This window comes from Chenopodium quinoa, unplaced genomic scaffold (genome assembly GCF_001683475.1).
Source record: "Chenopodium quinoa cultivar QQ74 unplaced genomic scaffold, ASM168347v1, whole genome shotgun sequence".
In the NCBI taxonomy this organism is placed as follows: Eukaryota; Viridiplantae; Streptophyta; class Magnoliopsida; order Caryophyllales; family Amaranthaceae; genus Chenopodium; species Chenopodium quinoa.
In genome coordinates this window covers 3,476,514-3,620,692 of record NW_018743389.1, presented here as the reverse complement: position 1 = coordinate 3,620,692, position 144,179 = coordinate 3,476,514, and the positions used below count along the sequence as shown (strand labels likewise).

Here is a 144,179-nt window from a genome sequence, read left to right as displayed (position 1 = left end):
CATTACAGAAAAATTTCGCCACAATTAATTGTGCCCGAATTTGAGAATTGATCAATCAGAGCAGTTAACATATGAAATTACACTGGAATAAAAATGAACAATTCAGAATACAACTTAACAGCTCAACTCTATCCCATCCCTTGTCCTTTAGAACCCAAGGAAATTGCAATGTTATTTATTAATCCGTAGTAAGCAAGTATAAGGGTTAAAGAGTCCAATTAAGCAAACTCTACAATTTCTGAAACAGTAATAGGTTGGTAAGCGGTTAGCAAGTGGAGAATTCCTATACTCAAATTGTCAGATTTCACTTAATTGAACATTCAATCAACCATTAAATTCATCCCATTTGAAAGCAAAATGGTTATATTGAGACACAACACAACTCTTAAACCCAATAGCAAGTGAGCGCAAATTAATTACATAAAACTATAGAAGTGTTCAATTTGCTCAAATAGATAGACTAACATGGTTTTCCTTTAATGATTTCCTGAATTGCTGGCAGCTAAATAATTAAGCCTAGATGCCTAGTGTTTTACATCACAGCTACATTCGATCCGTGTTACTGTATCCTTTTCCATTTCAGACACACTGTTACTGTTTGCAATATAAACATTATCAATGCAACAAGTCGTCTAAAAAGAGTAACAAGGGGCAGCTGGTCTGTCAGGTACAATGGTAAGGTAAAAGCTTACATATTTACGACCATTCCATCAGCTACCATATACAAACGAATTAACACAATCACCACTAGAGCATCCTAGCAAGATTTGCCAGCATATTTACCATAAGCCCAATAGAATTTCATGCCCATCAAAACACAAGATTTGTGCACAATTGCTAGCAGCAATCCTAAATCCCTTAATCACTCTAGAAAATTCTACATAGCTACTTAATCACCAACCATATTCCTCCTGGTTAGTTTCTCAAAAGAGTTTACATACATCTACCAAAGCTAACAAATTCTGGATCATCTATTGGCTTAACTAACAAACACTTCACATTTTCAGTCACAGCTTCGAGTAATTTAATTTCCAATTCAAGCTAGGAAAAAGAAACTGTTAAATTATGTGCCACCATATCCAGTTTAAGCTGCCGGTTAATTTTTGCTTCAATCCCAAATAAGCATTCCAAAAAATGACTCCATTACAACATGCATATAAATAGATATACATGCCAATATGTGCATAGAGCCATAGAGAGGGAAAAAGACTACTAAGGGTAAATGGAATTTATTTAATCATCAGAGGATCATCAATGACAAAAGAAAAAATAGATGAAAGCATGAAACATTGAATTATCCTGACCACTAGATAAAGTGAACCTAATCAGTAATCCCCAGTATTTACCAAAAATAGTTGAGATGTTACTGATACCATGAAGGTTTTACTCATAGAGTAATTGCGAAGTGTTGATAGATCTAGAGGTATGCATCAACTTCAGGCCGAAAAGGCCTTTGGTATCAACAACCGCTGCCAGATATTATATCATTCACTACAGCACCACAGGGTCAGACAACAAAGTTAAAAGCGCTAAATCTATATGTAAGTTGATATTGCAGCAAATTTATACAGTGCTACAACCTTAATCTCTTCCAGTATCAAATGGATGGCTTCCAGCATCATTGAGCTTTAGATTTTCATTCTGAAATAAATTTCATCAGAATGTGTTGAACCTGAGCAGCAAATGGTTTTAATCTTTATGAACTGCAGGATAACAAGCCAAGAGGGATTCTTTTTTTCCTTTGGAGCATTCTTTTTCTCCATTCAGCTCTTGTCAAGTTGTCATATTACTCAGTTATTTTGTAACAGACTAATATTATACTCAACTTGAACACATGATAGTTGGGCTCCCTAGCAAACCTTCCCAGGAAACAAATCAAGAATCTCCTTAGAAATCTTAATGTTTGGTACAGGCTATGCAAGTTCTAAGTTACATCTTTCTAATGGCATGTTGCTCTAAACTCATGATTACATTCTTACAAAATACGACATACTCCTTAAGAAATTAAGCGGTATCATCCAAAATAGAAAATATCTTTCCAACCTACGATTTAATTAATTTGACAATAGGAGCATAAAAGAAACTGACACGATATACCTAGGTGTATGAGACAAAGACAGGGAGACAGGAAGTTAGCAGCAAACAAACTACTAGAAAATAAGCAAGTAAAAAGCACGAGGAAAAAAAATTAGACATAAAACTCACATTTTTAATGATCCAGCTAGACATGTTAGTCGTGACTTTGTATTGGCCTCAGACAATGGCTTTGACTTTTCTTTGTTGGTAGCACGTACATCCCAGACACGGATCACTCCATCTGAAGATGCAGAAGCCAATAAATAAGGATTTTCAGTAGCACCAGAATTTCCATCCCTAGAGAGCACAACAATTCCTTTTACACGGGACTTGTGCGCATCCTCTATGCTGTAGGCAACCTTCCCGCTAACTGTGTCCCATGCTGTGAGTGCACGGTCTTCCCCACCAGTAAAAATAAGTCCATTCTGCAACAATTAATTTGAAGCCATCAATCAAAAGTATTCCCACAATCACAAAAAAAAAAATACAAATAATTATAAATTAAGCCCTATCGCCCCTATGCTACGCTAATACTACAATTAAAGCCCTCCCAAAACAAAAATTCTATTTTTTTCTAGGTGCTGGATCACAATTGAGTTAGAACACTAATGTGACTTCAGAAATGGCAAAAGCAAAGACTTGGAACCCAAATTTGATATGAAATACTTGGTTTTGAGCTTGGTTCTATTACCAATAACCCAACTCAACTGAATCCAAACACATAAAAATGCAATCACAAATACTTGAATTTCATACATGATTCATTGCAAAATAAAACCTTAGCCACAGTGGCTCGTCCTAGAAATCGAAAGCGACTGACATATTAACTGGAATTTAAGGGTCCTGAACAGATAAAACCACTAAATATTATTCTTTTTAATCAACTTTCCAACTCCTCCCCCCCCCCCCCCAACACACACCTCAACACAAATAAACAGCACAAAATTAAAAATTCTGCATCCAAAACCCACATTCTTTCAGAATTAAGGTCCACATTTATATAACTGGAAAGATATTAACTTTGCATAATCATAGAACAAACTAAATTATGTTAATATAAGCAATACTAACACCACAAAACAGCTCAAATTTTGAAATTTAAACCGGGGAGAAACACGAACCTCGCCAGGGGCAGCACAAAGAACACGCTTAGCACTCTCAAATTCCCCAACAATCTTGGCATCTTCAGCCTCATGAAGACTAATTTTCCCATCAGAAACCATAAAAAACCTACCCCCACCAGAACAATACTCAACAATGTTAGCTTCCTTCTCTAACCTACATATGAAACTCCTCCTTCCTCTAACCAAATTAACCATTGCCAAGCAAGAATCTCTTCCAACAGACAAACCCAATTTCCCAGAAGGATGAACACACAAATCATTAATCCCCTTCTTATGAACCTGAATCGTCTTGAGAAGAACAAAAGGGTCAACATCGAAAATGGAGAAGGACCCGTCATCGGCAGCAGCGAAGAGATTGCGAGGGAAAGAGGAGAGAGAAGGAGGGGTGAAGAAGGAGAGAGAAGTAACGGAAGTTTCGAGAAGGAGAGAGCCGAGTTCGGAGGAAGTTGCGAGGTCGTAGAGTTTGACGGTGTCGTCGCCGGCGGAAGAGGCGGCGACTACGCCGGAGACGGCGACGGATTTGATGGGGGAAAGATGGGCGGCGTAGGAGAATTGGGGGTTTAGGGTTAGGGTTTGGTCGGATGAGGTGGGGTTGGATTGTCGGAGTTTGTAGCCCCAGATGAATTTTTCATATGAGCCGGCGATTAGAGACATTGTTAGCGATGTGTGCGGTGAATGTGCCGACGGCTGCCGGGAGTTTATGGTGGCCTTGGGTGTTGATAGAGTGAAGAGAAGGAGGAGGAGTTGTTCTAAACCCCTAATTCAGGGTTTATGCCTCAAGGGCTTGAACTTTGGAAGTTGAAAGTTGAAAAACTTGACCTAAAAACCTAACGAGTTGTTAAAAATCGCCCACAATTCTCTACTTAAAACCCACAATTTTTAAAACTTTGATACTTTTACCCTTTTTTTAATTTTTACTCGAAACGAAATTTTCTCTCACCAAAAATGTGGAGCAGCACTGGATCGCCGAGGGACACCGAAGAGCCGTCATCGTCAGCGAGATACACTGGAGAGCCGTCATCGTCGCCGGTAAACGAGGTACTTTGCGTTAAAAAATAACGATTTGGTGGCGGACGTCTGGCCAAGACACCGCCGCCGTGGGTGTGGCGCCTTGCCGGGACGCCGCCACCGTGGCTGGGGGGGCCTGGCCAGGACGTCGCCACCATGGTAGTGGCGTTTGGCTGGATCGCCACTACCACGGTAGCGGCGTCCTGGCCAGGCGCCCCAGCCACGGTGGCGGCGTCCCGGCCAGGCGACACCGCCACAGTTAATTTTTTTTTTTTTGTTTTTTTTTTATTTAAAGTTTTGTTTTTGCTTTTTTTTTTTAAAAAAATTTGAAATTAAATATGTGTTAATAATTTAAAAAAAAAAACAAAATTTCATTTTGAAATTATGTTTTAAATATGTGTTAATAATTTATGAAAAAAAAAACAAAATTATGGTTTAATTTGAAATTATGTTTTAATATGTGTTAATAATTTCAAAAAATAAACAAATTTATGTTTTAATTTTGTATGTGTGTGAATACTTTTATATATAATTACGTGTTAATTTTGTGTTAATTATGTGTAAACTTAGAAATTAAATGTATTATGCGTTAAATATAGAAATGAAATTTAGAAATTTAAAATTTAGAAATTACTTATGTGTTAATTTTGTGTCAAATGTATTAATTTAATCCTTATGTAATTATACTTATATGTCATTGTTGCAGGATTATGGTGGAGACGGTTATAGTGGGATTTTTGTACATGATGGTCCGTTCGAAGATGCTCAACAAGCGATTGATTGGGCAAAACAGGTTGCAATTAGATCAGGTTTTTGTTTAGTAGTAGCAAGTCATAAATCTCAAAAGGGTTGGTAGAATGGATCGCATTTTTAGATGCGACCGTTATCGCAAAAGGGAGGAACGAGATTTTAGTCAAGCGATTCGGTTTGATACAAAGCGGAAAGGTTGTGGGTATCAATTCAGAGTAAAGGTTCGACAACAGCAAAGTCGTGACGGTTGGGAAGTGAAGGGTTACGGTAAATGGGGGTATCACAACCATGAGATGATAGTATATGAAGTGGGTCATTGACAGTTAAACGGCCTAAGTCTTGCTGCGAAACTAGTTGTAAGAGAAATGAGTGATGCTCAAGTGAAGCCTGCTAAATATTGCATTTTTTATGGTTAACCTAATCAAATTGTGGTATGCTTGTCAACTACAGTTACTACATGATGAAAAGTATGAAGATTATATAGGATTGTTCAAAAATAAGTGCAGTTCACCTCTGATGGATAAAGGTAAGTAAGAAGTGATAGGTTTAGGTTTGAAGTGATGCATAAAGGAAGATATAAATTGATACAAGTACAACTTATTGCCTGATGTAACTGAGTATCGCAATACAGTTGGTGATTCACAGTACTTGACTATGAAAGGATTTGATATTACATATAATGTGCAATTAGATTTTTAGTTTATGCATGCATCTTGAACATTTCGCTTGTTGTTGTCAAGCAGCATGAAGTATATAGGTACTCGCAACATGCTTCAAACTTTGAAATATAGCTTTGTCCTTCAAAGAATAAATTTATTATGATTGCATACTTAGATGCAAATTGGGCAAGTAGCCCTAATAGCTGTCGTTTATCAATGATTATGCTATTTATCTCGAGGACAATCTTATTTCCTGGTGCTCAAGAAACAATCCATAGTTTCCAAGTTTCCACAAAAGCATAGTGTCATGTTAGTTGTTGCGTACGCGGTATTAGACACTTTTTACATTCGTTGCATGCTAGCTGAGTTAGGACTTATCATATATATATATATATATATATATATATATATATATATATATATATATATATATATATATATATATATATATATATATTTTGTGATCATGTTTCGCATCATATTTTGCGATGTTACCTAGTTGATCGAAGCATGGATATCATAATTGATTACCATTTTGTTAGGGAACATACATGTAGAGTATTAATTGCTGAGTCAAGTGGAGGTTCTTAGTTATTTTGACTCAAAATTGAGATCATATGTGAAGGTAAGAGCAATGGAAACATCTTCATCTAATTCGTGCAAAAGGTGCAAGAATCAAATCCCCCCTCCCTTACAACAAGACCTTGAAGCATGCGGGGGACTCAAAAGTGCAAGATAGAACAAGTTTTGGGATGAAGGTTCTTCAAGATTGTGGCCAGGTTTCATCCAACCTCGATAGAAAAAGTTCAAGGAGGAAGAGTTTAAGGGAATGAGAAAAAGACATGATATCTTGCAATGTAGAAGAAGATTCTTAAGAATGAAGCTAAATCCTCTATTCTTTCTAACCTTGACCAAGTGCAAGTTATGAGTTGGAGTTTCCCTATCCCTATGTTATAAAAAGTTTAAGATAACTTTTATGAATAGTGTTTGGACAATCAAACCCTCTAAAATGATTAATTACGTATATGCCCTCATTAATGTTAATTATCTCTTTATTGAACTCTTAAGAGTTAAGAATAGTGTGAGGAATATCCTCCTAAAAATATTTGTTTACACATTTTCTCTCGTTAATGTTGCCAATAACTAAAGTTGTAACATAAGACCAACCCGAAAGAGCTCTCCAAAATGGCTAACAATGGCACGCGCATCGAGCGCGTTAGCCGCCCTAGTAGAAGAAAAGTGTTGCTCCGATTCCAATTCCACCCTATGATCCAAGGAAAAAGTTAATGCATATAGATTTTGAATATAACTTAAAATCAAACCAAAACCAAAACCAAAACCAAATCAAAACTCATATTATATATATTGAACCGAATTGATACCTTTTTTTTTTTTTTTAATAAATCAAATTGGCACCTTGATCTACTTAATGATGATTAATGGATATTTACTCATTTATTATTATATTATTTTAAAATGTTGAGGGAGTGAACTGCTAAATATCGCCCGCAAATCTCTACATAAAACCCACAAATTTGAAGTGAAATGACACTTTTGCCCACAAATTAAAAAACACAATCTCATCTTCTCTCTACTCTCTACTCTCATTTTCTCTCTCTAATCTTTTTTTTTAAAATGTCGAAGCGGCAAGGCGAGGAAGTGGCGGAACCGGTGGCGAAGGGAAGGCGGTCACGTGGTGGAAAGGTATTTTTAAATTTAAAAAAATAAAAAAAAAACCGTGAGTTGGCGGCGAAGCCACGGTGGCGGCGCCTTACCCAGACGCCAGGGCCACGGTGGCGGTGCCTGCGGCGGCGTCTTACGTGGATGCCGCCACCGTGGCCTAGGTGTCCTACCCAGGCGACGCCACCGTGGCTCTGGCGTTAAGGTAAGGCGCTGCCCCCTTTTTTTTAAATTTTTTTTCATTTATTTTTTTAATCCGGGTTTTTTTTTAATTTTTTTTCATTATTTTTTTTTTGGATTTTTTTCCAGTTTTTTTTTTTTTTTTTTGGGGTTTTGTTTCAATTTTTTTGGTAATTATTTTTTTTTGGTTTCCATTTTTTTTTGTTTTTTCTTTGTATTTTTTATTTTTTTGTTTTTGTTTATCTTTTTGATTTTTTTGTTTGTTGTTTATATTTTTTTGTTTTTGTTTATATTTTTTTGTTTTAGGTTTATGTTTATATTGTTTTGTTTATGTTTATATTTTTTTTTTCAAATTTGTTGTCCTTTTTTTTTATGTTTATATTTTTTTCAATTATTTGTATATTGTTTTGTTTATTTATTTTATTTACTTTTTTTATGTTCATATTTATTTTGTATGTTTTGGTATTTTTTTTTTGTGTGTATTTTCTAATTTGTTTAAATTTTTTTTTCGGTGTTGTGTACTTTTCTTTTTAATGTCAAATTGTTAGTATTTTTTTTTGTTTATTTGATATTTTTTTGGTTAGGTATTTCTATTTTTTGTTGTTGATACTTTTAAAAATAGATTATTAATATAAATAATAATAATAACAATTGCTATTATTTTTCGTTATTTAAATGGAGTTAGGCATCGCATTTTCGACCTGGTGCGGGGAAGAGTATGGACGTTATTAGAAGTACAATCTACTCAGTGGAGAGCTCGGAGCCCAGACACGTTAGATCCTGTGGTTTTTCGGCCTCGGCTCGCAGAGAACGGGTGCACTATTTTGAGGATGATGAAGATGATGATGGTGATGAGGAGGAGGAGGAGGATGTAGATGAGGATGTGGACGATCAGAGTGGACCACATGATGATTACGATCCATTCGGTTAGAGGCTTGATGATATGTATGAGACGCATAGGGTAGATGTGCGTAAGGGTAGAGATGGTAGATTTGTTAGTAGATCTGACACATCATCTGCGTCCACTGTGTCTGTGGTTAGCTGAAAACGGTCGAGGGCCGTTAATGATTCTTGGATGGTGAGGGGTGAGGTGGATGGGGGACCTGTAGACGGGAGTGTGATTCCTAGCTTTCTAGAACACATCGCTACACGTATCTGGGAGGACCAGGAGAGGGCTTTGGATACGGGCATTTTGAAATGCCAAACCCGGGAAAAGACTTGTAACTTTTTGCGTAGTTGGGCTGATGCTTGGCCGGAGGAGGGCCTGCGATCGATACGGTTATTGCTTGACAGGATGTCCCCATTAGAGTTAAAGTGTTTAAATTATTTCTACTTTTATTCTTTGATGTGTTTATTATATGAATCTTACTATTTGAAAAAATTTGGTGCAGGTGAACTGGATGCCTTTCGGCCAGAATCCTAGTAATAGGGTACCCAGGACCCTCTACACGAGACTGATTCAGTATCGTGAGATCGTAGAGGCGTACATGCCGCAGCGTTGTCTTCGCCAGCTTGAATTTGTCCAAGTTAATCCTCCTCCACCAGCATGGCTTAGTAAGGCGGTCCGATCTGCGTCGTCGAAGGAATACGTCGTCCAATGGCCGGGAAGCATGATTGCCACGTGGGAGCAGTTTCCGATGGTTGCCCGCCTATGGACGGCGGAGCTGCAACGGCCGCCAACTGGGGTGACTGCCATGTGTGACCAGCACTACATGGAATGGTACAACCGGTATTCGCACCCGAGGTTGATCAGAGACCTCCACCATGGCGACGACGCCAATGATGATGATGTGCCACCGCCCACTGCCGTGGATGCGGTATGTTTCATAAAACATTTGTTGTTGTGTTTTTTTTTTATATAATACGTCGTTATTGAATTTCATGTGTTTTGTTGTGTGTAGTGGATGGGAAAGATGATGTAGCTGGGACACAAACTTTTTGAGGAGAGGGACAACATGACGACTGCATCAGGCAGAGCTGTTATTGATGATCTGGAACGGGCCCTTGAGCAGTGGCAGTGGGCGTCACAGAGGGATTACTGATCTGTGGGCAGTTTATTTATAGAACATTTTGTACATTATCATAGTTGTTTGTAAAATTTGACATTATCTTTTTAGTTTGTAACATTTGAAATTATTATTTTAAGTTTTTAAAATTTGACATTATCTTTATAATTTGTAACGTGCAAGATCTAATTAGTGTGCATGCAAGATATAAATTTAGTCAAAATTAGAATACGAAATATAAATAAATGGAATAAAAATAGCAATAAAAATACAAGGTTACATAGAAAAGGTAGGTATACGCGTGAAAAACTAAAAGGCAGTTAGGTTGTTCCACTGCTGCATCCGGTTATGATACAGCGCATCCCAACCCTCTAAGCTTGTTCTACGAATGGTGTACCACCGAGGTATGATCGGTGGGACCGGAAAATCGGATGACAGGTCCAATCGGATGAAATGTATGTATGCGACCCTAGAAATGCAATAGCAAACTTTCTTACCGGTCTGGTGACGGTCTCACGCAAACGTATTTAAACTTTTTGTACTTACGGAGTAGTAAACATATTTAAAAATCACACATCACTAGAGTTGTCAGTTTCTGACACGAACTGTTAAACTTGCCTGTTTCGAATCGATTTGAAAAGGAACTGAACCGTTAAAAACCCATTTTTTGGGAAACTGAAAATTGACCCGACCTAATTTTTTCTAACCCGAAACTGAACTGAACCGAATTTTGCGAACCGTTACTAACTCGACCTGTTATCAAGCCAAACCGCTACAACCCGAAACTGAAAACAACCCGAACCGATTACGTCTGAACCCGATAGTAACCCGACCCATTTTAAACCGAAAACCATTTAAACCCGGTAAAAATCCGAGAAACCTGAACCGGTTCAACCCGTAACCCGTTGTGACCGAACCATTTATAAGCAGTAGCCCGTTATGACCGAACTGTTTCCAACTCGTAACCCATTAAGACCGAATTGTTTGTGACCTGTAACCCGTTGAGATTGAACCATTAACGACCGGTAACCCATTATGAATGAGTCATTTACAACCCGTAACCCAATATGTCTTTGATCTGATCCGTTTCAACCCACTACTCGATAAATTCAACTTATTCATGACTTAATTTGATTATAACATGACCCGTTCCTACCCATTATCTGACTAACTCGACTCGATAATGATCCGACTCGATTTTAACCCAATATGATGATTTGGACTTAAACCCGCTTCAAATTGGGTCACTAGTAGATAAAAGGAAATCGGCACCGCACTTTTGGCACCAGTTTTTGAAAATCGGTGGGAAAGAAATGGGCGGGATTGGGAATACAGACTTTTGGCATTGGATCCTATTAAACCGGTGGGGATTTATCCTTTTCGCACCGGTTCAAACCGGTGCCAATTAAAAAAGAGAAGAAAAAAAAGGGGGAGAAAGGGATTTGGCACCGGTTCAATCCAAACCGGTGCGAAATAGTGAATTTAGCACCGGTTCAAACCGGTGCGCATTTAAAAAAAAAAACCCGGGCTGTTCTCGTATTTCTTCTTCTTCTTTTCTTTCCCCCTGTTTTTTCAACTTCTTTTTTCCCTCGTTCTCACCTTCTCTTCTAGGCCACCACCTCCGAATTCCCACCTTCTCCATTGAAGCTGTTTTTGAGCTTTCTCACTCCATTGAAGCAGCTGCATGCACCTCCTTCTCTCTCCATATCTCTCCTCCATTGAAATCGTGCTCTTTATTCTCCATTGAAGCGCATTGTGAGTTTTCTCACCTCCATTAAGCAGCTTCGAGGTAAGATTTGGGCCATTGTGGTCTTCTTAATCTACCGAATTCCTTCGCAACCTAGGGTTTGTCGTTGATTTGGTTTTCAATTTTGTAATTTTAGGGTTCTGGTAATCTAGGGCTTGTCTTTGTTTTTTTCTATTGGCTAAGTTGGGTGTTTGGTCTAATTAGCTCTATCTTTAGTATTGTTGTTATCTGTGTTTGTATGTACATAGTCTTAGCGTAGAATATCACTAAAGATACATATAATTTATATACTCATGATGGTTCTTTTGTCCATTCTACTCTGCCTGCATGTTTCTGTTAGTGTAGTGAAGAAGGTTGTGATAGAGAAATAGAATAATTCATCATCCAGGGAATACATTTAACTTGGTATGAAACTATAAATTTATTTTCACTCATACATTAATCAAGCAACAACTTTGATATAGCAGTTTTAGTACCCAATAGGTAAAAACTGTGATAGGGGATTTTGATATTTGACAGTTGGATGAAGCCCCGCTTGAGCTTCCATTTGTTCTCGTGAAATTTCACATTAGTTCATGTTCTATTTTTCTGATAGTACTATTTCCATGTAAGTAAATCCTTTTGTGTCAACTTAAGTGGAGAATGTGTCATGTGAAACTATATGAATGATGAGATGTTGCATTCTGAGTCATATAGACTGATAAAATTGAAAGAAAAAAATGTTGGTATCTCAATACTGCTTCTGAAATTGATTCTTTAGTATTGTTATATGTGTTGTTATATGCTCAAAGACTATATTTGTTGTAGGTGGTGATGGTATGGTGGGGGAGGGGGTATGGGACAGATCTTGGTGGTTGGTAGCCCAATAGGTGGAGAGGGAAAACAATATTATCATTTTCCAATTTCTTATAAATTTGCTAAATGGATCAATTTGGTTGTCTTATTCTGTATATTTTTTGTACAGTGTCTCAATCTGCATTGGTTTTTTGGAGCAAGGGTGTTGTGACGGTGCAGAGATCAAGGTACCTTGTTTATTTTTTTCATTGTTCCTTTATTGAGATTATGAATGGATGTGAATAGAAAATCATGCAACTTTATGCTATTTGACAATTATTTTTATTTAAATCACTCTCAATAAACATGCTATTTGAAAAGCTTGCATCATCATATTCCTAGATACCCGTTCAAGGATTTCTCATTAGGAGAAAGTCTTGAATAATCCCCGGTTGGGACTGTTCTTGAACGTTTACTCTCACTTAGGTGGTGAATGTATGTCTTTTTTTTCGATTTTAAGGAACATCTTGGCTTAGCATTTCCTCACCCTGTTCTCTGGGTATATATGTGGGTAAGTAATTACCTACCTCGTGTACTTGGAGAACTGGGGGGAAATGCTGCCAGATTTTCCTTAAAATTGGAAAGTCGACATACATTCACTAGTGAGATTACACGTTCAAGGATGGATTAGGTTGGAGTGATAAGGACCCTTTGGAAGCATATATGCATTTTTTAATCTATATGAATGCTATATGCATGGTGTGTGTTTGATTTTGATTTACATATATAATAGATGTAGCAATTATACATTATTCGTAATATGTTGCTATGTTTAGAGACAATTTACTTAATGGAGAAGGATCGTGGCTGGATGTATGGTAGACATGATACATTGGAATTATTTGATGGGGTTCAAGAGTTTTGCGAGAGGGCTTCATCTTATCAGCGCAGAATGGGTGTCGATTGGCTCTACTGTCCTTGTGTTGGTTGTAATAATGTGAAGGTGGTCAATAGTGTTGAAATCATTAGAGATCATGTAATTTGTCGTGGGTTTAGGCTTAAATACCATGTGTGGATTTGGCACGGTGAAGAAGGAGAGTACAGTGGGGATGTTGATGGGAATGATGTGCATGATAGAAGCAATGACATTCGTGTGGACGAGGAATACTGGAATGATGAACATATTATTGATAATGGTGATGAGGATGGATTTGAGGATGATCAGGTGGATGAGGTCGAGGATGAAGGGGTGGATGAGATGATGTGTGGTGTTGAAGGTGACGTGTTTGAGTCATTATCGGAGGCTTCTAAAAAGCCTTTGTATCCTGGGTAGGTGCAAAAAATACTCCAAACTATCAGCCGTGCTAACACTTTTTAACATTAAGTCGAAGCATGGGTGGACGGACAATAGTTTTACTTCTTTGTTGACCAAGTTAAGTGAGATGTTGCCTGACGGCAATGAAATTCCTAAGTCTTACTATTACGCAAAGAAGCTCATGTGTCCATTTGGTTTGGAGTATAAGAAGATACATGCATGTCCTAATGATTGTATTCTTTATCGAAATGAATATGAACAATTGGAGGAGTGTCCACGATGCAAGAAGTCGCGCTACAAGCGCATGAGTTGCAATGCTGGTACAAAGGGACCTCCTGCTAAGGTGTTGTGGTATCTTCCCATTATTCCAAGGTTTAAGTGTCTATTCTCAACACCAAAAGACGCTAAAAACTTGAGGTGGCATGCAGAGGGAAGAAAGAAGAACATAATGCTGAAGCATCCAGCCGACTCCCCGCAATGGAAGAACATTGATATGAAGTTTGGGGAATTTGGTGATGAAGTCAGAAATTTAAGGCTTGGGTTGTGCACGGACGGGATGAATCCATTTGGCACTCTTAGTACCCAACACAGCACATGGCCGGTACTTTTAGTGATCTACAATTTGCCTCCTTGGTTGTGCATGAAACGAAAATACGTAATGCTTTCACTTTTGTAACGGGGCCAAGGCAACCTGGAAACGACATAGATGTTTATCTTGCGCCACTTGTTGACGATTTGAGAAAGATGTGGGACGAAGGGGTTCCCGTTTTTTATGCTCATAAGAATGAGATGTTCACATTGCGTTCAGCTCTTATGTGGACCGTTAATGATTTTCCTGCATATGGCAACTTGTCTGGGTACAAGAACAAAGGAAAAAAAGCATGCCCCATTTGTATTGATGACACACCAAGCATTCGCCTTGATCATTCTCACAAAGAGGTGTACGTGCGGACCAGAAGGTTGCTCTGGCGCGATCACCCGTGCCGTAAACAGAAAAAGGCTTTCGATGGGACAGTGGAAGAGGGGACTGCGCCTAGGCCGTTGACTGGTGAGGAGGTTTATGCTCGAGTTTAGGGTATACGAACAGTATTTGGGAAAACAGAAAAAGCTGCAGACTCAACTGCTCTCTTTAAAAAAGAATTAATCTTTTGGAAGCTTCCGTACTAGAAAGAACATGACGTTAGGCACTGCCTTGATGTAATGCATATAGAGACGAATGTGTGTGATGCTCTTGTGGGAACGCTGATGAATATTCAAGGCAAAACAAAGGACGGTAAGGGTGCACTGTTAGATTTGAAAAAGATGGGGGTTCGTTTAGAATTGTGGGCTCAGGAAAAGGTTAGAAAAGGAAAGGAACAGGAAACGGAAAATGAAATGAGTTCAAAAAAAGGAAAGGGGAAGAGCAAGGGAAAGGCCACGGATGCGTCGAAGAAGAAATATGAGGGAAAAGCCAATGATGACAAGGCTTATTTACCTCCGGCTTGCTACACATTGTCAAGGGTAGAAAAATGAATGTTTTGTGCATGTCTGTATGGCATTAAGGTTCCATCAGGGTACGCATCTAACATGAAAAGATTTGTATCCTTAAATGGAGAATTGAAGCTGACAAGTATGAAATCCCATGAGTGTCATGTTCTGATGCAAGTATTCCTACCAATTGCAATACGTGGTATTTTACCAAAGCACGTGAGGGAAGCTATTACAAGCCTCTGTTCATTTTTCAATACAATATGCAGCAAAGTGATTGATACTTGTACACTTGATGCTTTACAGGCAGATGTGGTTGTGACTTTGTGCAAATTTGAGATGTACTTCCCACCCTCATTTTTTGACATGATGGTGCATCTTATTCTTCATTTGGTGCGTGAGATTAATTTGTGCGGTCTCGTGTTCATGAGGTGGTGCTATCCTTTCGAAAGACACATGGGTACATTGCAAGATAAGGTAAGGAATCGGGCTCACCCGGAAGGAAGTATGATTCAAGGGACCGTGGATGAAGAGATTGGTAATTTTGTGGCCGACTATATAGCCGTTGCTGAACCTATTGGTCTTCCTACTTCTCGACATGAAGGGAGACTTGATGGCAGGGCACAATCAGGTCGAAACGAATGTCACCTGACCGAGATAAGTTCTTACAAGCACACCTATATGTGTTGCACCATGTTGCAGATGTTCACCCATACTTAGATGAGCACATGGCTAGTATGCGTGATGAATTCCCATCGAAAGGTGAAAGGGCATTGATGCAGTTGCATAATAAGAGGTTTGTGAGTTGGTTTCGTGATCGAGTGATGGGTAAAATGGATGAGAGTGTCACTGATACAGTAAGGTGGCTTGCTTATGGTCCTAGGGATGATGTTTGCTCATTTGAGGGATATGACATAAATGGGTACACTTTTTGGACTGAGCGTCAAGATTTGAAATCTTCCTCGACCCAAAACAGTGGTGTAACGCTTGTGGCATCGTCAAGGGAGTTTGCAAGTGCTAAGGATAAATCCCCCGTTGATGCAGAGTTGTCATACTATGGTCGAATTCAAGAAATATGGGAGCTTGATTATTGTAACTTTACGGTTGCACTTTTCCAGTGTAAGTGGGTTGATAATATCAGGCGTAACGTCAAATATGATGACTTTACTCTTGTAGATCTTGGCCATCTGAATGATAGTGCGGAACCATTCATCCTTGCATCTCAAGCTAAGCAAGTGTTTTACGTAACTGACCCAGCCGATTCAAAATGGTCCATTGTGCTAGCCGGCAAAAGAAGAATCCTAGGCATTGGAGATGTCGAGGATGAGGAAGAATATGATGCGTTTGATGACTTGGCACCTTTCACTATTCCTAGACCTGTTGTAACAAATGACATAGACGACCAAGCCAATTATATGCGATCAGACCACAACGAAGGAATATTAGATTGAGGTAATATTTTTCAGCAATTTTGAAATTGTAGATGTTGAAAGTATTATTAAATCATAGGTTAGGTAAAAATGAATGAAAGTGTTAACTTACTTGCCCATTTTTCACATTTTCTTTTAAATTAATGAAGTAACGTTTAAAACATTGGAAATACGGAATAAAAACGACCTACACTTGCCCATTTTGTATGTTGATTTGTATTATAATTCAGCAATTTATATTTAATTATAACTTTACCTTACAAATTTATTTATATTACAACTAATAACGTGTTATGTTTGTAATGGCAAGTGTTTACATCTCATGGCGGACGATCAGGACCGTATTTGTGTCGGGGATGTAGAGGATGATGATGATGATTTCTCTGAGGATGATGACAAGTTGTATGATGTGAACAAGGAGCCTGATTTGGGTGAGGCAGAAGATCAGGCTCGGGATAAGTTGGAGCGTAGGCTTGATGACTTTGAGATTTCAGCAGAACAAGCGCCTCCTATCGACAATGCAGTTTCTGAGACGATTGGTGAGAATCCTACTTCCCACACTCAAAGCTAAGGACGAAGTAGAGGGGGGTGAAGGCACCGGCTAAGAAAAAGGCGAGGGGTCCAACGACAAGTTTCAAGAAACCCGTCGGTCCCATGGCCCTGGAGTATGACAAGGAAGACCAACCTACAGGCAAATGGCGTCGTCAATATGCTGTTCACTTTGGCATTTGTGCGCGCAAAATCCCCATTACTCTTGGTTGGCGGGAAGTATCTCCGGGCTTGATTGATACATTTTGGAATGATACAAGGGCAAGTGTTTTGTTTGCACACAATTACAATTGTTAGATATTTAGAGTGTTGATGGTTGCGCGCTCGCAACCATGAAGAAGCGCCCGCGCAGAGATCGCGCCTTAAAACCGCACACCTCTCTGGAAAATCTGGCTGATTTTGGTGACGTGCCCGCTCCTTTGGATGGCGTGCCCGCGCCATCGTTAGGCGCGCCCGCGTCTAGACCGCGCTAAAACCACGTACCTTTCTGGAAAAATTTGGAGTTTGGCAAAGTGGGGGAGGCGCGCCAGCGCACGAAGGTGGCGCGCCCGCGCTGCTATGGTGGCGCGCCCGCGCCTCCTCGTTCGCGCCCGTGCTGCCTCCCTCGTCTTCAGTTTTGCGGCTATTCCCTTTATAATGAAAGGATGCCTTCGATTTTATACACAGAAAAAATATATCTTTCCTCTCTGAAATTCTCTCGTCTCTACACCATTATTGAAGAAACTTGCAATCTCTTCCTTAACCCTCTATCATTTAAGTTAATTGATTGAGAATTTGATCATCTTTCTACACATTTAAGTGCTTAAAGTGTAGAGTTCGTCTATTGTATCTCAAAGCGTATTTCTAGTTCAACCCAAGCACCGTTGTGGAGGAAATTAACGCTTTAGGAAAGTTTTCTCATGCCTTAGACGAGTATCAAGTATCGAAGACTCACGTGGTCCATGGTATTCTCGTGTTCTTGGTTGTTTCATTGGCTTGGAGTGAGGCAAGTGATTTTCTTCATACTTGTAGTTTAGATTGTATTTCTATAATTTACTTTCTAGACTTTTTGGTGTTTGGTTTGTTGGTGTAATTGATTATTTTTTACATTGTAAATTCATATTTCTCATTTTCTTAGGGTTAGTATTTGTACTAAATAAGCATTTTTCCTAATAATAAATACCTTCACTTTATTGTTATTTAAAAGGGGAAACTAATAATCTCTTTTATTTGTGCTTGTAGAGTGTGTTTAACATTCCTAATGATGCCGCCAAGCAAAGGGTGTTTGAATCTTGACTGGCGGAAAGATTCAGAGGCTTCAAGACCACCTTAGTTCGTGGGTGGATCACAAAGACAAGGGTGAGAAAACCAAAGAACAAGAAAGGAGGTGGCAATGATGATGAAGTCATCGGGGAAGAGCAACTCCCATGGCAAAAATGGCCAAGTGTATCGAAGGATGATTGGGAAGCTTTCGTTCTAGCAATTATAAGTTTAAGTAAATCTGATGACAATTGTATAATATATTAACTCTTTTTTAAGTAATGATACTAACATGTCTAATTATGTAGGAACTGAGGGAGCAAAATTCCAAAAATGCATTGCAGAGGCAATACACCCATCGTATGGGGTGTAAGACATTTGGTGAATGGAGGGAAACGTGGGTGAAGGAGGGAGTATACCCCACTGCGCTTCTAGGGTCCTCCAAAGAAGCCTCTGATTCCATGACCTCTACGTTGGTGAGTCGTGCTGGCGATTTCATTTGTTCTCTGCATTCGCGTGACAAGAAAACCGGAAAATGGGTCATCAAGGCTCCGGAAACCAAAGAAATGGCAGATAAACTCGTAAGCAACGATGAACTAGTGAACTTTATGAAGCTTTTGCATAAATATCACTTTACAAAAACATTAGCTATATTCATGTTGACTTTTTGTTTTTGCTACATCTTGAGTACACTGAAGAACTGGTTGAAGGCAAGCTCGTCCCAACAGTATAGAATGACCCTTTCACCTTGGCTTTGGGAAAGCCCTACCATCCAGGACGGGTATTAGGTGCGGGAGGGACCTTGCTAGGATGGGAAAAGGTGATGGGTCCAGAATATACCAAATCAGGAGGATCCCGAGCAAGTATGAACTCACCACATGACTTGGATGCCACGGTGGCATCAATTAAGGAACAAGTGCGCAACGAGATGCGAGAAGAATTCAATGCTTGGGCAAAGCAACTGAACTTGTCGGGCTTGCCTTTTCCCTCGACTACACCGGTCAACTCATGTAGTCACCCACAAGGACAAGGAGAAGATAAGATACATGGAGACGATGATGAGATACATGAGGTAGTTTCATATCTATTAGTTTTGGCATATTGAGTTACGTGAGATCTAACGTGGCATTATTAACTTACTATTGCAGGTTCGTACTCCTACACATGCGGACTCGAGGGAGCTTCATAATCCAACACCGGTTGACTTTCCAGATTTACAGGTAATTTGTTTAGTTCTTTGTAAATGTTATCGGTTATGTTGGAGGTGTTTGAGAGAGTGACCATAGTCGTACTGTTGTCTGCTACAGTGTGCTGCTGGGTGATAGTATTAATTACTATCGAATTGACAAACGTTGACTTGATAGGATAGCTCGATAAATATAGAGAAAAAATGACTTTTAATTGCACTTTAATTTTAAACTAATCTCTCACTAGGGTAGTCAGCTCTAAATCAGCTTGTTTTAAACGTTGACTTTATAAGATAGCTCGATGTTTCTTCGTTTCTGTTTTCGGTTGGCTGCTGGTTTGCCAGGGTTCATTGTTTTGTTTTGTTGTGCTGTTGTTGTGCTGACTGTTTCTGTTTTGCTGTTGACTGTTATGTCTGCCTCTGCTTACTGTGTCTGCCCCTGCCTGTCTGCTGTGTGCCTGTGTTTGCCTGCTTCTGCCTACTGCTTCTGTATGCTGCTTCTGTCTGCTACTGCTGTCTGCTACAGTCTGTTGCTGTCTGCTTCTACCTACTATTGTCTGCTGTCTGCTTCTGATCTGCTGTGCTGCTTACTGTTGTGCTATTTCTGTTGATGTTGCTGTGCTGCTGTTGTTTCTGTTTCTGTGCTGCTGTTGTGCTGTTTCTATTTCTGATTCTGTGCTACTGTTGTGCTGTTTCTATTGCTGTGCTGCTATTGTTTCTGTGCTGCTGTTTCTGTGTTGCTGTTTCTGTGTTGCTGTTTGCAGGCTACTATGTTGTTGTTTTCTGTTTGAGTGTTGCTTTTTCTGTGTTGTTGTTTCTGTGTTTGCTGGCTGCTGTTTGTTGTTTGAGTGTGTTACTGTTTTCTATGTTGCTGGCTGCTGTGTTGTTGTTTTCTGTGTTGCTGGTTGCTTCTCTCTACTGTTTGTGTTGCTGTTTGCTGTTTGCTGTTTGAGTGTGATTTCAGTTTCTATTTGCTTATTTGTGTAGGTGAGTTCGGTGTTGTGGTGTTAACTAGAAAAGTTTTTTTGCCTTTGCTTGTTTTGTTTTCGGTTTTTTTTTATTGTTGGTGGATGCTTGGACACTTGTGATATGTTTGGTTCTTAATTATAAGTGATCTTCCAAATTGGTGTAGGAAGAGACCCATTGTGCACTTCTACACTCGGAGCTATCAAACAGTGGACCTTTGCAGTTGGTTGCATATGCTAGTGCACAACCGACCAGTGGTACGGTCCATTTGCGACCGCTTAGGCCACAACATTACTCGGTCAGGATCAATTCTGTGGTTGCGGGGTTCGAGTACCGGTGCCCGTAGAGGAGGATGGGATTACTACACTTTGGGAAGCGAAAGGTAGCTTTGTGCAATGGCCATGTGATTGGGTAAGGTTGATCAACGAGGTAAGATTTTGGGTTCACTCTTTACTCTATGCCCGGTTGTCTTCCAAAGAGTTGGATGGATTTATTTTCTAACCAATTGCGTGATTTGCTTTATCAGATTTTTAAGAAAAGCCAAACTTCAAAGAGAAGGAGGGTGGAGCAGCCTAAAAGCATTGATTTACCGGTGCCAAAGAAGAGGAGTGAACAACGGTCGGAGAGTGAAAAAGCGTCGAAGAAGAACTCTTCGAGAGGTTCAGCTATGCAAGCTACTCCACTTGTTGCAGACACGGTCCTTCAATCGCTCTCTAAAGATTTAACTTATCTACACAACCGTGTTAGTATGTTGCCTAGTGACACTCCCGTTCAAGTTGCACTACCTAAGGCATTGTTCCACTATGATGACGATGCAATTCCATGGCTCAGCAAAGAAGATGTGAAGGAATTTCTAAGTGGATCAATGCTTAACATTTCCCTCATTCAAACATTCATGAGGCAATTCAATGCCGCTCAAAGTATGTTATTCAGATTAGTGGTGATTGTCGTTTATTTTTCCATTAATATTCTATTATCATGCATGCAGAGCACTACAGGAGCACTTACGTGACATTGATTCTCCGTGTCAAGTTGGGTGGTTATGCCCCGAGCAGATCTCCACTACTAGAATCTTAGGCTACCACCCTAACGTGTTGTACTATGTTGAACGGAGTATCAAGGAATCAGTGCGTGCGGGAGACAAGTTCATATTCGCCCCATGTTATGAGGAGTACGTCTAACCATGTCAATTTCATTTGTTTCCCCTGATTATATGTTGTACATGGCTAATAATTGATTTGTTTGTCTATTGTGAATTTATGTAGTTTGCATTGGACCCTGCTGATGATTTGTGTTTCCAGTAACACAATCTTCCTTTTTGATTCAGCTCGATTGCCTCATCCAAAAAAGCTCCTCGTGAAGCCCATACTGCAAAAGTAAATAAAGCTACCTAGTGTTGATTATCATTACCTAACTCATTTATTAGTCATACTAATCAAATTTTACCTTACTTTTCTATAGTGTTATGAAGAAGATAAATTGTCGAGCTCCTCAAGGTCCCACATGGAAATCACTGATGGTAATGCCACATGATATTGTGATTTTTGTAATAAACAATGCGTAAAATGTTACTAATTTGCTATCAATGCATGTTTGATTCATGTACTTTGTTCCTATGCTAGTGCGCACAACAAGATAACGGAGTTGATTGTGGCCTATACGTGATGAGATTCATGTTTGACATAGTGAGTCGTTGTACAGACACACTACAGCTTGATGAGGTATGCCGTTGACTTAGTTTATTTGCTCGTAACATGTGATTTGATAAGAAATGTAAGAAATAGTAGTCATACAGGCCTTACTTGGGCCATTTTGGATGAAAATGCGTCCTAAAACACTTGAACTGCTCTTTTCATGTAATTTCAAGCCCTAGCCGCCTATAACTAAGTAATAATGACATGCTATGAGAAAGAATGAGTTCATTTGATAAGAAATGTAAGAAATAGGCATCATAGTAGTCATACAGGCCTTATTTGGGCCATTTTGGATGAAAATGCGTCCTAAAATCCTTAGATTGCTCTTTTCATGTGATTTCAAGCCTTAGGCGCCTATAACTAAGTAATAATGACATGTTATGAGAAAGAATGAATTCATTTGATAAGAAATGTAGGAAATAGGCATCCTAGTAATCAAATAGGCCTTTCTTGGGCCAATTTGGATGAAAATGAACCCTAAAACCCTTAAATTGCTCCTTTCATGTGATTTCAAGCCTTAGCCGCCTATAACTAAGTAATAATGACATGTTATGAGAAAGAATGGATTCATTTGATAAGAAATGTAAGAAATAGGCATCCTAGTAGTCAAATAGGCCTTACTTGGGCCAATTTGGATGAAAATGAACCCTAAAACCCTTAAATTACTTCTTTCATGTGATTTCAAGACTTAGCCGCCTATAACTAAGTAATAATGACATGTTATGAGAAAAAATGAGTTCATTTGACAAGAAATGTAGGAAATAGGCATCCTAGTAGTCAAATAGGCCTTACTTGGGCCAATTAGGATGAAAATGCGTCCTAAAATACTTGAACTGCTCTTTTCATGTGATTTTAAACCTTAGCCGCCTTTAAATAAGTAATAATGACATGTTATGAGAAAGAATGAGTTCATTTGACAAGAAATGTAGGAAATAGACATCCTAGTAGTCAAATAGGCCTTAGTTGGGCTAATTTGGATGAAAATGCGTCCTAAAACACTTGAACTGCTCTTTTCATGTGATTTCAAGCCTTAGCCGCCTATAACTAAGTAATAATGACATGTTATGGGAAAGAATGAGTTCATTTGACAAGAAATGTAGGAAATAGGCATCCTAGTAGTCAAATAGGCCTTACTTTGGTCAATTTGGATGAAAATGAACCCTAAAACCCTTAAATAGCTCTTTTCATGTGATTTCAAGTCTTAGCCGCCTATAACTAAGTAATAATGACATGTTATGGGAAAGAATGAGTTCATTTGACAAGAAATGTAGGAAATAGGCATCCTAGTAGTCAAATAGGCCTTACTTAGGCCAATTTGGATGAAAATGAACCCTAAAACCCTTAAATAGCTCTTTTCATGTGATTTCAAGCCTTAGCCGCCTATAACTAAGTAATAATGACATGTTATGACAAAGAATGAGTTCATTTGACAAGAAATGTAGGAAATAGGCATTCCAGTAGTCAAATAGGCCTTATTTGGGCTATTTTGGATGAAAATGATTCCCAAAACCCTTAAATTGCTCTCTTCATGTGATTTCAAGCCTTAGCCGCCTATAACTAAGTAATAATGACATGTTATGACAAAGAATGAGTTCATTTGACAAGAAATATAGGAAATAGGCATTCCAGTAGTCAAATAGGCCTTATTTGGGCTATTTTGGATGAAAATGATTCCCAAAACCCTTAAATTGCTCTCTTCATGTGATTTCAAGTCTTAGCCACCTATAACTAAGTAATGTTGACATGTTATGAGAAAGAATGAGTTCATTTGATAAGAAATGCAGGAAATAGGCATCCTAGTAGTCATATAGGTCTAAGTAATAAATTTTTGCCTAACTGAACTTGTAAATGTATTTTTACATGCATAACCTAAGTAATTATTTCTAACATACTTTTTGTTTATTCCAAGTTTTGCAAGGTACAAAAGGGAGGTCCGTTGACGAGCAAAGAACTTAATAAAGTTCGAGACATGTTGGCGTCCTTCATCACATTTAATTTGTAAATATCATTTCTATTTGAACTTGTTAACTACATTATTGATTAGTATTGTTTGTAATTATGACACCTTTTTTTAATTAGTATTGTTTGTAATTAGTATTGCATTTGGGATTATTAATTAATATCTATGTATTGTTATTATTTCAATTTACAAATTATTATTATTATTATTATTATTTATAATATTATAATAATAATAAGTATTATTATTGTTATTATAATATAATAATGGTAGAATTAATGCAGGATGTACATGTTCTCATTATTATTATTAATATTAGTATTAATATTATTATTTATTGCCGAAAAAAAAAATAAAACACAGTTAAAGGCACCAGTTCAGGCTTCAAACCGGTGCCTATTGTATTGAAATTATAAAAAAAAAAAAAAAAAAAAGCGCCATGGGTAATTAGCACCGGTTAACCGGTGCCAAAGAGGGTATTTCGCATGGTTAACCGGTGCTAAATCTTTAAATAGCCACCGATTTTGAATCGGTGTGAAATCTTCAGAGATTTGGCATCCCTCAAATCTGGAACGGTTCAAAACCGGTGCGCAAAGGGGGGTTTGAACCGGCGCTAAATACCTTTTTTCGCATAGTGGGTAAACCCGTGTTCAAACCAACCAAGTTCAATCCAAACCGATTATGACCTGAACCGATAATGACCGGACCCCTGATTTCACCTAATCTGTTTTTGAACCGAAACCCATTTTCAAACCAACCCGGTTTAACCCGAACCGATTATGCCTGAACCGATTATAACCCGAACCGATTAGAACCCGAACTGTTTTGTATCGAAATCCACTTTAAATTGGCTAAACCCGTTTTCAAACCGACCCGGTTCAACCCAAACTGATTATGACCCGAACCAACTACAACTCGACCCGATTAGGACCCGAACCGAATAGAAACTGCAATAAAAAAAACCAAACCGAACTGACCCGAGAATTTTCAAAACCGACCCAAATCAACCCGCTAATCATTTCAACCCATTATAAACCGACTCGTTATAACCCAAAACTGATAAACCCAACCCAAACCCGAAACTGTTTACCGGAATTGACACAATGACACCCCTACACACAGAGGCGGGGCTACAAATGCTAACACTAAAAGTGGCCCGGTGCAATTTTGTTAAATTGAGCCCTAAAATTATTTTTTTTTAGGATAAATATCTTACTAAATTCAAAAATCGGGACCCTTTTAGAGTAGTTTCACTTAGGGGCTTTGTGCGATCGACCACCCTACACATGCTCAGAACCACCCCGGCCTGCACATCACTATTGACTCCCAAACAAAGGAACGAAGGAATAAATTAAGGAGCAATCGAACTGAAGTTGACGAAGTTGCGGGCAGCATACTACATACTGGCAACTGGCTACTGTGGTAAGTTCGAAGTTGGTGAACTCCCTTACTCTGCTAAACCACCCTATTAGGGTTTGTAAAACCCTCTCAATTTCACCAAATTTCCCCCCAAATTAACCTCTAATTTCTCAAACTATACGAATTACACCTCTTTCTCTGTAATTTTCATCCTAATTTCTAGTTTTTCGGTTGAAGTTTTGTAGGAAATTGGAAAAAATGGCTGCAAGAGATGGTTATCGTATTTTTATTGGAGGGTTAGGTTGGAATACATCGCAAAGGCACTTAGAAGATGCATTTATTCGTTATGGCAAAATCCTTGATTGTTTGGTAATTGCTAACAAGTCGCATTTTTTTTTTTTTTTTTTTTTAAATTTTATTATTTGATTGTAATTGTTTATTAGCAATTTTGCCTCGCAATTGTGATTTTTAATTATCTGTTAACCTCAATTATTGTTTCATTGTTCATTATTGTTCTGCTTATTTTGTTTGATGATTGTATATTAGTGGATGTATCAACTTATTTGGGCTTGAAACTATAGATTAATATCGGGTTACGAGACTCAAACACGAGTTTTAGGCATATTGTTGGTTGGTTGATTACACAAATTTATGTCCAATTGGTGAGGATAATCCTTCTGTCAGTTCGGTTGGTGGAGTGATGATTGGAATGCAACTGTTGTTAAGTTTAGTTTAACTTGTCTGAATCGCAAAAAAATCCACTTTGGACATGCTTACTAGAAATAGTATTCCAATTTTAAAACTTTGTACAAGCTGTTGGAAAGATTGTCATTGGTACAAGCTAGGTCCATGTGAAAATACTTGGATACAAGGGAGACTATGTTCTGATTTTGGTTGAAATTTTTTTGGAAATTTGGCTTTTCGTTTGGTTTATGTAGGTAAATGCATCGGTTTTGTTCATTTGGGCTTTTCTTATAAGTACAAGTAACTGATGCATTGCATTGGATGTATTTCTAATATTAATTGAAATTTCTGATATTTATTAGAGTTTTCTACTGAAATGAGAATTTAATAACTCCAGAAATGCTAATTTGTGATTTAACTTGCATTTAGAAGTTGTCGCATAACATAGATAGATACTATAAAAGCAGGGTGACCAGCTGATGTAGAAGGGTCCAATCATATGGTTTTTTGGGCTATGTATATGGATAATTTGTTTCGTCATCTGACTCTATTTTTCATCCTATTTTGCTTGTCTTTGTTATGTTTTAGTACAATGAAATTAGAGTGTTGAACTGAACTATGATTTTATGAGTTATGACTGAAATATTTTCTGATACTTTTTAGTTTGTACAAGAATTTTGCTGGTTTCATTAAGAAACTTTTAGTATTGGTTCAGTTACCTATTATATTTTGAGGCTTGTGAGAAAACGAATGGGACCAACCTTTGTTCTTTTTACGTGAAAACCCTTTACCTACTGAACTTATCTATAATTTTGAATTGAACATGGTAATCTTCATTTGAATATACTCTTTTTAAGATGAATATAATAGAGCATTTGTGGGGTTGGTTTTTACTGCCCATAGAGTGTGATATGCTTGTTTGTAGACGAGAATATTAGATGGATGTTACAGGTCATTCACTTAATCATTATAGTTGTGACTTTTGTCCTCTAATGCCGTCTAAGATTTTTGTGTCTTTGTTGCCTTAAATTTTGATACAGAATTTTCAAGTGTATTTTTATACATTAATCTCATAGATTTTCAATATGGTTTTCAATGAAAAAGAAAAATGTGGGTTGGTTAAGCGACAATCAGTTCTGTTTCAATAAAACCCCCCTTCGTTATTTTTAAATCTGTAATGTATGATTTATGGTAACTTGTGAACCGGATGCTCATGTAAGATGTAACTAGTGAATTATGATCTGACGGTACTGTGAGATTTGATTTGAACTTTATCTTAGCTCGTCTTAGATCATCTCGAGTGGGCTACTTTTACGTCTGAAATCTTTGATATCTATAGCATGATATATCAATAGATTGTGATCCCTTCGTTAGATAGTTTATTATTTGTACTAAATATTTGGACATGCTGTTTGATTTTTACTTTTGAGTGTTAGGTAGTACAGGCTGGTTGTCAATGAGTTATGTTCTTTGTAAATATATGTGAACCATGCAAAATAAAACCTCTTTATTGGTGATTCTTTTTTTAGACATCAAACTATTACTTTGACATTTCAACATCTTGGCTCTTTTATTATATTGTGTCTAGTATACCCCTTTTACATGTGTTAAGATATTGAAGCATTGGTAATCAGCTTTATTAAATGGGTGTTATAAGATAGCCTAAAATAAAATTAGTGCACATGGTGGTTTGGTTGCTTTTTCTCCTTTGTCCTTGTGGAGGTTCCTATTTGAACCTTGTTCACTTTGGTATAATGTCACCAAGAGCAAGTATGGCTTATGTCAAAATGGGTGGGAGGCTCGTGATTCTGGAAGAAGCTGGAATTTTCTCACACGTGCTCCACTTTTCAATTCTTTGGCAAGGATCTAATTAGGATATGGAAAGCATAATTTCTTTTGGGAGTTGCTCATAGCCTTTATGTGTCCACTATCTACTGCTATTCAGTTTATCTTCTCTACATGGTGTTTCAGTGTCTGCATTTTATCCTGGCAGCATATGGGATATGCAATTTTGAAGAAAAACCCATGAGCAAGAAATTGAGGAGTTTGCTTATGTGTGTAACCACTTAATTTTTGAGTATTGAATGTAGCATATATTAGGGTATGGATGGGAAAATCATCTACAAGGCAAGAGTTAGTGGGACTTGAAAAAGTAAACAGAGAACCATGGTTTTTTCTTTGGCCACATTACACACATTATTAATTCTCCTCTCGTTTGTAAGTGTGCATGTGCGTGCATGTGTGTGTGCGGCTGGTGCAATTTTTTTCCCACCATAAAAGCATTTATTTTTTCCCTTTCTAAATAATTGTCTCTACTATGTAATTGTGCATGGCAAATAAACTCATTTTTCAATACTTGTGGAAATATTCAAAAAATAAACTGATTGAGCATGTCCAGAATTGTGTGTGTGTTTTTTTAGCCTTCATTCTGAGAGATGTGGGAGTATAAAGGGCATAAATAAAGAAAACAAAATTCCACTTTTGAAAATTGTAGCCCATTTAATAACTTGAGATGTCATGTATGTCACCATCCCAAAAAATTGAGTCAATATTATTGGACTTTCCAGATACTTCTACCCCAATTGAGTATGCTTCAACTATATTGAAGAATTTTTATTTTTATTATATTTTTTAAATTAAAACCATGCTATATCTTTAATTATGTCAAATCAGGGTGGTATGATTTTTTTTTCCCCCCTTTTCAGACAAGGAGTATATTACGAGTTATAGAAAATAAAGATGCTTGTAGAGGTAAGAGAAAGTGCATTTATTGACTTTGATATTATAGGAATAGTTAAGAATACAGTCTCAGAACTTTTATATGTCTATAAACTGTCACTGAATCTTCCAGTCATGCAAATTCTGATTTCCTGTTTCGTAAATAAATTAAAGTGACTGTAATTTTAATGCTGAAGAACTTTGAGTGCATTAGTAACAATCTTATCCCTGTCGTGTGCCTGAATTTCATTAGACAAGATTGGATGCTGACAATTGTATTTTTCCTACAACACTTTTATTTCATAGAAAGATGCATTGTATGGATGTTAATAATTTGTGAAGAAGACTAATGCAAAAAAATGCACTATATGGATGTTAAAGATGTATTATATTTTTACTCTTGACTTCTTCAGTTGGCATAAATGTATGTGAATGGGTTATGTGCAGAGATCCAATAAAAATTGGCTGGTTCTGGTTTCTGTATGATCGACTTGAAGCTCTTTGATCTGGGGGGTTGTAGATTTTGTGCTTGTCGTGTGACCTTTGTCCATCACTTCAGTGACATATGATACAGACTTTATGACTTTCAGCATTGCAAATCTTTTGTCTTCTGTTATATGGATTATAAGAATTAAATATACCCTTTTTTTTTCTATTATTATTATATTTTTGCATAATCATTTTTATGTGTCCCATGCTTTAATCTTATTGATGATCTTATAATTATATTAGCATAACTATAAACATTTTGTAACGTTTGTAATATGATAAATACATGGTCATTTTAGGTGATGGTGGACAGGGAGACTGGTCGTCCTCGTGGATTTGGATTCATAACATATGCTGACCGCAGAGCCATGGAAGATGCCATAAGGGGTATGCATGGTAGAGAGTTGGATGGCCGGGTTATCTCAGTGAACAAAGCAGAGCCACGATTGGGAGCTGAAGATCCGTATGATGCTTATGGTGGAGATCGTAGATCAGGTGTTAGGGAGAGCTACAGAGGAGGAGATAGACTAGGGGATCGATCTGACGAGTGCTTTAAGTGTGGTCGTGCAGGGCACTGGGCTAGGGATTGCCCGTCGAGTGGTGGTGGTGGCGGCAGGTATTCTTCACAGTCTGAATTTGGTAGATCTGGTCTGCAGGGAGATCGTGATTATGATCGTTATTATGATCGTGCTGCTGGGGGGCGCTATGACAGTAGAGATCGTTTGGAGAACAGAGATGGGTATGGGTCCCGTGATCGCTACAGCACTGAAAGGTACCCGCCTGCTGGTGATCGTTTTGGAAGCGACAGATATATGGATCGATATCCCCAAAATGGATATGGTCGAGATAGGGATTATGAAAGGGATGGAGGTGTTAGAGGCGGTGATAGGTATGCTGCTGGTGGACCAACTCGCTATGACAAAGGAAGCTTTAGAGACCGGGCTCACCCTTATGATGCTCCTCGGAGAAACAGCCGGCGTTGATATCATTGTTGGTTTTGCTCAAATGCTGTGCAAACTGTTATTTATCTGAACTACTCAGTTTAGAGCTTTGTTTCCTAAGTAGCTGCAGAAATGTTGGATATCGTTTCCTATGCTTGGCTTGCATCTGTTCAGATTCTGCCTAGATAAGCTGTGTGTTCTGCAGAGTTTTTTTTTTTCGACGTTTTGGATAATTCAGCAGCATTTGATAGCAAAGATGCAACATATGGAAGCGGTTGAGTGTACTTCCAACACTTCTAGCTGTCAGCATTGACTGGTAAAACACAATTAATGTAGTATTTCTGCCCATGACTGGATATTCTGCATCAGGAGTGTGTCTGAGATAGTTGAGACTCTTTTGTATCTTCTTTGAATTGCTGTTTCTATAGTTGCATGAGTGGCTGTCTTTTGAATTTGAAGTTGCAACTATTCCTGTTCTGGCTATATTATATGGTGGCGAAGTATTAGCTCATAGTTGCTGCCAACAACATTTTCTGAAGGTGATGGTTGTGGTCCAGTATTGTCATTGCTGCTGCCAGTCAGAGTGGAGGCAGAGGTTTTGACAGGCTTTTGCTTTATTCGTTTTTCAACGAGTATATACGTGAAGTTTTTGTGCAGCCAAGCTGATGAAATCCTCTCTGGTAGTTTGTTTTTCACATCTTTGGCCTTCATTGCCCTTATTATTCATTCATCAGTGGCGAATTTGCATACTGGCCTTGTTTTTTTAGCTAAATTTCTAATGGCATGGGAGGAAATGGCCGCTGATAAGATCTGGGATTTGAGACAGCCTAGAAGTAAGTACTGCTCTCAGTGTGACATGAGGAGTATTGGTGTTGAGATTGATGAATTTGAATGTGCTTGTGTCAGAGAAGAGTAGCAGCTACGATCTATGACATCCCTGGGTCCGAGTTGGAGAGTGACCCTTGGGCTTTTTCTGGGAATATAAGGCAGCATAAGATTTGTGGACTTTAGATTGGTAGCTGCAGGGGACATGCAGCTGCTTGTTCTGTTTCTTATTTTGGCCGACCTTTTAAGCATGTGATTGAAAAGCTTGGCTTGTTGAATTCAGTGGTGCCATGAATTTTTTGAGTTTAGGAATATCGTTGCTGAGAAGCAGCAGTTATAGAACCTTCCTTTCAGGTCCGAAACAATCCTGAGGCCTTTTTTACTCAGATTGCTCTTTTATAACCCAAGAAGCTGAGACCCTTTTTGTGTTTGGGATCAATAATCTGTAGACCTTATTAGTAGACCTGTAGGAGTATTTACTGGGAGATTACAACAATATAAATGTTTAGTAGAATGTAAGAATATATGAGTTGCACATAGATCAGTTTGATTTCTTTTGACGGGCGTAGATCAATTTTTTGGAGCTTCTTGAAGTAGCACATTAAGCAGCTTTGTGTTTGTTCTTATATTCAACAATCTAAATGTCCCTCTAGAACACAGGTGTGATAAAATGTCGTAATGACCGAATAGAACACGGGTGGTTATTAATGTTTAGTCGCCTTAAATTGGTGGTACATCATATTCTTTATACTAGTATTTGATTCTTTCATCCTTCAAGAAAATGCATACAAAGTTGTATAGCACACTTGGGGGCGGTGTGGAACTGAAAGTAGGGATGGCTAGGGTCATTTCCTCGCTTTCATCTCACCCCTCTATGACCTCTATCTTTATAATCTCTTTCTAACCCAAATATGTAATGCTAGTTTCAATCTCTGCTAGAGGTATTTTAAGGGAAATTCCCTTACTCTTAACTCTTAAAGTGTCTAACTTGTTAACTTTGGCCGAATTAAGTTGTGAGAATAAAACGAGCTTGTCCTAGTTACTCTAAGCTTTTGTTTATTACATGACATTTTCGTAAATAAATTAACAATTTATTCAATCATCATCAACTTTTGAGCCCTGATTAATGAAAAATTGTTAATTTAATAATGAAAATGTCGTATGACAATCGATTTTCACTGAGAGAAACTGTATTTTTTGAAATAAAACATCTCACTAGTCAGTAGTCACTACATCCTCTGTTTTTTTAAATCCATCAGTTTGACTTTTGTACTATTCACATGCTATGTTTGACTTAATTTTTTTGCTATTATAAAATAAGTAAATGTTACTCCATATTATATAATATATCATTATATTCGTCACAATATCTACTTTCATAATATAATTTTGTTACAATTTTTACTAATAGACAATTAAAGATATTAATAGTCAAAATTAAAGTTACTTCGATGCATTAAAAAAAACAGGAAGAGTAATACACTCTCTCTCTCTTCTTTGCCAACGGTGTTTTTTTTGTTTTTTACTTATTCTAGCCATTTGTCTCTTTTTTCCTCCCTTTTTTGGTCAACATTCACATGGTACGAACATGGTGACCCTCCCCTACCGAATAGGCGTCTATTTTTCCTTGAATTTAGGGTTGGTAGGTAAGAGTTAGGATCTGAAAGCAATACAATTGTACTATCACACTAAATTTGACTTACTAAAATAGGATCTAATCCTAAAGATTCCTTGGAATCATTTCCTCTTTCCACGTGAGTGGTGGGTGTGTGCTCGTGTGTAAAATATGTATGGGTGTCCGTGCATCACGTGCGTTAAGTCTATGTTACTGACAAAAGCAACATTTAATAAGCCTCTTCTCCTTCCATGATTTTAGTAACTTCTGATTGATAAGTGGAACCAAATTTGGAGTCTAATAACCTTGTTTCATTGTATAATCTTTCTCTTTCCTGATTTACAAGTCATGAGATTCATGAGAGTAATGAGTCCCAATGTTTATGACACATCTGTGGTCACAATTTTTGGTGGAGATAGAAACGTTGTTAAATCGTAAATTAGATCGTAGGACACTATTATCCAAATATAGTTAATGATGTAGGTCTTGTGTAGAATTGTAACCTTAGTAAAATCGATACAAAACCATTCAAAATCGCTTATAATATGTTATGGGTCACTTATAATCAATTTTCTTTTTTTTTATGATGATAAAAGCAGCCTAGTAGTAGTGGCTTCTAGTTTATGTAATAGCAGCTCTCTAATTTGTTAGATGTCTCCATTGCTTATAATAAGCTATTGGAATGGGCATGGGGACATCTAACAAGTTAGAAAGCTTCAATTATGTTGATGATGATGATTATGATTAATTATGTTGCTTTTGTAGATTTTTATATATTTATCGAACTATAAACACGTAGAATAATTGTAAAACCATTTAGACTTTGTACATTGTTATACTTCGTACTATTTGACACATGTCTAAAGTTTGTATAGATTGAAAGTCTAGTGTATATTCATATTGTATCCTTTTTATTACTATTCCTCTCAATTTTGTAATACCTTCACAGTTCACACTGTTCCTAAGTAACCCCAATTGTAACAACTTTTGGTGGTAGTGATGTAAGGCATTGATGATTTAGTGATGTAAAAACCCTGCATATGTATTAGGTACACGAAAACAACTAAGAATTTGAAGACAAACATGTAAAAATATCATTTTTCCCATATATTGCATGCACAACAAAACAATATACAAGCAAAAGCATAGTCAGCAGGATGCATGCCTTTGGTCAAGAACCTTTCTACCTCTCCCCTCCAATAAAGAGAAGAAAAAGAAATATACTATCTTGAACAATGGCACTACATCTTCCACCCTCTCCTACCTTCAAATATTCAAGTACTTTTCTGAGGCTAATCGACTAATCCTAATCGTCTCTGCTCTCTATCTCTATCTCCTTCACAGATTCATCCCATCAGTAGCTCTCTTCTTCTCTGCTACTTAACCTTACATGAACTATACATCAAGTCAGAACTCAGTAGGTAATGGTAACGCTTTACATGTAAAATACAGTTGTTTAGTGTATATGTACAGACTCTGAGGCATGCCTTTAGGGAAAAAAATGATGATACTCATCATTCCCAGCCCATTAATGTGTTCCATACCCTCTCTTCAGTTTTATTCCTAGAAACTGACAAGCAGCCCCCTTCCTGGAGCAAGAACCGGTAAACTTCACATTCACGATGCTCAATGACATGCCTCACGATCTCAGCCTGGAAAATTGCAAGTAAATGCTTTTGTCAGTGATCTGAATATGGTATATGAAGAAAACAGAAGTGTTGAGAACCTTTTGCTATAAACTTAAGATGTATGAACAAGAAATTAATATGATCAAAGTGATTACCGAGAAGATGCATAAATTCAGCATTTTCAGAGCAAGGGTGACATCATAGAAGACTCCAGGCCTCCCCCTTCCAGATATCTCCACTGGATTTGCAACCAGTAATTCTGTATCAGGGCCACGGCTGACAACAGAAACTCTAAGTGGTCGAGCTAGTTCTATTAACAGACGAGAGCGCAAAGCGTTTTGCTTGCTAGGGTCAACTATCTTCTTTCCATCAGCTTGCATGATGAATAAATCAATCTCGCAATTCTTTTTCTGCTTCATGGTGCCTCGCCCATAAGAGATCTATTAACCAAAATAATAAATTATACTGTTATGCACTAGCAGTCTAGCTCCAATCCAATTTTATATATACTCCCTGCAGTCCATGATCTATATCTATTGTTTAAAAGAAATAACAGACATTAAATCTTTTATTTAGATTTAAAGGATATAGCAGCAATATTGCGTAGAAATTTCAAACAAAATTGTAGTATGTTAATATCTCTATATAACATTTAATATGAAATGAGAAAAGTTAGCCAAGTTGTCACAACTCACAATATGTAGTCACAAGGAGTAAGAAGCATTTGTTTTACCTGGATGTTATAATCCTTGAATGTACGCATCAGGTCATAAAGAAGACCTCTATAATCTTGGCAAGCAATTTGGACAAGAGTATGAGAAGGACTAAGAGTATTATCTATTGTGACGGATGCACAGTTGGAAAGACCAGTTCCATTACAGTATTTATTGGGTATCTCAGAGTTAAAAGTGTCGTCCATGATTGCAGAAGGAAGAAGCGGAGATGCTTGTGAGCAGGCAGTAACTTCTAAGCTGACCTTTTCTATGTCACACATCACATCATCTCCAAGAGTCTCTCTTAAATGCTCTTTGGTATCCTCTTGTCTCTTTTTTGTATGCAGTAGTTCCCTGTAGATTTATTTACAAAAAGTTTGCTTTGATTACTTAAGAGCTCCAAATAACAGATAAACAAGATAGTCACTAGCTTTTAAAAATATTTTATAAAATGTTATAGAACAATGGTAGTTATTGATTTATAGATCAGTAAAAACAACAGCAGATAAACGGGATAGCTTATGAACTGTAAGATTTTTTAGGTAGAGTACACACTAAAAATTACATAATAAAGTGAAGTCCTCCGAACCTGGCGTCTGTAATAAAAAAGAGGTCCAACACTTTCCCATCTGGAGTTGTGGATACCTTTACTCTCTGTATATTGAGCTCGAGCTCACACAAAACCTCAGTGACATCTTCCATGCAACAAATCAAATATAAAAGTCAGAGAATAGCATCACTTATGACAAAGAACAATAAATCCATTTACCATCAGAATAGTGAGAACACCATTGAACTAACACTAATTAGTAGAAAAACATTATATTGTAGGTGCAAATTTACACAAAATATAATTATAATCTTTTTCATGATATTAACCAACAAGTTCCCTTCCCTACAAGTATCTCTATATCAGAGCCACAGGGGCATTACCGCATTACAAATAACATATGGGGGAGTGGGGATTTGAACCTGCCACCTATCGTACACAGCGTCACAACCCTTCAGCCTTTGCCACTAGGCCATGACCTCGTTAGCCTACGACATCTAGAATCCATATTGATTAGTCACTGTGCCTTATGGAAAAGCTCATATTTCTTGTCAATTACTTGGATTTTAATGCAACAAACTCAAGGAGTAAGGGTGGAAACCAAGAATCAAACTGAAACTGAAATACTTGATCAGCTGGATAACTGATCCCCAAATTGAAAATTAGGACTCCTATTGGATTAGACCAAATAAAATCTCAAAAGGCTGTGATCATCGCTTTTTCGCTCTAAATCTCAGGCATATGTAGATAGTACAAACCAAGGACCCATGACTCTGTCCATGATCCACCTACCAATAACATAATTAAACAAACATATCACAAAATTTACAAGGAATCCGAATAAAATTAAAGCGGGAAAAAATAATATTGATGCAAAGTTATTAGTCCAGCAACATAACCAATAAATTGTGAAATTAGATGAAACAAAAAATAAAGATGTACCATGTAAAAGCCCTCTTCTATCATGGCAGCATAACTTCAATAAGAAAACATCAGGAGGTTTAGGAGGCTGCAACAACTCAGCTCTGTAATAAGAAATCCCAGAAGCTGAAAAACAAGAAGGGCATGCTGCAACCAATCTCTTCTTCACCAAACCCCATTTTGTTGTTGGTTTCCCCATCACCCATAACACTATGTAGCACCATTTCCCATCTGTTGCAAAATCTTCATAAAAAATAAATAAAGATTACTTAGAAACCCAAAACAAAACTTTGATTTGATCTAGCAACAAAAAAAACAACTTATGAACATGTTCTCATAAAAACCCCTAAAAAAATGTTCATTTGCACTAAATTTAATTGGAAATTAGAAATATTCATTTTCTGAATTAGAAATACCCAACATGCAATGTATTTATTTGACATTTCAAAACACTTACAAACTGAAAAAAGTCAATAACTTTTTTTTTTTTAAATAAAAATACAAAATTTCCCCCAAATAAATCAAACTATAAATTACCCATGAAGCAATTTATTAAATATGATCCAAAAAGTACAATATTTAATCAAATTTAGACAATATTAAAGATTATAAAACATTAAAGAAATCCCTTCATTTATATTCATGGGTTTTAAGGACTCACCAACTCTAGTAATACAGAATCCAAAGAAGAGGAGGATGCGGCAAAGATCACAACCTAAACCAAGTTTATCAGGGCAATTAACAGTAATTACAGTTGGGTCTCCTTCTTTCTCTGGTGCCTTAAAAATCACAACATCATCTTGTAATATACCCATAATTATCTCTCCCTACTTGGAAACTATCAAGTATAAAAGCAAAATATGTATATTTCTTAATTAATAGGTTAATACCTAATTAATTGATAAAGATAGAGAAGATAACATAAAAGTTGTCTACTTTGAGAGAAGCCTATTAGCCTAAGAGAGGGGGCTGCAAATGAGGAAACAAACATGTGCTGTAAACTTGTAGGGGGGTTGTGAAAGAGAAAGAAAGAAAGTGGGCTGCTACTTTTTCTTGTAATTTACTTAGTTTAATCTTTGAAGCTTGCTTGATTGTGACACTCTCTATGTTAAGTGTTGTTCCATTTTCAAAATTTGAATATTCAGAAATGATTTGGTCTGAATTTTTTTTATTTCCATTCAATTTGGAAAGTGATGTTATCATGCTAAAATTGCAATGTTGATTGGAAAATGTATAAAATTGGAAGTAAATACTCCTTACGTTCCAAAATAATTGTTATATTAGTAATTTTTGAGCCATGTTCGATTTTTGAAATTAAGATAGTAATTGAAATATAGAATCTTTAGACAAGTGTAAATAGTCAATATTAATAATTAATAAATAATGAAGTTCCTAGGCAAATTAATTATTTGAACAAAAAAATAGGAGAAAAAATTTCCTTTCAAAAAAACTCAGTATATATAGATTTGACTTTTTTCACTATTCATATATCATAGTAACTTTGACCATAATTTCTATATTGGAGTGGTAACATATTAAATTAAGTTTCAAATTTTAATATATTGTTCAACAAACATTAATACTGTATAAAGTTTCATATTATCAAAATTTTTATATTTTTTTTTACTAATATTTAATTATATATATATATATATATGTATATGTATATATATACACATACACATACACACATATATATATATGTGTATTGGCAAAAAAAAAAAAAAAAAAAAAAAAAAAAAAAAAAAAAAAAAAAAAAAAACTTCGTAGTTATTATAACCCGTTAATCTATAAACCTATTAGTCTATTACACTATATTATATACTTCGTATTTGTAAGTGAAGAGGGGACTAGGGGAGGGAGGAGTAAGGGTTCGTTTCAATATTATGGACTATCCAAAACATCCCTCCTCCACTTTATTCTATTTTAGAGAAAATTGAAGTTTACATTTCGATAAACAGGTAATGCTTATCAATGAGTGTTTTGTAAACTCGCGTGGCAAAATGGGGGTACATTTGTAAATTCCATGTCTTTATTTAACGATTTCCTCTTTCCGTGTTATCACTAAAGTTTCACGGAGAATTCAAGAAGGGACGCACGAAGAGCTCACATACATCTCCAATGTAGAAATCAATGGAGGAGAGAAACCTCACAACATAAACGCCTGAATATAACTCTAACTAGTATTCAGCTCGTGCGACGCTTGGGTTGAATTTGTTTGTAATTTTTTTTTTTTTATAGGAGGATTGATCAAGTTGTGTCTGCCTTTTAAAAATAAAAATAGAGGAAAATTTTTTTAACAATGAATATATTTAGAAAAAATATTTCCTTAAAATAATCAACCATAAAAAAAACAAAAATTAAAAAAAAAAAAATTATATCAAATACAAATATCTACTAGTAGAGAAGAATATAAAATATAGAAAATAATTTTTTAAAAACCAATAAGAAAAACAGACACGATAACATTTTTAAAACCATAAACTAATACAAAAAACTATTTTACAATGTAAAATTTAAATATTATCTAAATCCATAAAAAAAGTCTGTTAACCTAATTCAAAATATAACCATAACAATACTACGTATTAAAAAAACTTCTGAAACGAAAAAAAACAAACAAAGTTTTATAAGATTGTATTTTTTTTTATTTTTTTTTTGTATATAGTCCAAGGTTAGAAAACAATAAACCATAAAAAATTATTTTAAGAAAAAACTACATAAAAATTTATTTTAAGAAAATTTATTTTAAGAAAAAACTATATAAAAATTATGATATTAACCTAGATTTTCGAAAAAGCAAAACGAAATTATATAAGAAATTGAGAATTGAAAATTAAAAAAATAGCAAATCTAAACATAGAATATAAATATATATAAAAAGATCTTTAAATTATTAATACTAAGGGTAAAAGCCAAAAGACAACTAGCTTTTTATTTTTGGCGGAAAAGCAGACTTTCTAGCCAATAAAAAAGTCATTTACCAAACACTTTTTTTTGGCTGTTTGACCAAGATGAAAAGTAAAGCCAATCAAAAAGCCAAGCAAAAGTCATTCACCAAACAAGGCCTATATTTTCATATGTAAGGTAGTATAATCATTTTTTTTTTTTTGAGTGATCAAATATATTACATCTATTACATATTATTTACAACGATTAGACATTTTCCACGTACTTTATGTCAAATTCTTGCAAATAATAAAAGAAGGTAATACTTCAAATTTTAGTGAAGGAAAGAAAATGATGTGTGTAAAATAACATAAATGAAGAGAGTGGGAGGGCTCATCCATATTTTGGAGGAGAGTAAATTTGTTTGTTTAGGTGTTGTTATGTCAACTTCCAACTGTAGGTAGTTGGACTATGACCAGTTGACCAATTGGACTCAACGAAGTGTTGTTTGCCCATCAAGTTTTAAGAATTTAACACGGGATTTCCGTTTTCTTTACGCGGTTGGTACGAGGCTTATGAGCAATGTCATTATCGTTCATGGCACGAGATCTAGTATGACATGTTATTTTATGTTATAATTATATTTTACTCATGTCATTTTATACAAAAAATATTTATTTTTTTTAATTAAATATGTGAAATTATCGTGTATGCATGAGACCTAGCCTAGTCTATAATAATTAATACATTTTGACTTTTTTTTACACTATTCATATACTAATATTGACTATAGCTTAGTTGATTAAAATCTTTGGAGTTGGTACCCAAAACCTAGGATTCAAATCCCATTTACATCACTGCTCTCGCAACTCTCTTTACACCATAAAAAATAAGGATGCTAAACTCTCGATGATTCTATGGTGGTCATCTTTAAAATGACTACCATACACTAATTTTTTATTGGTTGATTTTTTTTTTAATTTCAAAATTAATTATAAATCAATAAATCATTTATCTAATTTTAAAAATTTATTTATTAGTTTTGAAATAATTTTTGAGTTATTTTAATAATTAATTTACGAAATTCAATTTTATTATCACTAAAATTAAAAAATAATTCTTTCTTAAAAAAAAATTGAAATATCAAAGTCATAAATTAATTATGAATATATAAAACAAAAAAAAAAGATTAATTTTAAAAATAAGAAGAAAAATATTTTTAATTAATTTTGACATGAAAAATAAATAATTTAGCCAATAAAAAATTAATATACGTACTAATAGTCATTTTAAGTATGACTATCATAGTTTGTTTTTTTTTTTTTTTTTTTTTTTTTTTTTTTTTTTTTTTTTTTTTAACAAGGACTACCATAATATTTTTACTAAATTCTTGTTTATTTAATTTATCTCCACCTTGAAATAATCGTATAATGACAAAGTAATCAAAGCTATCCTGTTTTGACCCCAAAAAAAAAAATAAAAAAAAAAAAAAAAAAGTATGCTGACACATTTTTAGTTGTGTGCATGGCTTGATTGCCTAGATCCATGAGGTTGCACAATGAACAAATCTCTACATTCCAACATGAAACCAATTAACCTAGGCACATAATCACAACTAAAGCAAATATACACTGATAATAGTATTAACACAGTTTTCATGTTCCTGGCAAAGCATAAAGCCCAATACACAATATTAACCCAAGCGAGAACTTGACAAGCATAAAGCCCTAAACACTATTTGTCTCAGGCAAATGTGGTAGCATAAGAGCTCTACGAATTCAATATTACCAATACCAACAAGACTTATAAATCACATGTAGCATAACCTTTAATATTACATATCCATAGCTCTGAAGATTCAAGGTACACGAAATTATAGGCAGCTTAGACAACTTACGGAGTACAGAGTAATTGATAAGTACAAAAGGAAGCGATTAATCCTCAATTCTAAACACTCGAGTTTATTACATTGGCAAAATAATACGAAGTACTCCAAATTCCACCTTTAATGATCAATTCCATTGCCATTGATCCTCTCCATTATTCTGCATCAATCTGACAAACAGGAAATAACATGAAAAAGGTCAGTGCAAGTGAATTTCCCATTTATTACAACTTACAAAGTTCCATTAGACTTTCGAGCATGAATAGAAAACAGTAGCTGAATGCATAATATGATATTGTCAAAACAGCTCCAAGCTTCAAAAAGAAACTTCTCCGGCTAACCACTCGCATATGTGAGTTAAAGGGCGCGTGCATATAGTAAGTAGGCCGGTCATGCGCTGATCTTCTATGAGAATCTATGTTTCCCCATATCAATATTACAGACTCCTAGCCTCCAACAGACCGTCAAGCAAAGACAGAAATGTACAGAGTGAAGATTCGTACAATGAATACTATTATACACATATATCTTACTGCATTATAACTGTCTGTAAGATTATTGGATTCAAACATGAGTATTTGAGAGATCAAAGGCGCCAAGGAGGCAAGGAGGATTGCACCAAAGAGGAATATTTCACTCATACCAATATCGATATTAGAATTTCTAGTAACTTCCACACAACTATTAGTCCAAAGCGATAAGATATCCAACCATCCTTAAACCCGTGAAATACCTCATCCAAAGGACCTCCTTTCAAAATATACAAAGTAGCATACTTAAAACTCTTTTGAGCTACCATCGTCTTGTACGATCAAGCATACATGTGAAAGAAGCTGCTAAATTTAAGATCCATTTGATTGAAGGAGTGTAAAAATCACTACCAAGTACCAACACTGTTATCCAATCCACTCCAACCCTCGCCTCCCCCTCCCCCCCACCCCTCCCCACCTATACATAAGAAAATCTGAGACTTGCATATTCCTTGAAGCTCTATTCAACTATGAACAAAGTACTAAGGTTATACGGAGTACATTAGAATAATAAACCTCTCAGCAATAAAAGAGCTAGACATGAGCTACTTTACTTCTCCTAGTCACCAAATTTGGAGCAAGCACAGTCGCCCACCTTAAGACAGTAAATCAGTATAGAGAGTTTCCACTAAACATACGCGAGTAGTGTTACCCAATATATAATATTCCTCATCACCCTTTACACACACAATATCACCCAATAATAATGAGCACAACACAATATGATCGATATCATCACACAATACACACACGAGTATCATTACCTAATTAACACAACTACACAATATTCCTCATCAAAGTTTGGCTCATTTATAAGAACATCATTAAAATAAAAAATAAAAAAAAACGTCACATTCACCCTGATACATGTTTCCAGAGTTGCAACAAAAAATTAAGGCCTTAAAAAATTTGAAGGAAGCCAAAATAAGGTATAATGCCAGACCTGAAGTCTAAACATTGGTCAGAAAAGAAAAGGAAAAGTCTAAATTGTAATCAATAAACATCAGTTAAAGGGTATATCACATGAAATTAAAAGCTTAAAATCTTTTCCTCACAATTTTTTTTTGTAAATTGTAATAAGCAATTTCTTTTTTGTTCCTTACTATGAGTATTGACTTATATGATATGATCATTTAAGACATACTGAGTATTAAAAAATTTCCATGAAAAATCTTACTTTCACCTCTAGAGCAACCAAAAGCTCTAGAATTAAGAATAAAAACATGTTCAATCCAACAACAGTCACCCCATGATTACTCTCATCTTCAGACAAGACGATATGTTAATTATGAACTTTGGCAGCAAGATAATTGTACTTGTAGTAGAAATATCAAGAACACCAGCCAACAAGGAGAGCAAATGCATTAATAAAACTAGCTTTCTAATCAGTTAATTGTCTTACCCATTTCACCCATCATCTTCAGCATCATTGTGATCGAAGATTATTATCTTTAACAGCATCATCTTCAATAGCATTTCCAAATATTGGTTCTCCCTCATTGAAAAGTGCAAAACTTTCCACATAAGAAGCCAACTAGCATCCACTAAGTGGCTCTGTAACCACTCCTAATTCCTCCATTTTATCACCAATTCTCTGAGCAGAAAGCATTATATTATCTGGAACTTTGAAATTCTCGAAAGCATGAAGCCTCTCCATAAAATTGTCTATGGTGGCATCTTGGTTGTCCCAAATCAGCTCATAATTCGTCGTTAACATTAAAATATCCTTGTTTTTTCTGATACTTATTGCCGGCATAATTGGACGCAAGGTCGGATGAGCATATGTAAACATCTTAGTCCATGAATCCGCAACACCATACTCTTTCATCACCCATATTTGACAACAACCTGAATTCACTTGAATTAAAGCAATCATGTCCCAACAAACTCTAGTGATCAATTTCCTAAAACTTGATTTAGACCCTTCCAAAGAAGCTGGTAACTTCACCTCACCAAAACTCTCATCCACCACATCAAAAGTCACAATGGCACTTAAACCACGGTTAAGCCGGTTATACCCCATCCAATGTATAGCGCCTTTGAAGAAACATTGCGTAGATTGTTGCATTTGAAGTAAATGCTTAGGACTCGAGTTCTCAATGTATCTCCATGACCCAGCACTCACAGAGTAAACCTCTACAAGAACAGGTACTTCCTCAAACAAACCAATTCGATGAATGTAAATGACCCTAACGATCTTGTGGCAAGCTCATTAAACCCGAACCATAAACACACATTAAACCTGCCATGAGTCTTGTACATGACATTCGGATCAGGGACATGTATGCATTTCCTTATGGAAGGATTCCACAGATAAATGATATAATTTGTTGCACTAGAGTTGCAAGACAAGCAAATAACACCATTACAAGAACCCACAATTCTATAAAAATAAGAACCATAACATTTCATAGGCAAATTCTTCACCTTAAAATCCTTAACATTTAAAGAATTTGTTATCTGGGTGTAACCAGAAATACTCATTGATCCTTTTGATGTCTTTTCCAAAGGAATCAGTGTGGTACTTAAGAAAAACAAATGGGTTTTGTTAAGATTTGTTGGTGTGAGCAGCTATGAAACATGTTTGCTACTATCAAATTATCAAGAAATTTTATGAATAACAAGGAGAATATTAGGGAATTGCCTGAATTTCCGGTGGAAACTGCTATAGAGAAGGGGCTGAATGAAAGCTATTAATTGGTGGCAGAGAAAGGGTTTAAGTGTGATGTCTTTTCTTTTATATGTGTCGGGTTTAGTTGGGCTGGGTCATTTTCCGTATCAATAGTGTTAAATTATTGGGTTGGATCAAATTGTAGATCGGTTCACTTTGGATTTGGTCGGGTCAGTTTTTAGCCTCTCGACTTTCGGGTTTTATCAATCCTTTCCTAGTAATTCTGGCTTCATTATTTTGCTACCAACATTAATATTTTCCAATGCATTGAAATAATTTATGTTAGTCCAAATTCAGTCCTTACATGTAGGCATGTAGCAATCTCAGACTATATTAATTATTAAGTTAATATCTTAGGCAATCAAATCTATGTTTGCAGCTGATTACTTTAAAGAGACTATATATGGAATTTTACTATGTTTGAATTATCTCACTGGCTTGAGAAAACTGACCATTTTGGAAGATTTTCTGTCTGGTTGGAAAAACGGAATGCGTAATTTCCTCCGAGTAGTATAGCCTAGAGGAGACTTAAGCTTGATGATTCTTGAGAGTAGTAGCTAGTAACTGAAATAAATTAAGTTAGTTCACATAAAATTAAGTCATCAGAAATTTAATTGCATGCTTCCTTCTGCACCTAAGAGGAAGTAATTGTGTATACCAGTATGGGGCATTGGAGGCAAACCGGCAAATTCCAGAACATTAACAGTAAAACCGCTATCTCTACTACCAGTTTAGGCAAGGAGTTAAATATACCTCACACTTATTGCGGAAATAGCATTCAAATAGACAACTTCAAGACAACAATAAAAGAACAATGAAGATATCAAATTTCCAAATTTTCTTTGCGTTGAAATAAATCTCCACATTACATTTATCATTCTTTTTCAAGTCTATCTTGTGTGTTAACTGTTTAATGCTGCAAGCTGAAAGAAGTTTTACAATCAACAATTTAACAGCATTCAAAATTATGTATAAAGTGATTGGTTTACATGTCACAAAATAGTAGGATATAAATGACCCATGAGCTGGATAGATCAGGTTTATGAGCACATTGTCTTCAAGCTTAGAAGTCCACACTACACAATTTCAGCCTTGCAGGGATTATCAGTGCAGCGGCAAACAGGTCTACCTGCAGCTTCCCATCCATTGAAGCCACGTTCTAGAACCATTACATTTTTTATTCCAGCATCTAGAGTTGCTTCAGCAAGATATTCTGACAGCCTCCGTGCACATTTTGGGCCACGAACCTAAAAACCATATAAGATCAATAGATCATTATTCATTAATCAGCCGGTCTGACACCTACGCTTGGAGAATGAAGAATACCAGCAGACAATTTTAAGATGGTAAAATGTCTAGATCATCTTTTGGTATAGTAGATATGGAAACAAAGTCACTAAACACATCAAGCCACTCCCACCATATCTTTTTCATTAAACTTCCTATAGTGGCACACTGGCACATTCAATTCAACATTGATGGTCTATATTACTATTCAAGTAAGTAGTATGCCCTATTTGGTTAACTTCCTTCCATCTCCCCTTCATTATTTTCTATTACATTGCTCCCATTGAGACATCCAAAATAGATAGGAGCAGTACTCTAAATAAATTAAATAAAACAAAATTCAAGCTAACTAAAGAACAGGCTCTCTTCAGCAGTTCAGCTTATTAATTTCATAAATTTATTACTTATTCTTGTCGGAATCAGATTATTTTAGAAAAGACTAGACCACAATTAATTTCCATTTACTTATTACTAAATATCTTCAATTGCGTTTTAACAAAATTATGAAAATTACATATTTGGAAAGTGCACGTTGAGATGATCTTACAAAATCCAATATGACTGAAAAATACAATACATGAAATAAGAAATAAGGTCAATGCCAGCCTACAAACACTGGTAATTATGTAATTACCAACTTATAAGTGCCATGTTCTGCTTTGTATCATAAAGGCAATTCAAGGTTCTTCTTTTATTGTTTGAGAAGGGGAAAGCCAAGTTCTAAAATTTGCCGAATGAAACCCTCCAAGACAGATTATGATTAATAGGTTCATAATAGATATTAAGCGTTTGAGACTCACAATTATATAGTTCGCTTACTATTTTGTATACCATCTCAATCAAGTTAAATTTGTGAGTTTTTGTACACATCATTTTGAACAATCTTTGTGTAAGTTGGCAATCTTGGCTTTTGTAGTTGTATAGACTCACGGAAATAGTTTAAGAACAAAACGACTGGTATAGTTTATGAAAATTTTGGGATAGGGATGTAGAAAAAGAATTTATCAATATTGGTGGAATGAGGGCAGATGGTGCTCAACAGATTTGAAATATGCTTCTCATTTCCTCTTTTTTTTTTCTTCACAGTTGATACTACGTACAATACATTATCTAATTATATTACTTTTGAAAATCAACAACTCAGATAGGTTTATGGTATAAGTTCGATCATCATAGCTAAGAGCTTAGGGGTTTTTGAGCATAAGTAGGTTGTCATTCATCTTATAACATTAAATATTGATGCAATTTGAAGAGGTCCAACTCAAATCTGAACAAAATCAAATTCAAGTGGACAGAGTATGCATGTACACAATGCTTATTCCACCAAGTGACTCAATTGGAACTGGTTGAGCAGAATGTTGTTGTAAACTTATACCTTGACAACTTGTTTAGATACGGGGATTTGCAGGCAAAGAGAGGGGTGCATTTTATCTCGGTTCTTTAAAAATACTTCTTTCGTTCTTTTTTAGTTGACACGTCGTTTTTATCACATTTGCCAGCGCACAAGTTTAACAATTTATATCTCAAATCATCAATAAGTAAAAATTATAAAAAGTGAATATTAATAAATTATGCATTGAGACCATTCAAACACCCCACATGACTATATTTTGTCGTAACTAAAAATCACAAAAGCTAGTCAAAGTATAGTTTGTGAATAGTGTCAAAAGTCAAAATGTGTCAACTAAAAAAGAATGGAGGAAATATATTTCCTTAAAAGATTTCAAAGGAAAATGACAGCCACAAAACTTAATACAGAGTAGCACAGAACAGATTACTCTGCCTTATTAATACTTGTTTTTGCTCACCATTACCCTTCCATGTTAGATCCACCCATTGCCAATATCTTTCTTTCCTTCACTCACTTATCTGAATCCCCAATTGTCATTTTCTCTCTTTTACCTCTACCTGAAACCCTCCTAACTTAAGAATAACACAGAAAAGACAATTCTTACCTTGTTATTACTCACCATTACCCTTCCATGTTAGATCCACCCATTGCCAATATCTCTTCTTCCTTCACTCACTTATCTGAAATCCCAATTGTCCTAGGCTATTTTATCCCTCCTCAATGTGCCACCTGATTACTCTCAGCTTTAATCAAGCTTTGGGCTATTCTGCTGGAAGTTGAAAACAACCCAAATTGACTGCACTGTCATGGAAATTCAAGTATTGCTGACTTTTCCCATCCCTTCCCTATTTCGATCCTATCCAAACAAGAGAAATTTTTTTCTCCTTCCCTCCCTTCCTATCACCTCCCTCTCTCTTCTATCCACTCACCTCTCTTTCCCTCCTAAATCATTAACCAAACAAGTTGTGAGTCAAGGTCTGTAGGCCATTTCTTTAGAGGAAAGGACAAAAAGACTTCTAAAGTAGGAGATAATAGAGCTAAAGTGTGACTATAGGAGTGGCCTAGAGATAATTTTCTGCTACTAGAGTATTCTAGCATTTGGTCTTAGTCAAGGATCTCAAGTTATTCTCAACTAAGCAGTGTGTTAAAACCTTTTTGTTTTCATGTGAATAAGGATCTCGCCTTTCTAGCATTTACTTCCTTTGTAGATACAGCGACATATCACTTCCTTTTTGGCATATAATCAAATCAATGCTAATTGTCATTTCCCTTTATGCAATGTAGCCTTTTTTAAGCAAGATTCTTTCAATTTTTTCCCCACAACTAATAGAATGAGATGTCTAACCCAGTGGACCCAAAGCCCACAGAAAAATACCAAGTGCCAAGAGGAGGTAGGCAAAATTGCAGAAAAATTACACGTTGTAAGATTGTAGCCTAACCAAATGCATGCTAGGTCAAGGTACGCTACCCAAAAATTCAAAGGATAGCAAATTAGCTGCTCCTAATGATCATGAGTAGGAAATTTGGACTTGCAAAACCAATTGATGGGACAAAGATCAAAGGTAGAGCCAAGTCCCAAGATCCATACATGATAATTGAAAAGTATGTCATCGACAAGACAAAAATGGTAACCCTTGGCTAAAATGTACTCAAGTGGCCACCACTTGTATCGATTAATAGAAAACACACCTCAAGCGATAGGTATCCAAGCATAGACCCCTCTTTCTCTCATAAACCATGTACCATCATGAAACCCGCCCACCTTAGTAACCTCAAGCCAAGGGAAACTAATCCCTCTAAAGTGTTTCATAGCTCATAGCATTGTAATTATGCATAATTCGATTTGTTTAACATAACTTATTATGATCGAATAAGACGAGGCAACTCCTACAGCTTACTAAATCATCTAACCGAGATGGCAATAGGGTTTTTCAATTAGTATCACAAACACTACCAATCAAAAAATGCTACAACATCAATAACCCAATTATAATTGCATTCAAAAACAATAATCACCTAATAATAACTAATATATAACGCTATAATAATTCACCAAAAATTCCCACAATTATTAACACAAAACAACTACAAAAGAGGCAGAAATAATAATTACCTGGCTAAGAGCACAGTGAAAGATGAGGGTATCTTTGCCTTGAACTTGTTGAACAAGATTAGGGATTTTATCCAAGAAAGTATCGCTAGCAAAATGAAGGGATCCAGCAATATGACCATCATAAATTCTCTCATCATCCCTGCAATTCAATACACAAAATCAAGAATACTATCAAAGTTGTTCGACATTCGAAAGTGATTCGATGGCAATGGAGGAGAGAGAAAAGGGTGTTACCGAACGTCAACAATGGCGATGTTGGGGCGTTGTTTGAGGGTGAAGAGCTGTGAGCCGGTGATGTAGGAGATTGAGCGCGCCATAGCTACTTTGTGTTATAGTCTCTCCAAAAGCAAAGCTTCCCAAATTCCACTCTGCCCCTTTTTTATGGGCAGTTCCCTTCTTAGTACATGCCTTTGTTCCTTTGGTTTACCTTTCTACTCGGGCGTTTTCCCAAACTAAGCCATTTTTGCTAAATATTAACCAAAATGGTTGCGTGGCTAAAGTATTTACGAAATTAAGCTTCTAGGCTCGGACAGCGTTTATGCCTGGTTTTTTTTTAAAAAAAAATTCTTAAATTTTGAGTTTTTAATAAAGTGAAAAAAAAAAATAATACCTAAAACGCTGTCTGAGGCAGCGTTTATAGTGTTTTTTATCTTTAAATGAAACGCTGCCTCAATCAGCGTTTCTATGGTTGTTATGTTCGTGTTTCGCAGGCTACAGTTCACTTCTCATCCCTCAAACTCTCACTCTCACTCTAACTCTATCTCGCTGCCGCCACCACAGTCAACCACCCGGCTGCCACCACTGCTGCTGCCGCCAGTGGGTGTTGGTTGCTGCTGCCCCTCTCCACTCAATTTCGTGGTAAATCCTAAATTCAAACTAGTGTAATGTTGATAATTGCTGAATTGTTCAAATTGTATCAAATTGTTCAAATTGCTGCTTTGTTCAAACTAGTATAATGTTGATAATTGCTGCCCCTCTTAATTGTTCAAGTTGTATCAAATTGTTGCTAATAATTAATGAAAATGTTGTAAATTGTTGATAATTTTTTATGGTAATGTGGTACATTGTTGATGAAATTGTTCATGAAATTGTTGAAATTGTTATGGTAATGTGGTACATATATGTGAAATAGTTGAAATTATTGATGGTAATATGTGAAATATAATTGTTGATAATTATAGATTATTGGTGAGAAGACGGTTATTTCATTATTGATAATTTATCTACGATTTCATATTAGTTTATTGTTTAAAATATTAGTTTGTTAGTAATCGTTTTGCATTGCAACCTAAAATAAGAGTTTAAAAATGGAGTTAATGCTTAGTTTGTGGGCAACTTTTTTTACCTCGCTCTAGATTTCAATTATCCTAATATGTGTTTTGGTTATGTAGAATATGATTGGACAAAATGTAGTGTTGTTATGCCGGTGGGGAGGTGAAATTTTTTGTGATGGATCAAATGTTGAGTATAGTGGAGGAAATATGGAACCAGTAACACTTGAACCGAACATGACAGTTAATGATTTGATGAACGAGGTTCATAGTAGTATTAGTTCAAACCCAATGAATGTTGAACTGAACATTAAAATGAGGTTTGATACTGGTCATGGGGTTCAAGTGTTACCTGTCTCTACGAACAGACATTTGAAAGCTTTGAGGAGCATTGTTGCAATGAAGGGTGTTCTCAATGAGATATATGTAGAAACGGTGCCTATATATACCCAACAAAGTACTCGGGCAGAACAGCAAGCTACATATGTCTCTGATTACAACACCGCGTCCTTCCAAGTGCCCTCAAACCACATTCCATCGAATGAATATGGGATGGGATCTTTCAGTCAAATGCTGCAGGACAACCAATTTCACCTGCCGTTAAGTTCTCTTATAGCTTCACCTGTACATGCGAAGGGATATGTGACAATGTTTGGCTAACCCGGTCCGTCGTCATCAAACACCGTGGCATCTTCACCGATGCAATTGCATAGATATTCGCCTATGCAAGATGATGTTCAAGCATCACCGTCTCGAGAAGAGCCAAATCATTTTGATGATATTGTGAATAATGAGTTGTCGGTGTATGATGTGTATGCGGAAACAAATGATGAGGACGATATTGGAGAGGATGATGATGAACCTACACAGATGGAAGTTGGCGAGCCCTTGGTTAGAACTCCCATACCTTGGTTAGGTAAGGTACCCGAGAACTATGAAGTTGATCAGTATTGGGCCGAATCGGGTAGCCACACATCGTTTGTTCCCGAGGGAGAATTTGAGAAGGGAATGTATTTTGAAAGTAAGAAAATGCTTCAAGAAATGGTGAAGATGTACTCTATACAGAGGAATCAATTCTACACCACAGTGACCTCGAATGATAGTGTCCTTCATCTGCGATGCAAGAAGAAATGTGGTTGGATGCTACGGGGTACCAAATCAAGTGAGCACTCGCGTGGTTTTACCATAGTCACGTACAATGGCCCGCACCGGGAAACATGTGTCACTGAAGTATTATCTACTGATCACCCACACTTGGATTCGTCCATAATAGCAGAGTATGTGAAGTCCTTCGTGCGGAAAGATCCGTCCTTGAAAGTTGAATTCATACAGGAAATAATCTCCAAGCACTTTCATTTCGATGTCCCGTATCGGAGAGCGTGGTATGCGAAGGAGAAAGCTATAGCTGAAATATTTGGGGATTGGGAGAGTTCTTACGGCAGACTTCCACACTTCATGCAAGCACTCCTACGGTCAAACCCGGGAACATGTGTCGTATGGAAACACAAAGCTTTGGTGGACAGTGTGTACTACAGCAACATGGAAGTGTTTGAACGAGTGTTTTGGGCCTTCGGTCCTTGTATCGACGGCTTTAAACATTGTATGCCTGTTATCTGTATCGATGGGACGCACTTGTACGGGAAGTATAAAGGAACACTGTTGGTTGCTACAAGTGTTGATGCAAGCTTCCAAGTATTTCCTCTAGCATTTGCGGTGGTTGAAGGGGTAGTGCCTGTTTGGCGATGTTGTATCGCCACCTGTGTAGAGCCTCACAGAGTGGTGCACTCGAGATCGGTGGACCTCTGATCGTGCTTCAGGTAACCAACCTAATTTTTCACAAGCTATTTAGGCAATGACCACCGTCATACTTAACATAGTTTTGTATTTTGCTATTGCAATTATGGGCTTCGGAGCACATCCACGTAGGAAGACCAGGTAGGCCTGATGTACATCGTCGGGGGCAGCAAGACCAGGATGACCGGTATGAGTCGTACATCACTCCACCGCTCCTTACAGCTGATGAGGCATACGGTTGCAGGTTTGTAACATTTTTCATTCTTTTTTGCCCCCATACGGTTTCATTTTGCTAACAAACAATACAACTTTGTTGCCATAGGTGGGTGGTCCCCAGACTCACACAGGCGCATGCGGCGACGGGTCTTCCGTACTACCGAGACGCCCTTAATCGACTCACTGAGCATCAGGTGGAAACTTTTAAGATATTTGTAAACAATTATGTATCGTGTATACTGTATATGAACTAACTTAATTATAATATATATTTTGATGTGTTATTGCAGATCACCTGGGATCCGTATGTAACGGAGTTGGTAGATACCATGCCTGCACATCTACAGGATCATCAGGCAGAGTGGCGTGCCAGGGTCCCCCTGATTTGTTTCGAGGTTGTGGAGAGTCACCTACCCGACCGTGTCATGCGACAGTTCGGACTACGCCAGCCTATTCCCCAGCACTGTGACACTAGTGTACGCCTTCACGGCATTGACCGGCGGGGAAAGGGGGAGATAAACTGGTCATTAGAGCATTGGCAATTCCTTCAGCTATGGGAGCAACGGCTGGATTATGTCGTTCGAGGTGATCTAATGCAGGACGTTATGGATCCTCACGATCCGTACATGGTGTGGTACAGGCGTATTACACGTCGTTTCATCAACCCCAGCTACACACCACTGTCCACACATTACCATCCAGCATATGACATCATTAGCGGATATGTGAGTTTCTTTTATTCTACTTATCGTCCTCATTTTTTATTTTTTTATATATCATGTAACTGACTGATCGATGATTACTGCAGGCGGCGGATATGGTGGGGATGTTTGATGCACTGTTACTCGCCCTTGCAGACGGACCCACCAGAGCCCAGGTCGAGCGGATGCGAGATATGTCCGTGACTTCCTTACAGAGACATGGTCACGGTTATCTCGTCCACCAACGGGGCAGTCAAGATGGCCACTCCTTCCATTCACAGTTCGACCCCGGCCTGAGTAGCGGTGGAGGTGATCATACGACACCCACAGACGCAGAAGAGTACGTCATCCACAGTATTGCACCCACCGAGACCCAGGAGGGCACATCGTCCAGCCAGCTCACTCCCCCACCGCCCCGAAACCCATTCACCACCATTTCTCATTACAGTCGGCGTCGTAGACAAACGGACGACAGTCAGGCTAGGGAACCTTTAGCCCCAATTGATGAGTCGGGATAGTATTGTATGATTTATTTGTTGTAGACAAACATTTTCTAGAATGATGTATATAACGATTACATTATTAATATAATACATGTTTGTTGAATGAATCTGTGTGTAGTTTGAAGTTTAGTTTCCTTATTTATCCAAATCGGACTTATGTCAGTCAAAATAGATTCTTCTAGGCCGATATATAATCAAACAGCAGACATTTGGAATCCATAATCAGAAACGGGGTAGAAGCGATGGCCCGTGATGGTTAATGTGGTGGTTCATGGTGGTTTTAGTGTTGTTGGTTGTGGTGGGTGGTGGTCGACGATGGTGGAAAGGTTGGGGATGGTGGTGGAGGTGGTTGAAGTGTTGTTGGGGGTAGTTGGACAGTTTTGAAGTGCATAACGGTGGTCGAAAGTGGCGGAAGGTGGTGGTCGACGGTGGGGGTTGGTGGTGGGGGTGGTGGTTGACTGTGGTGGCTTAATCAAGGCAGGGGTGGTGTGCTGGGGCAGAAATTAGAGAATAAAGGCTGTTGGCTGTTGGTGCTGCAGACCAGCAGAGAAACGCTGTCTGAGACAGCGTTTTATGTTGAACATAAGACGCTGTCTGAGACAGCGTTTTATGTTGTACATAAGACGTTGTCTCAGACAGCGTTTTATGTGTTTATTATTTTTTTTTTCTTTTTATTTTTAAAAAACAGAAATTACAAAATTTAAAAAAAAAAAAGTCAACAACTAAAAACGCTGTCCCAGACAGCGTTTTCAGGTTGAATTTTTTTTTATTAAAAAAAAACCAGGGCATAAAACGCTGTCCGAAACAGCGGTTTACCTTGGAAGCTTAGTTTGGTAAATACTTTTGCCACGCAACCATTTTGGTATATATTTTTGTCAATTGGGCTTAGTTTGGAGAAAAGTCTTTTCTACTCCCTCCGTCCCGTAATATAGTTCCTGTTTTCCTATTTTGGAAATCTAAAATATTGTTCTTTTTTCTATTTTTTGGACAGTATGTAAGGACCATTATACCCTCACTTTTTTACTTTATTCATTGTACTTCCTAATTTATCCTTGAATTTTGCACATGTCTTGTACTTTTTTTCACCTTCTCTCTCTAACTTTTGTCTATAATTGCACTTGTCACTAACTTTTGTCTATAATTGTACTTTTCACTTTTATTAACGTACTTCATCCACTTTCTCCTCCTATTTCATAAATACCGTGAAAACAACAAACATGAACTATATTATGGGACGGAGAGAGTATATCAATACTACGTGGCTTAAAATCGGGTCGGGTCAATTAAGTTTTGTTCGTAGTTGGCTAATGGGTCAAACAAAGTTATTGACTGTGTATGATCGAGTGAACTACAAACCTAGGTACTAAACTATCATACTTGTTGCAAATAGGGTACTCACCTTTCAGAAGTATCAAATTGGGTACTAAACTATGCCACTATGGGATAGTACATGCCAGATTCCGGCCATTTAATCTTTATTAACCGGTTAAAGTAAAACAAAAAAAAAAATCATTTTCGAAAAACAGAGCAATGATGACATTGCTTTGGTAATTGAGATTTGATGCATTATCATCTCCCAAAGCTGCTCCATCAACTTGTGGCGGGAAATTATCTTCACAAAGCTTCCTGTGCAAGCTTTCCTAATACTACCCTTTTATTCTTTCCTCATATCAGACAACACGTTATTTTCCACTTCTCTATATAAGCAAGTACAGAGGGGGACCTTTACACTCACATTTACTCCATTAAAGAACCACTCCAAAAACAGAAAGTTGGTGTCAGAATATTCATGAGTTGGCCCCCCATTAATCTAGTTGAGGAAAGGGATCGCAAAGCTTCGAAGCTGACATCAGGTGAAGGTATATTCCTTTTCTTTGTCTGTTTCTTCATGAATCTTGTGTGGGTTGTTTGTTTAAAGTGTTTGTTTGTCTTTAACAAAAGAGTAAAATACTAATTTTTTGATAATTTTGTTGCTAAAGGTTTTGACTTTGATTAAATTAATTTGTTAATCTTGATTGTTGTGTGGTGTTTGGATTTTTTGTTAAATAATAGTATAATTAGGGTGTGTTGTTAGTTTGTTTAATAGACCCTTAGAGTAAGAAGACCTCATTAATGATTATTTCACAAGTCAGACCATCCTGAGCCATATATTAATGATTATTTCACAAAAGCAACATACTTAAAGGCATATAAACACTTGTTAGAGCCTTTAAATTGACCTCGGGAATGGCCACTTAGTAATGACCTTGTCCTGCCACCAAAATTGAAAAGATTCATCACAAGCCAAAGACTAAAAGAGGATTGTAGGCTGGAGAAGTAACAACAACAGGCTAGCTCATGAAGACATGAATTGTGATGACCTGCAAACTATGTGGTGTGCAGGGTCATAATTCAAGAGGCTGCAAAAATGTGGCTGCAGATTCACTCATCAACAGCACAAGCACAACCGCGGTGACACCTCCTTAGGCTAGAGCTACCATAACCTAAGCTTAATCTTGACATGATAATCACTAATCTTGTTATTACTATTTTGTGCAGATTCACTCAACAATAGCACAAGCACTCTTATTTTGCAAAAAAATCAGACAAGAAAATAGTGGAGCAAACAAATATGAGCATATGGATCTTTATACATTGTTCATAGCTTAGCTCCTTCAATTGTAACGACTATATTATTTAAATGACAATTGTAATGCTTGTTTTGCTAGTAAAATGTACTCTGACAGTTATTGTACTTCATCTCAGACTTCAAAGCAAGAAAAAAAAATCAAATTTGCTATTAAATGCTGTCAATAACCGGCTGTAACAAGTTAAATAGGTATAGTACAAAGTTTAGTACTCTAACTGCAACAACTGAAAGGTGAGTACCCAATATGCGAAAAAGCCTATAGTTTAGTACCCAAGTCTGTAGTTTTGTTCACTTGTGTATGATCATTAAGTACTTATGGGTAGGGATGGCAATGGGGTGGGCGGGGCGGGGCGAATGTTGACCTTCTATCCCCATCCCCGTGATGGGTCCAAAATTTATCTCCATCCACACCCCGACGGGTACAATTCTAAAACCATCCCCACCCCCACCCCCATTGGATATCTACATCCACATAATACCTACCCAAGACCTGTCTAATCCCCGTCTCCCAAATATAACATTACGACATACTTCGTAATATAGAATACAATATAAAAAATAATAAAAAAAAAACCACTGTTAATATTACACATTTTTTTTGTTCATTTTATAATTCTTTTTTTTGTTTGGTTTTTTTTAAATGGACATTTTATAAGTCTATTACAAATTATTGTATAACAACTAGTTTGTGGCTCGGGCGATGACCCAAGTTTTGTTTAAATACAAAATGAAAAAATTACTTTAAATTTAAATAATATTTTGAAAACATTATATTAAATTTAAAATAAATTCAAAAAATGGGAAAAAAATATATGGGAATTGAAAGAGAGATACAGTAGTATACATGTAAATATTAATATGTGTAATTGCTTAACTGGTTTTTAATCTAGCAAATTACTCGTATCATTTATGGAATCAACAACCATTACAAATATGGAATCAACAGCTGTTTTGGGTAAAAATAACCCAGGCCACGTGGCCCAATAAGATGGTGACACGTGTCACCTTAAGAGAGGATCAAAATGAATCTCTCCTTAGCTGACACGTGGAATCCCCAATAATTTGGAAAAAGACGGCCTTCAAGGCCCAATTCCCGAGATAGCCCACCATTCCTAGGTTTTCGTAACCTAGGATAGCGGTACGAATCCCAAAACCCTATAAATAGGGAAGTGTTCCTACCTTGGGAGACATTCATACACATTCATTCAACACGAACAAACCAGAGCAGTCAATGATTGTAGATAATTAACTTTCACCTCAGAGAATATTCCCAATCTCGGAATCCGAGAAGATACTAGTTTACTTTCCGCACTTTTTACACCTTCCGAACACGTCCTAACTTGATTGTTTGAGGTAAAACTCCACCCAACCGGAGTCTCCGTTGTTTTGCAGGTATAGGCGCCCAAAATTCAGTCTTGGTGTTGTCGAAGGACACAGAAAACCCTGAAACATTTGGCGCCATTGATAAGTCTATTTTACATATATTTATTCCCCGTCCCAATGGTCATAATTGTGTTTATTTGAGCTCTACGGAGCTACTTTTGCTACTAATATGCGTTTTCTAGTGTTTTCGTAGATTTGGTATTGTTTTATAGGAAATTGCGGATTTGGAGTATTTTCCCAGATTTATTGGAGCCACTACGAGCATTAGAGTAAGGTCGCATTCATATGACCACATTCCGAAGCCCAAGACCGGTTGGAGTCATCAAATTGGTGATTAAGGGCTCGGCGAAGAAAAAGGAGTCTGGGGCAATGGACCATGTATTCAGAATCCAATGAGGAAATGCGAATTGAGCCAAGAAACGACCCAATTGAAGAAGTCCAAGTTCGCCCTGGAGCTCGCCCGGTCGGGCAAGCCCTAACCCGAAGGCGCGCCCGGCAAGGCGAGGAAGAAGGAAGAGAGTTGCTGCTCGCCCGAAGGTGCGCCCGGCAGGGCGAGATGGCGCCCGAAGGTGCGCCCGGCAGGGCGAGATGGCGCCCGACCGGGCGCGTGTTTCTGAGATCATTTAGCGACTTTTAATATTCGTTTTAGCTTAGGTTTTTTAGTTAAGTATAAATACGCTTTTGTTTAGGAGGTTTAGACTCTCTGGGACGTTTCTCTTTAGTTAATTTCATTAGTTTTAGTTTTAGGTTTAGAATACACTTGTTCCTCTCTCCACACTTTTGGTTTATGCAATTCTTTACTTCCGTTTATTTTGGTAACGATTTCTTCTCCTTTTTACTTTTAGTAATTTAACTGCTTGATTTAATTATGCTTTCTTTAATTGCTTTGCTTAGTTTAGATTTAAATATGCTCGAGTAGTTTTATACTAGAGTTTGTGGGGATCCATAAATAATATGAAGGGGTAATTTATTATTGTTGATTGTTAATGCTTTGGTTAATTTCCTATTGATTGATTTACTGCTATGCAATTAGATTTGCGCAGGTTTATTTGTATGATGAGTTATGCAATATTGATTCGAGATTCGAGATATGAGAATTGACGTTTAGGCTTAGTTTCAATAGGCAGGTTAATTTATAAATGGTTAAGTCAAGATTCGAGAGATGTGATTTATACCGGTAGATTAATTCTGTGATCGTAATACGTAGCGAAAGCCCTTTATGATCTGATTAATTTATGCATTGATAATTGTTGTTATGTTTTTACCCTGGAATATTATTTATTAGTGAACCTATACCCTAGGCCTTTTATTATTGATTTTCTCCCTTACTCAACTTGCTTTAGTTTAATTATTAGTTTTACTCTCATTAAAACAATTTGGTTACTTGATAATTTAGATTATATTAATTAATTAGGAATAGAAAGACTTGTTTCCCTGTGGATTCGACCTTACTTCCCTATCTATTTCAGTTAGTGGTTTTAGGAATTACTTTTGATTAGGTGATACGACTTTAGCCTGTCAAAGTTTGGCGCCGTTCCCTGGGAAACGGTTTTATTTTTATTTCTGATTATTTTTGTAGTCTAGATTATTTTATTTATTCTCAGAGAACGCAAGTTCTTTGGGACAGGTTTTCATATTTGTTTGTTTAGTTCTGTGTTTATGCCTAGGAGTTCTAGATCAGGTTACATTCCATTCGATCCTGAAATTGAACGTTCTTTTCATAGACAGAAGAACATTTTTAGACAGGTACGAGTTAATTCTGAGGGTAATACACCTTTGGAACTCCCATCTAATTCTAGTGACATAGAAGTTCATCCAGAACCAGGATCAGAGATGACGACTCAACCACCTCGTAAGCTCAGCGATTATTCGCAGCCGTCCTTGGCGGATTTTCCACATCTTTCTCCTACACCTAATCTTAAGGGAGTATAATTCGAGATTAAACCCCAGTTTATTACCATGATCGAAAGGAATCAATTTAGTGGAGCTAAGGGTGAAGATCCAAATCTTCACATCTTAGATTTTTGCCAATATTGCAACACTATCAGACAAGCTGGGGTCACATAGGACCAAATCAGGGAGATTCTTTTTCCCTTTTCTTTATGTGGTAAAGCAAAATTATGGTATAATGGACTGAATAGAACTGCACTTGGTATTACTGACTGGGAAACTCTTGTTTTGAATTTCTATAACAAATACTACCATGCAGAGAGAACAACTTTGTTAAGGAGTAAGATCCTAAATTTTTCCCAAGAAGCGGATGAATCTTTATATGAAGCTTGGGAAAGATTCAAGGATTTGCAGAGAGAATGACCCCATCATGGGCTAGCACACTGGCAGATAATGCAAGCTTTCTACAACAGGCTTGGATATAATTCAAGAATGATTATGGACTCTGCAGCTAACGAAAGATTTATGAATTTAGATGTGAATATAGCGAGTAATGTTGTTGAAGAGATGGCTATTCATAATTCCCAATATGGGAATCCCAGAGGATTTGCGAATAAGGGAAAGCACCAAGTCGATTCTATATCCTTTTTGCAAGCACAATTGACTGCCATTAGCCAGAAACTAGACAATATTAATAATTCTAATTCATCTCCCGTTGCTAATGTTTCTGCTGTTGGTACTAACTCTGCAATAATTTGTGAAAATTGTGGTCTTGTAGGTCATTGGGCTCAAGAATGTTCGCTTGAGAAGATTAATGCTTTTCAAGCCTATAAACAAACTAGTCCATACTCTAACACCTACAATGCAGGATTGAGAAATAACTAAAATATGTCGTACAATAGTATGAATGCGCCTAACCCCCCACCACAGGTACAACAACCGCAGCAGAGGTACTATCAACCTCCACATTAGAGACCATAACAGATTGTTACTCCTCCTTCTGATTCTGGCTTATCAGAAATTAGAACGATGTTAGTTGATATGCAGAAACAGATGCAGCATAGGGATGCGCAAATTGATTCGATTCTAGCTCATAATAAAATCATGGACAATCAAATTGCGCAACTGTCCTCTGCTCTACAAACTCGCCAGCAGGGAGCCCTACCATCGCAGCCAGTACAACCTACAGATCACGTGAATGCAATTACTCTGAGAAGTGGTTCAAGATACGATGGGCCTTCTATGCCCAAAGATGATGAACCTACCATTACAAATAGTGCTAATCCTGATTCTGTTATACCAAATACTGTTGTTACTAGGCCTGCAGGGCTCCAGGGTAAAACTAACATTTCTGATGATACATTGCAGGGTATAACTCCAAAGAAGGATAAAAATCAAGACAAGAGTGGAGATGTACAGAAACCAGTTATCAAACTACCATTTCCTAATAGACATCTTAAGAGTAAGCTAGATAAGCAGTTTGGTAAGTTTCTGGAGGTTGTCAAGAATTTGCAGGTAACTGTTCCTTTTACAGAATTAATTACTCAAGTTCCTACATATTCTAAATTTATGAAAGAAATCTTGACCAGAAAGAGATCTATTAGTGAGGTAGAGACAGTTGCTTTTACTGAAGAATGTAGTGCTATATTACAGAATAAATCTCCACCTAAACTAAAAGATCCGGGTAGTTTTTTATTCCTTGTCACATTGGTAATCTGATGATTGATAAAGCTTTATGTGATTTGGGTGCCAGTGTAAGTGTCATGCCACTATCTGTGAGCTCTAAATTAAATATGGGTAATTTAAAAGCTACCAATATTACTCCGATCGTTCTGTTAAATACCCCTTAGGTGTTTTAGAGGATGTTCCTATTAGAGTAGGTAAATTTTATATACTTGTTGATTTTGTTGTTCTTGATATGGAGGAAGATTTGCAAATTCCGATTATTTTGGGTAGACCATTCCTTCATACTGCAGGGGCAATAATAGATGTTCAAAGTGGTAAACTTACATTATGTGTAAGGGATGAAAATATTACTTTTAATATACATAATGCCCCTAAAAGCCCTATTTTAGAGGAAAAATGCTTTAGTATTGGTGTGGTTGATGTAAATAATTTTTCTAATAAGCCCTAAGCTCTCGTTGGAGATCCCTTGGAGGCGGTATTTTGTGTTACATCTTCCACAGGAAAAGCTACTACATGGAAAGATGAAGTGGATGTTATAGAAAGAGCTCTAAATTGTGTAGGGCTTGGGTTTGAAGATGAACAAGTGGAGAAAAAGGAGCAAATTGAGAAAAATCAGACTCAAAGTGTTGTATCGCGCCCTACCGAGCGAGCACTCGCCCGACCGGGCGCGAGAGGAACTCCATATATGAGCGAAATTCGCCCGACCGGGAGCGCAAACAAAGGTCGAAAAAAGAATCAAAACTGCCCGACTGGGCGCGTGAGCGGGACATCAAAATAGGCCAACTTCAAGACACCATATCTTTTGCATTTCTTAACGAAATTTTGCGTGTGACCTATTGTTGGAAAGATCTTCAAGTCTACTTTCTAATACAATTAGAATCACTGCATTATCATTTGTATAGAAAAAGTTATGAGCAAAATAGTGAACCTGACTCGTTTTTGCCTCTTTTCCTACTAACACTTTGTTTCTTTTTTGTCCAGAATTGTACCAAAGTGCTCAAATGTGATGCCTAGGATGGTGGTGGCTACGGGTTTGATGATGAGGGCTAGTCTCTTGGGTTACTAACTTCTCTTTAAGCCAATGAGGACATTGTCTGGTTTGGCTTGGGGGGAATTTCTTGTATATATAGGTACTCTTTCTTTCCCTTTTCTTTTTACTTTCTTTGGTGTGCTTAGTTTAGTTTTATTGTTTTCTAGAGTAGTTTTTATTGCTTTAAAAAAAATATATAAAAATACGATCCATTGAATGATAAATCATTCTTCCCTGTGCCCCATAAATGAAAATTATTTTGGTTCTTAGTATATGATGATGAGTATTGTGGATAGGTTAGCCATGATTTGATGTTTGGTTGCTTGGATGCCCTAACATGATTCAATTTTGTCCAACTATTCGTGGATTTGGTGCTTGGCTAGTTGATTTGGTTAGGAATTGTGTGTTAGTTCCTGGTATGTCAATGAAGTTGAGTATTGGTTTGCAACTTTGAGTAATGTTTGTATGACTCATTATTATGCACATTGAGGAGGACGAAGGCATTTGTTCTTTTAGGTAGCCTTCAGATGATTTTAGATACATTTGTTCCCTTCTTGCTACCCATGTTGTTGCTTGTGCCCTTTTTGTTGTTTATTAGCCACATTACAAGCCTATTTCTGCCCCATTGGTTACTAGTCCCAAGCTTGGCTTGGGGGGAGCTAATAGTAAGTGAGGTGAGGGAGTTGTAGTGTGCACATAATTTGCACAATTTTGGGTAGATTTGAGAAGTTATTTATTTGTTCTTATTTTTGTGGATTGGAAAAAATTGAGAAATTGTTGTTCAAGATAAAGTTGAAAAAATTCCAATGTGAGATAAAAAGAAAAGAAAAAAAGTGCAAAAGAGGAAAAATATTGTTTCAATGTTCAAGTGTTCTAATGAAGGTTGCTCAAAAAAGGAAAAAATCAAATTTAAAAGAAAAAAAAAGAGTTCAAAGTTTGTTTGTTCACTCAAGCTCTATAGTGTTATATTTTGTATATATGAGTTGTAAGTGTTGGGAATTTTTAATATAATTGGATGTTTGGTGAATTTTTGGTAGAGTTGAGTTGTGTTGGAGATGATTTGGTCATTATTTAATTTTGACCTTGGTTTTTTTTTAGGATTTGGCTCCCTTAAGCATGGCTTTACTCTCACATTTTCCCAAATATTTCCTACCCTTTACCTAAGCCTTACATTACAAGCTTTGAAGACCTTCCGACCTTTGTGCATAGAGTTGTATGAATGTGAAATTAGTTGTTTATCAATGCAAAGAATGAATTGATATATTTTGAGTCGACTACTCGGTTGAGTGTATGTCTTTTAAACACACGAGTATTGTGAGTTTGGGAGGGCATTGTTCATGTATAAAAGGGTGGTTGGAGAGCGATCGGATACATTTTATACCCGCCACATAAAAGAGTGAAGAGTGCGTGAGCACTAGTCTTGAATTCCATATACACTTGGGGTTTTCTCTATTTGACAATTGTTAGGGAGGATGAGTAGTTGGATGGATTTGATTGGTTGACTTTGATGCATATTTGTTGGATTTGCTTTGAATCGATTGTGCTTGATTTAAATTATTTTTGGGGTGAAGTTTTGGTTTATTTATTCATTGCTTTGCTTAGGGAAAAGCAAAGGTTTGGCTTGGGGGAGTATGATATGTCTATTTTACATATATTTATTCCCCGTCCCAATGGTCATAATTGTGTTTATTTGAGCTCCACAGAGCTACTTTTGCTACTAATATGCGTTTTCTAGTGTTTTCGTAGATTTGGTATTGTTTTATAGGAAATTGCGGATTTGGAGCATTTTCCCAGATTTATTGGAGCCACTATGAGCATTGGAGTAAGGTCGAATTCATATGACCACATTCCGAAGCCCAAGACCGGTTGGAGTCATCAAATCGGTGATTAAGGGCTCGGCAAAGAAGAAGAGTCCGGGGCAATGGACCATGTATTCAGAAACGGCCCAATTGAAGAAGTCCAAGTTCGCTCGGGAGCTCGCCTGGTCGGGCAAGCCCTCGCCCGAAGGTGCGCCCGGCAGGGCGAGGAAGAAAGGAAGAGAGTTGCTGCTCGCCCGAAGGCGCGCCCGACAGGGCGAGATGGCGCCCGACCGGGCGCGTGTTTCTGAGATCGTTTAACGACTTTTAATCTTCGTTTTAGCTTAGGTTTTTTAGTTAAGTATAAATACGCTTTTGTTAAGGAGGTTTAGACTCTCTGGGACGTTTCTCTTTAGTTAATTTCATTAGTTTTAGTTTTAGGTTTAGAATACTCTTGTTCCTCTCTCCACACTTTTGGTTTATGTAATTCTTTACTTCCGTTTATTTTGGTAACGATTTCTTCTCTTTTTTACTTTCAGTAATTTAACTGCTTGATTTAATTATGCTTTCTTTAATTGCTTTGCTTAGTTTAGATTTAAATATGCACGAGTAGTTTTATACTAGAGTTTGTGGGGATCCATAAATAATATGAAGGGGTAATTTATTATTGTTGATTGTTAATGCTTTGGTTAATTTCCTATTGATTGATTTACTGCTATGCAATTAGATTTGCGCAGGTTTATTTGTATGATGAGTTATGCAATATTGATTCGAGATTCGAGATATGAGAATTGACGTTTAGGCTTAGTTTCAATAGGCAGGTTAATTTATAAATGGTTAAGTCAAGATTCGAGAGATGCGATTTATACCGGTAGATTAATTCTGTGATCGTAATACGTAGCGAAAGCCCTTTATGATCTGATTAATTTATGCATTGATAATTGTTGTTATGTTTTTACCCTGGAATATTATTTATTAGTGAACCTATACCCTAGGCCTTTTATTATTGATTTTCTCCCTTACTCAACTTGCTTTAGTTTAATTATTAGTTTTACTCTCATTAAAACAATTTGGTTACTTGATAATTTAGATTATATTAATTAATTAGGAATAGAAAGACTTGTTTCCCTGTGGATTCGACCCTACTTCCCTATCTATTTCAGTTAGTGGTTTTAGGAATTACTTTTGATTAGGTGATACGACTTAAGCCTGTCAGCCGTCTGTGGGGAAAGTACCTCTAAGATGGCTTCACAAGAACCTGTACCACCTCCTAATGAGAAACGGCCTACGGCCGGATTTGAGGTCTATTCGGACCATGACACCGATGACGACTTTGAAGTCGAAACATATGTGGCCGCAGATGGGTCGCTCAGAACCAGAGGTACCTGTCCCATAGAAAGAAGGGAACGTGGCGATGAACAAGCTAGTCCTAGTAAATCATCCGGACAGCCGTCTGGATAACACCAGGCGACAGAAGGCACAACCCCAATTACTCGAGACGAACTCATGAAATTCATGACAAGTTTCAAGGGGGAAATCAAGGACCTGATCGACAAGAAGACGGTTGGCTGCAACAGGGGTCAGTCGGCCAAGAAACCTTCTCTCTGTGAGAAGAACAAATCAGTCAGGGACCGAGAGCCCACTCCGCATCCTAAATCAAAGGATGGGAAGCGACCCTTGATCGATCTTACTAAAATCCGATTCCCTGAGCCAGGGAAGAGGAAGGTCATCCTGCATGTCCAGCTGCACGGCTCAAAGAAGACTTATTCTGATGCCCGGATGTTAATCCAGTAGAAGAAGGGTCAACAACTGTCCGAGTCAGCTTCAACGTCGACTTACCCAGACAGCTTTCAGAATACCTCAATGAGGTATTCGTAATCAAACCGAGAGAGTCAGTCAGGCGGTTTGTCCGTTCGCACTGGCCCTCAGATAATCTATTCGGCTCCGTATGTGCCACAACAGCAATACATGCCGTATGGACAACCATACATGCAGCTGGCCCTCTTTTGGGGTCAGGCGGCACAAAATGTCCAACCTTTGGACTGGTAGCTTCGTCTGCGAAAACTTGGGGAACAACCTTTTGCGTCTCCAGGGAGATAACCAAGGCGGCATAGCCGGCCAAGTTAACAATGTTATGGTGGGTACTTATGATGGTACCACCAACCCTGAAAATCACCTGATGGCCTACACCAACCTCATGTACTTACAGGGGTTGGATGATGCCACCTGGTGCCGATGCTTCCCGACTACATTGAAGGGGGCATCGCCTAACGATGGTTTGGCAACCTGCCAGCTGGCTGCATCAATAGCTTTAAGACGCTTGCACACCTTTTTGCTTCTAACTGCTCTATGAACATCCCTGCTAAGAAAACAAGTCTTGACTTGGGTGCAATACAGCAGGGAGATAGAGAAGGGCTAAGGTCCAATGTCAGTCGGTTCAATCTGATAAGAATTTAGATTCAAGGGCTGTCTGACGAAGTGGCTTATACAGACTTTTTTAAAGGTCTGAAGGACGGGTCGACCTTTAAGCTCGACCTCGTCAGAAAGAGGGTAGCCACCCTCCAAGAAGCTCTGATGGAGGCGGAAGCCTATATGCAGGCAACTGAACTCTGCTCCATCATCAAGCAATCAGACCCCAAAAAGTCTGACAAAAAAGAGAGTCGGTCCGCTCAACCGGCTAAAAGAGAAGAGAGCAAAAAGAGAAAAGAAATTCGGGTGGCAGATGACACTGAACAACCATCCCAGAAGAAGAAGAAGAAGAAGAATAAGAAGAAGAAGAAGAAGAAGAAGAAGAAGAAGAAGAAGAAGAAGAAGAAGAAGAAGAAGAAGAAGAAAGAGTTTAAACCGTACGTCCCTAAGTACGAGTTTAACAAGGACTGCTACTCCATCCTCATGGAGATTAAAAAGACCAGGTGACAATTGAGAAACCGACTACAATGAAAGGTTCTGCCAAAAATCGGAACAAAAACAAGTATTGCCTATGAGGACATTGGTCATGACACCAACGACTGCTATAGCCTCAAGCGGCTGTTGGACCGTCTGGCTGATAAAGGGTGCTGAAGTCCTACATTCTGAAGTCCAAGGTAACCCTGAGGACGAATAATGGACAGCCGTCCAACAGGGGAGCCCAACCTGCTCATAGTTCGGACACTGATGAAGAACTGATCTATACCATAGCAGGCGGCTTTGCTGGAGGAGGCCCAACCGTCCGAGGTACCAAAGACTATATTAGGTGGCTGGATGTCAGCTCAGTTGATGAAGGCCAGGCGTATAAAGACACCTTTTCTGAGGTCGTTATCACTGAGAAGGACAGGAGCAAGGTCAGGCGACCACATGATGACCCCATAGTCATTGAATGTAAAGTGGCCAACCAGAAGGTAGGTCGGATCCTTATTGACACAGGCAGCTCGTCTGACCTTATAGCCACAAGTGCTTGGCAAAGCTCAAGTACAAGCCCAGCAGTATGCACAAAGTATCTCATCCCTTAGTTGGTTTTGGGGGTGGACTAGTGCACCCGGTAGGGAGGATTGACCTACCCATCCGGTCAGGGGAGAAGGGGGAAGGACGCCACATGGTAGTCCAGTTCTTGGTTGTGGAAGAGTTGACCGCCTATAATCTGATATTGGGCCGTCCAACACTGAACAAATCCAAGGCTGTTATTATTCCATCCCTCATGCTCCTAAAATTTGAAAAGGATGACGGGTCTCTAGGCTCCCTGAATGGGGATCAGAAGACAGCAAGAGAGTGCTATCTCTCAGATGTCAAGCCCACAGTAGCCGCAGCTGGCCAAAGCGAGGAACCAATAGACCTTGATGAACTCAAGGAAGTCGTGCCTGCTCCAATAGCAGCCAGCAAAAAGAGAAAGGCCGAGCAGTTAGTGGCCATCAAAAAAGAGAAGTAATAGCAATCACTGACCGGGGAACTGTCAGATAAACTCCGTCCCCAGCCGGCTGGTGAACACATCGACATCATTCTAGACGCCACCTGTCCGGAGCGTACTGTTAAGATTGGGACGGTTGCTTTTGCAAAGTTGGGTGCAGACTTGCACGGTCTACTGAAAGAATTCAAAGACATCTTTGCCTTTGAAGTATAAGAGATGCCAGGCGTCAGCCCAGATCTAGCTGTTCATACACTTGCCGTGGATCCCAAAAAGAAGCCGGTTAGGCAAAAGAAAAGGAACCACGGTGAGGAAAGAAGTCAGGTAAGAGCCGCCGAAGTAAAGAAGCTGTTGGATGCTGGGTTCATTCGGCAATGTTACTTCCCGAATTGGGTTGCAAATGTTGTTATTGTGAAAAAGCCGAATGGTACCTGGTGCATGTGTGTTGACTACACAGATCTGAACAAGGCATGTCCGAAGGATAATTACCCACTTCCAAATATCGACAGTCTGATCAACTCTACAGCCGATCATGCCTTGATGAGCTTTATGGACGCCTACTCAGGCTTTTATCAGATACCCTTGTGGAAGAAAGATCAAGAGAAGACGTCGTTTGTCACTGATCCAGGGTTATTCTGCTATACTGTGATGCCGTTTGGGTTGAAAAATGCGTCCGCTACCTTCCAACGAATGATTAATACAGTAGGGAGGAACTTAGAGGCGTACATTAATGACATGATAGTTAAATCCAAGCTACAGACGGATCATCTTGCTGACCTCCGAGAAACCTTCACCACCCTTAGGCGGCACAAGGTCATGCTTAATCCCAAGAAATGTGTCTTTGGTGTTGAGTCGGGGAAGTTTCTCAGATTTTTGATTGACCAAAGGGGGATAGAGGCCAACCCAGAAAAGATACAGGCGGTTATTGACGTAAAGCCACCCCGCACTATCAAGGAAGTTCAAAAACTAACCGGTTGTCTGGCGACATTGGGGAGATTCCTCAGCCGGTCTGGTGACAAGTGCCTCTATTTCTTCCAGGCTATCAAGAAAAAGACAATGTTTGAATGGGGAGAGAATGCTGAGGTGGCCTTCCAGAAATTGAAAGAGCACTTGCACTCATTGCCGAGGCTTGTTAGCCCTCTGCCAAAGGAAGTGCTCTACATGTACTTACGCGTCTCCGATTATGCTCTTAGTGTTGTTCTCCTTGCTGAGAGAGATGGCACCCAGCTTCCGGTATATTTCATCAGCTATGTTCTTCGAAATGCTGAACTACGGTACCCAACCGTTGAAAAGTTCGGCCTTGCTTTTTTCATGGAAGTCAAAAAGTTAAAACCTTACTTTATGGCACATCCGGTTGTGGTCTACATAGAACTGACAACTATGGAGTCATCCGGCCGAATGATCAAATGGACTATTGAATTCAAAGCCTTGAAATCTCTTTTGAACCAAGGAAGGCAGTTAAGGGTCAGGCGTTTACTGAATTCATTGTCGAAATGGCAAGGCCGGCTGAGCTGGAGAATCTTGATCAGGTATGGAAAGTGAATGTAGACGAGAGCTCTACTATGAATGGTTGTGGTTCAGGCGTTATATGTCAGTCTCCTGAAGGAGATAAGTATGAATATGCACTACGGTTCAAATTCCAGGCCTCAAATAATGAGGCAGAACATGAAGCCCTGTTAGCCGGTATCCGCATGTGTAAGGCGGCAGGGGAAAGAAAAGTTGACGCCTGCATTGATTCACAATTGATCGTTAGCCAATAACATGGTGACTATGAGGCCACCCATCCGGCCATGATCAAATACTTGCAGGCGGTCAAAGAAGAGGTTGAGACACTTGATGAATTTCATATAAGTCAGGTTCCCAGTTCAGAAAACAATCAGGTGGATGCTCTTTCTAAACTGGCATCATCTGCCTCCTATGATACGCCTAGGTCAGTTTTTTGGGAAGTTATGGAAAAAAGAAGTATTGAGAAAGATCCCATTGGAATTCTGGACCGAAGCTCAAGCTGGATGGATGACATCTCGGCTTATCTAGCAAACGACACTTTGCCGGAAGCATACCCAGAAGCAGTTGCAATGAAAAAGCGAGCTGCAAACTTTGAGATTCATAATGGAGAACTTTTCAAGAAGGGTTATCTACAACCGTTATTGAAATGTATCACCCCAAAAAGGGGGAAAGAGGTTCTAGAGGATATGCACTCGGGTTTTGTGCATCACACATAGGCGGCAGGTCTCTAGCAAAAAGGGCCAGGCAGCAAGGATACTTTGGGCCCACTCTTGATGCAGACGCCATGGAAATGGTGAAGAAATGTAACAAGTGTCAAAGATTCGACAAACTCATACACCGTCCGGCCACTAACCTGACGGCCATTCAAAGCCCAGTACCATTCGCCAAATGGGGCATGGACATTCTGGGTCCGTATACGCCTGCTACAGGCGGACAACGATATATTCTGGTTGCTGTTGACTACTTCACCAATTGGGTAGAGGCAGAGACGGTTTAAGGCATTAAGACAAAAGATGTCCTCTCTTTCATCTGGAGGAATGTCATCACCCGGTTTAGGGTACCTATGTCCATGGTCTTTGACAATGACCCTCAGTTTGAGACGCCTACCCTCAAGAATTGGTTGGGAGATCAAGGGATCTCACATTGCTTTGCATCAGTTGGCCGTCCCCAAGCAAACGACCAGGTTGAAGCCTTCAACAAGCTTATCTCAGACGGCATTAAGAAGAAAATAGAAAGGGCTGGCGGTCTATGGGCAGATGAGTTGCCTCATGTCCTATGGGCCATCAGAACAACTGAAAAAGGGGCAACTGGTGAAACCCCATTTCTTATGACATACGGCGCAGAAGCCGTTTTGCCTATTGAGCACTATGAGTCGACTCTTCGAGTCATGCTTTATGACGAAGAGGCTAACTGGGAGGCCATGCGGCTAGCATTGGACTCACTCCCGGAGCACAGGGGCAATGCCGCCTTGCTTCATGAGATTTATCGTCTGAGAATGACAAGAGCCTACAATAAAAGAGTACACAAACGGCTCTTGAAAGTAAGGGACTTTGTGTTACGAAAAATGGAGGCAACTGGTAGGGCAAATGAGCAAGGAAAGTTGACTCCCAATTGGGAAGGCCCCTACCAGATCTATGAAGAAGTAAGAGGCGGCATCTACAGCCTGGAAACTCCAGACGGCAGACAACTAGCCAGAACTTGGAATGTAGACAACTTAAAAAAGTACTACTTCTAAGACTTCTTAAATTTTGTAAATAAAGTTTATCAATGAAAGGTTGTTCTTTATTGCTCTGTATAAATACCGTCTGTGCAATGTATAGATGGACTTGTTAAAATTTTACGTCTGCTCCAACATGAGTAGATATAAGCTAAGTCTAAAAACTTAGCAGCTATGTGTAGTTCCTTATAGAACACCCTGATGAGGCCAATGGCCAGATGATAATACAAATCGTCTGCTCCAACACGAGTAGGCAATCGACGACGCCCATCACGGTGAATTCGTCGCAGAGAGCATCTCCCATTCGGGTGGCACATTGCTCTATAAACTTAAAAATAAACGGCCCTGCCGACTGTCTGGATTAAGATAAGTTCGCAGCCGTTTGAATGATCAATTGCACCTGGATAACATAGGTTACCGTCTGTATCAAACAGTAACCGGTAGCTATCTTGGTTGGATATAACTTGTTATTGCTCAGAGGCAATACAAAAGGTTAAATTTGAGTATCTAAGCTAAGCTAAAAACTTAGCAGCTATAAAATACTCGTTACAAGCAATTACACACGGCCAATGGCCGTCTGCCACAAAACGATAATTTGTCTGCTCCAGAAAGAGCAAGACATCCGGCGAAGCCCCTCCAAGTAAATTTGTCGTAGAAAACAATTGGCAGACTGATTAACCCCATGAGGATTAACTCACAACCGGTTGACCTGAACGATCTAAGATGGAACCTAGGCGGCATAGCAAAAACCGCACGTCTTATTGACACTAACCGGTATCCGACTGCTATTCCAACTTGGATTAAAATTCTCTGAAAATCGATTCAGATGCGGTCAATGACAATCTGATATTCAGTTTGGATGCTCAATGGACGACTGTCCGCTTGGTTTGGGAAATCACCTTGGTGATTGATTGACCCAGAAATTAGTCATACCCTTACAGGTATCAAAAAAATTTTAGATCAATCAACTCACTTTTAAAACCAAGCATACATCCGTCCAGGGGCAAATACACCTGGTGCATCCGGTAAACCGCATGTATTAGGCTACGTACTTGGAAAAATATATGCATATCGAAAATTGCAAAGATTGAAAAATTAAAGCAAATTTGGCGAAACCGACTCAGTCAGAAAATCATATAATAAAAACCGACCAAAAGGCCGGGAGAGTAATTGTCAAACCGGATTTACATTCGGGAAAGAGAAATTGTCAAACAAATACAACAGAAATACTCGGCACACAGGCCGGAAATACAGACAGCTACCAAAAGCTTATATTTACTGAGGCGAGGCCGTGGGCAAATCCTTCGCAGGCGGAGTAGGAGCAGAGTTCACCTGGGTTTCATCTTCTTGTTGCTCTTCCTCTTCATCCTCTCCTGCGCCATCAGCAGCCTCCTCGCCGTCTGAGAGCTCCTTTTTGACCCACTCCTGAAACGACTCAGGCTCCGGCTTCCCTTCAGCCCTTGCTGAGAGAACAAGATCTGCGTATCTGTAGGCCAGGTCCCAGACGTCATACTCAACAACCGGATACACCAGCTTCCAGGCCATCTTCATCTGGTCTTCACAGTCTTGCTCATTCTTCTCAATGAGCCGGCTCTGCTCAGCCTCCAGGGTTGCCCTGAAGTTGTCCCGGGAGGCGGCCATCTCCTTCTTCAGACGGTCGACGTCTGCTTTGAGAGTGGAGTTCTCCTTGTTGGTCTCCTCTAGGGATTTGAGGTCCGCCTGAGCACTTTTAAGCACCGCCTTTAGATTTGAGGCCTTCAGATTAGCCTCATTAAGGGCAGCCGTAAGCTGTTTGATGGAGTCTGCCTGCGATAGGAGCTCAACTTTAGTCTCAAGGTCATGTATTAACTTTGAATATTGAGCAACATCACTGGACTCAGACGCCTCTCTTTTAGCTTGCCTTACCTCTTCCTGCTTTCGAGCATACGACTTTTTCAGCCACCCTACTCGCAACATCGTCTGTATACATGCAAACGGTGTTAGAAAAGCAGCCGGCAATATACTTGGAAAAATGTGAGAAACTATTATACCTCAGATAGCAGAGAGAGGATGCGTTCAACGTTGAATGCCTGGTTCCCAGGGATGGCCTCCTTGTTCTCCTTTGGGATAGCCCTCAGCATGGATTTAGAGAACTGTTGCATATCCGGCCATCGGGGGATTGATCTGCACCAGAAGATAGATATGGTGAGAAAGCTACATAGGCACCACCAAAAGACTGCCGGCTATTTGAAGATTCCTCTGGTTGTAGCTGAGAATGTGACTTGACCCGCATGGGCCAACCAAGCTCAAAGGAGGAGCTGAAGGGATCAGGCGTACCTTGGGGATAAGGCTGAAGGCTCAGATCGCCTACAGCCTCGGTAGAACCGCTTGCAGCTTTGGGTGGCTGGCCACCCTTCGGCACCTCAAAGACACCCGGCTGGTTAGAAAGGTCTATCCCCAGACCAACATTTCTGATACTTTTCCCCCCCAACGGTCAGACGACCCTTCCCAAGCTGAAGCTCAGAAGCCGTTTGAGCAGAAGTTATTTTTCTGGATTTGTTAGGGCTGGTGACCTCGTCACTCGGCCTCCATCTGATTATCTTGGAAAGGGATCTAGGAGCTTCCTTGTCTCCATCCTGAAAAACGAACTAGATGTTAAGCATATAGTCGAAGCCAGGCATTAATAATACAGCCGGTACATAACCGTCTGTATACATAAATAAGGCAACGGGGGAGAAGCTGGGGCAGGCGGTTTATACCTGGCCTTTAGCCGCCAGAGCGACTTTCTTCTTCTCCGCATTTTCTCTACGGATGTCTGCTGCAGAACGAGCAGGCGTTTTGTTTTCTGGAAGCATCCTTCTGGAGGTTTCTGCAAAAAGAACCGTCTGTCAGTTCATCAAGCAGGCAAAAATAAATCACAAGTTAGAAACAATAAAGACTGCATAATATTGTCGGATGCATGCTCTACATATGTCTGTCAAACATGGTGCTTAAACCGCAGGCATACAAGAACCCCTCGTCCCTCAGAAACTCGTGTTTGGGTACCCAGTTTTTGGGTACACTTATTAATTCCTCGATTGATAGAGTGGTGGTTGTAAGTTAAAAAAACCCCGGCTCTATTATTTTTTCATAGTCCTCATCCGGGACCTGTGGAAGTTTACATTTCTGCCCCAGCAGATCCGGCTTCTTATTATAGCAGCGGTATTCAAAGTTCTCTTGCCGATTGGAGGCAGAAACCAGATAGAACCGGTTCTTCCAATCAGACCACTTAGACGGTTTGTCTAGGGTCATCAAATAGTTGGGGTAGGTGGTTAATGTGTACCACGCTCTCCAGCCGCCTGGGATATGGCTCAGATAATGCATGTGGGCAAAAGTCTCCCAGCCGGGATAGAGGCCCTACATCTCACAGGCGGTGATGTAGCGCAGAATGTTAACCCAAGAGTTTAGGGTTAACTGCCACACTTCCAGGCCGTATCCTCCCAGGATAGCCTTGATTGAGTCATGAAGGGGGAAGCGGAGACCAGCTAGTAAAGCTGCCTCATAATAGCCAAACAATGGTCCCCAATTCAGGCGGCACCCGGATGGTATATCCTTCGCCAAGAGGACGTTTGAATTTGAAGGCCTCTAGGTGCTTCTCCATGTTTGCCCTGTCTCTGGCAGATACATGGATCCAAAATGGATCCCCCTCATTGTTCCATTTTAATCTCTTCTCCGCCTCACTATCCTTAACCGGTGATAGTGAGCTGCTGCTCTCTTCAGGGCTAGACCCAGAGGCGGACTCACCCCCGCTTCTCTCAGGGCAGCCTCATCCGCCTCCTCAGATCTAGACATAGAGGCGTCTTCATCACCGTCTCCATTCTCTAATTCAAGGATCCCGTCACTAGGAGTGCTGGGTGCACTCGGAGGGGATCTTCTTGCCTCTTTAGCTTGTTCTATCTCAGGCGGCACACCTTCTGTGCTCTCTTCCCTATAATCCGGATCTACAACCGTCCATCTAGTCCGAGCCATAGTGTCCTGCATAGGCACGGAGACGGTCGGATTTGGAGATGAACAAGAGTGATCCAAGCACCCAGAGGCGGCACCCCCAGTCCTAGACTCAGCCGTACCAGAGGACCGACTGCCTACTAAACTAGGTTGTGCCGTGTGTGCTGTTGGTGAATCCATTTATGAAATGAAATGTACACAAACGGAAAAACTATGAAAGAGCCGAGAGGGGGAGAGACAGTACCTCTAAGATGTGCTAAAAATGAAGTCAAGCGTTGACCGGCTGTAACTTGCAGGCGAAAATCGAACAGTTGCTTGCAAGATGCACAGACGGTTAACCGGATGTACCCCCTTGAAAAAGGAGAATTGTTTAGAGAGTACCCAGGCGTTCTCAGAAATTCTCCTGTCTGTCAAAAGCACAGACGTTATACCGGCTGTATCTAGTTGGTAAAAAGAGAATTGTCCGTAAGATACACAGACGGTTGTCAGATGTTCTCTCTCTAAAAACGGTTGACTCTTTGTAAATGTTGGAAATGTCCGAAAAAGAGGAGGGTAAAAACTTATTTATGGAAGGGTAATTTCAGGGGCATCCCTATAATTCCCCCAGAAGGTAAACAGTTGGACCTGTTCACCAACGCCTAAGTGACAAGTGCACAAACGCCACGTGGCATGCCAAGTCACACCTGTGAGGGGCAAATGTTTTGGGTAATAATACCCCTAGGCCACGTGGCCCAATAAGATGGTGACACGTGTCACCTTAAGAGAGGATCAAAATGAACCTCTCCTTGGCTGACACGTGGCATCCCCAATCATTTGGAAAAAGACGGCCTTCAAGGCCCAATTCCCAAGATAGCGCACCATTCCTAGGTTTCCGTAACCTAGGATAGCGGCACGAATCCCAAAACCCTATAAATAGGGAGATGTTCCCACCTTGGGAGACGTTCATACACATTCATTCAACATGAACAAACCACAGCAGTAAATGATTGCAGATAATTAACTCTCACCTCAGAGAATATTCCCGATCTTGGAATCCGAGAAGATACTAGTTTACTTTCCGCACTATTTACATCTTCCGAACACATTCTAACTTGATCGTCGGAGGCGGAACTCCACCCAACCGGAGTCTCCGTTGTTTTGCAGGTACAGGTGCCCGGAATTCAGTCTTGGTGTTGTAACTCTCCCGAAGGACACAGAAAACCCTGAAACAACAGCCATTACAAATTAAATTGTAATTTATTGTGCAATTACTTAGAACTTACATTCTAGAGAAAATTAAATACGAAGGTTACACATATGAAAAGTTTTAGAGTAATGATACATAGAGTGACACGTAAGGATGACACATAGCAATGACATGGCGCCAAATCATCTTGATGCAACGGTGACACATGGCATTACCATGTTGTCTTTTTGTGTTTTAATAATATTATAGATTACTATGAACTTTATTTTACTTAATTTTTTTATATAAAATAGTATAAAAGCATATAATTTTATTTTTTAAAAATATATAGAGGTCGGTATGGGGCTGATACAAAGTAGGCAGGTGAGATGGGACGGGTATGATGTGGGAAGGGTAGGGTGGGTTGTGCAAACCGGGGCATGTAGGGTCAGGTACAACCTAGAAACCACCGCTTGCTCCATCTCCCATGGCAGGTATGGTTTTTATATCCATCCCCGAGCCACCACCACCAAATCAGGACCCATTAGGGCGAGGATGGGGCAGGTCTCCTATTTGACTCACCCCACCGTCATCTCTAACTTATGGGGTATGGGCACAAGACTTAAATTTGGAGGAGTGATAGTCGCTCCTAGGTATGAATGCCCTTGCCCAATACCTGATAGGGGTGAAAGTTCGGTGTTCGGTTTGGATTTTGACCCAAACCGAATTAATTCAGTTTTGAAATTTTCAAACCGAATTAGATCTGAAACCAAACCAATCCAAACAAATTTAAAAATCTAATTCGATTCCGAACCGAAAACCGAATTTCTAAGATTTTTTTCCAAATTGTTGAAAAAGTTAAAAAAAAAAACCAAATTTAATTAACAGATCTAAAAAAAAAAACAATAATATAACTATGATATTCAATAAATTATATGGATTACAACACTAAATTTACAAGAATACTATTATTAATAAACCAAAACCGAACCGAAATCCAATTTTTTATTTTTTATTTTTTAGAATTGAACCAAACCGAATAGGAAAAAAAACCGAAACAATTGTTGATTCGGGATGGTTTGGTTCGGTTTTTGGTTTTTAACCATATTACTTTCACCCCTATTACCTGGGAGCATAATAGGCCTTTCCACATTGAGGGACAATAACTTTATTAATAATACCAAGTGGATTGGCTGTAAAAAAGGTTTCTTTCTCATACTTCCAAGAAATATGTAGAACCTCATCGGAATATTCATCCAAATACTTTGATAATTTAATCACAAGGTGTGCCTATATATATATATATTTGAAAGAATGGCCAGGGTTACTCGGTCAGTCAGGGGCTACTCACTCGATCAAAGGTTACTCGGTCAAGGATTACTCGGTCGGTTAGGGGTTATTCGGTTGGTCAGGGGTTACTCAATCAAGGGTTACTCGGTCGGTTAGGGTTACTTGGTCAGGGGTTACTCGGTCGGTCATGGGTTAACTGGTAAGGAGTTACTCGTGTGTTAGCTGGCCACACACAAAAGTTGCTGTTATTTAATGATTTAAGCTTAAGATAATGTTTTCAAGATATTATTTAAACTCAAGATTGTTTTTCAATTTAATTTAAACAAAATCCGGGGCATATATCATGTATTTTGCAGGTTTGGACCACAAACTAGTATATTTCGTATATTATAAAACCAAATATCAGGTATTTTGCACGCCAAATAAGGACTTTTTTCCTCTTCACCGTGAGGAATACAACCTTTCATGTTGTTATAAAGATACTTTTAGCATTTTCAACCATAATAAGGATGATTTTAAGAATAAAAAAGGAAAATTAAAAGGAGCGTATTATTCATAATCCTTACCAATGTTGATGCTCTAAAAACTGAAACCAAAGTCTTTTTAAATAAAAACACCTCATAATAAATTCATACATATTATTCATAATCCTAACTAAAGGTGGGCACCGTGCCGGGCCGTGCCTGGCGGGCCACGTGCTCTGGCGGGCCACCGTGCCTGAGAAGACGTGCCGTGCCGTGCCGCCCAAAGTCACAGGCCAGCCCACGGCACGGCCCACGTGCCGTTTGGGCTCGTGCCGTGCTGGCCTGCTGGCTGCTGCCTTCCTCCCTTTTTTTTTTTAAATTTATTTATTTATTAATAGTTTATAACTTATAATCTTATATTATTATTTTTCTAAAATAAATTAAGTTTAATATTTATGTTTTGTTATTTTTTATATTTAATGTTTAAATTTATATATTTTGTTTATACTACTACTTTATAGTTTAATGTTTATAATTTATTACATTTATTACATTTATTTTTGTATTATTAATTATTATAATTTTATTTTTGTTATATTAAATTACGAATTATAACTTAACGAAAAAAGGGCAAATTGGACTTTGGATGTGAATAATGCATACTTCATATTATTATTACTTGAAAAAATTGTACAATGATAATAATGATAAAAATCGTACAGGGGTATTAAACAAAAATTGGATAATGATAAAAATCGTAAAATGATAATATTGATAATGATAAAAATCGTACAATATAAAAAAAATTATCTATTCTTCTTCTTCTTCTTGTGCGTCTTCGTCTTCGTCTTCGTCTTCGTCTTCAAGGTCATCGACTAGTTTCATAGATTGGGAACTAGCCAAACCCGAACGGTCGGAAGCGGAGGTTCCTTCATCGTTGTCGTTGTCGTCGTAAGAACGGTCTTGTGACCGATTTTCCGCATCCAACCAATTTTTGAAACACACGCACATTTCAAGTGTTTCGGGTTTTAGACTTGTTCTTCTATCGTCTAAAACCCTCCCGGATGCGCTGAAAGCTCGTTCGGAGGCAACGGAGGAGACTTGGATAGCAAGAATGTCTCGTGCCATTGCCGCCAAAGTTGGATGCTTCGTGCTTTGTTGTTTCCACCATGCAAGGAGGTCGAGGCTGTTTATCTCGTCGTCGTCCATGCCCTTGGTGAAGTCGTAACTCAGGTACATTTGCAACTCCGAGACATCGTTTTGCGTTCTCCTTATTGATGAATCACCTGAAAACCTTGAAATCAAGTAGTAGCTTGTGAAAATAAATGTTTGGCCTTCTTACTTACGTGTTTGGATGGTTGGGAAGGCCCTGAGCGAGGAACGGTGCCATATTTGGATTCATAGACTAATATAAAGCAAAAAACTGATCCTTCACATTAGTTTTATAGTTTTCTACATCATCGTCAAGAAGCATGCATTGAAAGTAAATGTCAACTAACATAAATGTGTTTTCATACTTTTGCCTAGGATCTAATATGGAAGTAAAAATATAAATCAAAGGAATTTCACTATAATATTTACGCCACTTTGTTTCCATTGCTGGAAGATACTTATCATAATCACTTTGATTGCGATGATCAGCGAAAAGTTGGGCGAGTAAACATGTATTTGAAAGAAAGTTTTGAGCACAAGGATTATAAACAGAAGAAAAACAATATGTCATGTTATATAATAACTGTAAAAATTGCATATATCGTTCATATTTAGCCCAATCATCCTCATATATAGCATTGTTTGGAAATTTTTGGTTGTAAAACATTGTCAATGGATTCTTGTACTCAATTGCGTTGATTAACATGTCATAGGTGGAATTCCACCTAGTTGGGCAATCGGTTTTGATTTTTATTGCCCTTATGTTTTGTTGTCTTAGAAAACTCTTCCAATCTTGGTATCTCATGTTTGAGCTATTAATAGACATAATAGCTTCTCTAATTTTGTTATAGTATGGACCCACTGCTCTAAGTCCATCATATACACACAAGTTAAGAACATGGCAAACACATTTAGTATGAAGTGCATCACCATCTAATATTACATCGGTCAAGTTTTGTTTGACATAACTAGCAGTATATGTCATTGCGGTTGCATTGTCAAATGTCATAGACATCATTTTATCTCGAAGGTTGTATTCATTTATTGCTTGCATTAAATGGTGGGAAATGTTAATACCGGTGTGGGGGTATTCCAGCATTTTGAAATGGATTATTCGTTTTTGTAACAACCATTGATCATCTACCCAATGGCAAGTCACACATAAATAGTGATATTTATAACCACTATCCCAAGAATCGGCAGTCAAAGACACTCTACAGTTAAGGTTACTCAATTCGGCTTGTAACCGCATTTTGTACTCTAGGAAGTTTTTTATGGCGGCGCAACGAACGGTTTTCCTAGAGATTCTTTTATGTTGGGGCTGTAATGCTTTGTTAATGTAAGTGTTAAATGGGTCACTTTCGAAGAAAAGAAAAGGTTGTTCGGCGTGTACTATCATTTTTCTTAGTTCATCCCTATCCCTCTCATAGTTATAGGTAAAGCCGTGTGGATGGAATTGGGAAATTTTTGGATGGGTTGGATCACTAGCTGGTTTTGCACAACTTTTCATGTGTACCTAAGTGTCCCGTCCCCGATGTGGATTTTGCCGAGAATGAATGACCACATGTTTTACATTTTGCTCTTGTGTGGTCTCTACTTAGGAGGAAATAACGCCATACCTCACTTTTGCGGCTTTTGACAAGTACCATCTCACTCTCGGTTAACCATTCCTCATGTGTGTGGGAATTGGGTGTTTGTAGAATCGGGGGTTGGTTGGTTAGTAGTAGAACCGGAGACATTTAGGGTTTGTTGGCTACCTTGGCTAGAATAAAAATTTTGTTGGTCAAAGTAATTTGGTGGGAATTGACCGAATTGTGGAAATTGGTTTGGTGGTGGAAATCCGGGCATATTGTAGGGTTGAAAACCGAAAGTACCATCGTGCCTAAATTGTTCAAAGCCTAGGGGGATGTTACCGGGGTCATTGGTTGGAATGGCCGGATTCGGAATTTGGGGGCTCGTTGGATTAGGTGATTCCCTAGAACTACTACCACGGGTAAGTCGACCCTTCCCCCTAGATGATGTGTTGTTCGATGCCATAATTAACAATAATAATAATAATTAATAACAACAATTTTAACAATAATAATAACAATAATAATAATTAATAACAACAATTATAACAATAACAATAACAACAATAATAATTAATAACAATAATTGTAATAATAAAATAAACAACAATAATAATTAATAACAACAATTTTAACAATAATAATAACAATAATAATAACTAATAACAACAAATATAACAATAACAATAACAACAATAATAATTACTAACAATAATTGTAATAATAACAATAACAACAATAATAAATTGAAGATTAGTTTAGATCTTACAACCGTGCTTCAACGCTTTCCACTAATTACGATTATGAACTTTTAATTCTTTCCGATATTAAGAAATAATATATAGAGAATTTAAGAGAATTATTAGAGAATATAAGAGATTAAGGATTATTAGAGAATATAAGAGATTAAGAGAGGAAGATTGTGAATTTGTGATTTAGGAAGTGAATGAAATTGGGTATTTATAGGGAATTTGGGAAAGAAATGGGGGAAAAAAGAGCCGTTTATGGCCGTTGGAGCAACGAAAAAATGGCAAAAAGAGCCGTTTTTTACCGTTGCAGGCGGGCCGTGCCTTCGTGCCGTGCCATGGGCCAGCACGACGGGCTTGAAGCGGGCTCGTGTCAAAAAATCAAAACAATGTCCGCGGCATGCCCACGACCCATGGCTGGGCCACCGTGCCGGGCCGTGCCTGCAGCGGGTTTGTGCCGGGCCGTGCCTCCAGCATGAGGAATAAGGTTTGGTCAAATCCTCAAGGAAGGGTAAAAAACTAAAAATACACTAGTCCTCTAAAACCTTTGCTGGGGAAGTGAGGAGATAAACCAAAGTAATCGGCGTACAACCGCCAAAAGTTCAAAAAAAAGCGCCGTTTTATCTCTCTTTCAACGGTTTCAAAACCATAAACTCCTTGCTTTCTTTATTCTCTCATATAAAAACCTAATTTGATAGATATCTATCAATTCATCTAAAATCCAGACACCCTTGTTTCAATTCTCCATCAATCAATCAATTCATCTAAACCATAATTTATCTACAATGCCTAGACGCAACTATACTGTATCCGACCCTTTCACAGACGACGATGACGACGTCGTTATCGGCGGGGATGATATCGTCTTCAGAGAGGACGAGGACGAGGACGAGGACGAGGACGAGGATGATGGCGAAGCGGCGGCGGAAGAGGAGGAGGTGAGAATGACTACTTGGCCGCCTCTTTCTGAAGCTACCGCGGTGGGGTCTACGGTTTCAAGAATTGAGGAGAGGGAGAAGGAGATGGTGAGGTTGGTTCCGGATCCGGAAGGTACGACGTCTACGAGTGGGGGATGTGGTGAAGGAGAGGATAGTCAGAAATTGGAGTGGAATAGAGAGGATGTTGAGGGTTTGTTTTGTTCTATTTGTATGGACCCTTGGACTGCTTCCGGCGAACATCAACCTAGGTCTTTCTCTTTCTTTCTCTTCGTGTTCATTGTTTTACAATTAGGGTTTTGCAATTTGATTGTGTTGAATTGTTTGGGTTGTTGAATTTGATATTTGGTTGTTTTTTTTTGATGTCCTGGTATCAGTGTTGGTATGATATTTCGGCCTTTTCTTTCAGTGTGTGTAAATTTGAGGAGTTGTTGATATTGTTGTTTACAATACAGTAATAGTCTGGTATTTAGGCCCTTTAGAATGCTTAGAGCTGAAATAATAGTTGATTATTGAAAATTTTTGCACATTGGAGATAGCTTCGTAGTTCTAAGGATGTACTTATTAGACCGCTTAACACCGTCCATTAGGGAGCTTCTTTTAGAGGTATTGGATAATTGTTGATGTACATTACTGATGAAATAAATAGCATTGGGTAAATTGTGAAATTTTGTGTTGAATTATCTCTACATTAGGACTAGCCTAAAGTTTATACAGATGAGGAAATTACAGTTTTTATACTATGATGATCACACGATAGTTTAGCTCCATTAAATTGTTGATTTTCACGTCCAAAATGTATATTTTTACTACTTAATCATACGGGAAAAAAATACAAATTGGATAGTGACAATAGTGGAATATGGGTTTTGGTTTTGGCACGTTTTGGAAAGGTACTGGTGTATGCTACCTTGCCTGTAAGTAATTTAGATTGGTAGTGTTTGTTAAAATTATATATTACATCAATGATGTGATTAATTTTGTATTGTTTTAAATATATGGAACACGATTTGTTTTTAATTGGGGAGGTAGGGAAACCCCGATTGCCCTTCTATCTTGTAAAATCAAGGGTAGTCAGTTGCCCAATTGTTGGGAAAATGTGACCCATCTGGGGCACAAGTTTTTAGCATGGGCTGTTTATTACTTCCTTCACAATATGAGGAACTACCCTTTGGGATTTAAATTTGGTTGTGACTTATGATGGTGGAACTCATAGAGGGTGATAATGTTGCCATCTCAATTGGCTTGGTCTGGCTAATTGTCTTTATCTGCATTTAATTGTGTTCAGATATCTATGTTTACTGTCCACGTTTTCTTTGGTAAACTATTTATAATACTAATAGGTAAAATTGATAACATGATTTACACCGAGATTGTAGCTTAGGGGGGCGTTTGGTATCAACTTAGTAAAAGTAACAAAATGGAAACAAATTAGGAGGGGAAAGGGTAATATATAGTGTTACCCTTACTAGTTGTTTGGTATTACTAAGGAAACGTAAACGATTACAACCAATCCGTTTCCTCTTGTTTGGCATAGATAACTTGGAAACAAATAGCTTTCCTTTTATTTTTTGTTGTGTTGGCTAACTTTTGCTACACATTAGGCAATGTATACCAACACTAATTATCATTATATATATATTTTTTTTGAAACCAATTACCATAATATATCATATGCTAGATATAGACAAAGTCACATAAAGTATTGGTTACAATAGCATTGAAATTCTAGTATTCGTCAAAAAAAAAAAAAAAACCATTGAAACATTAACTCCAATAACAACTTAGGACAAAACTTTCTACTTCTTCTTAAGGAGATCAATTGCATATTGTTTCTTCATATTAGTTGGCGCTTGATAGAAGATGTGGAGCTTATGTTCTTCCGCCATGAGAATTGTAGCAACCTCTAAAGGTTTGGATGGAGAAATTCCATCTAACTTCATCACCTCATCCAAAACCTTGTGTAGTTTTTCATCAATCCTTTGCTCCCTTTGCTTCTGCTTTAGACCATGCACTAGTCATGGTCCCGAGATTAACATTGATATTTTCAAATATCTTCCCAAAATTGTTGGAAACCATGGAGGGAGGCCACCAAATCATCATCATCATTCCTACACAAACTCTTCAAATTTACCTTGTTCTTTCCTTTTACCTTAGCCTCCCTTCGCCTTTATAGAGTGTTTTCCGGATTGAGTAGTAGAATCACTTGCAGAAGAATGAATTGTAGAAGCCTTCACTTTTGCCATTTTTGAAGGAGTTGAATGATCATCCTCTATCTTCATGGGGTGTTTTCCGGATTGACTTGTAGAAGAATAAGTGTCCGAATGAGTAGAATTCACATCATCTTCTTCATCCCTCTCGACATTTAATGGTTGCTTATCAATCTCTTGATCCATATCTTCTATAGCATCAACGAATGACTCACTTGCATCTCAGGTTGCTTTGTCTTTTGCGTATATCTCTGCAAGAGTTTCATAGTGAATGAATGGAACTCCAAACAACACCTTAGCTTTCTTTTGAGTCTGCCATATAAGAGAATGCAACAAGTCAAAACATTCGTAACAATTTGGTTAGACTTCCAGAGCTGCAGACTTGCAGTCTATGCAAATTATAAGAAAGTAACTGACTGAACTTATTAATATCAGAAATCACTACTCCTGTCCCTGCCACTCTTTCCCGCACCCTGCCCCAACCCCTAGCTGCACACCTGCCCCCTTTCCCTTGCTACCTATTCCCCACCCTGCCCCCTGCTACCTATTCCCCTCCCTGCCCCCCCTAAAAGAAACAAATTCTAAAGAGTGGCTTTAGAAATCTAAGCTCAATGCAAGTAAACCTAGCAACAAGCATAATATGCAAGTAAACCAACTTAGAAATGCTGTTGCTAAAATGTCAAACTGAACTCAGATTTCAGTATGTAAGTAATAACATCAGCTATAAGTAAACTATCAAATCTGTCAGCCATGTCATTTTTAAGTTGACATGCTTGAAATATAATCTGATCATTATAAATTTCACAATAGTATCCTTACACTAAAAAACCTACAATTTCCTCTAGAAAGAAATATAACAAAGCATATCAGTAAAAGACAAAGGAATTAACTGGAACTCTGGTTTGCAGACTCAAATGTGAAACCACATAATATAGACATAATGAGAAATCAAGAAATCAATAACATCACAATACTGTTTGCTTGTTGCATTCAGTGGCATACGATTACTTTTGGAGAGAGTTCCTTATTAGGAGCTACCAGAAAATTGAGAGCAAGTTTTTAACCAGCAAGACAACTACTATTTACTCTACAACCCTTTCATTATCAAAAATAAATCTGCCAAATTTCTCCAACCATACCTTAATTCTAATTCTTATTTTTGGTTATAGGCGTAGGATGACGGACAGTCAATATAATTAGAACACACGATAATATCCTAGTAGTGCTCACTGCTGCAAAACACATAGAAAAAAAGAGCCTAAAAATTAGAATTATGAAAAACTTGTCACTGCTAAAAACAGGTTGTTAAGATAATCTTGTCAGTACAAGTTAGTCAATTCATACCTTTACCCATTCATCAAACATGGCCTTGTCTACTTGCAACAATTTCTTTTCAGCATCCCATCCAAATCCTGAGGTGGATAGCATTTCTACAAATGCACTATATTTCTCTGACCAATGCTTGATCCTCGACTCAATGTGGGGAACCGCTTTCAAGCCACAATTAGGAAGTATGCTGCTGATCATCTCTTCTAATCTATTCATGTGACCATTCTTAAGCCCATTCTCGCACTTCCACTTTGGATCACAACTCAACTCATGCAAATATCTTATTAGAACCGCATCTTCTTCATATGTCTAATTCCTTTTATTTTTACCTCTTCCTTGATTGCTAGCCTCCATCCTAAACAAATTGCAGATTAGAAGGTAGATTAGAAATGAACATAACATAAGGCAAATTAGAAATGAACATAATATAAGGTAGATTAGAAATGAACATAACTCAAGTAGATTAGAAATGAACAGAAAAAGTCAGATTAGAAATGAAACAGAACAAAAGGCAGATTAGAATTGTGCAAAGTAGAAGGCAGATTCAAAGTGGCAGTGGCTTCAAAATGAACAAAAACAGAAAATACACCTATATATACATAATGTAATCGAAGAAAAAAAAATCATACAATTTGTGCTATTGACCATGTCTACCTCTCACCCTTCGATCATTAAACATATCTTAGGCTAATTTGTTTCTAAATTGGTCCAATGATCCGAAGTAGCAACACTTGTAATAAATTTCCCTTTCATCATCGGAATCACTTTCGGAATCATCATCGGATTCATTCAATTCATTTTCGTTTATATCATCCGTAGGCATGAATTTTCTAATTAGATTATGCAATAAGCAACAAGCCATCATGATACGTCCATGAGTTCTTATAGGGAAAAATGAAGGACTTCTAAGAATACTTCATCTTCCTTTAAGTAGGCCGAAACATCTCTCAATCACATTTCGCGCCCTAGCATGTTTCATGTTATAGAACTTATCGGCACTTTCGGGTTGTCGATCCGTCCATTCTTTTAAATGGTATCTTTGACCTCTATATGGAGCAAGAAAGCCCTCACAATTCGTATATCCCACATCAACCAAATAATAATTACCTTTAAAGTTATTAAAAAAAATATTACTACCTACCAAAACTAACAAAACATAAATATATATACTCACAAAAAAAAATGGCCTTCACTTACCTCTACCCTAAAACCGTTTGGTCTAGAAAGAGCATAGCGAAGTACACGAATATCATAGGCCGAACCTTCCCAACCAGGACGAACATAAATAAATTGCATATTGGGTGCACAAACACCCAATACATTCATAGCAATTGTTCCTTTTCTTGTTCTATACTTTGGTCGTTCTTGTGAAGGCACATTTACATTAATGTAAGTCCCATCTAATGCCCCTAAACAATTTTACAAAAATAGGAAAAATATTACTTACAAACAAGCAAAAATAAGAAAATCCTAGCAAAATTTAGCGGCTTAGAAAAAACCAATACTTATCTTCACAATCATTCGATATTAGTGTGGGATTGTGAAGTAGTACTTCATGCAACTTGAGAAAAGCCTTTAGACAAAGGTGAAATTGTCGGCTCACGGTTTCTTCACTTCTAAAGAAGTATTGTCCAATAGACCTATTCTTCTTATGGTGTGCCAACATGTATAAAAACATGGCTACTATATCTTGAAGTGCCATGTTTTTTGTTCCACTCAAACCCCCAATGTCTCTAAGCATCTCACAAATAACATTGAAAGTTCTTCTATTAACACGAAGCTAACTCTTGCATTTCACATCACTCTCCCTATAAAGCCCTCTTAATACGAACATTCGTAACAAATTTTTATTTCTTTTCCTTTCTTTTAATTGAACACCCCTTATTGTAACAACACACATCATATGCCACATCCAAAAAATATATAATAGTATTAATATAAACTAGTAATACATGTTGGGAATATAAACTTGATAATCACAACGGGCAAACAAAAGCATATACCAGGTTGTCGAAGTCCAAATATCTAGCCACTTATGCAAAAGAACACACATTAGTGCAGCATCCCGGAGGGGCAATTGCTCCCAAATTTCATGTGTCACATCCTTGGGCGAATCACTAATGATATCAAGTTCAGTGTCATTGCTTCTTTTGATCTTAATTCTAGTATGGTCCATTACCAACTGAATTGAATATTCAAAATCAACTAAAGGACTTACTCAGAAAAATATAATTCTAATTCATAAGTTTCATTTATTCTACGGGATATTCGAATAATGTAATTTTGAACAGAACATACCCCAAAGTCCCAAATGATTCTCAAAGCTATATCAAATCTGTGGTCGCCTTAGGTCACAAATCGCAAGCAAGACTATTTAATAAACACCTATCACCTAGTCAAATAGAATTTATAAATAACTCAATCACATCTAAAACAAAAATCTGATGGTTGCTTAATTCAAACTTACTAATTAAGCTTACAGCAGCATTTTAGACCTAAATTAATAGAAATCATTGATCATTTAGTATTGATTAAGCATAAGTACAACAGCCCAGAAATCAATAATTCAAAACCCTAATCAGCAAAATTAATGAATATTATCGAATGAGTTCACATTTCCTTCGTAATTCACCCCACCCAATTTGCCCCTAAATTAGCGAATAATAACTTAATTAAACTTAAAATAATAAAAACCAGAATGATACAACCACATATCAATCAATATATACCATCAAATTGGGGGAAACACAATATAGCCAACAATTACATGCAATAATAGCAATATATACCATCAAATTCAGCAAAATATCAACGAAAGAGAAAAGAAACTTCAATCGAACAAGCAAATAAAGAATTCAAATCAGAAAGCGAAATTGATATCGTATAAACCCTAGAAATTGAACAAGCGAAAGCAAAGAATTTACCGTACTTTAGATTTTAGATTTCTGTAAATTTTAGGTAGAAAATTGAAAATTTTGCAGCGAAATCAGGAGAATTGCAGTTTTCTTAGGAGAATTTTCAGATAAATTGTCGAATGAGGATGGGAATTCTCACTAGAAGGGTTGAACGAGAGGAGAGAGGAGAGAGAAAACTTTGTTTTCTTGTGTTACAGTCAGGAAACGTTATTTGTTTCCTCTTACTTTACTCTGGAAACAAAATGATGGAAACGGTTAGAGGCAAGAAACGGTTTTTGTTTCTTTACTCATTAAACAAACACAAAGTAAGGGAAATAGTAACTGGTTCCGTTTCCAACTCTACCAAAAACCCATACCAAACACCCCCTAAATATGTTACATTCATGTGCAACTTCATACTTGGAATGACGGGTTTGACTTGCCACAAGCCCTCCGCTTCAGGATGATCATTGAGTTTTAGGAGTTACCCTCCTCAGGGAACCTGTAAACTATTATGAGCCCTTGAGCTGGCAGGAAGAATTGTTTCAACATTCAAGACACATCCTCTATAATTATTACTCCTAGAAGCAATGATCGACCCTTGCGACTGTGCATTTTACTAAACTACTAAGCGAGAGTAATCAAGTTTATGTGAAAGGATCTCTTTAAATTTTTTCACGTTCTTTTTGTGACAGTTATGAATACCATTGTTTGAAGTCTTATGGCTAGTCTATAAAGAATTCATCATCCATCATTCACTAGGGTGTCTCTCTAATTCTATGCGAGTGCTATGTAAATGTGTGTGCCTGCTTGCTTTTTGGTGTGATGTAGCATCACCTGCTTGGTTGTTACTGATGGTTCATATGGATATAAGGAATGCAGTTGTCTTACTTGTGGCCATTTATTTGGAATGTCTTGCATCAAAAAGTGGCTTGGACAACGGAAAAACTCTGGAAAGGTACTTAGTTGATAATGATGGGATATTCTAAAACTTAAACACAAGTCTTATAAATTAGCAAAAAGATAAAATAACGATGGTGTTTCCTTTTTGAACTTTGTTATCTTCCTTGTCTTTATAGTGTCCACAATGCAACAAGAAGTGTACATTGAAGGATGTTCGGAGGATTTATGGATCACGGGTTGTTGTAGTTGACGAAGAATCACAAAAGGTATTCTAAGACCATTTGTTATGTACTATTATTGGATCTTCTTAAGAAGTTTATGAAACACTGTGCCTTTTTGTTTTTCCCTATAGCGTATACGATATCTCGAGGCTAAATGCGATTCTCTTAAGAAAAAGGTATGGATTTTCACTTTGAGTTTACTGATTGCATGGCATGTCTCATGTGTCTCTTCATCGCTAGCTTTTCATTACCATATATGACTTGGTGTTCATTGTTTTTTTGCCATATTTTTGACCAATTTCTTTCTTACTTGTATCTCAAAAATACGGTAGCTTGTTCCTTCGGTTTATCAAGGCAAGTTTAAAGATGATATTATTGCTTTTTTTTTTGTCTCTTTGACTTAGAGATTGTTACCCTAATTTATGAATAAAATTCAATACCCCAACCGCTCGTGTATGAATATAGCACAACTAGCAAATATGGGTCTAACCCACAAGGATGATGATGATAAGTTGATTTCCATGTAGGCCTTGTTCTCTTCACCCTTTTTTTTCTTTTTTTTTTTTTTTTTTTTTTTGCTGAAATTATACTGAACTGAAATTAATAGAATTGAGAATTTAACTATTAAAATAAAATAAGCAAGTTAATTAAAGTAGAGTAATAATAGGATCAAGATAAATTCTAATACTATGCTGAAAGGCATGATCTAAGATGCTAAGATGAGATAAGCTACTGATTACTAGCATAATAAGCATTAAAACATGACATAGACAAAACTGTACCTAACAATCCCAAAATAATAGAAAGAAAACCATTGCCTACCTAATGTACTATTAGATTCGTATCAACAATGTAAGAAAATGAGAGCATAAAAGAACCATTAATAATTCATCATATAGTACCTGGAGCATCTAACAACAATAGCAAGTATTTTAGATCCACTTAGATTGACAAAAATTATAAAATTTGAAATCTAAAATTAATAGTGTAGCATATACTAGTTGTAGCAATGATATGATCTACAACTAAAACCAACTAATCAAAGCACCAAACTTATAATACTAATTTACTATCATAGAACACAATAAACAAGATTGAAATGAAAAACAAAGTCATCATCATAATAATAATAAATCATGAACCCACTAACTAAATTTAAACTAACAATATGATTCGTATAAATCAATTAAAGTTGAAAATAGAGAATAACTTTATTAGGAAATACAACCTCTTAATTGAATAATTGAGAATGAAATTACCAGTAGCTTGCAATTGAACTAATAACCAAGAACGAAGCAGACTAAATGCAACTGCCGTCCTCTGCTGTCATCGACAAAGAAAACCAAAGTGAAAAACTAAAATCCTAAAATTATTGTGTGATTGTGTTGCATGAGTTGTACATGTTGCCTCATAGATAGGGGTGATTTTATATCCTAAAAATAGTAGGGTAGAATGGAAAAAGGATAAAAAAAGATACTAAAGATTAGTTTCATCTCTTGGATCTTCTGAGATTCTGATATTATTGAAATGAAAATCTCGTTTGATTTTCTAGGAGGAGGCGGTAGAAGGAGTTGATTTGAAGAGATAAGGTTGAATCCTTTTGCTTGGTTAATCTTTTTGACTTGTGTATGCTGTGTGGAATTGAAATTTTTATCATTTTTTGTTAACCTTAGTAGTAATTGCTGGCTCTAAAAGAATAGTTGGCCGAGGTGAGTAGTACACTTGGACTTTGGGGTATGTACCCCCAGGCTTGGGATCTCCATATATCACAAACCAAACTCATATAAATAAAGATCTAATTAAGCCCAATAACTAATGAGAATTTTATTTAAAGAGATGGACCTTAATAATATAAGTACTCCAAAAACCTAAATAAAGAACATGAAAGTTGTTCAAATTTCAAATGACTAAAATAAGGGATAAAAGTGTATCTGATGCATTACAGTGGATTTGTGTATCCTATATTCCCTCTTTGTAATGTAGTTTATTTTGATCTTGCTGGGAAGACAATGTATTTGTTAAGAGAATAAATTGTTTTCATATAGTGATGGTTTTTTTATTTGGTTCAGGACGAAGAATGGCGTAAAAAGGAAGCTGAGTGGCGTATGAAAGTGTTAGTATTGCAGAAGAAAGATGTAGAGATTAGTCAGAAATTACAGCAACTTCAGGAGGTATAGATGAAGATTGAGTTTTTACTTCATGGTCTATTGTTTCATGCTATGAATCGAGTGTCTACTATATGCTTAATCAGAATTAGTGGTCTGCTGTTTTGGATACTGGAATGCTGCTGTATCTATAATATATCATTTGATTCATTTCAATGGCCGTAAATAGCCTTGTACAAAGAAGTCCAGAAATTATTTCTAGCTCTAATAATTCGTGCTTAAAAGTGCAATAAACTGTTTTTCCATGGAGAAAAGCTCTCATTTTTCTGCATTACTCATATGAATATTTTTTCCTTGGCTGATGTGTGTTTAATATAATTGGGACCCTCATATCAATCTAATTTATGTACTTCCAGAGGGAGGATATTCTTCAACGTACAGTGGCTGAGTTAGGAAATAAATCATTGGTTTTGGATGCTGCTACTGATGGGTTTCAACTGCAATCATCTAGAGGTAATCATACTTTGGAGTGATGAGTTTTCTTTTCTGAGCCATCAGTTGGTAGTTTTATGTGCTGCAGAAGTAATTTTTTTTACTGACTAATGCTTTATGTCACTGACTAAGATATATGTACAATAAGTTCTTCATTTTCTTATTATTAATTGTGGTGTTCTGCAGGTGTTAATGCTGGATTAACTCAAAGTCAAGTATCTTCTTATACATTTAAATTACAGGTTTGCTGCAATACATTTACCAATAAAGTAGTTTTTCTGTCTATGTTGTTTTGCAATATCAAGGCATTGATCCCATGTAAAAGACGACAAGGTGCATCTACAATATTCTATGTCTAGATTTAACTATCCCTTTGTAATGAGATATAAGGTGCATTGTCAAAGTATCGTGAGACATTCCTTGGAGAAGTCAGATCTATTTTGTGATAAGGAGTGTTTATTCCCTTTATTGCACCTGAAATTTAGTGTTGTCCCCAGTAATCAGTTATCACTAGTAATATCTTGCAGCTTTTGCTCCTGGGGTTCACACAAAAATGTCATCCAACCAACGCTGATTCAGTGGCTATTGTTCTTGCTATTTTGCTTGTATGCAGTGTTTGCTTTCTCTTTAATGGAATTTAGGAATGGTGTTTCGAATCAATACTTATGGTATACTATTCTGTCATGTACATGTCATATTGAAAGTTCTCTTAGCAGGACTTTAGGCTGGCCTTAGGATTCAAATTTGTGATTTAGTTTGTCCTCGAGAATGACTGAAATTTATTTGTCCTTAACAATAGACTTGTGATCACCTCATGCCACTTTGTTGTAAGCAAAGGTTCATGTATTTTCTAGCATTAGAGGCTAACGGTTAGGTGTTATTTTTGTCATGTTTGTTTTGTTAGCTGCTGGATAGCATGCTTTTACAGTTTTCTTTTAAATAATTTTTTTAACAAGATGCTATTTTTACATTAGAAAGAACCTTTCTCCGTCTTTTGTGTTATATCATTCCAATAAGCTTATTTGATAGAATCTGGTATGGGACACTGAAGACTTTGGTCAACTATAGTGGGATCAAATTTACTAGTCAGAATACTGATATGAACCATTTAATATCTGTTGATTTACCCTGTTCTAAGCTATACTTCTAAATACACATTGGGGATTGCATATAACCTATACCTGTCCATCCTGTTTTTTTTAGGAGTGGGATCAAGACTGGATTTATTTGAAGTGCTCCTGCCTTAAAAAATTGAGTTTAAATGAGATGATACCTACGATCAGGTGATTTATTTGAAGTGCTCCTGCCTTAAAAAATTGAGTTTAATGAGATTTATAACACTAGTTCTTAATAAAATCTTCTAACATTGTTTGCATAAGTTTTAGCATGGAAGGAGAAGTAAGGGGAAAGGAGAGGTGGAGGAAATTTAGTGAGCGGGAGGTTTTGGGATTAAAGGAGTTGGAAGGATTGGGAGGAGACGTAGAGGAAGTCCATTTCCCATGTTAAAAGGGATTTTTTCTTCTCTGTTTTTCTATAATATAAACATAAACCATAACAGTAATATATTGTGCTCTTGCACTGCAAAATTGTGCAAGAGCTATTTAGCTATGTTACTCAATTATTTATCAGCACATTTTAATGTTTGCAGCAAGAGTGGCCAGTAGATGGAGCACGGCACTTTGATGTGGATGATACTGGTCAGATTTTGATCATTGCACGAAGGCCGAATAGGATTGGTGATCCCCATATTCTCACCAAAGTATGTTTTCGCCCTTCTTTCTTGCAATTTGCTTGAGGTGAATAAAGTTTTGCCAAACTAACTTTACACTGTTGTTCTGCAGATGAGTTTAGTTTCCCCTCGTGAGCAAGATAACATTCTACTTCCTTCATCAGTCAACGCAGTCAGAGACTTGCGTGTATCTTCATTTGCCAGACTTGCACTATTGGCTTCAAAGAAACTGTCTGTTTTAAGGTGGGGATGAACTTATAGTGCAAAATTTTTTCCCAATTGACTATACTCTGGAAACATGCTATTTTCTTGTTAGAGCATGTTGACCTTTTTATAAATGAATTGCATGAAAGACGTAATTTTTGTTATTCTTAGTATGTAGCAATTCTGAAAAGATAGAGTAATATTAGTCCCAATAGAAGTCCCTCTCTCACTAGTGTCTAATTAATTTCTTGTTTTTTTTTTCCCCCCCCTTCAGCATGGAAAGCAACAATGTTGTCCTCAACTATGATTTACCGGTACACTTTCTTTACTTTTTATGTTTTAATGATCACGTGAACACCTTATTTTCCCCATCTCTCAGTCACTGTAGTACATGGTGGTCACTCAAACTTGGGTTTTTGTGGCCATAGTAGAATTACAAGATCATTTTCTATATTGCTCTCCCCCTAGGATTCTATTACACCTATGCTTCTATAAAATGTATTTTTGGACTTCAATTTAAATATAACCTATATTTTGCTTATTCATCTAAGATTTATTCACATTATTAAATACTGAGTTATGTCCCTATATCAAAATGACTTTCATGGAATATGGAAAGGGATTCAATCCTTATCTTCCATCAAAATTGTCATGTCTTGGCTAGTTACTCTAGATTCTAGATCATTTGATTTTTAGACTGGAAAATTTGGATCATTCTAGTGATTGTTAATTTGTTGTTTTCTGGTTTTGACCATGTATTGGTTCCTGTAGATTGGATCAATAAAAGCTTGAACAAGGTATTAAATTTAAGGGATGGTTTAAAAAGAATTCTCTATCTTACCTTCTATGTTTCTGAATAGACTGAAATCTGAATTTTTAAATTTTCATTTAATTTTATTAATATTTTTTTTCTGTAATTGAAGGTTCTTAAAAATGGGTTTAAATATTTAATGTAGGTCTCTTAAAACTGCTCGTTTTGTCCACGCATTAAAATATAAAACAATCATTTTGGTGATGTGAAAACTATTTCATTACTAGAACCATAATTCCCACCGTTAGAAAGAATAAACTTTATAAAACTGCTGTCGTTGTTGGCTTGTTTCCTTTTTATTGATAATATGTCAATAATGAGACTTTCAAAAGAAGAGAGTAGAATAATTTAAAATCCAATAGCTGCCTTTTTCTTTGAATCTTAAGAGAGTAAGTAGTGATTTAAGCATGTACTCCCTCCGTCTCATAATACAATGCCTCTTTTCTTTTTTGGGTAAACCAAAATACAATGCCTCTTTCTATTTAAAGGTTGTACCTTTTGACATTATTACCCTCTTTTGATGAGTTGTCATCTTTTATCCTTTTCTTTTTTGTACTTTGAACATCAATTTCCAACACTTTCTCTCTCTATCTCTTCAATTATTTCCAACTACTTTTTCTTTCTCTCTATCTCTCTCTAACCCCACATGCACATATTTACTTCTAATCATTAATTTAAGGAGTTTACAACTTTCTTAATTCCCGCGCAAAAACCCAAAGAGGCATTTTATTATGAGACGGAGGGAGTACTAGATTATTTTAGATGCTATCTATTTCCATAGTTGTCAACTGCAAGGTAGGGGTGTGGTTAGAATGTTAGATTTTTAATTTGTTTCTCTTTTATCACAGTAGTCAAATTCATTGTTTTTCTTTTAAAAAGTTGGCCTAAGATCAATGGTCATATTTTGCAGTTCCTTCCCTGTGGTCCACATTTTTACAGTCCTAAATTATGGTGTCCCTTGAACAAATATAGGGGGACTTTTCTTTTGTTTAAGACTGGCTGCCATCTCTTATAATGTAAAATGCTGGTCTTTTATGCATCTCTAGTTAGTTTCTTGCACTCTTGCATTGGGTCATAGTCAATTGATTATTGGTAATGATTGGTAATTGTGTTTATGATTTTTGTTCCAATATATTTTCTTTCTTTATTTTTTTTTCTTTCTTTAATTAATTTTTTTTTTTCTGGCGCTGATTCATATATTCTTGACTGTTTTTTAGGCTGCTGCTTGGTCTTGCTCATGGGATAGTAACAGTTCACATTATGTTTATGCTGGATTACAGGTTATACCTCTTACCAATGATTGTTCATTTTTACACTGATACTGATACTGATACTGTTATTGTTTTTGTACCATTCAATGCCTCTATGCTCCTTGCTAGAGTGGTGTTCTTTCCTCCTTGTTGGCTGTCTGTCATGTTTTTTTTTTTTTTTCTAGGAAAGGTGGTTTGATGATGATGAACAAAGGCTGTGATTTTTTTTTTTTTTTTAAAGATAAATGAACTATGTTTCTTTGCTTTAGCCAATGTAATCTCAGGGCTTATTTTTTTCATCAAGAATTTATTCACTCACTTAGAAATTACACCCCCCCCCAACACACACACACACACCCAAAAAAAAAAAAAAAAAAAAACCCATCTCCTTCTATCTACAAATCTTTTATTTGAGCTAACGTGTTTTCTGTTTTTTATTTGTATACTGTTCTTATTGAACACTATTTCCTTCAGTTTCAGAATCATCCTCTAGGAATCAAACTCTTGAGAATTATGCATACAATTAATCAATAAATAGTGGAAACCCAGGAAGGAAAGCGTTTAAGGGAATAGTATAAATATCGTTTATCAAGTAGAACAAGCCTAAAGCAACACCAAATTCAGTTTAATCTAATACCAACGATATCTAGCTCCAAATTTGATTTGTAAAATTTGTACTGTGAATGGATATCAATCCAACTATAAATCCTCATTTGATCTGTAATTTGAACCATATCCACTTCAGCATCCTTGCCAAACATTATATTTTGTCTTTCTGATTTATTTTTGTTTATTAATTTGTGCAGAATGGCATGCTTTTAGTGTTCGATTTGAGACAAACTGGAAAGCCTATGGAATCGAGGAATGGACTTACCTGCAAGCCCGTTCATTCCATATGCTCTCTATTAGAGGACGCTCCAGATCACACAGGAGCTAAGAAACTCCTTACTGGTTCTTCAATTGGCTTGTGTGAGTGGAGTATTGGTGGTGAATATAAAGAGTATGTTCTCTTGTTCTGCTTAGCTGTTGACTTGTTGAGTTTGTCGTACTTTGATTATTTTTTATTAAATTTCCCATTAATACATCCAAATTGTGAATCATTAGTTCATTTCAGATATAAATAGGGATCAAGTGGATTCAATGAATCCAAAAGCTTGTGTACTATCTTGTTTCTTTGAAAGAAATGGATTTTAATTTGTAAAACTTATTTTATACTTTGATCATATTGGCAGATTTATTAAAATTTGGTTTCCTTGACAAATAAAAGTACCTAAGAAATAATTATTTTGTGTGAATTCCGAATTCCATGAGTAAGCAATCTCTCTATTCTTGTAGTTGTTCAGTGGACCAGAGTGATCTACCTTCTTGCCGCTAATTATGTGGTTTTCATGACTATTTGTCCAAGGCCTATTGATGTAAAATTCTCTGTAAACATATGGTTTCAAGACTTCCTGTAGCAAAGTAGAGTGCATATGATCGTAAATCTATTGCTTATGGTCACTTGGAAATAGGCAATTAGTCTATGAACCTATGATTTTAATTTCTTGTTCACCACTTTATAAATACAATAGATGATATTTTACATATTGTTATTTCTTGCCAGGCTCTTGTTTTGTGCACTTCCTAAATGCATTTATATGATGTACAAGTGTGGTTGGTGAGATCATATATACTGTTTTCTGTGTCCTTGATTGATATTAATGTAACAATATGTCTATGTGTATAAAGCTCAATAAATGTCCTAAATAACTTTCCTAATTACTAAAAGTATTAAATCACTAAATTATGTCAAGCAAAGAAAATTTAGAGCCTAAATTATCCATTTAGAAGAAATTTTTGATCCTAGGCCTGTTGTCTTCCTTATCATCAAATGTCTTGTTGAATTTGTATTATCAATGATGATACTGTAACTGATTAACTACTTAACAGGGAGAGAAAGAGAGTATGAGAGAGAGAGAGAGAGAGGGAGAGAGTATGGGAATAGGGTTGTATATTGTGTTGATTTTAAGATATTTCTTAGGGGAATAAGGCTGTATATTGTATTGATTTTAAGATATTTCTTAGAAGGAATATGATTACACCAACAATTTAGGACTTATTTAGTTATCTCCTGAACAAATATGATAATTTCATTTTTTTTATTTTCAATGAATTCTCTCTCTAACATCCGCTCAATTTAACCCCCCCCCCCCCAACAACCACCGGTTCACCACCCCCAATTTCTCTGGTCGCCAATCTTCTCTCACCTCCCTCTTCGCCGGTTGTCATTCTCTTTCCTTTTTCTCCTTCCTGGCGCCTCTGACCTCCCTCGAGGCCAACCCAACAGTTGCTCCTCGTCTCCCTTGCCGCCACCAACTTTTACTCATTCCCTTCCCTCGGCGTTCTGTCTCTTTCCCCACTGCCAACAATTCCCTGTTTGACTCGTCCATGTCGAAGATAGTGGGTGGGATGGAAGTCTATTAGCCAATTTGTTGTAATTTGTATGAGTCGACGATTTTGGCGAGTCGTGGTTGACTAAGCAATAGGAGAAAGAGGTGGCCTTAATTTGAGATGGTAACCAATCAATGGGGCTCATGAAAACCATAGTTCATTACTTAGTTTGTGGGAGAAAGTGATGACCAATTTGCAGTGGCGGTGGTGGACTAAACAAAGGTGAGGGTGGGGGTGGGGTTGTTGGTTAGAGATGAAGGTAGAGAAGGGCAAGAATAGGATTAGGTGGGTAAGGACATTTTCTATCTAACCTCTCCTTAATATGCGCGCATAAATGAAGTGTGTCAATTAATATGAAATTGAGAAAGTATATATTTTTCAACATTGTTAGTTAACCAGTACATGTATAAATGCCTTGCATTTATTCATAGAAAACTTAGAACTCAGCTTGTGCAACTCTTGATGTAATTGTGAATTTGTGATAACTGGTCCTTGGAATCGAACACCTTCTGAATTCCATTTTTTTGAACATCGTCTATCTACAACTGGAGTTTGAATTATGGTAGAGCTGCATCGACTAGCTGCTTCGTCACGCTAGTTTGTATTTGGTTTGTTTAGCTCCTTGAACGGGATACATTCTTTTCTTGAAACCATATGGTATGCAATAATGAATATGACAAGGCATGAAATATTGGTGGTCTGAAGCTCATTATTTCTTTCCAAGTGAGCTTTGATACCATTCATTGGGCTTTAAGGGCTCTGTACTTGGTATTATTAGCAATTTAAGTGATAACAATATTTTAGATGCATAGTGGGGTTCAGTATAATTACTGTAATAGGATGCACTTGGGAAGTAATTAGTTGAAAAATCATGATCTTTGAAAGAAAAATGGTGCAGATTAGAGGCCTTTAGGATTCCTCATTTTTCTTTGAAAAAAGAGAAAATGTAGAATTGGTTATATTTAGATTATAATTGATGATTTCCCTGGTATCATTTTTGGCTGTAACAGTTCACTTCCATCACTTGTGTATGTGAGGGTATGATGGGATTTTTTCCAAACTAAGCCATATTTAGAAAATATTTTGCAAAATGGTTGCGTGGCAAAACTATTTACCAAACTAAGCTTCAGGGATAAAACGCTGTCTCGGACAGCGTTTTATACCCTGGTTTTTGGTTTTTTTAAAAAAAAATTAAGGTATAAAACGCTGTCTCGGATAGCGTTTTTACCGGCTGACCTTTTTTTTTTAATTTCGTAAAGTCTGATTTTTAAAAAATAAAAAAAACAAACAAAAATAAAAAACACATAAAACGCTGGCTGAGACATCGTTTATTTCCTTAACATATAACGCTGTCCCAGGCAGCATTTTATGTGCAATTTTTTTTTGCACATAAAGCGCTGTCCGAGACAGCGTTTTTTCTGGACTTTTTTCCAAACTAAGCTTTATTACCAAAGTATTTTGCAAAGTGGACTCGTGGCAAAACTATTTACTAAATTAAGCTTCTAGGGACAGCGTTTTATACCCTGGTTTTTTAAAAAAAAATATTCAACGAGTAAAACGCTGTCTAAGACAGCGTTTTACATGTATGTTGACATTTTTTTAAAAAAAAATTTCGTAATTTTTTATTTTAAAATAAAAAAAAAAAAATTAAAAAAATTTCGTAAATTCTTAATTTCAGATTTAAAAAAAAAAAAAATTACACAAAAAACACTGACTCAATCAGCGTTTTTAGTTAAATTTTTTTTTTGTTTTTTTAAATTGTTAATTTCAGATTTAAAAAAAAAAAAAAAAAATTACACCAAAAATGCTGACTTAGATTTTAATAAAGCTTAGTTTGGTAAATAATTTCAGATTTTAATTTCAGTCAGCGTTTTTAGTGTAATTTTTTTTTTTTTTAATTATAAAATCTGAAATTAACAATTTTTGAAATTTTTTTTAACAGTCAGCGTATTTTGTGTAATTTTTTTTTTTTTTTGAATTTGAAGTTAAGAATTTAAAAAAGAACTAATTTTTATTTTTTTTATTTTAAAATCAAAAATTATGAAATTTTGTTAAAAAAAAAAGTCAACATGTAAAATGCTGTCTCAGACAGCGTTTTACTCGTTGAATATTTTTTTTAAAAAACCAGGGTATAAAACGTTGTCCGAGACCGCGTTTTACCCGGGAAGCTTAGTTTGGTAAATAGTTTTGCCACGAGTCCACTTTGCAAAATACTTTGGTAATAAAGCTTAGTTTGGAAAAAAGCCCGTTTTTTCTGCTGGCTGCAACACATAGCAACCAGCAGACTCCTCACATCAAGTTCTGCCCCCAACCCTCTAACACTCATTCAGCCACCACCCGCCACCACCACCCTCCAACACCATCCCCACCACCAACCCCAACCTCAACCTGAAGGGAGAAGCAGAAGGGTCTTGGAGAGAGAGAGATTAAGTGAGGGAATGGAAGTGTGGGAATGCAGAAGGGAGAAGCTCGTTGTTATAACCGTAAGAAACGCTGCCTGAGGCAGCGTTTCATTAACAACATTAAACGCTGTCTCAGGCAGCGTTTCATGTTGAACATTAAACGCTACCTGAGGCAGAGTTTCATTAAGAACATTAAACGCTGTCTCAGGCAGCGTTTTAGGGTCTTTGTTTTTTTTTTTTTGTAAAACTATAAATTACGATTTTTTTTTTTTAAAAAAAAAGTCAACAGGTAAACAGCGTTTTACACATTGATTTTTTTTTTAAAATAAAAACCAGGGTATAAAACGTTGTCCGAGACAGCGTTTTACCCTGGAAGCTTAGTTTGGGAAATAGTTTTTCCACGAGTCTAGTTTGCAAAATACTTTGCAAACAAAGCTTAGTTTGGGAAAACATCCAGTATGATGGGTCTCACTAGATTTATGTATGTAATCAATCATACAAAGACTGAAAATACATGAGCCAACGACTTATATAAGCCTAGCCTGATTTATAAATGTATGTTTTATGTGTGCATCTTAAATTATTTATTACATGAATTTATGAAAAAAATTATATCATTACACCAACTTTTTCCACTGACTTCATCTCCATTCTTGATGACTTATAATTTAGGCCTAGATGACTCTTAGATATAACCATTGATAAATCAAACAATTGCCTCTACCCCATTAACTGTGGTGCCATTTGCCATTATTGTGAATTTGTTAGTTACCTTTTTCTTTTCTTTCTTTCTTTTATTTCTAATAAATTTTTTTGAGATTGAAATCTAATTAGAAACTCTATTGAGATAAACAAAGTCTAAGCAGTTTTGTGAATGTGGAATTGGAAACATTGAAACTACTTAATGTGGTCTTGTACTTTCTGCTAACTGACTATTTCTCCTTATTACTCTCATTCGCCTTTACTCTATGCTAAATATTTTTAGCTATACTGAAGTCTACTTCCATTTCCCATGTATATGAGGGCTAAGTTAGATTTGCATGCTTTTGTAATCTACCTGGCATAAATCATGAATGCTTTTTTAAATTTATGCATCTGAAGTATTCTCATATTCTGTATACTAATTGTTTTAACCTCATTTCTAAGACTCTAAGAGGGAGCCCATTCTAGGTTAGGCTCCAAGTTTAAACTGAGTACGTTTGTAAAATGGCTCAGCTTTTGGTACTTCCATGTCTAGGGCATGTACTGCAATGTAAATGTCTAGCTGTACTTGTTGACGGACAACTTTCAACCCTTTAGTCAATGCAATCGTTGATTACGAACTGTGGACCAGTTTTGAGTTGCTGACTTTTGTCTTATCCCATTTGCTAAGTTACATGAAATATCTCATATCAATGTTCTTACAATGCATCCTCTATGGCAAGTATGTGTTTTTCTTCATTGGTTTTGTATACCATTCATTAATTCCTCTGTAAATTGTAATAATGGGTTATGAATTATATTTTGATAAAAAATCTTGAGGGTAGATTGCAATGTCTGGATCGTGAATAATTACGTTAGGTGAGTAGAATCTACAAAATATCATCACTGTTCCTTTACAACCTTTACATAGCAATCCATTTCCACAAGTACATTTCACTTTGTTTCCTAATTTCTCGTGTCTTGTATTTGCTTTTTCTGTATGAAATTGTGTTGGGGCTTTGGGGAAGATGTGGTAGTAATGTAGCATGTGTAATAGTTTTGAAGCAAACCTCATGGAAGTTGGCGTTTCTGTTTGCAGAGGAATTGGTTGCTTTGATGTGTAATTTGTCTTTAAGTTATTGTCTTGTCACTTTAAAAGTTGTTTTATACCTGTAATGATGTAATTGGGTCTGTCCTTGGTCTATGTGTGAAATCAAGTGCAAGTTTTAGTTTTATTTCATACGTAGTATGTTTTATCATGTATTCGTGTGTAATGTTATTGTGTTTGGTTCTTCCCTGGGTTTTGACCACAACCAAGATGAATCTTGTAGATATTTATGAGTGATTAAATGGACAGTAATTATCAGTATTGAATGTGTGTGCCAGGGTGGTTATTGTTATTTTTTATACATGTTTAAATGCTTGCCATTCCTGTTCTCTTTTTCTTTGGCTGAGTTCTGTCATATATTTAGTTTGCTGATATTTGTTAATTGGTATCTTGTTCTGTTTTCTTCAGGCCGTCCTTAGTTACAGAAACAGCAAATCAAGGAGTTTGTATATCGGTTGCTCACTGCCCCAGCAGTGATAATATTGTGGCAACATTTCGACCAAAAGTGGAGATGCCTGATAATTATAGCATTTCTCAAGTCACACAAGGTCCTTCGCCTACCATGGGGCACCATCTTCATGGTTCTCATGTCTTTTTGCAGAGAGTAAATTCTAGATATCAAAGGTTTGGAACAACACTTGCGTATGTACCCAGCATTCGACTTCCAAAATCTACCATTATAGGATTGGGGGATGGCACCCCTGTGTTCGCATGTGGCAATGAAGCAACGTCAAATTTGGTCTTGCAAGAATTGCCCTCATTAAAAATTGTTCAGTCTCTCCAATCCCACGATCCTATCCGTGATGTGAAGTACACTACCTGCGCAAAACCAAATCTACTTTGCTTGAGTCAAGACAGGATACAGTTCTTCTCTAAATAACTATCTTGAGAAAGGTAAGTAGGAATCCCTGAATTTTCATTGTCTAGCTCTCTTCTGCCACCATCCCATAAATAATAAACCTATTGAACCTTATTTACTCATAATTCATTGCTTGACCATGTTTTTATAGCTTACTCCTCCCTTTTTAAAACATATTTAATTATACCATCTGTCATTTTGTATATTATGAGATTATCATTTTAAAAAACAAATCGTTTGTTTTGATAACAATTCGTTGTGTACAATTGAGACAAATCCCTGGTCTTAAGCTTGCAAGATAAATTTGTTGGTGATTAAAGTCTAGATATAAAAGTGTGGTCAAGCTTTATGATGCAATCTACTGTCATTGTGACCCATGATGAACTTGAAGATGTGATTAGTGCAACATTAATCTTGATTTCACTAATGCAGGAATTATTTAAGAGATTCAATTGGTATTTTGAAGCAAGTTTTTTGAAGAGCGGAGGATAGTAAGGCCGAGCTTCTTAGAGCTTAGCTTATTTATGTAGGGTTAGGTTATTATAATGTAAATTATTGCATGTACAAAAGCACCGCTGGTTTAGCAGGTATGCATAGGACTGATTATCGGGCAAATTAGGGAATTTTGCGTAAATAGGTTGTAGATTATCTATGAGAAGTTTATTACTTCGTATTATAAACTATCAGGTAGGTAACAATGATCGACAAGTTTAGATATCATACAATTTGGTTGTAGCACTGTACTTCAAGTCTTGGTTATAAGCTGCCACAGCGACATTCACAAGCTACACAGCTACGAAGCACGACTCATAAGTTGATAAAGTAATGGCGGACACAGGTGGGTTCAAAATATAGTGCAATATAAGGTGGCATTTGGTATAATAAAGGGTAAGGGAAAGAGTTTAAGAAAGGGAACCAAGGAGAAATGAAAACCAAAACGCTTAGATTTAGACCATTTAGGCAGCTTGTTTTAAAATAAGAATGAGAATTTCACGACCATTACCCTTCCCTTCAACCACTGCTGCCAGTCTTTCACCATTCAACCGCCCCTCTTGCTGCCTTTGTCGTGCCCTTGTCAGTTGTCACTGTTGCTGCTCCCCTATATCTTTTCATATCCTTGGTCTTAAGGCTTGCAAGATACATAAGTTGGTGATTAAAGTCTATAAAAGTGTGGTCAAGCTTCAAGATGTGCAATCTGTTGTCATTGATTGTGACCCAAGGCGCTGGGCTTCTTAGAGCTTTAGCTTATTTACGTTGGGTTAGGTTATCATAATGTAAATTATTGCATGTACAAAAGCACTGCTGGTTTAGCAGGTTTGCATAGGCCTGATTATTGCGCAAATTAGGAAAGTTTGCGTACATAGGTTGTAGATTATTCATGAGAAGATTATTATTATAAACTGATTAGGCAGGTGACAACACTGATTGACAAGTTTAGGTATTATACAAGCTGGTTGTAGCACTGTATTTCAAGCCTTGGTTATAAGCTGCCACAGTAACATTCATGAGCCGATAAAGTAATGGCGGACTCAGGTGGGTTCAGAATATAGTGTAACATAAGGGGGCATTTGGTATTACAAAGGAAGGGTAAGGGAAAGAGTTTAAGAAAGGGAAACAAGGAGAATGGAAACCTCAACGCTTAGATTTAGGCAGTTTGTTTTAAAATTAGAATGAGAATTTTCCCCGACCTTTACCCTTCCCTTCAACCACGGGCACCACCCTGTCCACTCTCCTTCAACTAGTAATGTTTGGTTGACATATTATAAAATCAGTAGTAATTTATTATGCTTGAGTTAAATTATATTCCTTTCGTTCCTGCATGTTTTTGTGGCACACTTTAACCGCACATTGTTAGTTAAATTTATTTACTTCTTATTTAATTGTGTGATATACCCCTTTTTTTATTTATTTTTTATTTTTTGTTTTTATTCAGTTGCATTTTATGTTGTTTCCAATGCACATGTCTTGACCTGGGCTGTTCATTGGTCCAGACCAGACCGAAGACCGAAAAATTGAATTTCAAGAACCGAAGATCGGACCGATTAAGCTAAGACCGAATCCGGACCGGACCGAAAAAATCGGTCCAAAATCTGGACCGGACCGATTTTAGAATTTTTGTAAAACAATATTTTAACATCTTTTTTTGTATGTTTAGTACAAAAAAACTCATACGACTAAATTTTTCCAATCTTGTTAAGGATAATTTTAATCATTATTAAAGATTTTATGTATAATTTTAAGCAAAAAACCGATCCGTTCCAAGGCCGGTTTTTTTTAGAGTTTTGGACCGGAAAAATAAAAATCTCGACCCGTAGACCGGACAGTCCGGACCAAATTTTGAACACCCCTATCTTGACCTACTATGTATTTAAATAATGAAAATTTGATATTTGTATATTATAAATTGTAATGATTATGACAAGATGTCACATAAATTTTTTTAATGAATATAAGTAGCAATATATTATAAATGTTTTTAAGCTTGATTTTCATGAATAGTAAGTAGCAATATTTATATAACGGAGGCAACAGTTGGTAGTGTCTAGTGGAGCATTTTTTTTAAGCTTCCTTTGTTTTAGAATAACTGGAGTTTAATTTTTCGAATTATTTATATACTAACTTTAACTATATTTTTAGACTAAGTTTTATACTAACACATCAAAAATATATAAAATCATGTCAATTTTTTTTAGATAGGTAGTGCTGTACTAAAATAATAACCTTTTATAATAATATCAACTAATTTTTGTGTTAATATATTTTTACTAATATTATAGTAAAGGTTTATTTATTATTATTTTTTTTAAAGATGTATCTATGGCCACTACACCATTTTTTTGTTAAGGAAACATTAGGCAGGCATTTTATTATAAATCAGAATTCGCTAAAATTACAAGACTTTGCGGGAACGAACCCATACAGACAAACTCTGAACAACCACGAGTATCTCATCTTGCCACAAGGTGGGCTACCGTGTTACCTACTCTCCGTACATGTGAAAAAATAAAAGCATCAAAAGACTGATAAAAAGATGATATCATCATAAATTAACCAAATGGAAGAGCGACCTCTAGAGCCAATATATGTTGATTGCCTCACACACTGAAGAAGAGTCTCCTTCCAGCCATACTCGTGTCACACCTAGCCGCCTAGCCGCTGAAAGCCCAAAACGTGCCGCAGCTGCCTCAGCACAGTCCATTTCCCACACACTCTCAACTCGTCTAACCGGCGTCCATACAAGCTCCCCCCGATGATTTCTCGCTACTGCTCCCAATCCCATGTAGGAATTAGTTAGATGAGCGTTAACATTTACTTTTTTATAAAACCTTATGAGGGACAAATCCAAGTCGTTGACGACAACTTTGAACTTCGAGGTTGGCTTGAGAACACTTTCTTGGCATACGTACAATAGTCTTCAATGAGCTTTACATAGCCCGCTGCTGTGTAAAAAGCATTAAGGGACAAGCCCTCATGAACCCTCTAGCTCCTCCGAAACCAAAGCGACCAAGCCATGGCACATAAGACACGCAATTCATGCCGATCTAACTTACCTACAAGCTAGACTAGCTTTAAGCAAATGAGGAGTTAGGAGAATCATTCAAAATAAATCGAAAAGGGCTAGTATTTCAGACACCCTTTGCTGCATCACAATAAAAAAGCACATGGATGATTGATTCAAACTCTACCGTCACACTCCCTACACAGCTCATCCCCTAAGATACGTCTTCGAAAGAGCTCTTGCTTAACCGCAACCCGCCCCTTACACATTTGTCACAAGAAATGGCTAAGTTTCGGCGGGCCACCCAACTTCCAAATAATACGCCAAGCTTCCTTTTCATCATCCACAGCTTCATCAGTCGCTCCAGTGATGTGGCCCATTCTTCCTAGCCAATACCCAGATTTTACAGTGTAGATGCCATCTTTTGATAGCCCCCAACACATTGAATCATCAGGCATAGAAAAAGCTAAGGGTATTTGAAGAATAGACTTACAGTCGTCAGCTGAAAAAAGCTCCCTTGACACCTCATAATTCCAGCTAGTCGAAGGTGCATCAATCAACTCTGACACCTGCAAATTTGGGTCATAATGTTGACCACCTGTAGGAACTTTTGCTAGAGTCCCAAGCAGCCAAGCATCCAGCCAAACACGAACAATTGCTCCATTTCCTATCCTCCACCGAAGTCCATCTAGCAGTAGAGATTTGGAACCCCACAAGCTACGCCAAGTGTAACTCGGATCAAAACCTCTATTAGCCTCGACAACCGAGCTAAGCTTAAAATAACGAGCCTTTAGGATTACGTGGAGCAAAGAGGATTGATTCGAAAAAAGTTGCCAAATTTGCTTAGCTAGAAGAGCTTGGTTGAAAACTCTAAGGTCACGGAATCCCATACCGCCCATCAATTTCGTCCTACATAAATAGTCCAACTATGCCAATGCATTTTCCTAGCCGAATCCGAGGAAGCTCACCAAAACCGTGCCAGTGATGAATGAATTTCATCGAGAAGTCCGTCTGGAATCTTAAAAATACTCATCATATACGTCAGGATTGCTTGAGCAATAGCTTTAATCCGTATTTCCTTACCGGATCCCGATAATAATTTCTCTTTCCACCCTTGAATTTTCTTCCAAATCCTCTCCTTTAAACTTGCAAAAATTGTCTTCTTCAATTTTCCAATGATAGTAGGCATTCCTAAATCTTTATCATGTTTTTCTACCTCTTTAAACCATGGCCACTACACTATGTTAATATTTTGGAATCTTAAAAATACTCATCATATACGTCGGAATTGCTTGAGCAATAGCTTTAATCAGTATTTCCTTACCGACTCTCGATAATAATTTCTCTTTCCACCCTTGAATTTTCTTCCAAATCCTCTCCTTTAAACTTGCAAAAATTGTCTTTTTCGATTCTCCAATGATAGTAGGCATTCCTAAATATTTCTCATGTTTTTCTACCTCTTTAAACCATGGCCACTACACCATGTTATTGTGGAATCTTTGAGACTTAGTTAAATAGGTTTATATATACTCCATTATATTTCTCCCATAGTTAATTGACAATTTTAATTTGTAATAACTACAATAACTTGAGAATTATGTTCTTTTTTTGGTAAAATAATACATTGACAAGAGCTTGTCAATCATTTAAAAATAGAGGGAGTAGTCAGTAGATATGTAGTTCAAAAGTAGGACAAAAAATTACTCGTAATAAAGAATGAGTGAATTCACGTCATTGATGGTAAGAAAAGAAGTGAGTCAATTAAATTAGGAGTAGGGTGTATGTCATTTATGAAAAGAAGAAAAAACGTTCACTATATTAGCCTTATTAAATCTCTTTTTGTTTAATTAGATACAATGTTCCATTTCTTCTTCAAAAAAAAAAAAAAAAAAAAAAAAGATACAATGTTCCAAATATTTAAATAACTTTATTTTCAACTTGAAATAATGTGATGGGGTGGGTTTGCCCCTTGTTCCCACAAATAAAAAATAAAATATAAATAATGTGATGCGGTTCACTTGACCTTTTAGTCTTTCTACAAGTATAATTTTCCATATTCTTCAATGTGACTTTCTTTTATAATCTTTTATTTTATGTCAAATAATGCCTAATATATTGCAGATTTGTAGATTTATGAAAGTAACTTTGATTAGACCATATAGTCTTCACCTATTATTTACTGAATTAAATTAAAATTTTAAACTTGAAATTATATTTACTAAACAACATTATAATCGTTCTTTGAAATTAGACCTCTATTCACCTTATTCAAATAATATTTAGTAAAAAATATTTTAATTTGCTAAAAATAATTTCAATTTAGAAAAAAAAAAAAGTTTTACAGTTAAAAAAAAAACTGTAATCAGTTAAATTAATAACTTTAAAAAACAAACACAATAGAGTGGCTGTAAAAATAAGTGTTAGGTCAATTTCTCTTTAATTATTTTTGCTGAACTGAAATTATTTTTATAGAACTTAAATTTTTTTGCCGGATTTAAATTATTATTTTTATTGAATTTAATTATTATTATTGAATTTAGATTTATTTTTATTGAACTTAAACTTTCTTTAATATTTTACTAGTTAATGCCTTAGCTATGCTCGGTTTTTTCAATTAATACATAATAGGATTATTTTTATACATAATATGAAAAATTAATTTTGTATGTTGACTTACTTAATAGATCAATAACTGAAATTATTTATATGCAATAACAAACATTTCTTTTTTTTTTTTTATTCGGTTAAATTCAACATAGGATTATATATGTTAAAATTGAAATTATCTATCTTACCTTTTTACCCTGATAAATTTGGCTTTTAGTTATTGTTGCTTTTAAATATCAAGTTTTGAAACTAACTTGAAACTATTTTTTTCTAAAAAGAAAAGAAAAATTACAACAATAAAAAAAAAAAAAGGTTTTTTGCGGGAAATTTTTTTATGTGGTGTTGACATGTGTAATCTACGAATTTTTCTGGGGATTACTTTAGTATAGTATATATATAGATATAGATTATTACTAATGAAAATTTACAAGTATTATATATATGTATATATATATATATATACTGATTCTCTGCTATATTTGTTCTTTAAAACTACTTATTTTTATTGAGTAATTAAAACTTATTAATGTAAAATTTAAAACATTTTTATTGAATATTTTTTGAATAAGGTGAAGAGAATTAGACATAAGTGATTTGTTTTTTAAAATCTATTCGGTGATTGCATTTTGGGTAGCAGTTATCATTTTGACAACTACCTCCATTTCATATTATTTGCAACTTTGGGGTATTATTTGTGAGATATAAAATGTTCAATAGGTTTATGAAACAGAGGTTGTATATTTACATGACTATTTTTTTTTACATATAAATCGTAATATGTGGTCAAATAAGAATAATAAATAGAGCATGCAAAAATTCAGTTGTTACAATATTCTTATAACAGAGAAAGCATATGATATTGGGCTGGGCTAGTCGTTATATGGCATGACACAATTCAACATGGAAAAAAAGTGGCACGAGCACAAAACAAGCATGATACTGTGCATGCAAGGCCATGGGGTAGTCTTAGATCACATCTTTATTGGAAAAGACTGACATAACCAACATGGTAAATCGCACAAAAATGAGTGAAAATTATATAAGGCATGAAAGACAAGGTACGTGATTGCACGTGGACTTGGATCATGTTTGAGACATGCTTAAAATGTTTTGGCACGCCAACACATAACCACTAACCTTGACTATAGGTCATGCTTATGCGGGCTTAACTCAATAAAGGTATAATTAGATTCGTCCTACAATCATCTTTACCCACAATTAGTATACTAATCATAGCCTATATATACTTCATATAATACATTAGCTTTTATTAAATTAAAATCTACATTACACCACGTTTATCCATATGTATTATTAAAACTTCAAGACAATATATGTCATCTCTCTATGTGTCACTATAACTTGGCAAGTGACATGGTATCGCACAGATCAAGTCTTAGTCTTCACAAGTGCATAAGTTGAATAGATGATCCTAATTACAACTTTGATTCGATCATGTCAAATGAGCTGCAGATCAAGTAAGTCTTCACAAACACAAAAGATGATCCTAATTACATAAAACAAATATATGTCTTATAAGCAAAGAAAAAATAATACTTGGTTTAAACCAATGGATATTCATGTGATCTGATGAATGTAATTATAAGAAGATACCCAGACCAAAGGTGGCCCTATCTCCATGATTTTATATAATGGCTACAGATTGAAGTACATAAGAAACAACAGATTGAAAAGGAAAGCTCAATGATATTATATAAGTTGATTGGTAGATGACGAGCAGTTATCATTGTGACATTCAATTATATGATATGATCTGCACAAACATAATCAACAAATCTATCCAATTTTCTCATAAAATGACAGAAACATTGATCATTGATGTTATGTAACAACGGCAAACAACACATGGTATGGGTGTTTTTTGGCTGACATATACTAATGTTATTAGTTGTTTTTGGAAGAATCCAATCTCTTCTATATATTTTTTTTGAAAGAATCTTCCTTTTTAAGTCAACTTCAATGTATATATTATTTTCCTTTAGAATTCTTTCTAAAGGATATCCATGATCTACATGTTTGAAATGTGAACCATAAGTTAGGATTTGGTTTGGAAATTGTATGATGGTATGAATTTTACTGTACAACTATGTATCATTATCCAAAAAAAAAGAAAAATCACTACTCATTAGTTTGTTGTAACCCATGTTACTATACTCTCTCCGTTCTAGTTTAATTTTGACATTTATCATGACACATAATGTTAGACAAAATTAAATTGTGATAATTTGTTATTAGTTATTATTCTATTGAAATAGTACATGTGAAATGCGATAGTGAATATCTATAATATAATTCGTATATTATAAAGCGTATCTAAACAAGGTTACATGCCACGTGAGGCTCTCCTCATTTCCTAAACAACCTTACATGCCATGTAACGCTCTCCTCATATAATTAAGTCTTTCATTACATGTGTTTAGAAGTATGAATTGTGGAAGATTTGAACTCACAACCTTAAATTAAACCTCTAAGCTACTACCATATATTATATGTTATTCTTTCAAAATAAAAATTAGGATTTTTTGTAAAAAATTAAATAACCACCCCTAAAAGCACCCTTTGTTGAACTAACCACCTGTTGTTGTTGTTTTTTTTTTTTCGAAATTAAAAAATACCACCCCTAAAAGTCAAAACAAGTAGATATCCCCACCCTTGTCCTATTCTAGCTAGTTTTCCAACTTAGTTCAGCTAGTTTTCTGACTTAGGGCCCACAAAATATAAAATCAAAATTAAATTTTAAAAAAAAAATCCAAACCCACCCCTGCCAAGTTGCCACCTCTGGTAGGTGACAACTCTTCCACCTCCGACACCCCCTCCCCTTTCCTATTTCCGTTTCCGACACCCCCTCCCTTCTCCGTTTCCGTTTCTGGCAATTCCCTCCCTTCCCCAGAAAAATTGAATTTGATTAAACCAACAAATTAAAACCCTAAAAATATAGATGACGTGGAGAAGCGAGTAACGCGAATTCTGTGTCAATCAGGGAGGGGGTGGTTTCGAGGTTGGCTAGGGAGGGGGTTTTGCGGCAGGGGTAGGGGCTAGGTGGGGTTTCGTGGACATGGGTGGGGGTTTGGTGGGGATTCGCAAGCAATAGTTGGGGCTTGGTGGGGTTCGCCGACAGGAGTAATGGCTGGTTGGGGTTGAGGTGGGGGTGGTGCGGGTGGTGGCTGATTTGGGTGGGGTGGGAAGGAGATGGGGGAGGGAGTGGCTGCCAGGGGCTGGGGTTAGGGGGGATTTTTTTTAAAAAAAATTGATTTTATTTTAATTAATTACTTTTATTTATTTTTTTATTTTTGACCAATCACTTGGTGACACATGTATCCTAAGTCGGAAAATTGGCTGAAATTAGAGAAGGGTGGTGATATCTATTGGTTTTGACTTTAAGGGGTGGTATTTTAATTTGGAAAAAAACGGGTGGTTAGTTCAATGTAGGGTGCTTTTAGGGGTGTGTATTTACAAAAAAAATTCTAAAAATTAATACTGATTAATAGAATTAATCAATATCTTAGGTTATCACACCTGAGCCTAAAAATTAGTTATTTTGTTAGAAAGGTACATGCGATTATCGAAGATAATGAGCCTAAAAATTAGTTATTTTGTTAGAAAGGTACATGCGATTATTGAAGATAATGAAGTATTTTTTAATTGACTTTGAAAAAGTGTTGGGCATTAGCCTTTTGGTAGTTCAGCAAGAGATGCATTAAAAAATACAAAGTAAGGCCCCGTTTATTTTACCTTATTTTTTTGCTGAACTGAAATTATTTTTACTGAACTGAAATTATTTTTGCCGAACTTAAATTATTTTTACTGAACTGAAATTTATTTTACTGAACTGAAATTAATTTTGCAGATTTTCTTATATTATCTTCTTTAAAGATACTGAATTTTACTGAACTAAACTTATATTTACTGAACATAAATTATTTTAACTGAACTGAAATAATTTTTACTTAATATTATTCTTTTAAGGTGAGGTGAACAGGGCCTAATAGTCTTTTTCAAGATAGAATTTTAAAAACAAATTTTAATGAATGAAAAGAGAAAGTGCAAAATTAATCAGATGGTATAAAACTACAAATGATTATGAGTTATTTGGTCATTAGCTTGTTTGTAGTAAATTTGTAATCTATTTCCTTCAATTTTTTTATACTTGACCCGTTTTGACTTATACATTATTCAACACCCTTTCTTTGATTGTCTTTTGTGAATTATATGTAAGTAAAAAATATTCATGTAGGATTTTGTTAGATTCGTCTCAATAAGTACTATTATAATATATAATTTCTATAATTTTTACTTATAGAGAATTATAGTTAAAAATTGTTAAAATTTTGCATTAACAAACATAATAAATAAAACAAATTAAGTAAAAACAAACACAGGAAGTATGTTATATACTGTATTTCGTAGAACATCATGCAATGAACTATTTGTGTTTGATTTGTCTCCTTTCGTTTTCTTCTTGTGATTTAACATCCACCCTACATTATTACGACAACTATAGTCAATACAAGTATATGAGTGGGATTTATCACAAACGAAAGCTAGAATCAACCTCGATTCTTGAACCATTTTTGTGCATTCAATTAGTTACCAACTTTAAGGGTGGATATAGGCGTATAAGGCCTATGTATTTTGCATGCATATAGGAGGGTAATTGAGAATTCGGTGATACATTTTTTCTTTTTTAATGGTACAGTGGTACATTTTTGTGTACTATTATGTACTATTATGCATGTAGTGGTACTTTTTGTCATCATATTTTCTACCATCGATTTTTCTCAAATTCCCATTATTTATAAAAATGTCATCCTATTTGCAAGTGAAATATTTAGGGTCTATGCGCCAATACTTATTCACCAACTTTACCCTTTGTTTCTCTGTTTTTTCTCCATTTAGCATGGGAAACTAAAAGGCATTTGAAGGCAAATATGCCAAAAAGAAAGGCCAATTCTATAAAAGATAGCTTATGATCTCCTTTTGTGATGCTTTGTTTAGCTAAAGTACTTAGATTTCCCCCAACGTAATCGTTATTGATCACATTATTGATTTATTAGTTTATTTTGACTATAGCATGTTTAATTATATGGGTGGTGAATTAGTTGAATTTTTATTGGATGTTTATGATAATACGATGATAAGATTATAGAGTATTCCGAAGCTAGTGCGATAGTAAGTAGTGACCCTAGCTAATTCTTGCTGCTTCTGTCTTAGAAATGCAATGAGGGAATGCAAGTGAGTCTGCTCGTCCGAACGGACTTGCAAATCTTGCGAAATGAACAAAGTTAACTGCCTAGCTTGAGGATGTTCTTGAGAAAGCCCCTGACCTCCAACGATGAAGTTATCAAATTACTCTTTTTGGTTTCATTTCACACACTCCCTCCTTATTTAAATATATGCTCCACTTCTCTGGACACAGATTTTAAGGAAGAATTGTGAATAAAAAAAAAAAAAAAAAAAACCAAATTCTTAACTGTCATTTTTTGTACAATGCCAAAAATCCAACAATTAACATAAAAAAAAAAAAAAAAATAAGAATCACTTGTATTAATACCCATGAAGACCCCTTATTTATACAAGATATTATCCTCATAAGTTTTACAATAATGCACTCGTATATACTACTCCGTATTACATTTTTTTTTTTTTTTTTCATATTACATAGTTAATGAAGGTGAGGTGATTTTACTGGATAAAATTTACTAAAATGACAAAATGTTAGAAGTATATATATTTGCACGCTTAGGAGGAAACTAAGTGAAACAAATGATTAAAGCATAGGGAATATATTGAAATATAATAAGTCTTGTATAAGACGGGTGTACGCTAATTATATTATCAAACGGTTAGTTTGAGGGTAATTTTAACTATTTTTATGGTAACTTTAACCACTTAAAGGGTAACTTTTAATTTGTCGTTGGTTTGAATTTTATTTTAATGTGTAATTTCTTATAGATTCATGATTACATACTATGAAAACTAATATGATTAATCTAATATATTATAATTTTTTTGTAAGATAAAATTTACTATTAGAAAAATAATAACTTTTGTAATATAATGGGTGACTTTAAATACTTAATAATAACTTTAACCTATCTTACAACAAATTAACTTACACCCGCTTTTTTGAAGAATTTGTGGTTGAACAATCTACCTTTGTACACCAAATTACTGCTACTCCCTTCGTGTTTTAATAAGTGTTATACTTACTGAATCCAGTCGTGTTATAATAAGTGTTACATTTCATTTTTTGTCAAAAAACTACATTTACATATTATGTCTTTTTCATCTCATGGTCCCAACCTAAAACCACTACTTTTTTTTTTATTATATATCTCTTTTCTCATTCATTACTTTTCATTAAATTATTAACCACACTATCTTTCTTTTATAATTTTTTAATACACTAACTACCCCACTTACCTCTTATTTTATTTAAGTCAATTAAATTACCTAAAACTATGTACCAATCTTGTATCACTTATTAAAACACGGAGGGAGTATAAATGTTTTACTTTAGTGACATGATAAAGTAAATCATTAGTCTCTATAGTTTTTCTTTCTTTTTTTTTTTTTTTTTTAAATTACTAAGCTCTTAAACAATTTATAACCACTAGTATATTGAAAGGCACGCAATTTATGACAAAGTTTAGCATTTAGTCATTTGCTATATCATATTATGTCCAAAAAAAAAAAAGAAAAAAAGAAGAAGAAAGTGTCATTGTTTTTTTGTAGATTACTCACATGATTTCTTTTTGTTCAATCTGTATTTTACTTTTTTCTCTCTCTCATAAAAAGAACAAAAATAAGCAGAGGAAGTAAATTATAACCCAAATTGTTTTTTTAAAGTGGTGTAAATATGGTCGAATCGTTATGAGTAATTTCTCATCGACCAACGCATACATGAAAAATGTACCCAAGTACAAAGATTGGCCCTTACATAAAAGACAATATCGTGTACACCATGCCGACACAAATTATTTACGAAGTGCTGTTCATTATTGATGTACTCTAATGTACTTACGATCACCAATTTTAATGAACAAAGATTTTGTCGGTAATCAAGAAACGTTTTCTCATAAACTTGTATATATGGGGTGTACAAATTACAAAGAAACGGCCGTACACTAAAGAAATATTTAGTGCATTATTAAAATTTCATACGAAGCGTATAAAATACATTTAATGCAACTTATATGTGGTAGAATATAGGAAATACAGATTGATTGAATGTTTACAAAATTCATATTCTTAACGACGTAACCAACATTCTGGTGTGAGTGAATGATCTCTTTTACGGTCCCTGCAATAGTCATAGAACATGTAGTGTCTTTGAACCCATGTCATGACGTAATATTGCTTACGTGTAAGGCCACCAGAACGATAAGGAGAGACGGAAACCGGGCGGCAATGGAGGGGGGCGTAGGCGGAGCAACCACCAGCTTTGAAATTGGTGAATTGACCTACAAATGGTTGATACCTATAATCTGCTTTGTATTTACCATCTTCAGTTGCCCATGATGAGGCATCCCATATTGAGCCATACACCCACATTGGCCTTAGTGGGAATGTGGCATCACTTTTTCTTTGATATCTTCTTATGGGAACATCATCTACCAAAAATCTGTGTACAATAATGGGAAAAAAACAAAATGATTCTGATACATGTACTGAAAAATGAACTTTATGTACTATATGCATATTCACTGTCATAATTAAGTTAGATCAACACAAGTTGCATGTGATGTTATAACTAGATTATTGGAGGTGATCTCAATTGGTCATTGGGTTGGGTTCAGGTGGGATCTAATTCGGGTTTGAGTCATGCTAAATTATTATGGCCAGGTAAATCAAATTTTAGAGTATGTCACTTTTACGTTAAGTCGGGTCTAGTCAAATCACATTAATATTTGACACTCTTAACAAGGATATAAAATGAATAATAATAATAAAAACATGTTATTTTACTAATTAATACTAAATTTTACTTATAAAAATTGATTTTTACTTATCAAATTGACTTTTACTTCATAAAATTAAATATTAGGATGTACATATATATTTACTACGGAGTAGATTTTAACTAAAACTAATTAAATATCTTAACTTATTAGACCTTTCTAAAATTTACTTTCTTTATAAATTGAACTTGGGTAACAAAAACTTATTCAAATTTATTTTCCCTATACATATCTTATCTTAACTACTTAATTTTTTCAAATTAAGTGAAAATATGGTGACCAAAACACATTACCTTTAATCCTTAGTGATTTGCTAGTATTTTTCAATATGCATGCACCTATGTTTTCAACAATATACATCAATTGAATTGTTTAGTCTTAAGAGAAGACTCTTGCTACCACTAAACTTGATGTATATTTCTTTGAAATAAATTCGAAGAGAATCATTAATTGGACATTAAAATTTAAAATACTTGGAATAAATTAGTCAAGACTAAATATAAAATTTTTATTGATCAAAACCAACTTAATCAAATTGATATTTAGTGATGAAAAATTGAAAATAGATTGTCGTCTGTGATTCACTAGTTTTTCACTTTGAACCTATTTATTCATCTATAAATATCATTCATCATATCAGAGAGATTTATTATTATTGTAAGTATAATAGTATTATAGTGCAAATTGAAGCTATCAAAAAGATGTAAAAAGAGTGAAAACAATAGTTACTCCTTAATAACTCCAATTAAGTGTTGCCCCTAAATTCCAGCTAGATCCCAACTACCAAAAACAAAATAATGGTGATGAATGCAAAAGTCAGAAAGAGAAATTAAAAATAAAATAGACTCCATAATCTAATTAATGCAATTATTCTACAAAATAATAACAATAATAAAGCAAATATATATCCTAGTAATAATAATAACTCTATTTTTAGGAAGGGGCGGTGATATATATATACAGTATGAAAAGTAAAAATATACTCACATGATTTCTTTAGGGCTCCAAAAAATGGCATAATGATGAAATCCCTTAGTTGGATCAAACCAAAGATGGAATTTCATCTCTCTTCCAATAATATTGCCATCTCCACTTCCCCTTATGTATACATTTGTTTGTAACACATAAGGTTTTCCAAAGGTTGTCCCTAAGAATTCCATGTCTACTTCATCATGGTGCCCTGGATGCGCCTCGTTGTTGGAAAGCTGCGAATACCATCATCTCGTAAATATTATACTATGTTAAATGTCACGTTACTAGTTCAAATTACTTTTTTTATTAATAAGATTATAAAATTTGGACCGATCATAGGATGGGTGTAATAGTTTGATCTTTATATTGATATTGATATCGTTCATGATCTGATTTGGGCCACACTTGCATTACACCATTCAACTGTTTTTAACTATTGCATTCATTATGTCGGATGCCTAGGATGAAATAAATATGCTCAATGATCTAGCTAGTCAATTATGTATATAATCTATTTATGTGTTTATTGTTTTGTAATTATCTTTGGTAATTATCTTATGTATAGTTTCCTAGTTTAACCATTCTTAGTTTAACCTAGAATACTCTTGTATATATTGGTTAATCGTTAATGAGAAAGGCACGACAAATATTCTCATATTCTCTCAAATAATGTAGTATAATTAATTTATCTTTCCTTTTATTTTATTTTTTTATTTTATTTTTTATTTTTATTATTTTTAGTGAAAAGGCCCGTATAAAACTATTTTGGATTGATAAATTTAAGCAGCAATTGAATTGAGACATCTAAGGGTACCCGACTATCCTTATGTATGTTAGTGTGTTTAAAAACACACATATATTATACGAAAGTACTTCATATGTATTATAAGTTTATAACGCATAATGCACACACTGAGTCAAGCATATATATGAGTATATGACTAAACACCTGTTCAGTTAACCATAAAAAAATGATATTCAGTAAAAATAATTTCAGTTTAGTAAAAATATGTCAGTTCAGTAAAAATAATTTCAGTTCAGTAAAAATAATTTCAGTTCAATTAAAATCAATAACACTAGAGAAGAAATATAATAGAGAATCAATAAAATTAATTTTAGTTCAGCAAAATTAATTTCAGTTCAGTAAAAATAATTTAAATTCAGCAAAAATAATTTCAGTTTAGTAAAATTAATTTCAGTTCAGCAAAAATAAAGTAAAGTGAACATGACTAGGGGTGGGACTTTTCAAACCGACCGTGAAACCGTCCGTTACCGAACCGAACCATCACGGACCGAACCGTTTATAACCCGCTAATTTTAAACCGAAAACCGAACTGAACCGTATAATGTCAAACCGAAACCGAACCGAACCAATTAATGTTAACCCGTTACGAACCGTAAACCAATAACAAACCAAACCGTTTATAAACCGAAACCGTTTGAACCGATTAATGTTAACCCGCTAACTGTTTAAACCGAACCGTTTATAAACCGAAACCGTTTAAACCGTAGGAAAAAACCGTTTAAATCGAACCATTTACAACCCGCTAACCGTTTAAACCGAACTGTTATAACCCATTAAACCGTTTAAACCGAACTATTTTCAAACCGTAACCCGTTTAAACCGATCCGATTACAAACTATTTAAACCGAACCGTTTACAACCCGTTCCATTCAAATTGAACTATTTGCAGCCTTTAACAATTTGTTAGAATTCCACGAAATATATTTGATGTTTAATGTAATTTAACTATACAATTTTTTTTACATATAATTATTGATTTAAATTTGTAGATTTTTTTGCTATTATAAAATTAAAATTATATTCTTGTATAACTAAATTAGGAGTTATAAATTAAATAAAAAAATGAAAAAATTTGGCCACCCACCCAATCCAACCACCCTCCACCCACCCACCACCGTAACCCACCCTAACACCACCCCCGCCATCACCCTAGACCCACCCTAACACTACCCCCACCCACCACCGTTACCGTAACCCACCCCCACCCCACCACCGTTACCGTAACCCACCCCCACCCCACCAACGTCAACCCAGACCCACCCTAACACCACCCCCGCACCCACCATAATTACCGTAACCCACCCCACCCCACCCCACCACCCACCGTAAATAAAAAAACCCAGACCCAAACCTTACCCCACCCCATCCACCACCGTCACCGTAAATAATAAAAACCCAGACCCATACCCCACCCCACCTACCACCATCACCGTAACGTACCCCACCCCACCCCCTTAACAAACCCCACCCCACCCCACCCACCACCGTCACTGTAAAAAAAAAAAAAAAACAGACCCAACCCCAACCACACCCACCACCGTCACCGTAACACACCCCACCCCACCCCATACAAAAAAATCGAAAAAAAACCCAAACCCACCGTAACCCCACCCCACCCACCCCCACGAAACCCAACATCCTCGAAACCCCCCAACTCACTCTAATTGCTCACCCACCATAAAACTCCCTCCCTCCCTCGAAAAATCCTCCCTCCCCACCCACCCGAACCCAGTCTAACCGCCGCCGCACCCACCCTAACTCGGCCCCCTTCGTTGCCCACAACTTGAAAAAAAATTAAAAAGAAAAACAGAAAATAAAAAAAGGAAGAACGAAAACACCTTATATATTAATCCTGAATTTGGCCTCAAATTTGGTTTTAAAAGGCCAAATTCAATCATGAAACAACTAGATCTAGAGTTTCGTGGTCGAATTTGACCATAAAAACCGTCGTGCGTGGTGCCGGTGGACGGAGACGGAGAAACGAGATGGAAGAAAGGAGAACATAGACGGAAGAAGGGAGAAGAAGGAAGAAGAAGAAAGGAAGAAGGAAGAGGAGATGAGAGAGAAAACGAGAGAGCAGTGAGCATATTAGCAGCCATGGCTTCAAAAAATTGATAATATTACAGAAGAGGATTAAGAAAACGAGAGAGAAATCAAAAAGAGTACTAAAGAGACAATGATAAGAGTGATCTGATTGGTGGAAAAGAAAACACACGGATCGTGAATTGGAATGTGTGCGATGATAGGCCATTAGATGACATGCAAATCAATGGCTGATATTTAATATAAGACGGTGACACGGATCATGGGATAATGGATTTGGATAGTATGTTTTTTTTTTATTCATAGCTACGTACTAATAAAAACACTACTGTACTCTTAACTTTATGTAACTTATAAATTGTAAGAAACACAAATGTTTGGAAATTGGAATTGATTCAATATGACATATTTAATGTATATTAGTTATATGTATATCAGTATATGTAATAAATAATAATGTATGGTACGATTGGTATCATACTATCATTGGTATGTATAGATAATCGATAAATGTATCTGATTATTAAAACTTAAAACAGTTGATGATCGATCTAATTGAATACTTCTACTTCCCCACCCGTTTTCTTTAACTTGCAAGTTGCAACATATATATGTTGCAGCCTTGTAGGCACGTAATCTTAAAAGGTAATTAGAGAGGGTAAGACAACAAAGTAATTCAGCAATATAACTTTAACACCAAAATTATGGAATAGTTACAAACAATTGTCAATTATTACTTTATTAGACTAATGGGAAATTAAATAATCGTGATTTTAATTAAACATCCAAATATAGTTCTGTAACATTAAATTATTAGTTTATTACAATATCAATTATCAATTTATCGTATTCAAAGTACCAATTCATCAAATCATGGTTATGACGCGATCTTTAAAACAATTAAAACAAGAAGCTGATAGCCTGATAATATTTGATAATGAAACAGTAATACATTAATACCTTATAAATTTGTAATAGACTAATATTTAATAAACAACAACAAGACTATAACCAAATTTGAAACATAACACATTAACATTATATAGAATGAATGAGAATTTATGTAATTCTATATAATCTGATATCTGAATCGATTTATCGTATTCAAAGTAGCAACTCATCAAAACATGGTCATGACACGATATCTAAAACAATCCAACAAGAAGCTGATAACCTAATAATATATATTTAATAATGAAACAATAATACATTAATACATTATAAATTTGTAATAGACTAATATGATAATATCGAATAAACAACAACAAGAGTATAACCAAACTTGAAAAATAACATATTAACATGATATAGAATAATTGAATAAATGAAGATTTGTGTAATTGTATATAATCCGATGTCTGAAAATAAAGTGACGAAGTCCCAACTTTATATAAAACGAAAATAGCTAACCGGTCAAAAATCTCTTAAAACCCAATTTCTACTCGATCCATTATTTTTTTCACCAACCTATGCCGACCCGCTAATGAAATGGAAATATTAGTCCCAACTTGATATAAAACAAAATGCGCTAACTGGTCAAAACCACTTTTTAGAACTCGATTTCAACCCGATCCAATTAACCGATTACCAAACTAACCCGAACGATTTTAGCACCAAACCGAGTATAAACCGAACCGATATGAATCGAACTAGCATTAACTCGGGTAAACCCGCCCTTGAACCGACCTATTTCAAAATAATCCGTTCATGACCCGAACCGATATGAACCCGGACCGACGTTGACCCGGTAAAACCGCCCCTGAACCGATCCGTTTCAAACCGGTCAGATCATGACCCGAACCGTTTATAAACCGAACGGGCATTGACCCGGGTAAACCCGCCCCTGAACTGACCTGTTTCAAACCGACCCGATTATTAACCGAACCGTTTAAAAACCGAACCGGCATTGACCCGAGTAAATCCGCCCCTGAAGCGACCCGTTTCTAACCGATCTGATTATGACCCGAACTGTTTATAAACCGAACCGTTTATGACCCGAACCGAATTTAAATCGTACAAAAATAAACTGAAACCGAACCGACCTGTGACTAATCAAAACCGAACTGAACCGACCCGCCGTCTAAATGAAACCGTTTTAACCCGAACCGTTTCAAACCGAAACCGTTTAAAACTGAGGTCAAACCGAACTGCCAGACCGATGTCCCACCCCTAAACATGACCTAATAAAGCACAACATGTCCCTTGGTCGTACAAGTAGCTCATAATTGCATCTAGACATCGAGTATATATATAGCTAGTACACAAGATTTTAATACCTTATTTTAAGACAAAATTATCAAACTTATAAAGAGTTGGTAAATCAAGTAATATACTTTGTAACAATAATGAATAGTACGTACGTGTAACATTATAAAATTAAATAATCTTAACTAATGTGGAAATAGACTGATAATTGTTCTACGTACTTTTTAGTACAACTTATTAAATCTAACTTTAATTTTATATATAAAAAAAAAGAAATATCTAATAAATTAAACCGACAGAATTATATATGAAATGGAATTTCCAAATCAGAAATTATTCTTTGTAGGTTGTTTAATTTGTCGTGGAACGGCTCATGATTAAGTTTTATAGTGGATATATATATATATATTTTTTTTTTGGATATAAGAATTTTAATTTTATATTTTTGATGGGTGGATGTACGTAAAACAATGGTATGGACTAAAGCAAGAATCTTAATTTAATTTGTACGTATTACAAATTACAAAGGGGACCAAACCAATCCTCAAAATAACAAAAAATAAAATAAAATAATAATACTAATAAACTTAATTTATGAATAATGTATTACTATATATAATTTGACACTTGTGACTTTGTAAGTGAGAATTACATAAATTGGCAAACTGACAAATATAATACCAACAAAATCAAAGTTTATTGTGTGATAAAGTAATCCCACTTAGATTGTGATGTTTAATTAAGGAGTTGCATTAACAATAATTATTAATAATGCAGCTAGCAATCAATTATTAAGCAAGTTTTAGTAAGTTGAATAATCTTACATAGAATGCTGTTATTACTCCAGCAGTGTACCCTTGTTGCAACTTGATTGATGTACCAAAATACCCGGATCTAAACGGGCGAACCGACTTGAACCCGCTTCCTATACGTACCAAATATATATAGCATAGTAATTAGAAACAAACTTTAAAACACGTTGATAGATATTATAGTTATGATAATATTTGTCGTAAATTGGGATAATAATTGTGTACCATTGATCAATATATATAGAGTTTTACAAAATATTGTAAACCTAGTACGATAAGGATACAAAATATATACAGTTATTATCCTTCTGCGACAAATGTTATCATAATTATAATATCTATCACATGTCAATTCCTTTGCTCAGATTTAGTTGTCTGTCTACAAAATAAATTACATTATTGTTAATATGGAGTATGAACATTATTATGTAGTAGCACAAAACAAGTATGACATAACATAAAGTAGTATATATATAGACGTGTCTAGTGCAATATTCGTTTCATGTCATATGTAATTCCTAGCTTATTGTAGATAACTATGCTCACAAAAGCTATAACAGTGCTTGTGAACAAAATTAGATTTTCTATCAATCATATGTCACGTTAATAGTTTAAAATGCATCATCGATCAACATAACTGAATAACAAGAAGTCAGAAAACAATGACATAGGAATAAAAGGGACGTTATATATAGAGAAGATGAACAAACAAAGTACTCCGTATTAATTAAAATAACTTAAACACCAGTAAGCTTATAGCCGGTAGAAATGAAACTCGAACTCATGAACACGGCAAATCGCTCTTAAATGGTTGTTTAGGATTTAAGTAAACGTACAAGATGAACATAAAACATGTATAGAGAAGAATTGTAATCACCTGAAGTTCGATCAAGCCATATAGTCAAAGCATGTTGGTCTAGCCTTTGATGTTGAGGACCCCATAAATTTCTATAACCTTTCCAAAATCTAAAAGACCTAAACATCTTACTAGGATAGTAACCAGGAGATGGTGGCCATGATGAACCAATGCTATTGGTACAATGGACCAAAAATAGAAGGCAAAAGAAGAAGAATTTCTCAATAATCATACTATTATTACTATTATTATTAACAATATTATAAATGAGAGAAAATAATATATGGTGAAAGAATTGTATGTTATTTATAAAAATGAGAATGAAGATTTTGATTTGATTTGGTTCTTGTTGTTTGAGTGTATAAATATGGAGTGAGTGTGCGTGTGAGTGGGAGTGAGATGTCGGTGTGTGTGTGAGTAGTAATGAAAAAGCATGGCCGCAAGCTTACAGTCCATATAAATCAATATTAAGTTTTGGCAGGCCCCATCTTAGACAAATTATGACAAGATGAATAGTTTTATTTAATTTATGCAAGCATGCATACCCGCCTATCAAGTAATGTTGAGCCTAATTAGATTCGGACTAATCTGAATTTGAGCTTAGTCACATCTCAGTTTAGGAAAAAACTCTCCTAAAATGTACAGATTCGTTTTCAAGTATTGAACAAGTGACCATGCATGGCTAAGCCGGAACATCTCCCTTACCAACAAATCCAAACACTTATTGGTTGATTCTCTCATGCAACATATTTATTCTAAATTTTTGAAAACGGGATCATGGCTAAGTTAGAACATCCTCCTTTATCAATTGATTCAAATTAAATACTTATTGGTTGATTGGATCAATAGACAAATGATTTATTTTGTTTTCTTTCAATGGCTAGTTGGAAGGTACGGACATCTTAGACAAAATTACATCATGTGATCTTTTCTTGATTTCATTTTCAACTCTAGATCGGTGAATTCAATTTTGGAAGATACTTCGTATGGCACATATATTATACTGGCTTTGTATTTGTCACGCCAATCATACATCCGTGCGTAGTATGCTTGGATTGGGGGGCAATCTGGCGATGTGTGGTGTGTAATTGACTAATTGTATATGTTAATGCTGATGATGTAGGAGCGTTACGGTGTCTAACTATCTATCTAACACCCGAGTTTAAATACATCATCTCCTTCTTCACATTTATAATGCGTCGCAGCATGTGGAGACTGGAGATGATACGACTATATCTTATTGAGTGGCCGAGTGGGTGTTAAAATAATTCCATAATTGCTCCTACATTCTACTCCATATAACTAGAGCTGTCAAAAGCTAACCCAATCGAAAAATTTACCCGACCGATTATGAACCAACCTTTTTGAACCAGGAAAAATGGTGACCCGAACCCGATATGACCCAACCTGAAACCAACTCTAGACCAGAGTTAACCCGAGAATTTGAGACCCGAACCTGAACATGAACCGACCTGGAAATGACCTGACCTGAATATCACCCATAAATTATTGACCTAAACCAAACCCGACCTGAACCGAGATTGATCCAAACTTGTTTTAACCCATCAAAACCCGAATTTAACCCAACCTGCTACTAACCTGACTCGAATTCAATTCCAGTTGTTATTGACGCGACCCAAATTTTTACAGAAAGATTTAATGTTGGAAATTTTGACATTTGCTACCACTTAAATGACCATGTTTGACATTTGCTACCTGTTCCATTTTTTTTTTTTTTTAAAAAAAAAAAAATTTACTACCACCCAAATCCCAAAATTATAGTTATTGCTACCACTTAATAGAATCAATTAGGGTTCCGTTAAGTGGGGCCTATTATTTCATTAAATAATAATTTAATTTATTAAAAAACAAGAAAATAAAAAAAAAAAAAACTTAAAAAAAAAAATTCCCAGGCACCTCCCCCTCCCCATGTCGGTATCCAAACATTCCCCAGACGCCGGCCACCCCACCTCCTCCATTATATATCCCCCACCCACGCTGCCCCGAAACCACCCTAAATGGGTGAAAACAAAACCCTAAAACCCGCTTTGGGTGGGGGAAGGGGAGGGGGTATCGGTTTACCAAGGCTATGAAGGTTGAATTTGGTTTTGTTTGTTTTAGATCTGGATTTGGCGGCCAAATTCAACCACCATAGCCTCTGTTTTGGTAGTGGCCTGAACGGGGACGGTGAATAGGAGAAATAAGGGCGGTGAAAGGGGGCTAGCAGTGAAGATTGATGTCGCCGATGACGATTGATGTCAACAGTGAAGATTGATCGATGTCGCCGGTGACGTATCGTGGGTGGGGAAAAGGGGGGTGGGGTCGTCGACGCCAGGGGATCGTTTGGGCGCTGGCATGGGAGAGGGGCTAGCAGTGACGGTGGCTGAGGAGGGAGGAGAGGCTAGACGGTGGTTGGGCCCCACTAACGCAAACAGTAACGACATAAGGCAACATGTAGTGATATCTATAATTTTGGGATTTGGGTGGTAAAAAAATAAAATATAAAATTAAAGAGGTAGTAAATGTCTATTTTAATGGTAGAAAATATCAAAATTTTCTTTAATATTTAGATCATAAATTTAAGAGTAGAATTCGAACTAGAAATTTATTTGGACCGATTACTCACTCCTTGCTGAAGATAGAAAGTGGCAGTGAGAATTTGATTTTGAGAGTGGGAGCCTGGGAAAGGCAAGCAGGCCTAGCAATGGTGAATTATAGCCATGGGTTGATCTCTGAATTTTAGTATATTAGGAAAGCTACACTCTAATGGCAACATTATACGATATTCCAATATATATAAGGAAAAATTAGAAGTAATAATCCCAACTTTCATGAATTTTGCTAGAATAATCCCAACTTTAGATTATTCTTGAATAATCAAAACTTTGGGGGGTTCTTTTTTTTTCAATCCTTAATTGGTCAAGAAAAGTCAAAAACCTATTATATCAGGTCACTTGACACGTGTCAAGTCCTAATTGGTTCAAAAATAATAAAAAATTAAAACAAAAAAAAAAAAAAATACAGAAAACCACCTAGCTTCCCTTTCCCCCACCGATCCACCCTAACCTCCACCACCACAACCCAGCCCGCCACCCCACCGATCCACCCTAACCTCCACCACTACAACCCAGCCCGCCGCGTCTCCCCCACCCCTTGAGTCGCCGTTTTCCCCCCTCCCCAAAACCCCACACAACCACCGAGATCACCAAAACCCCACGCAACCACTGTAACCCCAAAATCGCAGCCACGAAACCCCAAAATTGCATCCCCAAAACCCCAAAATAGCAGCCACCAGTTAAAACCCCAAAAATCCACTAAGGAAAACGGAGGTTTCAGGGGTGGGTTAGGTGTTTTTGGGAGTAGAGGAGGGGTTCCAAGGGAGTTTCGCGAGCGGTGGCGCACAGGTCGTCGGGGGCAATTGAGAGGAGAGAGAAAATGAAAAGGGGTTTCTGTGCGTGGCTGGGCAATTAGCCGGTGGGAGGAGGGGTAACAGTGGGCGACGGTCAGGCGAGGGGAGGGGAAAACCAGCGGAGTTGGGGCGGCTGGCGGCGTTGAGGGGTGGCAAATTATTGGCGTCAACGGTTTGGCTCAGACCGTTGGGTGTTTTTTTTTTGTTTTTTTTTTAGTTTTTTTAACCAATTAACATGTGACACGTGTCACTTTTTAAAAAAATAATAAAAAATTAACCTATTCAACCGGTCACCGATTTTTGGGATTGAAGAAAAAGAGGAACCCTTAAAGTTGGGATTATTCCAGAATAATCCAAAGTTGGGACTATTCTACCAAAATTTATGAAAGTTGGGATTATTATTTCTAATTTTTCTTATATATAAACTCCTTTTGTTACACTTTTTTTTTGTTAGCTAATTCAGTCAGCAAGTATATTTTTTTTCTTCTAATAACCCCAGTATTTGAAATCTGAACTCCAACATGACCCGACCTAAAGATGACCGGACTAGAATATAACCAATGAATTATTGACCTGAACCGAACCTGACCCGAATCGAGATTGACTCAAACCTGTTCTAACCGTCAAAACCCGAATTTAACTTGATCTATTACTAACTCGACTCAAATTCAACCCGACCTGTTATTGACCTGACTTGAAATCGATCCAAACCCTATAGGATGCATGACCCAATGTGACCCGACTCGAACATGACCTGACCCTAACTCGACCCGCTTAGGTAATGCTATAAACCCGAATTAACCCAAACTGAGTTGACCCGACCCACATTGACCCGAATCAAACCCAACCCAAATACCCGAATTGACAGCTATACAATACATGAGTTTGACCATCTATATACGAAAGCATATACTTGAACATCAATAAAATTAATTAATGTAATTAGAAAACAAATTAATATGTATTTAAAAACATTTCATATGATACCAATTGGTTTTCTGTATTAATTCTATCAACATTTAATTATGAGTATTGTATTTGATCATCGTCTATTCTAGAATTATCTAAGTAGCCAAGGAAATTAATTCGAGTCTCATTCTGCGAAGTTCCTTAGGAATAAGGAATCTTTTAGTAGTGTTGAGAATGTCGAAATTATTTTCGATTCACTAAGTGTTCAAGACAAGTAGTTGCTAAGACTAGAAAAGGTTTTTTCTGGTTTTAGTGCACTAAAGAATCTAGATTGACCCTTTGCTAGTATAGAATGTTTTTACAAGTCAAGGCTATCTTGGGTGATGTCATGTTATGAGAAGGTACCGGGTTTAAGAAGATTAAAAGGGGTTGATACCCTCTCAATATGTCATCGGCAGTCTAAAGTCCCTTGATCTATCATTGGAACTCTAGCTAGTCCATGAATTTAAAAAAGTAAAATATGAGAAAATGGGGGTGCTTCGGCATTTGTAGCCTAACAATTGAATAAAAGATTGACATATGCTGCCAAAACAATACTCGATGTCCACAAGATAGAAATACATGAGGCACATATCCAAATCCAGTGAGAGAGAATAAAATCGGCAACTCTCTCAGCAGTTTTGTCCACAAGATGAAAACACGCGTCTCAGGACTAGGGGCACGTGTCTAAATGGGTGCAGCTTCAGCAGGGGCCGCTCTTTTTACAGGGGGTGGACGGACACCCTAACTGTCCGGTAAAGCTAGATTGCTTCCTAGCTAAACGTATTTGCTTCCAACGGGGGGCGTCTGACCCCGATGGTTCGGCGCGCTCGTCGACTCGTTTTAGCTAACGCCTTAACAAAAACAGAAGTTCCACCGTTTTTTACGGGAGGCAGATCACGTTGCTAGTGCAATTTTACACAACACATACGCCATACAATTTTACGCTGTACGATACAAGGTATTTTTGTTATGGACACCAAAATACGAAAAACGTGACATTTCTAAAAGGGTAGTACAGGAAAATGCCAAACTATGTATGGAATCTCTTACGTAAAGCACCACTACGGGATATTTTAAGACGCTTCACGAAAAACATCCAAAACGTATGCTTGAGGCAGACACAAAGCACGGTGTCCATGCAGGATGATGCAAAAAGTTATCAAAGAAGAAAATAAACTACAAAATGCAAAGCAATTTAAAGGATTTTGATGATTCGCGCGTTATTACGTCTAACAACGCATAAAACCGTTAGAAAAAATTTAAAACAAATAAAAATCTGGATACTGTTTTTTATTTAAGTGACCAGTATCCACGCGCAACTCAGTAATTCGCGCTTGCCAGGTGCGCGCAAGTGTCTGAGTTGCGCTAGTATGTCACGCCACTACAAGAAAATTTGCTTTGGGCAACGAAAAATTCCGTTGCCAAAAACCTAGATTTCGTCGCCCAAGCCTTTGTACAACGAGTTAAAACTCGTCGTGGGGTCGTCGCCCAAGGGTCGACGCCCATGCTGTTTTGTGCAACGGGTATAATCTTCTTCGCCCAATGCCTGTTTTGTGCTACGTGTGCATTAGGTTTGGGCATTGCCATATGTTGTTGCCTTTACACTTTTGTGCAGCGGACTAAATATTTTGCCGCCCAAATCATCTACATGGGCCAAATCATTCTAATATGTGCAACACTTATTTTTCGCTCATTTATATTTTGTGCAACGATATATTTTAGTTGTGACTATATATTGCGCATGTGAGTTTTTGATATTATTTTTTTTTTGTATTTTTCTACAATATATTCTTCATATATTTAACACGATTGTTTTACTATCCAATTTTGTTATCCCAATTAAGAGAAATGCAAAAACAAGTCTTAGTTAGAAAATTATTGTGAATAACATTCATAATATACAACCTGCATACAGATATCATGTGATTTATGATAATTTCATCTCTTAAATGAGATAATCAAAATTACAAAAGTAAAAAATAATGGAGTTCCTCCGTAATCATCCTGGCTAACTAAATTTATAAAAAATTACAAGAATATTAAAGCCTACACTAACTATATATTTGAAGATCCATTAACAATTAAAAAACGCATCACATAAAATTGTAGTCTTCATAATTCATCTTTTGATTTGCTATTTGTAAGGTCCAATAATCACCATTAACGTGCCTCATCATGTATGACAATCAATTAAAATATATATATATATATATATATATATATATATATATATATATATATATATATATAATAATAACCAAAAGTTCTGAATTTTACGAACCACAATTATCCAAAAAAAAAAAAGAAGAAAGAGAGAGAGAGAGAGAGAGAGAGAGAGAGAGAAAACAGATAATGAATTGATTTACCTTAGTTCCCTTATCTTCAATTATAAGGAGTACTATGAGTGATTGAATTTGTACTCCCAACAACAATAATTAAAAAAAAAACAATAAGTACCTCAAAACTTCTTATTAACATAATTTTAAGTCTTAATAACAAAAGTGAACAAACATTAACATATATATAAATATTAGAATCAAATTGACTCTAATCTAAGCTAATATCCAACCCAATTAAAACAATTAAGAAAAATTCTCATTATTATTATGATTCTGTAAGAAATCTATATCCCTTGAACTTGTGGTAATTGTCAATCTAAAAAATATAGATATAATTGCCCATATTCACGCTCACCTTCGATTATTGCGGATTGAAATTTGTGTAAAAATCTGAAAATAATTGCAGTTTGATGCTGTTTTTCCTCTTCAAATTCAACACACTTCATCCAAGAATGGGATACGGAGTAAAAAGGGCTATAAAACCACTGGGTTTCAAAAAGATTATGGAAGAAAGGAAGTTTATAATTTATAATTTTGGATATAATTTAAACGAGAAGGTTGTTGAGGAATGAGTTTTTGATGGAGGTGAGAAAGGAATATAGGAATGCTAAAGATAATTATGGGATGTGATATGGGTAGTGGCGGTACATGGGTGAGCAAAATTTGTGTTATTATTAGCGATTATTCGAAATTCAAATTTGGTGGTGAAATTTTCAGTGTAAAAATTTCCGCTTTTTTTCCAATATTTTGGGCGACGAACTCAATATGTCGTTGCCCTATATGATGATATGGACTACGACTGAAAAAACATCGTTGCACAAAATAATATTTTGGGCAACAAAAGTATATTTCGTCGCCAATATTTATCTTTGGGCAACAAAACGCACTTATTTGTTGTCCATGCTCAATATTGGGCAACAAATTAATATTTGTCGCCCAAACTGTCCTTTTAAGGCCACGAAATTTTTAGTCTTCGCACATGCTACACAAAGTCGTCGCCCAAAGCCACTTTTCTTGTAGCGCGCGTAACTTAGCGAGTTGTGCGCGACATTTAAAACAGTAAAAAAGAAGATTGAAGAGGGCGATTTCAGTTCGCTCTCTCTCCTTCCTCTTTTCGCCATTTTCAACTATTTCTCTCTCTACAAAGCTCGGTTTCTGTTGCTTTCTGAAGCCAAAGAAAAGAGATATAGCATCCCACTCGTGTTTGCCAGAATCCAATGTAAGTTTTATTGTTATTTTTGCTCGTTTTTGGCCGAATTTAGGGGAATTTCAAACCGAAGAACCCTAAATTACGAATTTGGGGGTTTTCGATTCGGTCCATAATTCTTGAAATTGTTTGTTCCATGTTGTTATGCTATGTTTAAGGAGTGTTTTGCAACAAATTTCATGAAAAATGGCTAAGTATTGAACCTTGTATGAGCATGTTCCCATTCAAGTTCCTTTTTTTGCATTTTTTTCTTCATTTTTCAGTTTGAATCTTGTTGTTTTGCTTGCTCAATTGGTTATACTTGTTGTTTATGAGATGAATAATAGTGTTATGCCTACGATTATACTCATGAACCATATTTTGAAAATTTTGATTTCGAGAAATGGTGCGAAATGTATGTTTTTTCATATTTTTGCCATTTTCAAGCTTCAAAACGATTGTTTGGTAGACGATAACTATATTTGGATGATTTTTATTCATCTACAAACTATTAATTTTCAAGATTTATAAAAATAATCTTTAGAATAGTTAGTTGAACTGGTATAGGTTGGCTTTGTGGGTGTTTGAGCCCCCATTTACTAAGTTCAATTGCAGGTGTTGTAGCCCCCAAGTATTGGGTGGTATTCAACTTAGTTTTTTGCCCTTTTTGCAGCCGTTATGCTGCCGAAATGGGTCTAGGATTCGTCCTTATGTTTCTTTTAGGACTTAGAAAATATATTCAATCGTGTAATTTTTTGAAATCCCATCAATTATAGCATGGACTCTCTCCTATTTGTTAATGCCGAAGAGGTCTTAGGAAGACCAATTTCGGATGAGGCGGTTCGCCCTCGAAAGAGGGTGACACATGCTCGCGGGGAAGGCCGAGAGCCGTGGGTCGATGCTGAGCGACGTCATCACGAGGAGGTGGTTTGGGAGGCTCCTCCCAACTGGGATCCGTAGGTCCTTAAATGGGACCCAGATCACCATGTTTCGATTCAGGGTTGGCGCGGCATAGTGAGTTTCTTTGCATCTTTATTTTCTAACTTTTCTTTTTTCTGTTTCTTTTCGAACCCGTCATAATCGAATTTCCCTTTTTTAGAGTGAGCCTAGCATGCGCTTGTTTGGCTCGGGTGACCTGAGAGATCGGTTTGAGAGCTTACCCAAGGTAGTGAGGGAGGTGATAAAGCTTTCGAGGGTTGGTCTCCAGCTGGCAGCTCTTTGGGATCTATCGAGTCAGCCTGCGTCACTGGCTTTCCTTCGCGGGTTGTTGGAGCTTTGGTGGGATTCCACCAACACTTTTCACTTCCCGTGGGGAGAGATGACGGTTACCCCTTACGATTTCTCCATGATCACAGGTTTTCCTTTCGGAGGCTAGCCCGTGATTTTGGAGAACGTGAAGGGATCAGACGAGAGACTGCGTGATCTCGTGGGGGATCGTCTTACGGCGACCTTCCACGTGTATGCGCAGTCCTGTCCGTACTCGGTTCTTGCCGATGAGTTTGGGGCTGATGAGGTCTACCGGCAGTATACTTCTAAGCAGCTAGCTCGGATATACATTGCTCACGTTCTTTCCGTCACTATTCTGAGTGATCGGGGAAAGCGTTTCGCCATCGGGTTACTTATTTTCCTTAGTGAGTTAGAGCAAGTGGGTAACCTAAGCTGGGCGGAGGTGTCGTATGCCCATATGCTTACTGCTATGGGCAAGGCGACCTGGGTGATGGATTCCGCGGTAGCTACTGAGGTGGCCCGGATTTCCTTTTCATGGCACGGCCGTATTCTCGAGGTGCGTGTTCATTCCTTCTCTTTTTTTTATATCTTTTATTTTTCTTCCACTGTTCTTTTAAGCTAATTTTGTTTTGTTAGCTTCTTTAGGCCTAGGGGTATTCGTACCTGCCTTTCTTAGCCCCTAGGACACTTGGGCCGACTCACTTCCCTATTAGCCATCGTTTGGTCATAATAAGGAAGAAACAAGCTACCGCAGCCGGCGATTTGCGCCAGAGGATTCATTAGGCGACTGGTGCGTCAGTGAGTATAGTTTTAAAAACATATGTCCATATTTTGCTTTAGTCGTCATCATTTTTGACATGAAGTTGTTTTGTAGGTCGACCTCCGCCCTTGAGGTTTGGTCGTGGGGGTTTCTGAGGCTGTCCGGGCAGGCGTTGTTTGTTGCCGTTTTCGGGCGCTCTATCAGAGACTCTCCTTGTTTCACCGGACGGACGCGTGGTTTTTAGGCGAGTGCATTGTTTGGCAGTTTTCGTCCGAGGAGCCTTTGGTTCCTGTGGACCCTTCGGATGTTGCATCCGAATCTCAGCTCAAGCGATCCTTGGTTACCCAGCAGAGCAGCTAGTGCTGCCTGGTGCTTCTTACCACACATTTTCTGCATCTAGGTTGACTCCTTTTCCAGCTTTTGTTCTGATTAGTCTTTTTTCTCTAGATTTTATTATGTTTTTTCGACGTTCTGATATTGACCCCTTGTTTGTTTTTGCTTTATTTTATTTTATAGAGGGTTGAGCTGGGTGGTAAGGTGCCTCCTACGGCAGAGATCTCGTATACCGATGCTTTTGGTTCGGTGATTCACGAGACTCTTCTCGCAGCGGAGGATGAGGACATACCGTTTGTCTTAGAGATGGTTAAGTTGGTATTTTTGTTTCGCACATGTACATAAATTTTTATCTATCATATAAGTTTTTATAACTTTCCTTTTTTTTTTGGAACAGGTTCCGCGGGAGACTGTGAACGAAATGGTGAGGACCCTTTGAGCTTTTCAAGATGCTTATCAGAGGACCCTCGTGGCTTTGTCATGCCGTGATCATCGGATGGTTGCAATAATTTTTATTTTCTTTCTTCTCTTTTTTTATTTCATCAAAGTTATTACATGAATGTGTATTAATCTTTGATTTGGATTTTGCAGGATGTGCAGCAGCCTTCCGAGAGTCGCCGAGCATCCTGATCCCATTGTGTATAAGAAGTATTTTCTTTTTTTTTTTTTATGGAAAATGTATATATTTTTTATTTTTTATAAATACGATTTTTGTACATACGACGTATTTTATATATATCGCCATCTATCTTTTATAGCATTTTATTTTCCACAAATGTTTGCGCAAAAATTTACAAAAATTTTCGAGGGAGGGAAAGGGTTCCCGACTTACCCCCTTATTCACGTCGCAAATAGTCATGTAATCACATAAGCATACGAGAAAACCATTAAAGCATATAATGCCATTCTAAGGTCAAGGTTTTGGGTGTCCAAAGGTACCATATCTTAAGAAACGAAGCACGAATCAATCACTCAATGTGTTGACCCATGACATAGCTCTCCCAACATTTTGTTGGCGATATGGGTGGGATGATTGTTATTGATTTTGGGATAGAAGCTTGGTGTTGGCGACCCCTAGTCAATGAGTCAATCCCAAATGTTTAGAAGGTTCTTATGATTATGCATGATGCAATATTGCTTGTTTAGCTTTTACTTTCGTGAAAAAGGAAGATATTATGCGTTCAAGTCTCGCTCTCTAACTAGAGATTATCCAAGTTAGCCCTCGTTACAACTCATAGGAATATAGGAATGCTAAAGATAATTATGGGATTTGATATGGGTAGTGGCGGTACATGGGTGAGCAAAATTTGTGTTATTATTAGCGATTATTCGAAATTCAAATTTGGTGGTGAAATTTTCAGTGTAAAAATTTCCGCTTTTTTTTCCAATATTTTGGGCGACGAACTCAATATGTCGTTGCCCTATATGATGATATGGACTACGACTGAAAAAACATCGTTGCACAAAATAATATTTTGGGCAACAAAAGTATATTTCGTCGCCAATATTTATCTTTGGGCAACAAAACGCACTTATTTGTTGTCCATGCTCAATATTGGGCAACAAATTAATATTTGTCGCCCAAACTGTCCTTTTAAGGCCACGAAATTTTTAGTCTTCGCACATGCTACACAAAGTCGTCGCCCAAAGCCACTTTTCTTGTAGCGCGCGTAACTTAGCGAGTTGTGCGCGACATTTAAAACAGTAAAAAAGAAGATTGAAGAGGGCGATTTCAGTTCGCTCTCTCTCCTTCCTCTTTTCGCCATTTTCAACTATTTCTCTCTCTACAAAGCTCGGTTTCTGTTGCTTTCTGAAGCCAAGGAAAAGAGATATAGCATCCCACTCGTGTTTGCCAGAATCCAATGTAAGTTTTATTGTTATTTTTGCTCGTTTTTGGCCGAATTTAGGGGAATTTCAAACCGAAGAACCCTAAATTACGAATTTGGGGGTTTTCGATTCGGTCCATAATTCTTGAAATTGTTTGTTCCATGTTGTTATGCTATGTTTAAGGAGTGTTTTGCAACAAATTTCATGAAAAATGGCTAAGTATTGAACCTTGTATGAGCATGTTCCCATTCAAGTTCCTTTTTTTGCATTTTTTTCTTCATTTTTCAGTTTGAATCTTGTTGTTTTGCTTGCTCAATTGGTTATACTTGTTGTTTATGAGATGAATAATAGTGTTATGCCTACGATTATACTCATGAACCATATTTTGAAAATTTTGATTTCGAGAAATGGTGCGAAATGTATGTTTTTTCATATTTTTGCCATTTTCAAGCTTCAAAACGATTGTTTGGTAGACGATAACTATATTTGGATGATTTTTATTCATCTACAAACTATTAATTTTCAAGATTTATAAAAATAATCTTTAGAATAGTTAGTTGAACTGGTATAGGTTGGCTTTGTGGGTGTTTGAGCCCCCATTTACTAAGTTCAATTGCAGGTGTTGTAGCCCCCAAGTATTGGGTGGTATTCAACTTAGTGTTTTGCCCTTTTTGCAGCCGTTATGCTGCCGAAATGGGTCTAGGATTCGTCCTTATGTTTCTTTTAGGACTTAGAAAATATATTCAATCGTGTAATTTTTCGAAATCCCATCAATTATAGCATGGACTCTCTCCTATTTGTTAATGCCGAAGAGGTCTTAGGAAGACCAATTTCGGATGAGGCGGTTCGCCCTCGAAAGAGGGTGACACATGCTCGCGGGGAAGGCCGAGAGCCGTGGGTCGATGCTGAGCGACGTCATCACGAGGAGGTGGTTTGGGAGGCTCCTCCCAACTGGGATCCGTAGGTCCTTAAATGGGACCCAGATCACCATGTTTCGATTCAGGGTTGGCGCGGCATAGTGAGTTTCTTTGCATCTTTATTTTCTAACTTTTCTTTTTTCTGTTTCTTTTCGAACCCGTCATAATCGAATTTCCCTTTTTTAGAGTGAGCCTAGCATGCGCTTGTTTGGCTCGGGTGACCTGAGAGATCGGTTTGAGAGCTTACCTAAGGTAGTGAGGGAGGTGATAAAGCTTTCGAGGGTTGGTCTCCAGCTGGCAGCTCTTTGGGATCTATCGAGTCAGCCTGCGTCACTGGCTTTCCTTCGCGGGTTGTTGGAGCTTTGGTGGGATTCCACCAACACTTTTCACTTCCCGTGGGGAGAGATGACGGTTACCCCTTACGATTTCTCCATGATCACAGGTTTTCCTTTCGGAGGCTAGCCCGTGATTTTGGAGAACGTGAAGGGATCAGACGAGAGACTGCGTGATCTCGTGGGGGATCGTCTTACGGCGACCTTCCACGTGTATGCGCAGTCCTGTCCGTACTCGGTTCTTGCCGATGAGTTTGGGGCTGATGAGGTCTACCGGCAGTATACTTCTAAGCAGCTAGCTCGGATATACATTGCTCACGTTCTTTCCGTCACTATTCTGAGTGATCGGGGAAAGCGTTTCGCCATCGGGTTACTTATTTTCCTTAGTGAGTTAGAGCAAGTGGGTAACCTAAGCTGGGCGGAGGTGTCGTATGCCCATATGCTTACTGCTATGGGCAAGGCGACCTGGGTGATGGATTCCGCGGTAGCTACTGAGGTGGCCCGGATTTCCTTTTCATGGCACGGCCGTATTCTCGAGGTGCGTGTTCATTCCTTCTCTTTTTTTTATATCTTTTATTTTTCTTCCACTGTTCTTTTAAGCTAATTTTGTTTTGTTAGCTTCTTTAGGCCTAGGGGTATTCGTACCTGCCTTTCTTAGCCCCTAGGACACTTGGGCCGACTCACTTCCCTATTAGCCATCGTTTGGTCATAATAAGGAAGAAACAAGCTACCGCAGCCGGCGATTTGCGCCAGAGGATTCATTAGGCGACTGGTGCGTCAGTGAGTATAGTTTTAAAAACATATGTCCATATTTTGCTTTAGTCGTCATCATTTTTGACATGAAGTTGTTTTGTAGGTCGACCTCCGCCCTTGAGGTTTGGTCGTGGGGGTTTCTGAGGCTGTCCGGGCAGGCGTTGTTTGTTGCCGTTTTCGGGCGCTCTATCAGAGACTCTCCTTGTTTCACCGGACGGACGCGTGGTTTTTAGGCGAGTGCATTGTTTGGCAGTTTTCGTCCGAGGAGCCTTTGGTTCCTGTGGACCCTTCGGATGTTGCATCCGAATCTCAGCTCAAGCGATCCTTGGTTACCCAGCAGAGCAGCTAGTGCTGCCTGGTGCTTCTTACCACACATTTTCTGCATCCAGGTTGACTCCTTTTCCAGCTTTTGTTCTGATTAGTCTTTTTTCTCTAGATTTTATTATGTTTTTTCGACGTTCTGATATTGACCCCTTGTTTGTTTTTGCTTTATTTTATTTTATAGAGGGTTGAGCTGGGTGGTAAGGTGCCTCCTACGGCAGAGATCTCGTATACCGATGCTTTTGGTTCGGTGATTCACGAGACTCTTCTCGCAGCGGAGGATGAGGACATACCGTTTGTCTTAGAGATGGTTAAGTTGGTATTTTTGTTTCGCACATGTACATAAATTTTTATCTATCATATAAGTTTTTATAACTTTCCTTTTTTTTTTGGAACAGGTTCCGCGGGAGACTGTGAACGAAATGGTGAGGACCCTTTGAGCTTTTCAAGATGCTTATCAGAGGACCCTCGTGGCTTTGTCATGCCGTGATCATCGGATGGTTGCAATAATTTTTATTTTCTTTCTTCTCTTTTTTTATTTCATCAAAGTTATTACATGAATGTGTATTAATCTTTGATTTGGATTTTGCAGGATGTGCAGCAGCCTTCCGAGAGTCGCCGAGCATCCTGATCCCATTGTGTATAAGAAGTATTTTCTTTTTTTTTTTTTATGGAAAATGTATATATTTTTTATTTTTTATAAATACGATTTTTGTACATACGACGTATTTTATATATATCGCCATCTATCTTTTATAGCATTTTATTTTCCACAAATGTTTGCGCAAAAATTTACAAAAAATTTCGAGGGAGGGAAAGGGTTCCCGACTTACCCCCTTATACACGTCGCAAATAGTCATGTAATCACATAAGCATACGAGAAAACCATTAAAGCATATAATGCCATTCTAAGGTCAAGGTTTTGGGTGTCCAAAGGTACCATATCTTAAGAAACGAAGCACGAATCAATCACTCAATGTGTTGACCCATGACATAGCTCTCCCAACATTTTGTTGGCGATATGGGTGGGATGATTGTTATTGATTTTGGGATAGAAGCTTGGTGTTGGCGACCCCTAGTCAATGAGTCAATCCCAAATGTTTAGAAGGTTCTTATGATTATGCATGATGCAATGTTGCTTGTTTAGCTTTTACTTTCGTGAAAAAAGGAAGATATTATGCGTTCAAGTCTCGCTCTCTAACTAGAGATTATCCAAGTTAGCCCTCGTTACAACTCATAGGTAACCTAAGTTGGAAACCTTGAACCATAACTAAGAACTAATCTTGTAACCTCTAAGTCCCCAGTGGAGTCGCCACTGTGAGGAGGGTGTGCTCATCGAGGGATTCTCTTCCTCTATGCACATGGCCCTTTAAAGCCTAGGACTTTACACTTTTTCAAGGTGTGTTAGGATTTGATTTTCTGACTGTTTAGGGGACCTTGAATTAGAATTGATTCTATCATTAGGCTTTTTTTGTAAGAAACTAATAAGGAGTCGCCAATGAGTTTTAGGAAAACTCAAAAACTGCGTTCATACCTTTCTCCCAAGTAGAGTTCAAGGGATATTTAGCATGAATCATAAATTTACCCATGCCCAAATTGATCTACTTGTACCAGAAATGAGTTCGGGAGCGAGGGTACTAAAATAACGTTCCTTTTAGGGAGGAATCGCTATTCTAGTCCAAGCGCGACCCCTACTAGCTCTTCCTTTTCCACAATTTCATCACCAAACAATATATACAACATGATACCTAAAACTAAGTTAGTTGATTTTATTTACAAGCATTGATCACATAAAGATTACATTTCAACGAATGTCGTTATTCTTTGTTATTCAAATTCGTGAAAGGAGCGAGAAATAAACAATATTCTCCCTGGCTTAGGTGATAAAACAATCTATTAATTATTCAAATTCTTGTCTTGATTAACGCAAGAATATTATGTGAACTTAATTAATTAAAGTTTATTTAAGCTGACCAAACAACACTAATTAATTAATTAAAAGTTGTTTAAGCAAGAAAAGAAAGGTGATTTATCTAAGTGCTCGGGAATTTACCACTTTTCCTTGCTAGATCGTCTTTTAGAACACTTATGGACTCCTTCTTGTTCGGAAACCTCCATCGTAAGAACAAACAATTAAAGGGTGAGAATTTAGGGCAAGAGGGATGATTATTGCATAAGTTCATAAAGTTACTGCTGACATTTTTAGGCTAATTTATGTCTGTTCAAAGCTCGTATTGAACCTCTATTAATAGGAAATGGTAAGTTTAGGGTTTCGGACATTCTGTCGCAGCAGGTGGCGTGCGCAACTCAACTAGTTGCGCGCGGCTGCTGCACGCAAATGATTTGGTTGCGCTACACAAGGCAGCACAACCTCTGGTCTTGCGCGTGGCTTTATGGTAAGATTCGATTCATTATATTTATGAAATTCTGAATCTTCCGCAAGCGCATCTCTGAAGGTTGCGATGGGTGTCACGCACAAGTTGCGCGCGCTAGGCCAACGCGACTCCTTGAGTTGCGCGCGGTTTTTCCTGCAGCAGCCCTAGATTTTAACCTAGACGCTTCTAAATTCGTCAAAATTAGGTTTAATCTTGGGAATAGGCCTAATTTCTGATCGAGCTTAGTATTAACAAGCGTTGGTTTATTTTGTTTGGGTCAAGCTAGTTGGATTTATGTGTTAAGGCATTAATTAGTAGTCCATAAACATTCCTTACTCCCATCTAGCACAAAGATCTAATTATTTATTGTCATATCACTTCCTGTCGGGATATGGGACAAAAAGTAGATGTCTACACTCTCTATTATTAATGCCTCTGCCCAAAAAGACCCGCCTCCTCCTTCGTTCCTTCACTACTCCTACCAATACTTCTTTCTCCTTCGTTCCTTGATTTTCGTCCACTCAACAGCACCGCCGATTAAGGTTTCTTGCCACCACACTTCCAATTCCTCTCCTTATTGCTCTTTTTTCCATTTTGTTTTTCACGCCCCTTCCTCTCCCTTTTGCGTGCCCCCTCTTCCTCGTGTTAGGTTTTCCTAGTACAAAACTTCTAGTACTACAAATTTGTGGGAACAAACCCTATAAAAACAATGTTCAATTACAAATAATAAAATACAAACCAAGCACTAACAAGTTTAATAAAGTAAATTACAAAAAAATTACGAATTAAACTACAAGTGTGAAAGATAATAACTTGCCTTACTCCAAGACAACGAAAAACAACAAGAACATGAGAATAGATGCGACCACGTAAGTCTCCAATGTTTGATACTCGTCTTAGGCGTCTAAACACTTTCCTAAAGTGATTATTTCCCTCACAACATTGCTTGGGTTGAACTGGAAAGTTACTTTGAGATACAATAGACGACACTATGATCTTTGCACTAAGATTTGTTGTAAGATGATTAAATTCTCAAAGGAAAACTTAATTGATAGAGATTTAGATGAAGAGATTGCAAGTTTATTTAAATAAAGTGTGAAGAGAATAACTTTGGGGAGGAGAGAAAAACTAAATAATATCTTTCGTTGTTACAATTTTACAATAAAAAGAACCAAAGGAACCGCAAACTTCCGAAGGGCCGCAGGCGCGGCAATCCATGTCGCGGGCGCGGACATGGTGAAATCCAATTCACCCTCTGAATTCTGGAGAAGGCTGGCCGCGGGCGGCACCCCTTGGAGAGGGCTCTCCCACATACACTCTAAATTACTAACACCTCGTGTGTGCTCCCTGTTCCTCGTGATGCTTGTTTTCGTCGCCTCCAATCAGGTGCTTCCGCCGCTGCTTTTATCGGTTTGTATCCCTGAACTTTAAATCAGTTTTATAAATCGGTTTGCACTACCAATTTTTAGATTAGTTTTATAATTAAAAGTCATGATTTTGAGTGTAATTAACTTCGATTTGACAAATAAACAGGACATAATTACTTTTTAGTTTGGGCATGAACAGCCGGTCAATTTGAGAATGTCATGCAATTCAATTTCGTCAGGTCTCTTTCAATTTATGTACATACATTATTGTTGTTAATATATATATTCGTGAACTCTTATTATTGTATATGTTGAAAATTTTGAAATTTATTTTATTGCAATGAGTTAAATTTATCTGTATTAAGTAGAATATGATGGCATTGAGTTAGATTTAAAATTTATTTTGCGG

General features: G+C 36.9%; 8 protein-coding genes across 8 annotated transcripts in view; 3 read left to right on the top strand and 5 right to left on the bottom strand.

Moving 5' to 3' along the window:
• The window catches only part of LOC110738443 (p21-activated protein kinase-interacting protein 1-like), a 4,621-nt gene extending 587 nt beyond the window's left edge, over positions 1–4,034 (bottom strand). Inside the window, exons 1-2 of the mRNA XM_021918852.1 lie at positions 3,198–4,034; positions 2,206–2,501 (exon numbers count right to left, since the gene is read on the bottom strand). Of these exons, the coding sequence (XP_021774544.1) occupies positions 2,206–2,501; positions 3,198–3,854 (953 nt within the window). The 5' untranslated portion in view covers positions 3,855–4,034. The remainder of the gene's footprint in view (positions 1–2,205; positions 2,502–3,197) is intronic.
• A 21,075-nt stretch (positions 4,035–25,109) lies between these two features.
• Positions 25,110–31,394, top strand: LOC110738442 (glycine-rich RNA-binding protein RZ1C-like). The gene is made up of 3 exons (XM_021918851.1): positions 25,110–25,232; positions 25,407–25,538; positions 29,360–31,394. Exons 2-3 carry the CDS (start codon positions 25,428–25,430, stop codon positions 30,041–30,043), a joined length of 795 nt encoding a protein of 264 aa, XP_021774543.1. The 5' UTR covers positions 25,110–25,232; positions 25,407–25,427; the 3' UTR covers positions 30,044–31,394.
• A 2,131-nt stretch (positions 31,395–33,525) lies between these two features.
• LOC110738440 (ACT domain-containing protein ACR10-like) lies at positions 33,526–37,308 on the bottom strand. The gene is made up of 6 exons (XM_021918850.1): positions 36,915–37,308; positions 36,275–36,496; positions 35,372–35,477; positions 34,803–35,136; positions 34,225–34,509; positions 33,526–34,093 (listed from the first exon to the last, which is right to left on the bottom strand). Exons 1-6 carry the CDS (start codon positions 37,066–37,068, stop codon positions 33,956–33,958), a joined length of 1,239 nt encoding a protein of 412 aa, XP_021774542.1. The 5' UTR covers positions 37,069–37,308; the 3' UTR covers positions 33,526–33,955.
• A 5,783-nt stretch (positions 37,309–43,091) lies between these two features.
• On the bottom strand, positions 43,092–44,041 carry LOC110738501 (F-box/kelch-repeat protein At3g06240-like). The gene is made up of 2 exons (XM_021918911.1): positions 43,800–44,041; positions 43,092–43,746 (listed from the first exon to the last, which is right to left on the bottom strand). The coding sequence occupies exons 1-2, from the start codon at positions 44,039–44,041 to the stop codon at positions 43,092–43,094; spliced, it is 897 nt and encodes a 298-aa protein (XP_021774603.1).
• A 991-nt stretch (positions 44,042–45,032) lies between these two features.
• On the bottom strand, positions 45,033–49,388 carry LOC110738439 (dual specificity phosphatase Cdc25-like). Its single transcript, XM_021918849.1, has 3 exons — positions 49,214–49,388; positions 48,980–49,118; positions 45,033–45,475 (listed from the first exon to the last, which is right to left on the bottom strand). The coding sequence occupies exons 1-3, from the start codon at positions 49,294–49,296 to the stop codon at positions 45,305–45,307; spliced, it is 393 nt and encodes a 130-aa protein (XP_021774541.1). The 5' UTR covers positions 49,297–49,388; the 3' UTR covers positions 45,033–45,304.
• An 11,007-nt stretch (positions 49,389–60,395) lies between these two features.
• Positions 60,396–67,779, top strand: LOC110738500. The gene is made up of 2 exons (XM_021918910.1): positions 60,396–60,881; positions 67,573–67,779. Exons 1-2 carry the CDS (start codon positions 60,396–60,398, stop codon positions 67,777–67,779), a joined length of 693 nt encoding a protein of 230 aa, XP_021774602.1.
• A 14,055-nt stretch (positions 67,780–81,834) lies between these two features.
• Positions 81,835–106,050, top strand: LOC110738438 (E3 ubiquitin-protein ligase RFWD3-like). Its single transcript, XM_021918848.1, has 14 exons — positions 81,835–82,515; positions 89,580–89,655; positions 89,777–89,866; positions 89,953–89,997; positions 91,891–91,992; positions 92,343–92,439; positions 92,605–92,660; positions 94,067–94,177; positions 94,260–94,390; positions 94,626–94,665; positions 96,380–96,442; positions 97,219–97,412; positions 103,442–103,927; positions 104,325–106,050. The coding sequence occupies exons 1-13, from the start codon at positions 82,115–82,117 to the stop codon at positions 103,911–103,913; spliced, it is 1,878 nt and encodes a 625-aa protein (XP_021774540.1). The 5' UTR covers positions 81,835–82,114; the 3' UTR covers positions 103,914–103,927; positions 104,325–106,050.
• Positions 106,051–116,924: 10,874 nt separating this feature from the next.
• Positions 116,925–126,106, bottom strand: LOC110738437 (probable xyloglucan endotransglucosylase/hydrolase protein 32). Its single transcript, XM_021918847.1, has 4 exons — positions 125,695–126,106; positions 124,830–124,930; positions 118,968–119,185; positions 116,925–117,643 (listed from the first exon to the last, which is right to left on the bottom strand). The coding sequence occupies exons 1-4, from the start codon at positions 125,903–125,905 to the stop codon at positions 117,271–117,273; spliced, it is 903 nt and encodes a 300-aa protein (XP_021774539.1). The 5' UTR covers positions 125,906–126,106; the 3' UTR covers positions 116,925–117,270.
• Positions 126,107–144,179: the final 18,073 nt, after the last annotated feature.

Bases quoted from the DNA above. Each gene is read 5' to 3' on its own strand.
- LOC110738442 (XM_021918851.1), top strand. From the start codon at position 25,428: ATGGCTGCAAGAGATGGTTATCGTATTTTTATTGGAGGGTTAGGTTGG. The intron at 25,539-29,359 runs GTAATTGCTAAC...TGGTCATTTTAG, and splicing joins GCAAAATCCTTGATTGTTTG to GTGATGGTGGACAGGGAGAC.
- LOC110738440 (XM_021918850.1), bottom strand. From the start codon at position 37,068: ATGGGTATATTACAAGATGATGTTGTGATTTTTAAGGCACCAGAGAAA. The intron at 36,497-36,914 runs GTGAGTCCTTAA...TTTTTTATGAAG, and splicing joins ATTCTGTATTACTAGAGTTG to ATTTTGCAACAGATGGGAAA. The intron at 35,137-35,371 runs GTTCGGAGGACT...ATAAATCTACAG, and splicing joins TTTTTTATTACAGACGCCAG to GGAACTACTGCATACAAAAA.
- LOC110738501 (XM_021918911.1), bottom strand. From the start codon at position 44,041: ATGAGTATTTCTGGTTACACCCAGATAACAAATTCTTTAAATGTTAAG. The intron at 43,747-43,799 runs GTTTAATGTGTG...CAAGATCGTTAG, and splicing joins ATGTACAAGACTCATGGCAG to GGTCATTTACATTCATCGAA.
- LOC110738439 (XM_021918849.1), bottom strand. From the start codon at position 49,296: ATGGCGCGCTCAATCTCCTACATCACCGGCTCACAGCTCTTCACCCTC. The intron at 49,119-49,213 runs GTAACACCCTTT...ATTGAATTGCAG, and splicing joins ATCGCCATTGTTGACGTTCG to GGATGATGAGAGAATTTATG. The intron at 45,476-48,979 runs GTAATTATTATT...TATGGTTTTTAG, and splicing joins TTCACTGTGCTCTTAGCCAG to GTTCGTGGCCCAAAATGTGC.
- LOC110738500 (XM_021918910.1), top strand. From the start codon at position 60,396: ATGTTAGTTGATATGCAGAAACAGATGCAGCATAGGGATGCGCAAATT. The intron at 60,882-67,572 runs GTAACTGTTCCT...AAATTTGAAAAG, and splicing joins AGGTTGTCAAGAATTTGCAG to GATGACGGGTCTCTAGGCTC.
- LOC110738438 (XM_021918848.1), top strand. From the start codon at position 82,115: ATGCCTAGACGCAACTATACTGTATCCGACCCTTTCACAGACGACGAT. The intron at 91,993-92,342 runs GTATAGATGAAG...ATGTACTTCCAG, and splicing joins AATTACAGCAACTTCAGGAG to AGGGAGGATATTCTTCAACG. The intron at 94,391-94,625 runs GTGGGGATGAAC...CCCCCCCTTCAG, and splicing joins AAGAAACTGTCTGTTTTAAG to CATGGAAAGCAACAATGTTG.
- LOC110738437 (XM_021918847.1), bottom strand. From the start codon at position 125,905: ATGATTATTGAGAAATTCTTCTTCTTTTGCCTTCTATTTTTGGTCCAT. The intron at 119,186-124,829 runs GTAAGATTATTC...TGGTATTCGCAG, and splicing joins GAGTAATAACAGCATTCTAT to CTTTCCAACAACGAGGCGCA. The intron at 117,644-118,967 runs GTGAGTATATTT...TATTGTACACAG, and splicing joins TGGAGCCCTAAAGAAATCAT to ATTTTTGGTAGATGATGTTC.